The sequence below is a fragment of the Oryza sativa genome, chromosome 8, assembly GCF_034140825.1.
Source record: "Oryza sativa Japonica Group chromosome 8, ASM3414082v1".
NCBI lineage: Eukaryota > Viridiplantae > Streptophyta > Magnoliopsida > Poales > Poaceae > Oryza > Oryza sativa.
In genome coordinates this window covers 14,027,951-14,170,503 of record NC_089042.1, presented here as the reverse complement: position 1 = coordinate 14,170,503, position 142,553 = coordinate 14,027,951, and the positions used below count along the sequence as shown (strand labels likewise).

General features: G+C 47.0%; 9 protein-coding genes, 2 long non-coding RNA genes and 1 pseudogene across 11 annotated transcripts; 6 read left to right on the top strand and 6 right to left on the bottom strand.

The window, feature by feature from the left end:
• Window positions 1-20,680: 20,680 nt before the first annotated feature.
• On the top strand, window positions 20,681-24,236 carry LOC4345268 (4-hydroxybenzoate polyprenyltransferase, mitochondrial). The gene is made up of 9 exons (XM_015793105.3): window positions 20,681-21,434; window positions 21,531-21,666; window positions 21,905-22,026; window positions 22,286-22,355; window positions 22,445-22,594; window positions 22,680-22,815; window positions 22,903-22,999; window positions 23,090-23,465; window positions 23,785-24,236. The coding sequence occupies exons 1-8, from the start codon at window positions 20,959-20,961 to the stop codon at window positions 23,157-23,159; spliced, it is 1,257 nt and encodes a 418-aa protein (XP_015648591.1). The 5' UTR covers window positions 20,681-20,958; the 3' UTR covers window positions 23,160-23,465; window positions 23,785-24,236.
• A 3,608-nt stretch (window positions 24,237-27,844) lies between these two features.
• Window positions 27,845-42,127, top strand: LOC107281935 (pentatricopeptide repeat-containing protein At5g16420, mitochondrial-like; annotated as a pseudogene).
• Window positions 42,128-44,416: 2,289 nt separating this feature from the next.
• LOC4345267 (probable LRR receptor-like serine/threonine-protein kinase At1g74360) lies at window positions 44,417-47,598 on the bottom strand. The gene is made up of 2 exons (XM_015793321.3): window positions 47,053-47,598; window positions 44,417-46,966 (listed from the first exon to the last, which is right to left on the bottom strand). Exons 1-2 carry the CDS (start codon window positions 47,231-47,233, stop codon window positions 44,757-44,759), a joined length of 2,391 nt encoding a protein of 796 aa, XP_015648807.1. The 5' UTR covers window positions 47,234-47,598; the 3' UTR covers window positions 44,417-44,756.
• Window positions 47,599-51,814: 4,216 nt separating this feature from the next.
• LOC4345266 (uncharacterized) lies at window positions 51,815-54,935 on the bottom strand. The gene has a single exon (XM_015792609.3). The coding sequence runs from the start codon at window positions 54,723-54,725 to the stop codon at window positions 52,026-52,028; it is 2,700 nt and encodes an 899-aa protein (XP_015648095.1). The 5' UTR covers window positions 54,726-54,935; the 3' UTR covers window positions 51,815-52,025.
• Window positions 54,936-67,328: 12,393 nt separating this feature from the next.
• Window positions 67,329-72,037, bottom strand: LOC107281934 (uncharacterized). Its single transcript, XM_015793767.1, has 3 exons — window positions 71,714-72,037; window positions 69,971-70,765; window positions 67,329-67,484 (listed from the first exon to the last, which is right to left on the bottom strand). The coding sequence occupies exons 1-3, from the start codon at window positions 72,035-72,037 to the stop codon at window positions 67,329-67,331; spliced, it is 1,275 nt and encodes a 424-aa protein (XP_015649253.1).
• A 13,613-nt stretch (window positions 72,038-85,650) lies between these two features.
• Window positions 85,651-86,746, top strand: LOC4345264 (uncharacterized). Its single transcript, XM_015795003.3, has one exon. It carries the CDS (start codon window positions 85,970-85,972, stop codon window positions 86,345-86,347), a length of 378 nt encoding a protein of 125 aa, XP_015650489.1. The 5' UTR covers window positions 85,651-85,969; the 3' UTR covers window positions 86,348-86,746.
• Window positions 86,550-90,772, top strand: LOC136351556 (uncharacterized). The gene is made up of 2 exons (XM_066303734.1): window positions 86,550-86,562; window positions 86,837-90,772. The coding sequence occupies exons 1-2, from the start codon at window positions 86,550-86,552 to the stop codon at window positions 88,306-88,308; spliced, it is 1,485 nt and encodes a 494-aa protein (XP_066159831.1). The 3' UTR covers window positions 88,309-90,772.
• A 1,731-nt stretch (window positions 90,773-92,503) lies between these two features.
• Window positions 92,504-93,365, bottom strand: LOC107282023 (uncharacterized). The gene is made up of 2 exons (XR_001548171.3): window positions 92,926-93,365; window positions 92,504-92,827 (listed from the first exon to the last, which is right to left on the bottom strand). It is a non-coding gene; the product is annotated as an uncharacterized lncRNA (long non-coding RNA).
• Window positions 93,366-107,302: 13,937 nt separating this feature from the next.
• Window positions 107,303-109,360, bottom strand: LOC107282040 (uncharacterized). The gene is made up of 3 exons (XM_026020054.2): window positions 108,273-109,360; window positions 107,832-108,185; window positions 107,303-107,751 (listed from the first exon to the last, which is right to left on the bottom strand). Exons 1-3 carry the CDS (start codon window positions 108,761-108,763, stop codon window positions 107,460-107,462), a joined length of 1,137 nt encoding a protein of 378 aa, XP_025875839.1. The 5' UTR covers window positions 108,764-109,360; the 3' UTR covers window positions 107,303-107,459.
• Window positions 109,361-115,079: 5,719 nt separating this feature from the next.
• Window positions 115,080-118,049, top strand: LOC4345261 (fasciclin-like arabinogalactan protein 1). Its single transcript, XM_015795277.3, has 2 exons — window positions 115,080-115,595; window positions 116,834-118,049. Exons 1-2 carry the CDS (start codon window positions 115,248-115,250, stop codon window positions 117,731-117,733), a joined length of 1,248 nt encoding a protein of 415 aa, XP_015650763.1. The 5' UTR covers window positions 115,080-115,247; the 3' UTR covers window positions 117,734-118,049.
• Window positions 118,050-129,370: 11,321 nt separating this feature from the next.
• LOC4345260 (uncharacterized) lies at window positions 129,371-130,043 on the bottom strand. Its single transcript, XM_015793963.3, has one exon. It carries the CDS (start codon window positions 129,965-129,967, stop codon window positions 129,503-129,505), a length of 465 nt encoding a protein of 154 aa, XP_015649449.2. The 5' UTR covers window positions 129,968-130,043; the 3' UTR covers window positions 129,371-129,502.
• Window positions 130,044-137,474: 7,431 nt separating this feature from the next.
• Window positions 137,475-139,741, top strand: LOC136351341 (uncharacterized). The gene is made up of 2 exons (XR_010734356.1): window positions 137,475-138,045; window positions 138,373-139,741. It is a non-coding gene; the product is annotated as an uncharacterized lncRNA (long non-coding RNA).
• The last annotated feature ends 2,812 nt before the right edge of the window (window positions 139,742-142,553 follow it).

The window sequence follows — 142,553 nt, the reverse complement described above, 5'->3', positions numbered from 1 at the left end:
AGGAACTATATATATTTATATAGATCAAGGATAAGTACTTTCGTACTCCGCAAGTCACGGGAATTTAGGTGTTTAATGCAAGCTTGGAAGAGAGGCAAGGTTGTTTTGCAAATCCTTTATTTGAAATCATTTTGAAATCACTAAGTGATTTATTTCTTTTTTAAGTTTGGGTCGAAAAGGAGACTTGCGTCTCGATCCGACTTAAGAGATGCTTTTCAACAACTCAAATGGTAATGTACCGACCTCCCGGGTCAGATCATTACTTCTCGGCTCCCGGAGCCATTTCACTTGATTAATCGGCTCCCAGAGCTTTTTTCATTTTCTCGGACTCCCAGAGTCCTGCTGCCCAGCAGCACAACAATCTGCTTCCACTCGGGAAGCCTAGTCTATGATGCCCGTAGACATCCCGAATCACACAGATTCGCTTCTGACCACTCAGGTCATCTATCTGCCACATAGGCTGATTCTGGTAACGATTCCCACACCACAACAACTTTTCACAAAGCACAAGCAATCAAATCTACGCAACGGGAACCACCTCACATCCGCCCATGACCGTGGGCACGGCTGTTCGAACAGTTAGTTAACCTCTGCAGAGGGGTACACTTTACCCACAAGACACGAACTTGCTCCCATTGCCGAACCCGTGTTCATGACGCACGGCGGAAAAAGGGAGATTCGCGACAAGACCTTTTCCTAGCCAACCCAGGGTTACCTCATGCCACATAGAAGGATCAAATCCTCACATAAATATAGGCCATTTTAGTTTTCACAAATCAAACTCCAACCACCTCGATCGGTAATTCTGCAAGCTTCTCTTCCTTGCTTACCAGGAAGCCGGTTTGGCTCCAACCGACCCCGCCCCGGCGTTCCCAACTATTGGCATGCGAGGTTTCCCTGAACCGACTAGTTACTTAGCCAGGGTGTCCCATTCCACCTTGTGGTTGCACTTTGATTATGCTCGATGAGTTTCCCACAGGAATCGGTCCTTATATGTGAATACGGGACAACGCCACGTAGGCACGGCACCCGCATCGCGAGTTTTCACAAACTATTTTATTTTCAAACACGCCGACACCACGTGTCGGGTTTTCAAGGCTTCTCAAACCCATTTCCCAAGTTTTCGACAATCAACGGTGTATATGGGATATTTGGTATACGCGCTCAGAGAGCACGGATACCGAAGTACCACAAGGGTGGAGCGACAAGGAGTCAAGGTAGTACAGCCTACAGGAATTAGTGCGACTACTAGGTAGGTCCATCGGTTTGGCATGCAAACCGAGGCCAAGCAAGTTAAACGTGAGTGGTTCTAATAATGCAAGTTGCAAACAAAATAATAATGATTTTCCAATTATAGGAGCAATTGGTCAAAGGGTGACTTGCCTTGCTCAAGGTTTTCACGGAGCTTCACGAATCTTCGAGAAATCCACGATTGAAGAAAATCCGGTAACCGCAACTATACGCAAACAATCAAAACCTAAACAAGGACCAAAAGAAAGACCCTATTTAGACAAATTAATAGTGCCATTAGATAGATCTCAATTTTACAGAATTATTGGAAGTGGAATGGGGTCAATCGGAATTACGGATCGGGAGATATGGATTTTCTAAGGTTGAAAGGATTTTCTAATCAAAGGAAAAGGATTTAATTAAACCCTTTTTGAAAAAGAAAGAAGGAGGGGCGAATTTCAGACTTTCTCAGGCGCTTGGGCGCGGCCCAAAGGATTTTAGCGGCTCGGCCGAGCCATTGGGCCGGCGCGGCCACGGGGAGGCGGCCCAACTGAGGGGGGGCGCGGGGGAGAGGGAGGTGGATGCGGCTCACGGCTTGAGCACTGGGTGGACCAAGAGACAGCGGGCCCACGTGCAGCCGCTAGGGCTCTCCGTGGACCAGGCGCATGAAAGATGTGACGGAGGGAGGCGGCCGACCAGTCTTTTGACCCGGTCGCAGCCGAGCTGGCGCCGACGTGGCGCCTTCATGGCTGCCATGCGGGCCGGCGGGAGGAAGGAGGAGGCCGGCCGAGAATAGACGGCGGACGGCGGCAGTTTCACCGGGACACCATGCGACGGCGAGAGGCGACGGGGAGCACACCGGAACGACGAGGAAGACAAGAGAGAGTGAGCCAACGGCTCGGATTCGCCGGAGGGTGGCCGGCGACGGCGAATCGCGGCGGCGGCAACCGGCGGCGAGCAAAGGGGGAAACGACGATGAGACGACGAGGGTTCGATTCGTCGGAGCTAGAGCATCTCTAGGACTCGGGGAACTCGTTCCCAGGGTTGGATGGGACGGAGGGGCCCCGAGGGAGGCCGGCGACGAGCGGCGGCTCCCTGGAATGGGCGGCAATGGCAGCGAGGCCATGCCGGGCGGCGGCGGGGCTTGGGGCTTCGTCTACGCGCGTTCGGGACGGCTACCGAGCTACCGAGCGAGCTAAAGGAGGGAAAGGGCAAGCGCGAAGGGAGAACGGAGGGAGGCACTACCGAGCCGAGACGAGCGCTGTGACGAGCGGCCGACGGCGCAGGAGCGAGCTCTCCGGCCTCGGGCCGGGGAAGGGGAAGATGACGGCGCCCGGAGTCCTCTTCTCGCGTCCTTCGCACGCACCGGTCTCCCTGGTGCTTTGGCGATGGACGACGAGGGCGACTGCAGGGCAGGGGCGACAATGGCGCGGCAGCGTGGAGAGTAAAGCGGGAGGGGTTGAGAGGAGGGGCTCGGCTGTGGTTTTATAGGCACGGGAAGTCGGTTTCGGGGAGGAAACCGACTTAGGTGGTCAAGGGAGCTCGGCTGGCGCGACGCTTGCGGTCAAGGAGCGGTAGGAGGTGGTCACGGGCGGCCGGGCTAAGAGGGAAAAAGCAAAAAGGGGAGGGGAAAGGAGCTCAGCTCCTTGCCGATTTGGACGAGCAGAGGGAGGAGGGAGAGCGCGTGAGAGAGGGGAGCCGAGGCTCTGCCTCCACGTCTTGGATGCACGCGCGCACAGGTGGAGCGAGTGGCAGGGCAGGGCGGCATGGGCGGCTGCGCGGTGCAGGCGGCCAGGGCTGATGCGGCGGCGACCAGGCGGTCAGCCACGCGCGGGCGAGCGCGCGCGCGACGCGAGGGCGCGGCGAAATTTGAAAAGGCGGCGGCGAGAATCTGCGCCGGTGGGGGAGCTTCGACGGGGGAGAGAAACGGAGAGAGAGAGGGCGAGCAAGAGGAGAGAGCGAGCGAGCGAGAGAGAGAGAGAGAGAGCCGCTCTCTCTCTGCTCGGCTGGGGCGCGTGCAACGCACGTGCGAAGAGGAGGGGGACACGGCTGAGAGGAGGGTTGGGCCGAGGGAGAGGAATTCGGCCCACAAAAATAGAGGGAGGCAAAACGGACTTTGACAGAGAAGTTGAATTGGAGGGAATTTGAATTTGGAATTTGACTTGGACTTCGGATGAGAGGGAGGAGTCGACGAAGGGATTCAAAATGGGGATTTGGTATTCTCGAAACCGAGAGGAATATTGGCAAGGGATTCAAGGACGGAATTGGATTTCGGAGACTTGAATCGGAAGAAGAATTTTCGAGGTGGAGGATTTTGATTTCGATGAGAGGGAACAACGGGATTGAATTGAGATCCACGGGAACAACTTAGACTCGCACACAAAGAACGGAAATTTTCGCAATTAGGATTTTGCCGAATTAGTTTTTAACGACTCACGAAAAGCGGCGCGTTACACCCTTAGATGAACTTGAAGAAGTTGAACACACACGTTCCTAATGGAAAATCGATACCTTGGAATACTCCTGGGTAAAGTGGTACAGCGGTATTTCCATGCGCTTACGGATTTTATCTGTGACCATACAAAATATCAACACCGGTCACAAGCGCCCCATCGCTCCCGGTCACGGTGTGCTGCCAATTTGGGGAGGGGAGAGGTGGAGAGCACGAGTGGGGGATTTAGGGTTAGTTTTGGGCTGAGTTTTGTGGACCATGCACATAAAAGCCCATTTTCAGTTTTGCTTATGTTTAGCCAGCGCTAAGTGCAGCTATATTTGGCTATTTTAGTGGCTATCTCCGGCTATTAGCAGCCGATAAATCATAGCGTCGAAATTGGTTTATCCTAGCTATTTCCTTCCCAATCCGCTATCTCCGGCTACTCCGGCTATAGCCATAGCCAGAGATTTAGAACATTGGACATGATACATGCACAGTACCAGACCTAATACCTATTAGTATGAGGTGCTACTAGGTAGTATTAAACTCGATATCTATGAGCATCAAGTGATGCCACGAGATCCCATTCCACGCGTGATAGAGGGTACAGGCCCCATGGTAATACCAAATCACCGATCGTTATATATTCGCCTCTCTCTCTCTCTCACACACACATATCCACAAGAGAGGCACGGATGGGGGCGTGTGTGCTACCGCCGCTTGGCCAGTCTAGAGGAGTCTTTGCCCCCACTGCTGAGGTTCCTCAGGAGACGTCATCAGTAGGCTCCTATGCACAGAGAAGGGATTCTCTCTCCTCTCTTCCTTCTATTCCGATGAGAAGACAAGAGGGCGGAGGCGGCGGAGGCTAACGGGCTTGGTGCTCCACCGACGGTGACAAGAGCAAATAGTGAAGGTCGATGTACTTGGCACATCGACTATGACAACGAAAAGAAGGCGAAGGCCACTGGGCTTGGTGACATTGCTTCTTCAAGATGGCCAATATATGATGGTCATCCTCTTGGGCGGAGATACATATTTTGCTCTCCCCTTCTCTCTCTTCGTCCTTGCCGCCAGCGACAAGGTGCATATAAGCTTTGGTTTTCTTCCTCCTCTTGAGCAACAACACACATATCTCTATGGCTTTCTTTCCTACTGATGATACCGGAAGTATGCCAGTATCAGAACTTGATACATCGTAGATGTCATCCCGTCTAGACAGGATCCCATGGTATATAGCGGTCTCCTATATTTTTTTATGGGTTTCACAGGAATATTCATACTTCAAAAGAATTGGCAGAGATATACTATCATCGTGGCATAAGAATGTGATGGAATGATGATGCACGTTCTCGCATCGAGGGAACGCGGCAGTGAGCCACAATCGTGGTTAGTGACACGAAGACATTGGTCGAACAGCTATATCGGCAGCGGCGCGCGGCGGCAATTACAAGTTCACGACCCTAGCGCGAAGAGAGTTTTGTATGCATGAATGTATCACGAACAAACAAAAACCTACATTGGCCGTGTTTAGTTCCTTTTCAAAATTTCTTTGAACTATACAGACACACATTTGAAATATTAAACGTATACTAGTAACAAAATAAATTACAGATTCCGCCTATAAATTGCGAGATGAATTTATTAAGCCAAATTAATCCGTCATTAGAAAATGTTTACTGTAGCACCACATTGTCAAATCATGGCGTAATTAGGCTCAAAAGATTCGTCTCGTAATTTACATGCAAACTGTGCAATTGGTTTTTTTTTCCACATTTAAGGCTCCTTGTATATGTCCAAACATTTGATGTGATGGGATTTTCGGAAGTTTGAAGGTAACTAAACACAGCCATTGATCTCCACTGCTCCAGTATCTCACAAACAAAGGAAGCTAAAGCTAAGCTAAAGCCTTATGCTGTGTTCGCTCATCACGGTTGGAAATCCATCTCCTCAACACGGAAAACAGAGCGGTCCATTAGCACATGATTAATTAAGTATTAGTAATTTTTTTAAAAAATAGATTAATTTGATTTTTAAGCAACTTTTGTACCGTTTAGCAGTTTGAAAAGTATGCGTACGGAAAACGAGAGGGAGGGTTGGGAACTAGAAGTTCTTCTAGTTCCGATCACAGCCTAACTCATGCATGCATGCGAAGCAAGCTGGCCACTTCGTTGCCCATGCAAGCAATCTCGTCTTTGCATGCTGGCGACTTTCGTGTCCCTTGGAAATGAATTCGCTAGGCATGCGACTTCGCTGACCCTAGACGCGAACTCGCCAGGGTTGCAGCTCTGTCCTACCACCAATGGTGAGTTCGCGCGAGTGGCATGTGAACTCGTCCATTTTTGCAAGGTCTCAACGGCTCAACACAACGTCCCGGTTCGCAAGGTCTCACTCTCACCGCGTCATCCCCACGTGTCGGCATGGACGACTCGTATGGAGTTGCAAATATTTTTGCAGCACGTATATTCCCAAAATAAAAACCACTGAACAATGCACTTTAAATTGAGTAATTTTAAAAAAGAATAAATTTCACAAAATCCAAGGTATTGGGCCATCCATAACATTAAACCCTAGTTATTGTGATATGTTTCAAGGAACCCATATTTCGAGGCAAAATGTTTAAAAAACATATATTTATTTAAAATACTCATATTTCATTATTATATATGATTATTTTTTTCATAAATTCACATTCGTTGACTCAAAGTACATATTCATCTTATCTAGTTTTTTTTCTCAGTTTTTCAATGAAAAAACTCAACATAATCCTAACTGATAATGACATAATAATTTGTTAAATATACACATAAATGATAGCACCACGATGATCAACGGTTGTTGAAACCCGCTAACGTGAATATGTACTTAAAAAAATATCTCATTCATTCTTTTACAATTATTATAGATAAACATCTTAGTCTCAGATGGATGGATGATATAAGCTTGTAGGTGGGGCTTTATAAAACACTTTGCCCCAAAACTTGAGTTTCATGAAACAAATTGAAAACACTGAGGTTTTGAGTTATAGATGCCTAAAATTCTGGATTTTATGGAATTTGCTCTTTAGAAAACCACACGTATTATCACTACTACAGAAAGCGTTTTTGCATACGGGCGGAATCGATCTTCACATGCGGTTGGCCGGCCCGCATGCGCGAAATGGTCTGCAAAGATCACCATTTGCGCATGCGGCCGTCGCAGCCGCATGCGAAGATTGATCTTCGCATGCGGTCACTTAAGACGGCCGCATGCGAAAATAGATCTTCGCATGCGGTCCATATAAGAAGCCGCATGCGAAGATATATTTTCCCATGCGGTTGACCTAAGAAGACCGCATGCGAAGATCTATTTTCGCATGCGGGCGTCTTAAGTAGACCGCATGCGAAATTCAATTTCCGAATAGCTAAAATAATATTTATTCTAGCATTTTGGTGATTCGTAATTAATATTAAATTATTGAGGGATTTATTATCGTATTTCGGAGTAGTAAGCATATAAGATAAGACAAGTGCCGCAGTAACAAACATGTAATACATAACCATTAATTCAATCGTAATTTACATACAAATATATAATACAAGTGGCACAGTTTTTTCATCATATGTATAAGTAGTGTACATGTTATTGCATATGTTCTTTCTCCCACTCTCTGAGAGGTTTAAATTTGTCGTCCATTGCGAGTTCACTCTGGTTGTCGTAGAAGAGACCTCTTGCGTTGCAGACATCGCGACGGATGAATCGGCAGAGGTCAGCGGCCACGTTCAAGATAGTAGTGTGGTTGAATCGTTGTGCAATATATGGGATTTCGGGGATCTGCACACAGAAAGGAAAATAAAACGGTACTCAGTGAGAAGTGTGTGCGAGATGGGTTTCTTTGTAGAGAAGAGTTCGATGACCTACTCGGTTACTGGTTGTTTTGTACCTCCCATTTACTCTGAGCATCTCGCACACGTAATAACCACACAAGTTGGTTCCTGGTGGTTGTTTGTAGCACTGCGATATAATTATGGGGACCGATCTCAGTAGATATATTTAGTATATATGTACTATTCGATAATTAGTTGTATTGGTATAAATTTGATAGTACCGGCCAGCCAGTCCTGACGGATAACTTCTTCTGGGATGGAATATGTACTGGTCCACCTCTTTTGCGGTAGTACTTGTGTGCTCTGTTTGAAGGAAACAATTGTTTTATTAGTAGTTAGAAGACTGGTGATCGACCTAAACAATTTATAGTAATGAAATGTTTATCACTTACAAATTCAAAATAGTGAGGAATTCCATAAATGTCTCCTTGTCATAGTGTGCGGGGTCCAATGATATGATCAATTGGTCTTTCGGATATACAAGGAATAATATGTAGTGGTCTCTACATATAAGATAGGCTTATTGGAGACAGAAAATTCCGAAGAAGATAAATTAATTAAACAAAAAGAAGAGAGAGCTTACGTGAACTGGTAGGGGACCATTAAGACATCTTTGTCGGCGTGCGCCAACATTGCTATTGCCAAGTATGTTGCTACTTCTAGCTTCTTCCTCTTGTGCAATGTCTTCACATATTCTTCCTTTTCTTCCGGGGTCTTGCCAACCAATTGCTCGCAGTCCTGTCTCAGCTCTACGGTGTGTTGTGTTTTGCATATTCTTGTTGGATCGACGTATCCAACCTTTGCTCCAGTTCTATCAGCTTCGTGGAATTGCATACTGTACAATGAATAAAGAAGAAATGAGATTTGGTTTATTTGTTTCGAATGAAACGTGCAACATGTAATAAAGAGTTTAGACTTACAGACAGAAAGCCGCAACGAGATTAACGTCCATTTTATCTAGCTTGTAGAGGGCGTAAAGGTCTTGGAAAGAGATAAAAAATATCCCATTAGGACCACTCATGAAAGCGCCTTCCGGGACGGCGACGCTTATGAAACCGAGACCTTTCCTAGATGCCTTCATATACCATTCGTGCATTACCCTCATTTCCCATGGTAGCTTGTTCATAAGATAAGTTGGCTAGAATGGCTTGCCATACTCATAAGTTTCAGGCACATCGGCAGATAACCAGGATTGCACTTCATCTTGGGCCGCTAGTACTGACTTCTGGGAGTCTGACAAGACGTGAGCAAGTTCTTTTCTCTTCTCAGAATTCCTGAAAGCTGAAAACATGAACTTCTCCTTATCCTTGTCAATCTCCTTTGGGTCGTATGTCGATAGCAACTTTGGAATTATACGACGAGGTTCCAAAGTATTAGACTTTGGTTCGGATGTAGTACCATCTGGTATGTGCACTTCTTCTACCAGAGCAGATTGGGGTGTAGGTGGAGAGGTTTGAACTGAGGGCGGAGCCGGGGGAGCATGCTGTTTAGTTGGGGAGGTGGGAGAGGCTTGAACTGGTTGCGGGGTCGGGAGAGGCGGTTGTTGAGAAGGGGAGGGTGGTGGTGTAGGTTGGCGAGGCGGTGACCTAAGCGGTGGTGGTGACGGCGGATGTCGAGGTGACGGTGGTTCAGGAGGCGACGGTGGTGCAGGAGCGGCAGCAGTCATTGCCTGCGATGAGGATGGGGTTGAAGATCCTGCTGCAAGAACGGCCGCGCTCAGGATTATGTCTCTGCGGTGCCACAAGATAAACTGATTCACTGCATCACCGAGAAGTTCAATCCCCTCAGGTGCAGGTATGTCTAGTTCCAAGGAAACGTGGTCGCTATGGACCTTGGCGACCTGTACCCTTGCGTAATCCTCAGGGATTGCCGTGTTGTGGAATTGACGTCCGGGTATCGCTAAACCCGTTGCAACCTCCTTAGTCTTTCCAGCGCGGCCGATTGGTACGACGAGACTGCACGGAGTTGGTCCAGTTATACTATCCACAGGGAAGGTACTTGTCTGCACTGAGCCTACACTGCTAGGTACATTAGTTGTTTGCTGTGCGGATTGTGTGGGTTGCTGGCTATTAGGGAATAACCTTGGAAATGCTGTCGGGTTTTCAGCTGCCAACGAGTAGAAGTGTTCCTTCACTTGCGCATAGATCTTGTCCGATAGTTGTTCTTTGTATTTGTCTCTCTTCTTATAACTTGGTGCGTCTTGTGGAAACCCGACCTTCCAACTTGTCTTTGAGGACAAACCCCTTACACGTCCAGAGTGTTCAGCCGTCCCCAACGCCGCAGTAAGCTGATCTCTCTCCCTCCGTGGAACGAACTGTCCTGATCTTTCTTTCTCGACTATCTGCTGCAAATTAGTAGTCACTTCTTCTATGTCTGGAGTCTCGAATAGTATGTCTCCCTCATCCGAGACTTGACCTGTGCTGCGCGCCCAAACCTAGTTCTTGCTACGTTCAACCATGGGGTCTACCAGCAGGGGCTTACCGGCCGCGGCAAATCTTTGCTCGATCTCCCGCCATTGATCGACGTGACCAGCGTATCCGCTCGACCCCAATCTATGGGGATATTTGTTCTTCTTCGCGAGCTCGGACATTTTTTTCCTCAAAGCCAATGCTTCAGCTGTTGTACGATCCGCAACAAACGTGTCCCAGTCAGCCTGCGATATATGTCCATAATCCGTAAACGGTGGGAGATTCTTCTGAACATAATCCCGATTTAGATCGGACTTCCACTGTCGCCATCGATCTCCCATCTTTTTAAGTGCGTAATCTCTCCCCCTGACCTCTGATCCAGGAGGGAACACAAAATACTTCTGCAACTCATTCCAGAGAAGTGTCTTGATGTTGTCGTCCACTGTTTCCCACAACTTGACATTAATGGGACAACGCGTCCTGACTAGAGTGCCACAGGCGTTGATGAACTTGGACCGCACTATCGGTGGCTCGATGGGCTTCCCATCCTGATCGAGAGCAATCACGTTGTAAGTTTCCTTGGGTAATTTATTCTTGCTTCTCTCACCACGTCTTTTTTTCCCACTCCCGCCTGCACTTGTAGATGTCTCCGTACGTTCAGGTGCAGACGTAGCGGTGTCCATCTCAACTTCTTGCTCTGTCCTGTTCCTCCCGGCTTTACGTTTCGAGCGGCGTCGGACTACCATCTGCACAGAATAGGTAACTCTATACACCATTAAGTTCATGTCACATCATAGTTAGGGAATAATACATGGCTAACGATTTTCATCACTTACGGCCTGTTCGATAGGTATGTAGTCCGGATCATCATCGCGGGGGGCGACTTGTGTTATTTCCATTGGAAACGGGTCACTTGGTGTGCGCCACGTTTCTTCACTAGAAGCGCCTGGATGCTTATTGCTACCGGAATTTTGAGGAGCGTTACCTTCTTGAGGCGCTATTGGTGCGTTCGATGGAACCTTTTCGTTCGACATCTTCCAACTTGACGTAAAAAAATTTGACATAAGTCCCAATTTTACGTAAGTCCCAATTTAACGCAATTTCACATAAGTCTCAATTTGACATAAGTCCCAATTTAACATAAGTCCGAATTATACATAAATCTCAATTTAACATAAGTCCCAATTATACATAAATCTCAAATTAACATAGGTCCCAATTTAGCATAAGTCACAATTAAACAGAAATCTCCATTTGACATAGGTGCCAATTTAACATAAGTCACAATTATACATAAATCTCAGTTTAACAAAAATCACAATTATACATAAATCCCAATATAACATAAGTCTCAACTTAAACATAAGTCACATTTTAACATAGCTGCCAATTTAACAAAAGTCCCAATTATACATAAATCTCAATTTAACAAAGTCCCAATTATACATAAATCCCAATTTAACATAAGTCCCAATTTAAACATAAGTCCCAATTTAAACATAAATCTCCATTTAACAATCCACAATTAAACATTCTCAAAATTAAACAATCCACAATTGCACATATCACAATCCACGATGCACAATTAAACAATCCACAATCCACAATTGCACATTTCACATTTCTTTTTTTAAAAGTAAATGTTACCGAGCGACGGCGGAGACGACCTGGCGGCGGCGACGACCTGGCGGCGGCGATGGCAACGGCGAGGGGGGAGAGGTCCGTGCGGCGGCGACGGCGACCTGGCGGCGGCGACGGCGACGGCGAGGGGGGAGAGGTCCTGGCAGTGGCGTCGGCGACGGCGAGGGGCGGGGCGACTTCGGGGAGGAGCCGGCGGTAGCGGGGACGACTTGGCGGCGGGGACGACCTGGCGGCGGCGATGGCAACGGCGAGGGGGGAGAGTTCCGTGCGGTGGCGACGGCGACCTGCCGGCGGCGACGGCGACGGCGAGGGGGGAGAGGTCCTGGCGGCAGCGACGGCAACGGCGAGGGGGGAGAGGTCCTGGCGGCGGCGGCGGCGGCGGCGTGGGGCGGGGCGACTTTGGGGAGGAGCCGGCGGTGGCGGGGACGACGGCGATGGCGACTTGGGAAATTTTGGCAGCCTGGCGGCTAGGGTTTCGCGGGAGCCGGGACTTAGAAAATTTTGGCTCCCCGCGCTCCCTATATATAGGCGCAGATCATCGCATGCGGGCGGCTTAAGGGACCGCATGGAAAAATATCTTTCCATGCGGTCGACATAAGCCGGCCGCATGCGAAAAAGATCTTTCCATGCGGGCTGTTACGCCGGCCGCATGCGAAAAAGATCTTTCCATGCGGGCTGTTAAGCCGGCCGCATGCGAAAAAGATCTTTCCATGCGGGCTGTTAAGCCAGCCGCATAGAAAGATCTTTTTACCAAAAAAACTCATATTTTTTTTTCTCTATAAGTAAACTGTCCATATATATTTTTTTCCCAATATTTCGCCACAATTATACATTCCAAATGTTTTTGGCACTAAGAAAACTCATGAAAATTGCTCAAAACTCGTAATCAAATGTTACATGCTAATGATTACAACATAAGGGGGACCTAAATTCATGCACGTACATTTGCTAATGATTACAACATAAGGGGGACCTAAATTCATGCACGTACATTTGGAATACAATGAGAACTAAAGGTTACGAAATAACTATGACTTAATAACCTTGGCAACACCATCTGCTCGAACGTACGACATATTTGCTTCATCGATTGTTCTCTCAACCTTCTTAATTCGCATAGGAAGATCAGTAAACAATGGTACATCGTCGAACTGGTTGTAATCATTGGGGTCTTCGATGTTGTCGATGCCGACGATCTGTTGCTTTCCGGATATGACAATAGATTTTCTTTCATCTGAAGGGTCCTTCACATAAAACACCTGAGCCACACGCTCTGCTAAAACCCATGGATCATCCTTGTGGCCTGTTTTACTGTGATCGACTATCGTTAGCCCGTAGTCATCAACGGAAACCCCTATTGTGTCTTTAACCCATTCACAACGGAGCACAGGGATCTGGATGTTTAGGCCATAGTCCAGTTCCCATATTTCTTGAATGGTCCCATAATACGACCTCTTTTCTCCACTCGTGTCAATCGCTTCGACACGGATCCCACTGTTTTGTGAGGTGCTTTTCATGTCCTTCGTAGTCGTACTCAAGGTAAATCCATTGATGTCGTAACCTTGCCATGAATTGACAATACTTGAAGGCCCACATGCCAATCTTTGTAAAGTAAGTTCCTCCACAGAATCACCAACTGGCAGGTTTAGATCTTTCAACCACAGAGGAAAGCGACGCTTGTGCTCTCTTGATATCCAATCATTGGACCGCCCTGGGAAGCAGGCTTTGATTTCTTCTAGGTGTCGCTCAATGAATGGCTCAACGATAGCGAGCTGTTGAAGAACGCTGTTGTGTGCCGCGGACACCTTTTTGTAATCATTATCGAAGAACTGCTTCCTACCAACAGTACCCCTTCCAGACAATCTACCTTCATGTCGATGAACAGGAATGCCAATAGCATTAGCATCCTTTATGTAGTCCATACAACACTCGACTGCCTCTTCAGTTGTGTATCCCTCTATCATTGATCCTTCCGGGTGAGCGCGATTGCGTACATAGCCTTTGAGGATCGACATGTAACGCTCATAGGCCCACATCTGATGTAAGTATAATGGACCAAGTTCAATAATCTGAGGGACGATGTGAACGATCAAATGCTCCATCATATCTAAAAATGATGGTGGGAAATACATCTCAAGCTGGCATACAGTCTCGACGGCAAATGTCTGAAGCGGACCTAATTCCAAAGGATCAAATACTTTTTGCGAAATTCGATTGAAAAAGTAGCACAACTTTGTTATAACCACCTTTGTATGGACTGGTTTGACTGCCCTTATAGCAATTGGTAGGAACACTGTTAGCAACCTATGACAGTCATGCGCATTGTATCCCGAAATGGACAAATCCTTTATTGATACTAGCTTCCTGATGTTCGATGCGAAACCAGTAGGCACTCTAACCCCTTGTAAACATTTACAGAAGGCTTTTTTCTCATCAAGTGTCAACGAGTAACAAGCAGGAGGAATCTCGGTCTTCCTATTTGGCAGCAGTACTGGGTGAAGGTCATGCCGTATGGACAAATCTACAAGGTCGTTACGTGACTTCAATCCATCCTTCGTTTTACTCGGGATGTCCAGCAATGTGCCAACGGTGCTATCAAACACGTTCTTCTCGAGGTGCATAACATCAATTGCATGTCGAATCTCTAGGTCCTTCCAGTAATCTAAGTATTTAAAGAAAATTGAGTGCTTCTTGAAAGGCGACGCAGTACCGTTGTCACCATCAGCTTTCTTCCTCTTTACTGTCTTCTTCTTTCCCTTTCCATATACAACCTTAATCTTCTTTGTTATCTCATACACGTATGTACCACCTCTTGCTACTGGGGCAGTGTCATTCTCCACTGTATTATCGAACAATCTAGCCATCTTACGGTACCTATGTCTTTGTGGTAGGAACCGTCGATGTCGCATGTACACTGTCTTCAAAGACGACGTCAGGTATTTGTATGAAGTTTTCTCCAGACATATCAGACATCCAGTCTTCCCTTTAATCTGCCCAGATAATGAAAAGTTTGCAGGTAGGTCATTGATGGTAACGAATATGATTGCACGTAGATTGAAGTGCTCCCGCTTAAACTCATCCCATAGTCGTAACCCCTCTTTCCAAAGCTCCTCCATGTCCTCCATCAAAGGCTCAAGGAAAACATCTATGTCGATTCCAGGTTGGTTTGGACCTTGTATGAGGATAGTGAGTAGAATGTACTTTCGTTTCTGACATATCCATGTTGGAAGATTATACATTGTGAGAAGGACTGGCCATGTGCTGTGCGAGCTGCTTAAGTCACCAAACGGGTTCATTCCATCAGTGCTCAACGCAAACCTTACATTCCTAGGATCCTTAGCAAATTCTGGGTGTTTTGCATCAAATGTCTTCCACTGGCGAGCGTCGGCGGGATGTCGAATCATACCATCTATTTTCCGGCTCTCTTGATGCCATCTCATCAACTCAGCATCAGTCGGGTTTGAGTACAGACGCTTCAGGCGGTCCTTAATTGGTAGGTACCACATCACCATTGAAGGAATCTTCCCGCGCTTACCCTTATCAGAATCTGGATCGGTACACTCTGAATCTACGGGCCCATTCCCCGTTTTATACCGACTTGTGCCACACATTGGGCAACATTCCAATTCCGCATATTCTTTACGGTATAATATGCAGTGATTCTTACAAGCATGAATCTTTTCTACACCAAGAGATAAAGGACATATGAGTTTCTTCGCTTGATACGTGTTCGATGGTACAAAGTTAGGCTTAGGAAGCAACACACGCAACAAACTCATCAGATCATTAAAACTTGTGTCCGACCATCCATGTTTAGCCTTCAATCTCAGAAGTTCAAGCACTGAACGCAAGACTGTGAAATCCTTATCACATCCCTTCGTTTCATCGTAAAGAAGATCCTTCGATGCCTTCTCTAATGCTTGCCAATTCTCCAATCCTCGTGACCTGCCCGCTAGCACCTCTGGTTCAACATGGCGTAGCATATCCTCTAAATCAAAACCACCATCGAAATCATCACTATCGGTGGAAACATCGACAATCATTCTTTCACGCGACATGTCTTCGATTATAAAATTCTCTGCCTCATTCATCTCGAAACTTAACTCTTCATCGTCATCTTCCGGATTGGCGAATTCCCCGTGATAGGTCCAAACCTTGTAGTTGGCGGTGAATCCGTACTCCATTATGTGACCCAATATTTCACCAGGATCTACCAACAATTTCTGATTCTTGCAATGACGGCACGGACAAAAGATCTTTGTCATATTCTCCCTCAAAGCATGCTCCTTAGCCTGATCAATAAATTTAGATGCTTCCTTAATAAATATCGGCTGCGTTCTCCGCATCTCATACATCCATGACGACCGATCCATCTAATTATATAAAGGCAAAAAAGTTACAGATAAAAAAATAGACCGCAGGTATTTCATACAAAAGTTTAAATGCATTTGTCTCCCAAAAAAAATACAACAATACATGTAACTAGTATGTACAATTGATTACATGCAAAATTTGCCCATCAAAACATATATTTTGAAGCTAGATTTTGCAAAAAATAGTTGGAACAAACCTTGTCAAAATATTAAAAAAACTCCACTTTCCACCAACGAAATATAACAAAAATGGAGCCAAATGAAGCAAGATAGAGAGTTCTTCACCTTTCGTATAGAGTTCAAGTAAAAATTTCGAGTTGAAAACCTCCCCCCCTAATTGGTGCTTGCTTTAGGAGAGAGAAAGCTTCGTTTTCAAATGGTCAAGCTCGGGCCTGGAGGAGCATATATGGCCGATCATCGCATGCGGTCCCTTAAGCCAGCCGCATGCGAAGATCCATTATCGCATGCGGCTGCTTAGGACAGCCGCATGCGATAATGGGCCTATTTTCGCATGCGGCCGTCTTAAGGAGCCGCATGCCCTAATACATGCGGCCCCTTAAGACGGCCGCATGCGAAAATAGACCTATTATCGCATGCGGCTGTCTTAACCAGCCGCATGCGATAATGGATCTTCGCATGCGGCTAATCAACCCGCCCCGGGGGGGCGGTTTTTGCAGGCGCCGCCACAAGCGGCCCGCATGGAACCTACCGATCCCCTCGTACAGAAAAACGATTTTTGTAGTAGTGTATAACTTATGACGCATTACGCTTAGGTATATGATTCTAAAGTTGTTAAAAACCCCACCCCCACCCTTATGAGTTTGAGCATGAAATTTACCTAAAATTCAATCTACAGTGTATATAAAATTTCAATTATTAAGTTTTTAGTTTAACTCTTCACTATTTTTGTAAAAAATGTTCTAGATATAACTTATGAGGCATTACGCTTAGGTATATGATTGTAAAGTTGTTAAAATCCCCACCCCCACCCTTATGAGTTTGAGCATGAAATTTACTTAAAATTCAATCTACAGTGTATAAAAAATTTCAATTATTAAGTTTTTAGTTTAACTCTTCACTATTTTTGTAAAAAAAATGTTCTACATATACTGAAATTAATCAATATTTTAATAAATGTGAAATTTTATGTAACTTTTAGATTAAAAAACCTATAGCTATGTCCTCATAAGTATGTATGGTTTTACGAAATTTACTCTTTCAAACTTTATTCTCTCGAGGAGTAGACAGTAGCACGAAGCGCCGTCAGCCGGCTCATATGGCACTCTTCGCTACGACTATAACTTGCCAAATGGGTCGTGCCAAGCCGGGCTGACCCAATCACGACATTACTATTGTAGGCCCCGTCCTAGCAATACATGTAGCATGTGGGCCATGCCGGCACGGCCCATTCTCCCATCCCGTGTCTGGGCCAGCGCCTCAGCCCATGGGCCAACACGGCACCACCCATGGACACGGGCGGCACGGTCAGCCAGCCAGTCAGCGGTGGGGCAGGAGGACGCGAGCACGCGCAACGTGGCCACACGGGAGCAGGACGTGGCCACGTGGGAGCGGGACGGCGGGAGCGAGAGCGTGTGCCGCATGGCATCGTCAAGCGGTGGAGGGCAGGGCCGGGCAGGGAGGCGAGGAGTGCCGTACAGCGCCGCGCCCGCGCGTACAGCTCAGTGCGTCGCCACTCGCCAGCCAATACTATGGCGCCACGTGTCCTGTCCAGTGTTTGCAACGGCTAGGCCAACTAGCCAACGGCTATATTTGAGGAGTAGCCGTTGCAGCATGAAAAAAAAATAAAAATATGAAATTTCTTTTTAGCATTCTAGATCATCCAAACCTCTCAATTTATGCTTTCTTGTGCTCTTTTGTGTGCTAGTTCGTCTTTTTGTTTAGTCAAAATTTTTGTCAGAAATAAAAAATAGTGCACACCAGAGCTGTAAAGCCAAGGTGGTAACTGGTAATAAAGAAGTACACCATAATATTCATACTTCTGTATTGTTTGTATTTTATTTTAGGGTTAATTAGATCCATGCCATTGCAACTTTTACCATTTTCAGCTCTAGTCTGTCACCCTACACGCCAACGGCCCAACGTGTGAAAACGCCCCGCAGGAAGGGGCTCGCGCAGAGAGCATGCATCAGTGCACCGGCAGGTCGGTATCACTGGGTGAAGAAAGGGGATGCATATGTTGGAGAAGAAGAGATGGAGGAAGAAGACAAGGGTAATTTAGTCTAAAAGTTTAAGAAAATACATTGAAAGGGTAAGTAGTGGCATATTTCAAATAACTATAGAATTATAATGGCATGCCTTCAAATAGATGAATAGTAATGGCATATTTCAAAATCGTCAAAGTTACAGTGGTATAGATCTAATTAACCCTTTATTTATTTTATGTGAATAAATATTCTGAAAATTTGTTCACGTTGTTTTAACATTTCAGAATGGACGATCCGAACCTTCCGTCGTTCACGTTTGGTGATTTTTCGACCCTAATTACTTGTCGGGATCATTCCCACCTGGTGAGTATGATGCGACCAGGTTGGCTCCAACACCACCAGCTGTGGAGGAGCCGAGGAGGTACCGGCGGGTTTAGAAGGATTTGGTACTATGCGCGGGAGTGCATCGACGAACACCAGCTCAAAGAGATCAAGAACTTCCGGCGTTTGGAAGGCAGGTAACATTCGCGAAATGTAGAATATGCAAAAAATATCTGCAAAATCAATTGGTGGAACAATACACTTGAAGCAACATGCTTAGGCTTGTGTAAAGAAGCAATGAATCCAACTATGACAGCAGCAACTGCTACTAAATCCTGATGGTACGGTTACGTACATGGGAGAACGATCCTATAGTAGCTCGAGAATCTCTTGTCCGTTTAATTGCTAGACACGATTTATCCTTGAACTTTGGTGAGAGTGCTGCATTTGAAAATTACATCAAAACTTCTCATAATCCTAGGTTTTAAGCTGTTAGTAGACAAACCACAACCCGTGATTTAAAAAATGTCTATGACAAAGGTTGTGAATCACTGAAGGAATTATTTAGTACATGCAACTTTTCTGTTAATGTCACCACAAACATATGGAGTAGTAGGGGTAAAGAGGATTACCTTAGTGTAGTTGTACATTTCATTTATGATGACTGACAAATGCAAAAAATAGTTCTTGGGCTAAGGTCAATTGATGTTGCACATACTGATGAAAATATAGTAGAGAGAATTCGAGAGGTTATTAATGAGTATAGCCTTGTAGATAACATCTTTGCTGTAACAACTAATAGTGCATCTCTTCTAGGGCCATGCAAATTCTGCAACCCTTATTTTGTGTTTATGCTAAATCATTTCTTCTGCATCATCGTTGTGCATGCCATATTATTAATCTAATTGTTAAATGTGGTTTTAAGAGAGTGAATGTACCCATCGACACCGTTCGTCAAGCAATCACGTGGTTAACTGCTTCAAACCCACGGATTGCACAACGAAAAAGGTATTGTCGTGCATCGAATAAGCCCCGACGTAAGTTTATAACCGATGCGGAACATCGACGGAATGCCACTTATTATATGTTAAAGGATAATTACTTACTGTTTTTCTTCAACATGTAATAGACCAACAAACAGGGACAGCCAGGCAATACCAATTGACCGTACTTGGCATATTGTCGAATTGAAAGGTTCAATCAATTTCTTGAAACATTTCATAACTGTACTCTTCTTTTATCTCAAGTATATCATCCAGCAACTAATTTAATTTTGCATAATATTCTTGAAATTGCCACTCTGTTGAAAGAGTATGAAAATGGTGAACTTTTAATGTCCGCAGTCTCTAGTATGAAACAAAAATATCTTAAATATTGGAAAAACATCCCCCCATGTTTTACGCTTTTGCATTTATTCTTGATTCTAGGGGAAAATTACGGGGATTCCTCAATATTCTATCAATTATTGGAGATAATTAATATTGATTATTCCTATTATTCTGATGTTAAAACTAATTTTATGAGGTATTTGGGAAGTATGAATTAAAGTTTCAAGGAGTTCATTTGCAAAGACCCCCACCAGCCCCTGCAGCAGGTAAGAAAAAGTTACAGTGGAGCAGAATTTGGGGTGGCTCATCTTCTAGCCATGGTGGTGTAGTAGTTCGTCAGCAGCAAGTGGTGACGCTAGATCGCATGGTCCCGTTGAAGAGTTGTCCAACTATTTGGATAGCGACGCTATCAACCATGAATCATCTACTCGATGGTGGAACGATCACAAGATGTCATATCCTGTGCTTTCAAAACTAGCACGGGATGTGTTGACGGTGCCCGTATCTTCGGTATCCTCCGAATCAACCTTCAGTCTATGCGAAAGAATTATCGAGCAGCGATCATATAGAAATGCTACTAAAATTAAATATTGGGAGCTAGGAACATGCCCAATACACTCCCTGGTGGGGGTAGTATCCTGTGCAATCGCTGTCCTCCATGAGACCGTGCGTCTCGCGGTCCCCCGCGCGCCCGCCCGCTGAGGCGCTGAGCCACTCCCGCCTCCATTTTCCGCCTGTGCCGCGCTCCCCAGCAGCCCAGCCTCACTTCGGGCCGACCGTGCCAACGGGCTGACTAGGTCCATGGGCCATTGATGGGTCCGTGCCGGCCCGCTACAGAAGCCGTGCCTAACGGGCCGGGCTGAGCCGGGCCGCCCGTTTGGCCCGGTATAGCTGCGACTGCCTCCGTCTCCGGCGTTGGCCTCTGTCTCCGCCGGTGCCGCGACGGCGTTGGCCAACCCTCGACGGCACGGCCATCTCCCATCAAAACCTCAACCACAGAGCCGCCCACCATCGATGCCGCAACCGCCTCTAGACTCTAGTTCATCTCCCACTCCGGTGAGATCTCCCTGGTGAGCTTGTTGTTCTTCTTCAGTTCTTTTCTCTCTCTCTGTCTCCTGTCACTTGGCAAGTGGGGAAACCCTTGTAGATCCGAAAATTTTCCCTAGTTTTTTTTTTTCCTTTTCCAAACAAGCCCATGGCTCTACTCCGAGCAGCCGCCGCCGCCGACCTCCTCCGCCGCCACCGCCGCGCCCCGCTCCCACTCTTACTCTCCGCTCTCTCGCCGCCTCCACCGACCACCCCGGAATCCTGCCCCGACGGCCCCAGTCCCGTCGCCCCATACTTCGCTCCGCCTCCGCCTCCGCTATGCCGCCGCCGTCGAAGCTGGCCGCCTCCGCCTCCGCCTCCGCGCGTCTCGTCTTCCTCCTACGTCGGCAGGGGGATCCTGCTCCCCGCGACCTTCTCGATCTACTCTCCCCTCTCTACCTCCTCCTCCGCCTCCCCCGACGGCTCCCCGGATGAGGATTCCTCGCCGCCGCACCCGTCTCCCGCGGCGGCGCCTCCGTCCTCGTGGGTTGACAGGTGGCTCCCACAGGCGGCGCGCCCCTACGCCATGCTTGCCCGCCTCGACAAGCCCATCGGCACCTGGCTCCTCGCGTGGCCCTGCTTCTGGTACTATACTGTCTATAATCTACCACTGCTGCTACTAGTACACCACCACCACAGCAACCTACATGAGGCTGGAACCGTTTGTTTCTTTCTTCGTAGGTCAATCTCAATGGCGGCGATGCCGGGGGAGCTGCCTGACATGAGAATGCTGGCACTCTTCGGATGTGGAGCCGTCCTCCTCAGAGGCGCTGGATGCACGGTCAATGATCTTCTTGATCGAGACATTGATAACAAGGTGATTTGTGTTAATCGTTTCCGTTTCGTTGTACTTTCTCCTGTTAAGAGAAATGCCTTTCAGACTGTTGCAGTTTTCAAGTTAAAAAACCAATAACCATATTAAATGTCATCACCATATCACCAGTTGCTCCAAGAACAATTCAGTGGAATGGTCAACCAGGAACATAAAGCAGTTTACTCTCTGATGGGATTTCAGCATCTTGATCTTTGACAGAAAAGTATTTGTTTTCTTGTAGGTTGAGCGCACCAAAAGCAGGCCTTTTGCATCAGGCATTCTAACCCCTACACAAGGAGTGGGCTTCCTTGGATTGCAGCTTTTACTGGGATTGGGCATTCTTCTCCAACTAAATAACTATAGGTACATTGGCCTTGTTTGACTAAATAACAATAGGTGTTTTTCAAGGTTTTGTGCAGAAAATAGCACGGAGATATTTGGTGCAACACTCGAGTTTATCTTCTAAGTTTGGAATGCAAAAACTGAATATGTTTTAAGTCTAGTTTCTTATCCACTTAACAAAATACAAGCTGCTTGCATTTTATATTTCTGCAATTTCTTTTTTTGCTTATGTCAGCACATTAATATTCACCTCCATCACTGCGTTATATTTTTCGTGCAGCCGTATTCTTGGGGCATCTTCACTTTTTTTGGTCTTCTCTTATCCCTTGATGAAGAGATTCACATTTTGGGTATGCACTGAGCACATGGAAGTCATAATAATGTGAACTTATTTCACCAACGGTGATCAATTGTGTTCATTTTAATGCATTTGTTACAGCCTCAGGCGTATCTTGGCTTGACCTTTAATTGGGGAGCTTTGTTAGGATGGGCTGCCATTAAAGAAAGCTTAGATCCTGCCATCATCCTCCCATTGTATACCGCTGGTATATGCTGGACACTCGTATATGATACCATATATGCACATCAGGTACTAATGGTTTTTTTTTTTGATGTTTTACCTTAGTGATAACATCTTAGTAGATAACGTAATTTCTTATCCAAATATATGCTAGGACAAAGAAGATGACCTCAAAGTAGGGGTCAAGTCCACAGCATTAAGGTTTGGAGATTTAACAAAACACTGGATTAGTGGCTTCGGTGTTGCATGCATTGGCAGCTTAGCACTCAGTGGCTACAGTGCTGACCTTGGTTGGTGAATGTTATCATAATGCCTTGTTTAACAAATATTTATTGGCATACATGATATTGACTGCAAACTTTACTCATGTTGGACAGCATGGCCTTACTATCCTTTTCTAGCTGCTGCATCTGCGCAGTTAGCATGGCAGATTTCAACTGTTGATTTATCTGACCGCCTGGATTGCAACAGGAAGTATGTGTTTTTACATTGAACCGAAATGTGTTCATTCTTTTGTATATCTATGAGATTATTAACTCACTTAGCTCTGTTGGTACTCTGCAGATTTGTGTCCAATAAGTGGTTTGGCGCTTTGATATTTGGTGGAGTTTTATGTGGACGACTTGTATCATGATAATTATGAGCCACGAGTTTATTATGGTTCATGGTAGTGTTTTCAGTGGAAAATTCGTAATTTTGATAGAATAGAAAGACTCTTGACAAAACTTAGGATGCGCAAACCTCCAAAGAATGGAAAGTTGATTCAAAAAGAAAGAAAGAAAGAATGGGAGTTAGGGCTTGGGTTTCCTCTGTGGCGCGCTAGTTCCAATTTCATATCATGCAGTGCAGTCTCATTTCTATTTTTATTGGATGAAAGCCCTTATCCATGTTGAGGACTGCTATGCCCTGCTTTATGCATCAAGTTGCAGAATGAACTTTTGTAAGTTATATATTCCTTATTTCTTTGGCTTTTCTCCTATACTAATACTCCCTCCGTTTCTAAATATTTGACACCGTTGACTTTTTTAAATATGTTTGACCGTTCATCTTATTAAAAAAATTTAAGTAATTATTAATTATTTTCCTATTATTTGATTCATTGTTAAATATACTTATATGTATAAGTATAGTTTTACATATTTAACAAAAGTTTTTGAATAAGACGAACGGTCAAACATGTGCTAAAAAGTCAACGGTGTCAAATATTTAGAAATAGAGGGAGTATAATATTATGGGATTAACCGTTTTCTGTTATGCAGGTTATTTCCTGAGCACTTTGTGACAATGTTCCCCATCTTCTGTTCAAAAGATAAACCAGGGAACATGATAAAATATTGATGCAGATTGTTGTGCATTTACAAGACTCTTCTGAATTCTGATGCTCCTTATTCATGACAAGGCTAATTAATTCAGTCTAACACCAAACATATTTTTACGGGACTAAGATGTAAATTGTGCCATACATTTTTTTCCCATGGATAGCAGTTGGACAGAACTATCATAATGTATTTACCGGTTATACCGATTAGTTCATTTTGTTACCACGATCTTGTTACCATGTTCGATGTGTCCCTTGCAGTCTTGTAGAGTTCTCTTGCACATTCTCTGTTTGATATGATGTTGATTTTTTAGAGAGAGAAAGATGTTGATTCAGTTGTTAGACTTGTTCTATGAGAACATGATCAGTATATGAGGTATTTTCCCAAGGCAATGTGATGTTATCCCGTATGCTGTGAAATAGGGAATAATGATGACCCCGCTTCAAGCAGAATGCTGGTTTGGTGATTTAATTTCCCCACTGTTTATTATATGACAAGCAAACTTCTCTATTTCTTTTGGCCAGATGGAAGGCTAACTTTTGTGCAATGAAGAGGGTTAGAATCCATCTGAAAAAGATGGTCAGAATAGGTAAGGAATTCCTCCTATTGATCGCCATTGCTTGAGAATGGGTTTGAAATTCCACATCTAATATTCATCATCATACCCGATGCCATAATAGAACAAACTGCTACTTATTTTGCATTATAAGTCATTTTGGGTTTTGAATAGATTCATACATAGATCCATGTATGTGTTTCAGTTCAAATTTATGTGAATATTAGTGAATCTAGACGAGGGATGAAAATACCAAATCTTCATATAATGTGAAATGGAGGGAGTACAAATTGGCGGATCACACAATCGTATGAATTCATTATTAAGGGCTCCTTTGGAATGAAGGGAAAACAAGGAATTTTGGAGGATTTGGTTCCTGAGAAAAAAAATCATATATGGTCCTTTGGAACAAAGTAAAAGCTCTCTCAAATTCCTTCAAAATTCTTATGGATTTGAACTATGAATTTTGGAGGAGTCTAGCATGAGGTTCTTCATGTTTTTCTCTCCCAATGACACAAAGTTCCAGCGTTTTTCCTATATATCATCCAAACGATAGTTTCAGAACTTTCTTCATGTTTGCGTTTGTCCTCATGTTTTTCTCTTTGTTTTAATTTGCTATAGGAATTCAATAGGTATGACACTCTTATCAATATTTTTCCTGTTCCTATATTTTCACAATCATACATTCCAAAGGAGACCTAAGAGTTCAAAAAAATATGAGTGATGCTCTGATATCCTATGTGAGCGAACACAAGGAGAATTACTCAGTAGCTATTCCGGTTGATTATTATGGCTGTTCAAATTTTCTTAAATGGTTAGACTGCGATGGACAAAAGTTTTATGCCTATGTTTAGGATTCAATATACTTTTAATACTATTTACCTGGCCGCAAGATCTGGCAGGCTTGTTTGCTACTACTAGGTAAATATACCATGGAAACGGTAAAAATCATTTGCTATTACTGGGTAAAATATACCATGGAAACGATAAAAAAAACACATTACAAAAAAGTTCCTCAAAAAATATAAAAGAACCCCACCCCGCATGTAGTTAGTGTGATATTAGAAAATTTGAGAAAAAAAAAGTCCATTTTACTTCTCTGAACTAATTCAAAGAATCACTCAACTTCCTAACTATCCCCTCCGTCCCAAAAAAAAGTCTAATCCTAGCTATGAACCTGGACACAAGCCAGAGTTTAGCTTTTTTTGGACAGACTAGTATTTTTTTTCTCATTTTACCTATAAACTATTGAAAGTGGTTCATTTTACTTCATAAGAACATTTCTCTTTTTTAATTGCTCTTTATTAAAGTTGTTTTTTATATGAAATTTGTTAGAGCCATATATGGCTATATTATCAAAGTTTTATTTTTAAAAATATTTTCATGGTTGTTTGTTTGAAATTTTATGTTTAAATCAGACTTAATTTTTTGTTTGTTGTGAACATATCTTATTTTGCCAAAGTGCAAAATACGGCTTATATAGAGAAAAAAATAGTAGCGTTAGGGAAGTGAAGTGAACCGTTTTTAATAGTTTGGGATATAAAATGAGAAAAAAATAGTTTAGAGGGTTAAACATTCCAATTAAATAGTTCGGGGGTAAAAGTGGAATGAATCTCAATATCTTTTTCTTCTATAAAAAGGGAATATGGAAGAAAGAGATAAAATTTTTCTTGTATTGTAATTTTTTTGTCTTGTCCTATATATCTATAAAGTTCATCCCCACTAAGTGTAGTTAATGCTAATTCTCTCTTCTCTCATGAAGCCACATCACCTCAATTGTTTTTAGCCTTTGGATGATTCATCAAGAGTGTAAATTGCATCTCTTCCCCCAAAAGGCACACCATACAACCAAACCATTTATATCCTTAGGATAATTATAAAGTTACAAAATATATAAACACATGAAAAAAATCGTATAGTAGGTAAGAAAGAGAACTCATATCTACTATATTATCACACAATTCTCCTGCTGTAACGCGTGGAGTACCCATCTAGTTTAATATAATATTTGTGCACCATCTAAAAAAAATTGCGAGTTATGTTTTCCACTTCATATTTGCCTGTGCATTCATTTTGAAAAAACAAATGACTACTACTTCCTCCGTTTCATATTATAAGTTGTGTCGGTGATATGGGACCGGGAGTATCATGACCAGAGGCTTGAGGCAGACACAATCGCCCACGTGGCCTGGCACCTTCGGGGACGTCGGGCCCGAGGGTGAGGTGTCCGCCCTCCTCCTGATTTCCCCCGAGGGGGGGTCGGGTTGCTTTTGCCCCGACCCCGAGGGCCGAAGCACCCCGACCCCTTAAAGGAGTCTGCGCCACATATATGGGATAAGTGAGCACAGCTGTGCTCACCTAACAGCATTTATTGCAGTTTGGTCAAGCGTGTCACGCTGCATGCAACGCAGTACAGCACGCTCTTTTATCCGGTCTGTGACCAGTCACAGACCGGTCAGATCAAGGGTTAGGTGGCGACTGGCGGTCTGACGCACGCCTTGCCCCATCCCGTCAAGACGAAAGCCTCTAGGCAACTCGTCTCAAGCCGGAGCTAGCGTGTTATCTCTTAGAGATGGCACGTTAGCCCTGGTTAGATTTATACCAGGCTTCATCCTAACCATTACAGACAAGGTGTTACACGAAGAAGGGCAAACATGCATGCTATTAAACTGACGCGTGGTGGACAAGAATGACCGGTCTGACACTGGTCGCGTCAGCAACGGGCAGCCACGATCCCACGTTGCGCCCGTCTCCGCTGGGAGTGGAGGTAGGTGTGGGCTGTCCCATCAAAGTGTCATTCGGACAGCAACCATACCAATCTCCGTCCATAAAGAGAAGAAAAGTCCAGTTTGGAAAGAGAAGGGTGCATGTGGTATCCCCTTGAAGTATAAAAGGAGGACCTTGCCCATAGAGAAGGGGGATGATTCTTTCCAGATTCAGAGCCTAGAACAAGGGAGAGGTCGGCTCACACTTTGTAGTTCTTTCATACACAGATCCACCAAAACACAGGAGTAGGGTATTACGCTTCGCAGCGGCCCGAACCTGTATACATCGCCGTGTCTCGTGTGTCTTGCGGGCGGACGATCTTTCCACACACAGCGAGAGCTTGAGATCTCACCCTAAGCCCCCGGCCGAACCGGCAAAGGGGGGCCTGCGCGGTCTCCCGGTGAGGAGCCACGAGCTCCGTCATCTGGCGCGCCAGGTAGGGGGCTCAGCGTGTGTTTTCTGAGCTCTCATACTCTTCCGTGTCCGCCAAGCTTCCCTTGTTCAGCCTAATGGCCGAGCAAGCAAAGGCGCACGACCTCTCTCCGAGTGTGAGCGGCGACGACGGAGAGCCAAACCCACGTCGTCGAGCTCGTACTCCCCCACCTCCACACCAAAGTCCTAAGCAGGGGGAGGCGCTCGAGAGGGTGAATAAATCCGCAGCATCACCAGTCGCAGGTGATGCAGGGGAACAGCGAGATGGGGAGCGTCGCCTCCTCGTCTACGGCGACGGCAGCACGCCTCAGGGTGCGCTTCAGGCTGCTGGCGCGCTCCTACGTCACCCGCCCGTCGTCCATGACCCTGAGTCTCCAGCCCAGCGATGGCTGGAAGACGTGGCCAACTTGGTCATGACGGCACAGCAGCGCCTGGGTGCTGGTGGACGGTCCGCCACCACCAAGACCTCCGGCGCCGCTACCACCGGCTCCGTGTCGTCAAGGCGGAGGGCGCAGCGAGCGGCGGCGGCTGCACGGCATTCGGCTGCCACTCCCTCGTCGACACCCTCGACTCGGGAGGATCAGCATGGGGAGCCGGATGCCCGCCTCAACATCGAGCGCCGGCGTAATAGCCGGCGTACTCCCCGTGCAACGGAGGGCGCCTCCTCGTCCAGAGTGTCACCTCGACATGGACGTGAGGATCAGCCCTCCGTGCCCCCGGCTGGTGGTGTCGGCTGTAGAGCCTTTGTGGCGAGTCTTCGGAATGTCCGTTGGCCCCCAAGGTTCCGGCCCACCATCACCGAGAAGTACGATGGGAGCGTCAACCCCACCGAGTTTCTCCAGGTCTATACGACCGGGATCGAGGCCGCTGGGGGTGACGACAGGGTCATGGCGAATTTCTTTCCCATGGCCCTAAAGGGACAGGCGCGGGGTTGGCTGATGAACTTGCCACCCGCGTCGGTCCACTCCTGGGAGGATCTGTGCCAACAGTTCACCATGAACTTCCAAGGCACATATCCACGCCCAGGCGAAGAAGCGGACTTGCATGCAGTACAGCGAGGCGATGATGAGTCGCTTCGCTCGTACATTCAGCGGTTTTGCCAAGTCCGCAATACTATACCATGCATCCCTGCACACGCGGTGATCTACGCGTTCAGGGGGGGCGTGCGACACAACCGCATGCTCGAAAAGATCGCTTCCAAAGAGCCCCAGACCACCGCGGAGCTTTTTCAGCTCGCGGACCGAGTGGCTCGTAAGGAGGAAGCGTGGACATGGAACTCCTCCGGTTCCGGAGTGGCAGCTTCGGCCGCCCCCGGATCCGCCGCTCAGACAGGGCGGCGTGACAGGAGGAGGAAGAAGAGGTCGGACCGTTCCGGCGACGAGGGTCATGTCCTCGCCGTCGAGGGCGCTTCGCGGGCCACTCGAAAGGGGAGGCCTGCGAGCGACAAAAAGAAAGAGGCTGGTACTCCCAGCAGGGAGCGCCCCGCCGGCAGGTGGTGCTCCGTCCACAACACCTCCCTCCACGATCTCGCGGACTGTCGTGCAGTCAAAAATCTGGCTGAGCGAACGAGGAAGTGGGAGGAGGACAGGAGGCAGGAACGCCGTGAGGGCAAGTCCCCGGCGGTTCCTTCCGGCAAACGGCGAAGTGAGGCCAAGCAGAAGGCCCCCGCTGTTGGCATCGATGATGGTGATGATGACCTAGGTTTCCAAGAACCTGGGGCCACCATTGCCACCGTCGATGGAGGAGCGTGTGCTCACATCTCTCGCCGGAGCTTCAAGGCTATGAAGCGAGAGCTGCTGGCCATGGCTCCTACTCATGAGGCGATGCGTCGGGCGCGGTGGTCGGAGGTTGCTCTCACTTTCGACCAGACCGACCACCCACCGTGCATTGCCCGGGGAGGGCAGGTTGCGATGGTAGTTTCCCCCACCATCTGCAACGTGAAGTTGGGGCGTGTCCTCATAGATGGAGGAGCGGCTCTCAACATCCTTTCCCCCGCGGCCTTTGATGCTATCAAGGCCCCGGGGATGGTGCTCCAGCCGTCTCAACCGATCATCGGTGTGACGCCGGGGCACACGTGGCCATCAGGTCACATCGACCTACCGGTCACCTTCGGTGGACCCGCCAACTTCCGCACGGAGCGGGTGAGCTTCGATGTGGCGGACCTCAGTCTGCCCTACAACGCGGTCCTAGGGAGGCCCGCGTTGGTGAAGTTCATGGCGGCGGTCCACTACGCCTACCTCCAGATGAAGATGCCGGGCCCCGGTGGCCCCATCTCTGTCCATGGCGATCTTAAAGTCGCGCTCGCTTGCATGGAGCAGCGCGCCGACCGCCTCGCTGCTGCGCCCAAGCCCGAGGGTGGTGACGAGAGGCTTGGCACCTCTGCCCCCACCGCCCCGAGGCACCGGATCGCCACATGCGACGAGGTACCGGTCAAGGAGGTTGCCTTGGGCGACAGCCCATCCAAGACCACACGGATCGGTGGTCTTCTGGATGGCAAATAGGAAGACGCGCTCGTCTCCTTCCTGCGGGCAAACGCTGACGTCTTCGCATGGAGACCAGCGGACATGCCCGGGGTCCCCAGGGAGGTGATTGAGCACCGTCTCGCCGTGCGGCCGGGCGCAAGGCCGGTCCGGCAGAAAGTGCGGCGGCAGGCCCCGGAACGTCAAGCCTTCATCCGCGAGGAGGTGGCGAGACTTCTGGAGGCCGGATTCATCCGTGAAGTCATCCATCCGGAGTGGCTGGCGAACCCGGTGGTCGTTCCCAAGGCGAACGGCAAGCTTCGGATGTGCATCGACTACACCGACCTTAACAAGGCATGTCCTAAGGATCCTTACCCCCTGCCTCGCATAGATCAGATTGTCGACTCCACTGCGGGGTGCGACCTTTTGTGCTTTCTAGATGCATACTCTGGTTACCATCAGATTCGCATGGCTAGGGAGGATGAGGAAAAAACTGCGTTCATTACCCCCGTAGGAACTTATTGTTATACATCAATGCCCTTCGGGTTAAAGAATGCGGGTCCTACTTTTCAGCGTACTACTCGAATTTCTTTGGGTAGCCAAATAGGACGTAATGTTGAGGCGTATGTCGATGACTTGGTTGTAAAAACGCGCAACCAAGAGACCTTACTCTCAGATCTAGCGGAAACTTTTGAAAACCTCCGCTCTGCCCGCATAAAACTGAACCCCGATAAGTGCGTGTTTGGTGTACCTGCGGGCAAGCTTCTCGGGTTTTTGGTCTCTGCCCGAGGCATTGAGGCCAACCCCGAGAAGATTCGAGCTATCGAGCGGATGCGCCCTCCCAGCAAACTTAGGGATGTGCAATGCGTCACCGGTTGCATGGCCGCCCTAAGTCGTTTCATATCAAGGCTGGGAGAGAAGGCGCTACCCTTGTTTAAGCTCCTTAAGCGCTCCGGGCCGTTTACTTGGACGGAGGAAGCTGAAAATGCCCTCGCCCAGTTGAAGGCGTATCTCAGCTCTCCTCCGGTTCTAGTTGCCCCGGATCCAAATGAATCCCTGCTACTTTACTTAGCAGCGACCCCCCAAGTAGTTAGTGCAGCGTTGGTTGTGGAGCGCGATGAGGACAATCCTCATTCTGCGCACCCCCACTCTGTGCCGACTTGGCCCGGGAGCAGGCAGGGAGGAGAGGCCCCCGAGTCGAACGGTGGCCTAAGGCCCCCGACGACCGGAGTCGGCCCTCTGCCCGCTTGCCAGACGGTGCTAGGTGCCCCCGACCCTCAGGAGGGCCCCGAGGCCACTGCGGGAAGGCCGCACCTATCGCCCTTTGGCCCCGAGGCTAACCCTGTGTTGACTCGACCCGGGAGAAAGCAGGGAGAAGAGGCCCCCGAGCCGGACGGAGGCCAGAGGCCCCTGACGACCGGAGTAGGCCCTTTACCCGCTTGTCCGACGATGCCAGGAGCCCCCGACCCTCAGGACGGCCCCGAGGCCACTGAGGGAAGGCCGCCCCTTTCATCCTCCGACCCCGAGGTCATCGGCACAGAAGACGAGTGCGCCCCGAGAGGCCACTTGGATGAAGAACGCCCCGGGGGTACGGCCCCTAGCGAAGAGGATCGGCCCCGCCGAAAGGTGCAGCGGCCTGTCTACTTTGTTAGTGAGGCCCTCCGGGACGCCAAGACCCGATACCCACAGGCCCAGAAGATGCTTTACGCTATTCTGATGGCCTCGAGGAAACTGCGCCATTATTTCCAGGCGCATCGGGTCACTGTGGTTACGTCTTACCCCCTCGGTCAAATCTTGCATAATCGAGAGGGTACAGGACGAGTGGTAAAGTGGGCAATCGAGCTTTCTGAGTTCGATCTGCACTTTGAACCACGCCACGCTATCAAGAGCCAGGCCCTCGCCGATTTTGTGGCAGAGTGGACCCCGGCTCCAGAGACCGTCTCAATACCCGAGGCCAGTACGAACCCCTCTCGGCTGCCTCAGACCGCCCACTGGGTGATGCAGTTCGACGGTTCTCTGTCTCTCCAGGGCGCCGGTGCAGGGGTCACGTTGACCTCTCCGAACGGAGACGTCCTCAGATACTTGGTCCGTCTCGACTTTCGAGCGACTAATAATATGGCAGAGTACGAGGGACTCCTTGCCGGACTCAGAGTGGCGGCCGGGCTGGGGATCCGCCGCCTCCTGGTGTTAGGCGACTCTCAGCTGGTTGTTAACCAAGTCTGTAAGGAGTATCGGTGCTCTGACCCGCAGATGGACGCCTACGTGCGCCAAGTACGGCGTATGGAGCGCCATTTTGACGGGATAGAACTTCGGCATGTGCCCAGACGGGATAATATGATTGCCGACGAACTCTCACGGCTCGCGTCTTCGCGAGCCCAGACCCCACCGGGCGCCTTTGAAGAAAGGCTGACCCAGCCGTCGGCGCGACCCGATCCCTTAGGGGAGACGGATGCGCCTGACCGGCCCCCGAGGCCCGTCGGAGTCCAGGCCTCGGGACCCGAAGGGAGCGCTCCAAGCTCCCTTAGATTGATTGCTTGGATCTCTGAGATCCAAACATACCTTACAGATAAGACTCTACCTGAGGACCGCGAAGGGAGTGAACGCGTACAACGCATTTCCAAACGCTACGTGTTGGTAGAAGGGACCCTCTATCGGCGCGCGGCTAACGGAATCCTCCTGAAGTGCATATCTCAGGAACAAGGCGTTGAGCTTCTTGCTGATATCCATGAGGGCGAGTGCGGAGCCCATTCCGCCTCGCGTACTCTGGTTGGCAAGGCCTTTCGTCAAGGATTTTACTGGCCGACAGCTCTCAATGACGCAGTCGATCTGGTCCGGCGATGCAGAGCGTGTCAGTTCCACGCCAAGCAAATCCATCAGCCGGCCCAAGCCCTGCAGATCATACCACTGTCATGGCCATTTGCTGTCTGTGGGCTTGATATCCTGGGACCGTTCAAACGGGCCCCGGGCGGGTTTGAGTATCTGTATGTTGCGATCGACAAGTTCACCAAGTGGCCCGAGGCTTATCCGGTTGTCAAGATCGATAAGCACTCTGCTCTTAAATTCATTAAGGGCATCACGGCCCGTTTTGGAGTGCCTAACCGTATTATTACGGATAATGGCACCCAATTCACTAGTGAACTCTTCGGCGACTACTGTGAAGACATGGGCATCAAGCTCTGCTTCGCCTCACCTGCCCACCCCAGAAGCAATGGCCAAGTGGAGCGCGCCAATGCAGAAATCCTCAAAGGCCTTAAAACCAAGACCTTCAATATTCTCAAGAAGCACGGCGATTCATGGATCGAGGAGTTGCCAGCGGTGCTCTGGGCGAACCGAACCACACCAAGCCGAGCGACCAGGGAAACGCCTTTCTTCCTCGTCTACGGCGCAGAAGCGGTTCTCCCATCCGAGCTCACCCTAAGGTCTCCTCGGGCCACCATGTACTGCGAGGCTGATCAAGATCAGCTTCGTAGAGATGACCTCGACTACTTGGAAGAGCGAAGGCGGCGCGCGGCCCTCCGAGTCGCGCGCTACCAGCAGAGCCTACGGCGCTACCATCAGCGCCACGTCCGGGCCCGATCACTCTGCGTCGACGACCTCGTCCTACGCCGCGTCCAAACGCGTGCTGGATTGAGCAAGCTCTCACCAATGTGGGAGGGTCCGTATCGAGTAATCGGCGTCCCCCGGCCGGGCTCCGTACGGCTGGCCACGGGCGACGGCACTGAGCTGCCGAACCCGTGGAACATCGAGCACCTTCGTCGCTTCTACCCCTGAAGGGGGGGGTCGGGTGTCAGGTTTTGGCTCGGGCCAACCCCGCACCCCCCTCGGGTGTGCAGGGTTGGCCGGGGGCTACCACACATGCACAGTCTTACTTTTCTTATTTCAGCATTTCAATAAAAGCAGTTTCAAATTCCTAAAGGTTGTGTCTGTGCTGTTCTTTCCTTTTGAAGAATCTTAACTTAAAATAAGGTCACTCGTACTCAACCTTGCCCTTGGGGGTTCGGTTCGGTCAGCTAAAATCGCCAAACGGGGCCCAGAACCGAGCCGTGCCCCGGGGCGTGGTGAACTCCGGGGGGGAATCGGCAAAAACCCACAATCGGGTCACCCATACCCCTCGGTCACCATGTTCCCGGCCTGGCCAGTCTCGACATGTGGATCTCCCCAGGCACTAGCCCCGACCCGAACCACTCGAGGACTGGGACTTGGGCACGAGCCCTTATTTCAAGCTAAGGCGCAAAAGGACCACGGCACAAATCATCCTCAGCTCATATGTATAGCAAAATAAAGTTAACATAGAAATTTTTCATCATTTTTGATTGCAGATTAAGTTGATCTATACAAAAAGAAGAAAGAAAAAGAAAAGATTGGAAATTGGCGGGGGCCTGGGGGCTCATTCCAACGCGCCCGGGTCGCCGGCCTCTTCGCCACTGTCGTCCTCACCGCTGGCGTCGCCCTCCTCGTCGGAGCTGGGGGCGAACGCAAGCCGAGGGGCCGACCCCTCGAAGCCGTTGACGATGTGGTCGGCAGCATCCCCGACCCGCGCGCGCGCGTCGTCCTCGGTCCCGGGGGGGAACTCCTCCAGCGCCATCCATGGAGAGAAGTTGGGGTCCCGGGCCTGGTAACTCGCCAGCACGAGTTCGACCGCCCCCCGGGCGAGGTCCCTCGAGGATGACTTAATGGTCTTCTCGAGCTCCTCGGGGAGTCGTTCGAGAACCCAGGCCATCCTGTTGAGGTGCGGAGCGAGGCCTTCCAGATTGCTAGGGCGCGTCCTCGACTGGCCTTTCCAGAGGCCCGCTTGCCGACCGGCGCGATCCATGCGGGAGACCGAGTCCCAAAGCATGTCGGGCCCCATCTCGCCCGCCAAGCGGAGGGCCTCGGCCTCCCCGATGGAAGAATCCAGCGCGCGCTGCATGTCAGCGACGGTGTGTTCGGCAGCCGCGAGGCGAGCGGCTAAGTCGCTTTCGCCCGCAGCCGCCCCACCGATGCGCGCCCTCGCGGCCAGCTCTTTCTCCCGTGCCTCGAGGTTGGCAGCCCGCTGCTCCAGCGCGGCCCTCTCGGCACGGACGCATTCAAGGTTGCGGCGCGCCTGCTCCTCTTGCGCCGCCTCGCGGAGGGAGAGGCTGTCCGCCAGCCGTTGCGTCGTGGCCTCGGCCTCCTCGAGAGTTCGCTCCCGCTCAGCGAGTGCCTCCTCGCGAAGGCGGAGCGCGGACTCCTCCTCGGCGCAGGCGGCCTCGTGCGCCGCCAGCGTCGCCTCCCGGAGAGCGGTGGCGGCCTCGCGGTCCGTGAAGCCCTTCTCCACGGTGCCGGCGTGTTCTTCCAGCGCCATGGCACGGGCCTCAAGGGACTCCTCGCGCCGCCGGGACGCCGCTTCGACTTCCGTTGCCCGCCGCTCTCGGGCAGCGGCGGAGTTGAGAACCCCTTGGGCGGCGTCGAGCTTGTTCTTCAGCTCCGCCTCCCAGCTTGCGTGTTGAAGGCGGAGGGTGTCTTGCGCCTCGACCATCGCGGTGGTGGCGATGAGGGCGGCCTCTCGCTCCTCCTCCACCTCTCGGGCGATCTCCGCCAGCGCCGCCTTGCGGGCTTCAAGCTCCGAGATGTGGCGGCGGTGAGCCTTACGGCCCACCTCCACCATGGCGTCCACCGAGCGCCGCCCCTCCTCAACACGCGCCCATGCGGCCTCGAGCTCCGCTCGTTCCGCACGCAGGGCCTCCACTCGGGCGTTGAACCCATCCAGCACTGCGGTGTTCGCGGCGGCCAGGGCCTGCAGAAGGGGCTCGGCGCTCAGCGGGGCGACAGAAGATGAGGAAAAGAGCCGCCTTGGAGAAAATGCGACGCGGCTTGGCCCCCCGGAGGATGCGCTGGGCTCGGGGATGTCCCCCGGGCCCGTTTGGTCCTGGGCGTCGCCCGGTGAGGTAGGCCCAGGCGACGCGCCCGCGGCCTCGTCGCGAGCCGCCTCGAAGGATGTCGCCTGAGGGCCGCCCGAGGGAGTAGGCCCAAGTGACGCGCCAGCAGCAGCTGTCGCCTCAGCCTGGCGAGCCCGGGCGGCCTCCTCCCGGGCAGCTTCTTCGGCTTGGCGAGCCCGGGCGGCCTCCTCCCGAGCAGCTTCCTCCGCTTGGCGAACCCGGGCGGCCTCCCGGGCGGCCTCTTCAGCTTCCCGAAGGCGGGCTGCGGCTTCACGCCGGTCAGACTCTCGCCTCCGCTCCTCTGCGGCCGCTGGATCTTCGGCCTCGGACTGGCCGGACTTGGGGTGGCGGGAGGAATGCGACGGGACATCGCTGAAGCAGAAGAAAAAACCAGAAGACGAACAAAATGAGTAAGAAAAAACTTCCGTTTGGGAGAAAGATGGTCGCAATAAGAGTGAGACGAACCTGCGAGGGGGTCGGTTAAATGACCACTTTGGAGGGGAAATCAGGTTTCCCCGGGCTGGTTCCGTCTCCCCCATCTTGCGGAGCCGCTTCTTCTTGCGCTCCCCCTCGGGCTGTGACGTCGGCGCGGCCCCCTCCGGGCGCCGACTACTGGCACGCGCCGCCCCGCCCCCTCGGGGAGGAGATGGGGGAGGTGTTCCTCCCAGCTTCCTCTTCCCCTGGGCGTCGGCAGGGCGGCTGCTCCCCGAGCCCCCGACGCGGGGCCCAGAAGCACGACCCCCTCCTGGGGCAGATTGTTCCCCCCGGCGGCGCTCGCCCGCGCCGTCGTGGCCCTTAGGGGCTCTCTCCTCTGAGGCCCCGACCCCCATCATAATGGTTAGAATGGAGGCGCGGTCGGGATCGCTGCAGAGGGGGAGGATCTCCTGAGGAATGCGAGACGCCTCCGCGGAGCCAAGATTCAGCACCCTTTGGACCACGATCTTGAAGTCCTCGGGAGCCCAATCCCATCTGGCTCCCTGGTGGGTCCGCATGTAGTCTTCAGGACCAGTGTACTCCCAGGCGCTCCGGGCGCGCCGTTGGAGCGGCGCAATCCGGCGACGGAGGTAATCGCCGTACACCATGGCCCCGGTGAGCCCCTGGGATCGCAGGCCCGCCAGGCGGTCGAGGACGGCGTCGTACTCCTCCCCCAGATCTACCGGCGCCCGCCAGCTGGAGACCTGCGCCGGGGGCTGGCTTGGAAGTCGGAGGCGCGCTTCGTTGGCGAGGGGGGTGTAGAACCAGTCGCTCTTCCAGTCGTCCCACTTCTTGCGGAGGACGCAGGGGATGTAGCGATTCAACACCGGCCCCCGCGGCTGGAAGTAGCAGCCGCCAACCACCGACGGCGGTGACACCGACTGCACGGTGAAGAACCACCGGAACAGCTGAAGAGAGGGGCGCACCCCAATAAACATCTCGCACAGGTGCGCGAAGATGGCCAATGTCATCACCGCATTGGGGGTGAGGTGCGCCATCTGGAGATCGTAGAACTCCAGGACATCCATGAAGAAATGAGAAAATGGCGGGACCAGCCCAGCCATTGCGAAGGGGAGGAAGAAGATGGACCGCCCCGGGTAGTCTGGTGCCGGGCGCCCCTCGCCCAGCATCACTGTCTCCCGACCGGTGGCGGACTCAGGCATGAAGCGGCGCGGCAGTCCGGCGTGCCTCTCGTTCACGATGCGGGAAGGCGGTAGTACACTGCCGTCGAGCAGAGCAGAGCCCCGTGCCATGGCGGTTGAGGAAGAGATGATTGAGAACGAGCGCGTGTGGCGAAAGTAGGGCGTAGCAGAGAAAGAGTTAGAGCTCAGGCGGCGAAGGCAAGAGGAACAATGGCGAAAGGAAGGGAGCAAATCCTTTTCTCGATGCTTTTATACCCTTGCCATCGCTGGGCCTGGCTCCTCGTTTCTCGCGCCCACTACCTCGCTCCCTCGTATCTCGCTATCTCGCTCCCTAGTTTCCCGTGCCCACGCTTCCACTAATCCCATTCGCCCGCTTACGGCGCGTGAAGTGGATATGCGGTTGTGGCAATCGAAACGGATTGTATCGTGCGCGCGTTAATTACGCTCGCCGACTGAAGCGGCGTTACCGTATCTCCGAGCGAGACAAATCTGCTCACCCAGATTCGCGCGCTGCTCAAGTGATGTGGCAGTCTTGAATAGACCGCCCATTATGGACAACCAAAGTTATCAATACCAATGTGCATGGATTGAGACCGTTGGGTATTTTGCCCAACTACGGAGACCGGTCCCACCTGTCACCAGGCTTTAGGGGTGGCGTCACACCTGACCGCTTCCCTTGGGAAGGGAAATTGCTCTGGCATAACGCCGGGGGCTACTGTCGGTGATATGGGACCGGGAGTATCATGACCAGAGGCTTGAGGCAGACACAATCGCCCACGTGGCCTGGCACCTTCGGGGACGTCGGGCCCGAGGGTGAGGTGTCCGCCCTCCTCCTGATTTCCCCCGAGGGGGGGTCGGGTTGCTTTTGCCCCGACCCCGAGGGCCGAAGCACCCCGACCCCTTAAAGGAGTCTGCGCCACATATATGGGATAAGTGAGCACAGCTGTGCTCACCTAACAGCATTTATTGCAGTTTGGTCAAGCGTGTCACGCTGCATGCAACGCAGTACAGCACGCTCTTTTATCCGGTCTGTGACCAGTCACAGACCGGTCAGATCAAGGGTTAGGTGGCGACTGGCGGTCTGACGCACGCCTTGCCCCATCCCGTCAAGACGAAAGCCTCTAGGCAACTCGTCTCAAGCCGGAGCTAGCGTGTTATCTCTTAGAGATGGCACGTTAGCCCTGGTTAGATTTATACCAGGCTTCATCCTAACCATTACAGACAAGGTGTTACACGAAGAAGGGCAAACATGCATGCTATTAAACTGACGCGTGGTGGACAAGAATGACCGGTCTGACACTGGTCGCGTCAGCAACGGGCAGCCACGATCCCACGTTGCGCCCGTCTCCGCTGGGAGTGGAGGTAGGTGTGGGCTGTCCCATCAAAGTGTCATTCGGACAGCAACCATACCAATCTCCGTCCATAAAGAGAAGAAAAGTCCAGTTTGGAAAGAGAAGGGTGCATGTGGTATCCCCTTGAAGTATAAAAGGAGGACCTTGCCCATAGAGAAGGGGGATGATTCTTTCCAGATTCAGAGCCTAGAACAAGGGAGAGGTCGGCTCACACTTTGTAGTTCTTTCATACACAGATCCACCAAAACACAGGAGTAGGGTATTACGCTTCGCAGCGGCCCGAACCTGTATACATCGCCGTGTCTCGTGTGTCTTGCGGGCGGACGATCTTTCCACACACAGCGAGAGCTTGAGATCTCACCCTAAGCCCCCGGCCGAACCGGCAAAGGGGGGCCTGCGCGGTCTCCCGGTGAGGAGCCACGAGCTCCGTCAAGTTGTTTTGGCCTCTTCTCCCTTCTTCTAATTATCCAAAGGTTATAAATGACTGAGTTATATGGTGCAGCTTTTGGGAAGAAAAGATGCAATTTGCACCATTGATGAATTATCCAAAGGCTAACAACAATTGTTGTGATATGGCTTCTTGAGAAAATAGCACTTAAGTAACCCTTAGACCCTGTTTGTTTTAGTTTAAGATTATCATAATCTAGATTATTATGAGTAATTTGAAATGAATGGATAATATATAAGCCATATTAGTATAATCTGGTAATTCCTCCAAAAGTGCTTTTTTTCCATATTATTTCACGGCTAAAGACCCACTACCCCAAGATACTTAAAAGAAATTACCCATCTCTGTCATCCAACCAAACAGAGCGGACTCCTTCCCCACTCCGCGTGTGCATCTACCCCGGCCGCGTGGGCATCGGCCTCCTCCTCCCCCAGCAGCGTGCGCCACTGCCTCGTCCCCTGGTCACGCGAGCATCGGGCCTCTCCTACCTTAGCCGCGCCGCCGTCTTCCTCACCCCACGCTCGGGCTTCTCTCTAATCTGGACCGTCACTGCGCGCCGGCTCCTTCACTAGGCATTCTAGTGACAAGGAGGTGTTCAACCACTTATATTCATCTATTTGTAATATGATTGAGCGTTCTTTTGGTATTTTGAAGATGAAATGGAGAAATTTTGTTGGACATATGAGTTATCCGATGCTATATATGCATTATACATGCATGCATGGCGCTTCATAATTTTATTCGAGATAGTAAATTGAGTGGGAAGAGTTTGATCGGTGTGATAATGATGAAAACTATATGATGATGCCTTCATCTCAAGCGAATGCTAGTCAATTTGGAGACGAAGAGGGAGACACAAATATCTTGTGTGATAATATTTCCGATGTTTTATTTGCTAGGAGATAATAATTTGGTGTTTACTCTATTATAAAAAAGTTGTCATGAATGATTTATTTATTAATACATGACATTATTTTTTTAGCTATTTTCAAAATATGTATTTGTTGTATATAGTGACAAAAAGGATGAGCAAGGCATCCAAAATAGTTGAGGACATTATAAACTTTGGCCTTTCAAACCCAGTAATCCATGCCTCCAATAGTCCAGAGAAACAAATAACTCATAGCTCATTCTACGCCAGCTTATTATAATCCAGCTTACAGTAATCTGACTCAATAATCTAAATCGCTGAAACAAACATGGTCTTAGTGGGGATAAATATGGTATTTTGACACATATATGAACCCGTGCATTAATCTATTTAAAACCCAAAATATCTTATAATGAACAAACGAGGTAGTTTTCTTCACTTACAGTGAGGGCTTTCATGATTTCACAAAGAGAAAAATGGGAATTTACAGAGTGGCCCTATTGTAGAATGTTTTATGGAATTTTAAGAACAGCCCCTGTGAATTTGTCTCTTCCCTTCCTTCCGCCCATGCCGCCGCTGTTAGTGTACGCCCGCCGACGCCGACGCTGCACCGCCCTCTCTTTCTCCACCGCAAAGACCACCACCGTGCCACTCGCCCACCACACCGTCACCTCGACCGTCCAGCCCTAGCCGCGCCGCCTCCTTCATTCTCTCATCTCCGCGCGCCGCCTCCGCTTTGCTGCCGCGCTCTCTTGCGATGTGCCTACTAACCTCTACATCACACCCAATCTCGTCTATCGGCTACCGCAACATCCTGCATTCCTGCTCAAGGGGCTTGTTGGCATCGGTGACCTGGATTCTGCCCTCAAGGTACTCGATGAAATGCCTGGCCTGGGGATCGCCCCAGATGCCGTCACCTACACCACGGTTCTTGCTGTCCACTGTGGGAAAGGGGGATCTTGAGTGTGCACAAAATCTTTATGATGATATAGTTGCGAGTGACTGTAGACCATATGCTACGATGCACACTCTGCTCATTGGCAGTTACTGCCAGTGCGGAATGCTCCAACATGCAGCCAAAATTATGGATGTGGCCAGGTTACAACCGAATGAGGTCACAAAATCTGCTGAGGCACGCAAATAAGTGAGGTGCTAAAGTTGTTGATGTGCTATGCCAAGGTGGAAAAGTAAATGAGCCATATGAAATGAGGAGATGGATGGTACAGAAGAACGTGCCACCAGATAATGTGGTCACAAGCACATTGATCTATTGGTTGGGCAAGAATGGAATGGTTTGCAAGGAAAGGAACCTGGTTGATGAACTCGAGAGGGGTTTCAAACCGAGTCTGTTAACGTAGAATTCACTTATTTGAGGATTATGTGAAAATGTGGAGTTATAGGAGGCTGGGCGGGTGTGTAATGTGATGGTTGAATGAGGATATGGACCAAATGCAACGACTTATGATGTATTGATAAAGGGATTATGCAAAACGGGGAAGCCAAATGAAGGGGCTGCAGTTTTTGAGATGGTGACCAGAGGATGCAGTCCAAGCAAAGCTTCTTTTGCAAATTTTGGTTGATAGCTTTTCTGACTCAATAGTCAATACATAAAGATATCGTTAGCAAAATTCTTGAAATTGTAGTTTTAAGTTGACGGGATTTCTTGGATGATGATTCTTGGGATATTTTTATCAGGAAGGTAAATACAACTAATATTTGGGACAAGCATCTCAATTTAGTGTTAGATATGTAATCATGTGATGCAGAGAAATTTAATTAAGGAATTCAGTAGTAGTGTTCTTCTAGAGATTAATCAGGATATTGTGGTTCTTTGAGCTTGCTATTTCTGGGATGTGCAGATCAGATAGGAATGCATTTGGATAAATTGAAGAATGTACACTATCACATCGGTAAGCATTCTAGACCATGCCTTTTAATGATAAAGCATCATCGACCTTCTTTGTTCATATTTCTACTTGACAATATAGCTGTTTATTCCTTTGACAGTTGATGATGAATTCATGTAATCCTTAACATGACATTGTTTTCTCAGCATGACTTATTGACATGTTCATCTAAAACTCAGTCTCTCCCATGCTGATCTATTATTTAAAATTCTCCTCTGTGGTTGTGCATATGATGCCTTTACTTTACATGCTTTGTGATTCATTTTTATGTGACCAATTTAATGCACCTTATTACTTATTATAGTTACAACCTCTTGATAAAAGTTAAACCGAATAACTAAGAGTTCATCATTCAGGGTTAGATGGATTTGAGGTGAAAACGTATCTCAAAACGTCCTCTAAGGTACTGCTTATCTTGAATCTGTCAAATGCTCGGAATTTCACTATATTAACTTTAGTGTTTAAAAGGGGACTCTTAGAATTAATGCTTTAAGTTAGTGCTCACTACACTGGATAGATTGGGACTGGCCCACCATTTTCGCAAAAAAATTATTCAATCACATGTGTTATTCACCAGCTTTCTCATAAAGTTCAAATCCATGGCTAGATGACTGTGACCTGACTATCCCCAACACAACCAAGAAAATGATCTTGGTAGAAATTTGTGCTCACATTCAATGAGAAATGTTCTCACTATTATACAAACTGAAGTACATTTAGAACTTCAGATATAAGTTTTGTTGATGATGATATAGATGGTCAGAAAACTACATACAACATCTAGTGCTCCTAAGTGCAACTGAGATACCTTATCCAATCCCTTAAGTAGCGGAAAATTTACAATAACAAAAGGCAATAACAACCACAATCAGGGTTTCCCTTACCACTGGTTACTGTGGTAACCAGGCTTACCACCAGGGCACAGTAACGGTAAAGGCCCGGTATCCCTACCACGTTAAAAAGTATTTTTTTTTTAAAAAAATAAAATTTGGTAAATTTTGTCCGGTTTTTCTCAGTTTATCGCGGTTACCAGGCGGTAAATGGTAAGGGAAACCCTGATAGCAAACTCTTCCTACAGATGCATATACTCTTGAAAGTGCATCTACTAAGGTAGTTAGCTGTATACAAATCCATCTCAATCAAGCTGACATTCTATGTACCCCTGTTCCAAAATGGTTTCTTTAAATGTGAGTTCCAAGGTGGATACTATTGAATACAACACATTGGATAAGATGACAAGAGAAACAAGTCATAGTATTTTCATGTTGTTATTTGTGCTACGGTTAAGTTCCACCGAGTACAATGACTTTGAGCCTGGTTCACTTAACACAACTTACCAGCTAAATAGTGACTTCAAAATTTATTGATATGGCAATCTGGAGTTCTGGACTAGAGACATGCATTGGCAATGATTATCTATTGCACTGGAATCAAATAACTATACAGGCTGAACCCTTTGCATTTGCTCATGCCTTTTTACATGGTAGAAGTCTTCCACTCTAAGAGATGGGACTGGGTACATGAAGTCATGAATGTCTGTTGAATAACTGCTCATGCAGTACCTCTGTCTACATGATTAGAGTAGGGTATCTATCTCTTTGCTACATATTCCCGATATATTTAAGATATGGGCATATCCTTCAGTTCATCCTTAATTATATGATATCTGATTTAATTATGCAATTGAGACTTGTATTATTTGCTTCTTCCTTGAGACCTTGATTCAAAATAATATTTCCATGGTGTATGATTGACCTATGCTTTTTCAAAATGCAAAGCTTTAGAGTCCACTTCTTTCCTTTGAGCTGATTTAGACTCCGTATGAATTAAATAGTTCTGCAATTTACAATTTATTTCATCTTTCTTGACTAAATTAAATGATATTTTCATGGTATCAGCTGTTTCATTGATAGGAGCTTGTGCAGTTGCAGTTGAAGAGAAACGTACAGCGGGAAACAATTCTTCATATATAGCCAGATGTATTTGTGAATTTTGACCAACCTTGGAGATTCCCAGTGTCAAGCGGATGGTTATTATTCACAAAAGAGGCGTATTGCCAAATGCTTACATTGTTGTAAGAGCACTGAGTTGTCAGTAAACTTACTATTTGTTTTTGGAAAAAGAGATCCTCTACTTATAACTCTTTGAGTTGGCACGTTGCCATGCAAGGTAGGAAGACTGCAATCAACAAGAAGCATGTTTGCTGGAAACTTTATCAGTGCTGACACCGAACTTGATATCATAGTGTTTTATGCAGTACATTACTACATTATGGTTTGGTCACTTTTTAAAATCGACAGTAATATCAGTTCTACAGCATGGTTAGTTACAGTGCACTTATTTATGGTTGCTGGTACAAACTATAGAGGGGTTTGGTCGAAAATGCTGATTCTCCAATCTTCACAACCAAGCCTTTTCGGTTGCATATGTCCTTTGTCATCTTTTCAGCAGCTTCGTTTGAACTGATTTGTCCAATGTGACTACATGCCAACTAGCATGCCATATTGTCTAGTAAATATTTATATTTGAAATCAGAAATGGAACATAAAGGGACACATTCGCTTTTCAAAGGTATTTGTTCTATTAAGTGATTTAACTTATCTAGCACTCAGGTGCAAATAATCCTACAGTTGGCAATTTTCCGTGATGCTGTGAAGTACAAGTACATGAAGATATGAAATTCTCTGGTAAGCAATGTGACTGAAAAGAATGCAAGGAATGCAATTGTTGTCACCATGATCTCTTCGTTTGTAGGATGCTCCTCTGTGTCAGATGATGAGAACTCCCTTGGACTAGAATCAGAACTGGAACCTGCTGTTACATTCAAAGACAACAGTGGATCTCCCAGAAAAGATTGCTCATCAAAGGTGGAGAGCTGCCCACTGCTTGGAACATTCCCTGAGAGAAGCGGATTGTATGACAAATTGAACCTACTCAGTTTAGTGAGTTGGTTAAGGTTTGATGGGAGTGCACCAGAGAAGTTATTACTTGACAGATCAAGGCTTTCAAGTGTTACCATATGACCAATCTCAGAGGGAATTTCACCAGAAATAAAATTGCTTGAGATATTCAAAGCAACAAGTTGAAGATGACCAATCTCTGCTGGTAGGTGTCCAGAGAGTCGGTTTCCATCAAGAAGGAGCAAACTGAAGTTCTTCATTGTACCAATAGCAGATGGTATCTCTCCAGACAGCAGATTTCCTGACAACTGAACATATCCTAATGCTGTTCGCAGTGGTGAAGATATTGGAAGTACGTCATACCCCATGGCGAGTCGATTCCATATGGTTTGGCAGTTCTTCTGAGACATCATCAGGGACTGAACAAAGTTGAATTCTGGATAACTTGATGGAAGCCACTCTACAGCGACACATTTGCTGGTGATAGATTCCAAAAGTTCTGGGTTCTTTCGATTCTCCATGAATGTTGGGCTTGGATTGCTCCCTATATTTGCCATCTCTGGTGGGATTTGCCCCATTAGCTGGTTTCCAGCAAGGTTAAGCCAAACTAAGCTGGTACAATTTCCTATCTCCCTTGGGATCTCACCTGAAATTTGGTTCCCAGCAAGTATCAAAAGGAGAAGTGATGATAGGTTACCAATGTCTGGTGGAATCTCACCAGAAAGACTGTTGAAGGACAAGTCCAATACTTGGAGCCTGAGAAGCTGACCATATGTTGGTGGTATTTTACCAGAGAAGTTGTTTTCAGCAAGCATGAGAACCTTGAGATTCTTCATGCTGCTGATTTCACTGGGTAAATCACCGGAGAATTGGTTGTAGCATAGGTCAAGCACAATTAGATTCGGCAACTGGAGAATCCCGGATGAGGTAATGCCACCAGTATAGTTGTTCTCTTGGAGTAACAGACTCCTCATGCATGTTAGTTTCCCAAAGACATCCTGCACCTCTCCACCAAAATTGTTGTCACTGATGTCCAAATATTTCAGGTTGGTACAGTTTGTCAGCTCCATTGGAATAATTCCATCAAAGCTGTTGCTTGCAAGGACCAGCTCCTCAAGCCGTGCAATCGAACCAATTCCTGGTGGTATAGATCCATAAAAGCTGTTTTCCCATAGTGAAAGGAATTTCATGTTAGAGCAATTGCCAATGGAGCTTGGAAAGCTACCGTGCAATGAGTTGATAGCAATGTTCAGTGAGCGCAATTTGCACCCTTCTGTGAACATGCCAGGAGAAATTCTCCCTGTGAGGTTGTTGTTGTTGGCCTTGAACTGTCTAAGCCTTTCAATGCCTGGCCAGACCATGCCGGTGAAGCCGTTCCAGCTGAGATCAACATGCTTGAGCTTTGGGCAGCCGTCAAATAGTTTATCTATCCTGCCTGTGAAGCTGTTGCTGGAGACACTGAGGAAAGTGAGGTTGCCGCATATTCCCGGGAAGTTTCTGTCTATCCTTCCCTGAAACCGATTTTGGGATACGTCTAGTGTCTGAAGGTTGGTCAGGCTGGACAAATCAAGGATGCCACCAATGAGGTTGTTGGATATGTTGAGGTGCTGGAGACTCTGGCATTGTTTGAGATCATCCTGGAGTTCACCAGTGATGCTGTTTGATGAAAGGTTTAGGTGGGTAAGCCGCATGATGCGTGAGAAGTTTCTGAATAATGGACCTGCGATGTTTGAGTTCGAAAGATCGAGGGAATTCACATGCCCGGCATCATCACACCCAACACCTTTCCAATGGCACGGCGAGGCCTCTGACTCCGACCAGCTGACGTAAGCGCCGTGGTTTATCGGGTTTTGCACCTGCAGGAAGTTCTTGAGCTGAACAAGAACTTCCTTATCGCTTTGCCCATGAATCATCTGAGCTGTGTAGCATGTCACAGGCAATTTCAGAAAGAGAAAAATGGTGATGATAATAATGGTGAACATATGTTGCAGCCAGCATACGTACCTATAAGAAGTGCTTGGAGAATGGCAGCGAGCATCTGGTAAAACATGGTCTTGTTCTCAGCGTTATGCACTCTGCACTCTTCTAGTCCTCTATTGGTGTCAACTTTAAATAATTCCGTTATATAAATAGCTGAAGCTGTTATAAAATGCAGTATTGACTGGCTCACATGAATTTCAAACATACATTGAGGCCAGTTGATCTGTTTAAATTAGGGAATTAGTGCAGTTCCATACAGTTTTTTATAAATCGTAGGCCTTGTTCAGAAATTAGGTGTGAGTTAGTTGAACTCGGCCAAACTTTGCCAGGGACTCCAATCATAATCATGGCAGTCCTTTTTGCCTATCGAGTCCGTTTCTTTTGACTCCGACTTGTCTAAACCTCCATCAAGTCGTCGACGTTGCTCGCCGCAAAATGCCATGTACTGAGTTGACTACAAGGTCCAATGCCTCCATCAAGGCCGTCACCAAGAGGTCGAGGCCGTCTTATACTACTTTATTATAAACATTTTATTTTAACTTTATAAGCTTAATCAATCACATCATTTTCTATCAATCTTAATTTGTGTTAAAACTCGTTCTTGGTGAGCAGTAAAAGGAGGATCACGGTACGGATGGCAAATGTCAAGCATCATCATTTTGCTTATACAGTTATGCTTATACTTATTAGCCAAAATTTAAATTTTAAAATTTAGAGTTTGGGGTTTTCTCAGTGTAGTTTATTTTTTATTCTTTGCTTTTAGATCATTAAGAACACGTAGATAAAAGTTTTATTCATAAATTATTTTTCATTTGTAAATATATCGTTTTGCTTTTTTCTTCAATATGCCAAACGTTGGGGCTAGTCATCTTAACTGCTCAGGCTGTGTTAGTTTTGGGTGGATGGGAACAAAACTCCTCCACACGAAAAAGGAGTAGTCTATTGATACGTGATTAAATAAGTATTAGCTATTTTTTTAAAAAAATGGATCATTATGATATTTTAAGCAACTTTTGTATAGAAACAAGGGAGAGGAGTTGGGACTAGGAGCAAAGAACACAGCCTCAGTCATCATGGTGATCAGACAAGCCGGTAGGAATCTAGAAATTGCTTGGTAAACAGGTAATAAAATCAAACTGAAATGTATTTGTTTTATAAAATTTGTTTGAATTTTACCGTTCATCCATAACCAAAGTGGTAATTATTGTTACACATGCACATACACAAATATACAAGCAATACAACACTTTTATGAATTCGTCTCCTAACACATATTAGAAAAGAGAGATCCTAGAGGTATATCTTGATTTTATGGATTTGAACTTATTACCTACAACTCACTATCACATGACCAGCTTTTCCCATAAAGTTCAACAAGTTGATTTTAATTTTTCTTATAGTTTGATTTCGTAATTAGTTTTTAGTTGTTTTTGTCACCTGCGTTGCCTAGATCTTATTTTATCACTAGTAAAGAGACGAATAAAATATCTACCCAAAATTGAGCTTCACCGTATAAGAAAAGGTCGAATCTACCGTGCACTCTGTTCAGATTGACTTTGCTAGCTACTCGAAGTTCAAACTCTCGAACTCCTGTTCATCTGCATCTTGATTTTTAAAAAAAAATTCATCGTAGTTTGTTTTTCAGAACTCAATTTAAATCGCTAAGTTTTATCGTATAAATCTTTTTTATTTGATTAGTTTGTATTTCCTACGATTTATCAAACAATCAGAGCCGCTAGCTCGCTCGATCGAACTGTCAGGTCCTTTGCTCCAGAAATGCAGCTGAGGCATGAGAAGTAGAACATCTACCACGGAAAAAAGGCGGCCGCATACAATTACCCATCCTTTGACCAACAAAAGATGCGGCGGAATTGAGGGCTGCCTCATTGCGTATATGCACTACAATGACGCAGGCAAACTAGACTTTCGTACTTGGGAGTTCACACCGTGTCCAAGGCTCCAACCTCAAGTTATTCATTTCTTTAAAAAAAAATTACCTTCTAAGGGCTAGTTTAATTCGTGAAAAGAATTTTTTTTTGCCACATCAGATATTTGACAGGGTATCGGAAGGGGTTTTTGGACACAAATGAAAAAAACTAATTTCATAACCGTGAGACGAATCTTTTGAGCATAATTAATCCATCATTAGCACATGTGGGTTACTGTAACACTTATGGCTAATCATGGACTAATTAGACTCAAAAGATTCGTCTCGCGATTTTCCCCCTAACTGTACAATTAATTTTTTTAATATATATTTAATGCTTCATATATGTGTCCAAAGATTCGATGTGATGTTTTTGAGAAGAAAATTTGAGGAACTAAACCAGGCCTAACTATGTAGTAAGAAGTTGGTTTTTATTAGTAGACATCAGGTTAAAACGTTTTTTTTATATAACAATAACTTTTATTTGTATCATTTTTTTTGATTCGGCTCGCATTATAATTTATAAATACTACATTATGTAGCCAACATATCCATATGAGCACGTTATAAAGGATCCTTGCAATGTGAGATATTTAACCATTTGCCATATTTAGATGTGGCAAATAACTTTTTGCCACTGGACCCATATGTCATTGAGATAGGGGTGGCAAATAGTTATTTGCCAAATCTAAAAGTGGCAAATAGTTAAAAGCCCCTTGCAATGTACTCTTTCCGTTTCACAATGTAAGTCATTCTAGTATTTTCCACATTCATATATCTAGATTCATTAACATCATTATAAATGTGAAAAATGCTAGAATGGCTTACATTGTGAAAGTATCTAGATTCATTAACATCAATATGAATGTGAGAAATGCTAGAATGGTTTACCCTGTGAAACGGAGGGAGTACTAGCTTGCATATCGGTTGCTAATTAATCTACACGCTTGCAATGCGCTAGGATGAGTGAATATTTTTAATGATAAATATTCGCATGTTTCTCTCTCCATTTATCCCAAAATAATAATTAAATAATGACAATGGTATCCTCAATAAATTACCAAGTTTTTAATCTATCCTCAGGGTATATATGTTCTTCTGATGGCCAATTGGCCATCACCAAAGACCATAAAATTTAGATGCGTAGTAGCAATTTTTGCATAGAATTTATTAGGAAGAACTGAGAGTATAACCAATTTTACAGAGAAGCCTCTTAAATAAAATAGGTAAAATACATAAGTGTATATTTATGCAGTGAAGGACAAAACAAAGTTTGGAAAAAGCAATCAGATCCTCTACACGACTACACCAATTGCTACAAGGCTTACCAGGAATCTGGGCCTAGCTAGAGTGAGGCCCAATAAGAGAGGAATTTAGTAAGTCCACAATTTCGAGAACCTGTTTCATTCCATGCATGTTATAACTGATTGGAATAAGTTCAACTGAGGTCTCTTAACTTGTCCACGAATCCGATTTTTCCCCTTCAACCGGAAAACCAGATAGAACGGGTCCCTGAACTATCAAAACCAGTGCAGATGAGGTCCCTCGGTAGTTTTGATAGTGGTTTTGGCTGACATGGCGTCTACATGGCTTATTTGACTTGGTGTTCATCTGATGTAGTATTGACGTGGCGCTTATGTGGCAATCCGATCCAGAAAAATAATAAACTTCATGGGACCCACATGTCAGTTTCACACATAAATTAAAAAAAATGATGGGGCCCACATGTCAAATAAAAAAAGATGGTGGGACCCACGTGGGCCCCACAAGTCCCTCTCGGCTGTCCCTCTTCTTCCTCTCGGCTCTCCCTCATCCTCACGCCGGAGCGGCGGCGGTAGGCCGCAGGCGAGCGGAGGGGCGGGCAGAGCGGCAGGCCGCGGGCAGTGGAGAGGTGGCTGGGGGAGGAGGAGGCAGAGGAGAAGGTCGCCGGCGAGCGCGACGGAGCATATTAGTTGATTAGTCGCCGCCGCCGGAAAGCATGATTAGTTGATTACCCATCCCTACATCCAGTCCCTGCCGTCGCTGATGCTGCTGTTGTTGTGGAAGTCCTACATAACTTGGTTCAAGGGTTGATCGGGGAAGAAGTAGTGCAGGAAAGGCAGGAAGGCCAACAAGCCAACAAGGTTGCTTCTGCTCCTGCTCCTACCATTACCAAGGACCAAAACTCAAAGTGCCGCGCTGCAACGGAAAAAAAAAAAAAACTGTTTCTGCTTCTCCATCAAGCCTGCCGCCGCGCGTGGCCTCGGCAGCGTGCGGCTCCGTCCGTCGCGGCAACCCCAATGCATCTCTGAGCGCGTGCTTCGCCATGCGGTGCCCACACCGTCGTGCACGCGGGTAGCTATCCGCCGCAAACTGCATTGAGCTCCATGGCGGCAGTGCTGCCTAGCCGAGCTCCCGCATCATTTTGCGCCACCGCAGCCTCCCGAGCTCCCGTCGATGTGCTAGCATGGTGGAGAGGAGGCTGGGGCCCAAGCCAATGGTCGCCGCCTTCTCGCCTCCCAGCTGCGACCGTCTCCCCCATGGCCGTCGCAGATCGACGGCCACCAAACGTAGCCGCGGAGTGTGCCGGCCAGCACGCCGTCGAGGCGCCCCGTGCTTGAGAGCACCCAGTGGTACACTGACAACAACAACAGAAACGATGTGGGTCAAGATATGTCGGAAAGGGAGGAGCCAACACTCCGGAGCGGCGGCGGCGGCGGCGGCGGCCGCTTCTCCCTCTCCTTTCCCTCCCAAATCCCGCCAACTTCTCCTCCCCCCTCGGCCTCCGCCCGCGGCTCCTCTCCTTCCACCGGCTGGCGCCCGCGTGCCGCTCCTCTCTGTCACGATCCCACATGAATCTCACCGGTGAACACAAGCACAGGAGCAATATATCCTCTCCAACTGTGTATATCAAGTTTAGGGATACAAATTGGAAGAACTAGCAGCAGAGATTGGGAAGAGAAGCAGGGGGTAAAGGGAATCAGAGAAACACAGAGTAGGGGATTAGAGGAGAAATCAAGAGGAGGAAGAAGAGGCCACAACCATCAGGTTCTAATTCATCGATGCCTTCTCTCACTGCCACGGTTGGTATTTATACTTCTTGGTTGCTTGCACCTTCAGTATGTGAGCTAGGCCAAGCCCATTTCTCCAGCAGCCCATGCAGCCTACCAGATACATGACATTCCTCCCTCCTTAAAAATCGACTTGTCCCCAAGTCGATGCAACAACTTCTGCTGTAGATAGCCATCAAGGAATTGTTGAGAAGAAGAATTCCAAGATTCCAAGGCCTTGTCAGTTTCAGCACTTGAGCTCTGGTCTCATACATTTGATATGATTTCTTGTACATAAGTTGATGCAGCAGCACTTGTAAATGGGTTCTTTTGTCAGTAGGAACAGAACCTATGCCTTTCCTTCTAAGAGAATGTTTGCCCAGTAAACAACTTGCTGTAAGTTTGAGCTGAAATGAACTTGGTGCTTGACAAGAATTTAGAACTTGACGACACTTGTGTAAAACATGACAAGAAGAGCTTGTTTGAATGTTCAGAGCTATATTGCTGCTTGCAAGTTGCCTATCTGAACTTCTGCACATAAGGTATGCAACCCTGAAATTGGATTCTTTACTCCCTTGGATTGAAACACTATCAGGCGAAAATCTCCAAAACTTTGCATTATACGTGGTAACCGATCCAAGGAACTGCACCAAAGTGAGAGCAAACAATAGCCAGACCTTCACACCAGATAATCCAATAGGAAAGACAATTTGCAGTGGTCGTGGTGGTGGTTGCTGCCTGTCCTTCCTAACATGCAAGAGAGTAACCAGGTTACTGCCTCCAGGGTCCCAGGGTGCTTGTAAATGATCGGCAAGGGCCATTCTAACCACCAAAGGAGAGTACTGCTTTGCACCTGCCTGGAACAGCTGCATATCCTCTTGTCCAGAATGACAATCAAACAAATTGATTCTTGCCAGCAACCTCCAGAATTCAGCATTGAATTGGAGAGATGATACTTCATGCGAATTCAACCACAATAAATCAGTTCTGATCTTATGAGGAGGTGGTGGCCATGGTGATTTCTCCATATTCGGCATGCATAAATTCCACACAAATTGATCCATAGTTTTACTACCAACCCAATGCATCCTCCTAAACAATTGTGCTTTTGCTTCCATTAATGATATTGATCCCTCAGTCAACAGATTCCAAAGATTCCAGGATGCCCTTTTGCTTACCATACACAGACTTAGATCTTGCTCAAAGCGATTCTTTTCATATTGTGCAATCAAGGCCATGTGTTCTGTCAGCAAGAACTTGCAGTGACTTTGTGCTAACTCCCAAGCATTATCACAACTGAACCAAGACTCATTCCATTTGTCAGGTGAAAGTCTGGGTTGTAGGAGATTCACCACAACACCTTTGTTATCTTGTTTTATTTGAGGATCATGCCACAGTTCTAGTTGCCGCTCAACAATAGAACCTTTGCTCTTGGCTTGTAGAGGGGGTGGCCATGGTTGGAGAGGCTGAAATACCACCACACTTCCGCTGCCTGAATGCAACCATGGATCAGGCCATGGCGAGGGCCGAGAACCTGAATAGACCTGATCGCTGTACAATGGAACTGCCACTCTCCAAAGTGGTACTGGTGGAGAGCTAACTCTACATACTGAGCCCAATACAAAGCAATGGTATGGCACTTCCAACGTAGATGGAACCAACGAGAGACTGTTAACACCAAGGTCATGGCTTAGACACCCAATCAAGATCCTGGAAGGAATTGCATTGAGGGCTAACCATGGATCTCTGAAGCATAAATTCACAGAAGTAAACTTGGTATCCACTTCAATGAGCTCAGTTCTCTCATCGTTGGCCATGTCTTTGCCATCATCATCAACCAACTGATTCTTCCCCTTCATTGAACACTCGATGGTTGTTCCCATGCCAAGCTTGGCTGAGTCAACATGGTTAGTTGGGCCGGCCTCAGCACTGACCTCCAATGCAATGGTAGTTGGACTAGTGTTGGCGCTCAACACTGCCACATCTCTAGTGGAATCCTTGTTCTCGGATAAATCCACCTTGGTGTCGCGAAATGCCTCCAAAATCCGATCGATCCTAGTGCACAGGTCTTGAATGGCCTTGCCTGCATTCTCCACCACCTTGTCCATGCTAGCCTCAGCCTCCATGGCCTCGGTGAGTGAAGCCGACGTTGTTGTGACTGCTGATTTGGTTGAGGCCGCAGATGGGCTCATGGTGGCCGGGAACACGTGTTCCAGAGTAGTAGGAGTGCTCTGGGTATCAGACTTTGTGGTGGCACATACTGGTACTTGCATCGAACACTTGGTGGGCGCAATGTCGGCTCTGTCTTCGAGCAAGGTCGGCACATGTTGCACATCCAACACGCAGCCCCCATCGTAGATATTGCGGCCGTGGAGTTCAGCCTGAGCCCACTCAGCGTCGCAGGTCGTCCGAAACCAAACAATTGCCTCCACACGCCATGCATCGACCACAAGCATCTGCACCGCCACTGCTCCGTAGGGGTTGAAGACTTGATGCATCACATTGGTAGACACAGGGTAGATGAGGTGGTTCACTTGGACATGGAGTGCAGCACCTGCAGCACTTCCTAACCGGCTTGGCATTTCATCGAACACCTGACGGGCGCCTCCGACACTGTCACCTCCATGGCTCAAATCCTGGCCCCAACAGTCGTCACTGCCCCCATGTGTCGTCCACTGCATCTCCTGGATCGGAATCCCATGAATCGACTGCTCTGATACCATATTGTCACGATCCCACATGAATCTCACCGGTGAACACAAGCACAGGAGCAATATATCCTCTCCAACTCTGTATATCAAGTTTAGGGATACAAATTGGAAGAACTAGCAGCAGAGATTGGGAAGAGAAGCAGGGGGTAAAGGGAATCAGAGAAACACAGAGTAGGGGATTAGAGGAGAAATCAAGAGGAGGAAGAAGAGGCCACAACCATCAGGTTCTAATTCATCGATGCCTTCTCTCACTGCCACGGTTGGTATTTATACTTCTTGGTTGCTTGCACCTTCAGTATGTGAGCTAGGCCAAGCCCATTTCTCCAGCAGCCCATGCAGCCCACCAGATACATGACACTCTCTCACCGGCCGCCGCTCCTCTCCTCCCGCCGGCCGGCACTCGAGCACGAACGTTGCTCCTCTCCCACCGGAGAGACTGAGAGAGATGATAAAGATAAGAGGGGAGAAAGAGGATGATAGGTAGGGCCCACGCAGGTCCCACTATTTATTATTATTTTTTTGTGAAACTGATATTTGGGTCCTCCATGTTTTATTATTTTTCAAGATAAATTGCCATGTAAGCACCACGTCAATGCCACGTCAGATGAAGACCGAGTTAAATTAGCCACGTAGGCGGCACGTTAGTCAAAACCGCCGAGGGACCTCATCAGCACCGGTTTTGATAGTTGAGAGACCTGTTGTACCTGGTTTTCCGGTTGAAGGACGAAAATCGGATTCGTTGACAAGTTAAGGGACCTTAGATAACTTATTCCGAGAAAAAATGGAGGGAAAAGAAAAAAGAGAATGGAATGGGCCAAATGAGGAGTTTTTGGCCCAAATTGAATAGAGAATTTTGGTAATTTTATATGAAGGGAATTGAATAGAATGCAAAGGAGATAAAATCTAAAGAAAGTTATTTGGGGACTTTGGTCAAGGAATTTAAAGGAGATGGAAATCAAAGGATGGATGTGGATCTTTTTGGATTTTGGCTAAGGAATTCAAAAGAAATAGATCTAAAGAAAAATGTTAGTGGATCTTTTTGAAATTTTAGAAAAGGAATTTTAAAATAGATTTTTTAAAATGCTAAAGAGGTTTGAAATATTTTAAAAATAAAACTAAAGATATTTATTTTTGAAATATAAACTTGAAAAGGATTCAAAATAAAGATGCTCCAATTTTAATAGAATTCAATAAGAACCAAATATATAAAACTTGTCACAAAATATTTCCTCTAATATTTTAAAATGTAAGATTGAAATAATCAAATGGAAGGAAAGAAAATAGAAATAATTAATCTACTAACTTTGGATAAATATTTGGGATGGTGGTAAAAATGGATGGAGGAATAAATAGGATTTTAGTCCCCAGATATGCGGTATGAATTTCTGGTGATTCGGTGGTGGGCTAAAGAAAATTCGGACTTTATATGGAAGGGATTAGAAATTAGGTTTCTTAGCACAAGAGCAATTATTGGTGATAATATTATTCTTGTGCCAAGGATGCGATCAAGCCATGGTAATCAAATTGGCGGCTCGATTAAAATAAGAACTTAACCATAAAATATTTTGGATCGGATGGAAGGAGGTAAAGGTTTTTTGTGGATAGATCTAGATAGGGGTGATCCAAAATAAATTCCAACAAAATTTGGAATTACACCGGCCGGTTTAGCCTCAGGGTTATAAATGGATAATTTGGAGGAACGAGATTTCAAAGGGAAAATAATTGTGGGAGTACAGAACTGGATTCGGAAGTATATGTGGATAGGAATTTTTATAGGAACGGAATTAGTGGTAGATTGATAAACTCTAAAGGATGGGTATGTTGACTCAAAAGGGGATTGAAAAGGATATTTTATGGACTCTGGGAAATATAGGTGGAGTCTAAAGGAAAGGTATCAACATTTCATGTACTCTAGAGATATTCGGGTAGAGTTCAAAGGGAGAGTATTATCTTTGAGGAAATTGGAAATTGTCATTTTTATGTACTCTAGGGTGGTTAGAGAATGGCATTTCATGTATTCTGGAGATAGTTGGGTGGAGATCAAAAGGAAAGTATTGGTTCCGGGGAGAATAAGAATTGGTATTCCATGTATTCTAGGGAGGTTGATATTTCATGTGCTCTAGGGATGGTTAAGCGGGAATTGAAAGGGTATTCGTTGGAGGTGTTCGGGAATGGGTTCAAAGGAAATATAATTTTGAGCCAAAGTTAGAAATTAAAGAAATAAATGGAAAGGTTTTATAAAATTTGAAATAAATAGAGAATAAAATAGGGATTTTATAAAATTTAAAAAGAGAGCTTTTAACTTTGCAAATAAAACTTAGATCAAGAGTAAAAGAGATTAAGAGAAAGCAAGGTCACTTAACATAAGAATGAAGAAGAGCATGACTTAAAATATTTTGCAAAAATTTTTCCCTGAAATTTTGAGTCCGTTACAACCTTCTATAAAAGGATGGTTGATGAGGGGCTTGGGAGTTGATTCACAGACAAGTGGCATAACAATCTATCTTGTAGTAAGTCGGGCAATTGAGGGTTTTCATTGGGAACTAATGCCAGTTTAAAACTCTCGAATGTGGAGATGGTATGTGGAGAATGCATTGCAACACGGGTGGCCTCTAGCTATGCTTCCGTATGTTCACCCGAAGGATCCAAGTGTGCAAATGAACATGGATGATGGCGAGGGACCAAGTGCTGAAGTGAATGAGACTTTCGTGTAAGAGGTCAACGCACCAGAGGAAGGTGGCGTAGTAGTTCCAGTGGGCATTCAACCTGGTGGAGTGGCTAATGAGGGAATGAAATGGAGAGAGAGGATTCTGACAACAAACGTGTAGAGGAAGATGATTCGTCAGGTGATGAGGAGAACGATATTAATCCAGCGGAATGGGCTACTGAGGATTTTTCTGGTCTGGTCGTCTCTGAAGAGGATAGTGTGAGATGGGAGTACAATGAGGTTATTCAAGAAGCGATTTATGCTAATGGAGAATATATGAAGGAGGCGGCAAAGTATTTTGCAGTGTCACTTCATAGAGAGTTTTGGTTGCCAAGCTCAACTGGTTACAATATGAAGTTAGGTGTGTTAAGGAAAAAGATGGGTGTCCCTGGAGAGTGCACGCTTATAAGGGAAAATGGAAGGATTACTAGACAGTGTCAGTCGTTACCAAGCATACATGTTATCTACCTGGTGTTCAGAAATACCACAGGAACGTTACATGTGCATTTGTTGCATTTGAGATGTATGCGCATGTCATCGACAATCTGACATATGAACCAAAGTCAATAATCCAACATATCGCAGAGACATTCAAGTATACTATTAGCTATGCCAAGGCGTGGAGGGCCAAACAGAAAAAAATAATAGAGATGAGATTTGGAACTTACGAAGCCTCGCATGACAATTTGCCTTGTCTTCTTGGCACGTCGAGTCAGGGTCCACCAACCATGAACCATGCCAGGACATCGTCGGAGTACGGGTGGGGTTCCGCTTTGCACTTCGACATTAGCGACTTTGACTTCCAGCACTCGATAGAGGACGTCATCGGTCCCTCATTGCTGGGAGGCGCACCGCCGGTGCAGACGTAGGACCAGTCGCCCTCCACTGCACCGCCTGACACTCGTGCTATCCGTGATGTGCCACCGGATCGCTTCACGTACTCCCAGGATCACGTGTGAGTACAGGCCCGGAGGACCAAGCGTGGTCGCGGCGCGGGGCAGGGCCAGTAGAGCAGACTTCTCTTTGTTTAATTACTTTACATGCTAGTACTGTATGCTTGTAGAATGAATACGTAGTTGCTATTCGGGTTTCGCATCCCTAAAGTTCACTATTACTTTTTACAAAAGCACAATACCTTTCAGCGCATGCACGAGTACTTTCTGCCGCACCGATGCAGCCTCCTTTATTCGCGTGTGATACGACTGCTGAATGGCTTCTCATGCCCTTATTCTTCCACAAACGTCTAATCTTCCATGTCACATCCGCATAAGTCTAATCTTCATTTTGGCGCCATGCCACCCTCTAAAAGGGCAGAAGGCCTTATTCTGCCCATATACAAGGCGGCAGGGTATATATCCGCATATGTCCAATCTTACTTTCAGCGCCAATCAGGCTGACCCACCATGGCCCATAATGTAGACATGTCAAGGTTATCATTGCGATTTTGGTGCCTACATAAGTCGCCATAATGAGCGATGTCTCACAAACTGTCATAACTCAATCACATTCAATACTCTCTTCCTCACTGGTTTCATTGCAAATCCCACTAGCTTTCGGCAATGGCTAGACGCTAGGGTGTTGAGGATCCGAACTGGTGTAGCGATCCTTGTGTATACCTACTACCACCTTGGTGCCAGCGGCCTCTCTGCCTTTGCAGTGACCGATGCCAACTAATGGCTTCGATGAATCCTGACATTCGAGGAAAGCACTTTTTTAGGTGCCCTAACTATGACCGTGAGGTATTTTATTATCTGCATATGCTTATTCATTTTGTATGGGCAATTGTTTTATTCTTCATCATACTACTCTATTCGTCAGACCCACGCTACGGCTTGCGGATACATCGAGTGGGTCAATACAGAAAATCCCGTTCTTGACCTAACTACTTATTTACAAGAACGACGCTGGTATTTCTCATCCGAAAGTACTGAGCAATACCTGCAAAGAAAAGCGGCTTACGAACGACAACGTCGTGAACAACAGTGTGGCTGGCGGGTGTTAACTACGGCACTCCCTCCATGGGAAGACCGTCCAAAATGCAGATGCGATGATCGTTGTCAGGTTCTTCGTTCCATAAAGCCTACGACTTTGGGTCGAAAGTTCTTTTTGTCCAAATATTCTAGACGACGATTTCATGGTAAGAATATTTTGATTATCATGAATCCTTATTTTCTGACAAGATTTACTAACTTTGTTCGCTTCACATCTATTCGTTTCTCACAGGAATCACCAAGGAGATGTCAATACAGAGAATGGATAGACACCAAAAGGGTTCTAACTCCACCTAACCGTGTGGTGCAGCTTGAACTACCAGAGCAATACAGGTTTACTAAAGCGTAGTTTGAGAGAGGAGAGGGATCCTCACGTAGGGGTTAGCTTTTATCGGACAACTTACCTTATTGAAATTTGTCCCATTACTACATCATCGTTGTGTTTAACTCTTTCACTACCTCCCTCCTAGTTTGAATCCAATCTTATCTATGTAACCGCAATGGAACCAGATGTATCATGCTCAAACTCTACTATTATTTCTTTACGTGACATAATTCTCCTTGTTTAAGTGTATATAATGTTTCGACGACCGAGACTACGATAGGCCAATATCAATTTCGTACACTAATATGTCGAATAAGTTACAACATAAACTCTTACTTAAAATATGAAATTGCAAAACAACCGACTTCAATGCAATTTTTAAAACATTATTAACAAGTTTTACCAATAAATAATTCTTTAATTGTTAACAACAGAGCTGCAAAAAGCATTTGGCTGGTTTTTTAGATGGCGGCAAGGGCCCTAGATGCAAAAAAACCAGCCAAATGCTTTTTTCGTCGAGCACAAATTGCATTGCGCTCCGGACCTAAGCGCAAAATGCACACACGACGCCATCGTGGCGCCGTCTGCCACATCGGCTTGCCGGCCTAGTGAGGGCGGCAGGGTCTATTTTTGTAAATCTTTTCACCGATAGACTATTTTTGTAAATATTAAAAAAAATGAAAAAAATTCTTCGGTCCAAGTGGTGGTCTGGACGCTGCCTAGATGGACGTCGTCCGGGATCGCTAGTGCTGGGTAGCATTGTTGTGTGAGAAGACCGCTCGCCAAATCGGAAACAAAGTGTGAAAAACACATCCGTCTAAGTGGGAAACGGAAAGGAATGACGTACCAGAAACCCATGGCGAAAACAAGTTTTTTTTGTAGTACTCCCTCCGTTTCATATTGTATGACTTCCTAGCATTGCTGTCGGAGATATGGGCCCGGGGGTATGCGAAGTGAGGGGAATTTACCTTCCCATCCTGTCGTGTGACCCAACAGCCTTGCCCTACCCCCGCACCCCGCGAATCGCAATAGAGGCCGGGGGGCCTCGGGGTGCCATGTCATACCCCTCGGGCCCTCGCGCCGCTTTGCCCCGAGGCCCTCGCCCAGCCGCCATCTGGCGGGGGGAGCAAGCGGGGAGGGGGCCCAGGCTGAACCACCTTTAATGCGCGCAGCGCCCCAACTGCCCCCTACCGCATTCAATGCAGTAGGGACAGACGTGCGGCGTGCCCGACTGGCTCGCGTCGGTCAGGAATGACCGATCTGTGACCTGCCTGTCGCCGGTCACGTCTGACTGGACGGACGGCCATGCCCCCATGTCGCATCTACCTCCGGCGGAGTGGAGGTAGGTATGACCCGTCCCATCGGAGGGTCATTCGGAGTTCTCCCCACGAGAGGGCGGCCACCACAAGTCTTCACCCATTAATAAGGGAATGACAGGGCTGTCCCCCGTGTCAGGCGAGGGACGGCGTTGGGCCCCACTCAAGGACAAACTGTGGCTTAGCTTCCAGGCGAAGGCACGGGTCGAGATCCGGTCAAGGTAGGGTGGGTCCCCACCGGATAGAAGAGTAGGTAGAAGCGGTGCATGTGGTATCCCCTTGAGGTATAAAAGGAGGACCTTGCCCACCGAGAAAGCGGACGGCTCTTAGAAAACCTGAGCTCTAGGAGAAGGGAAGCGAGAGCGCTCTCCAGAGTTTAGGAACCTTTGTAACTCTCAGTCTAAATTCCATACACAGGAGTAGGGTATTACGCTTCATAGCGGCCCGAACCTGTATAATCTTGTTGTGTACACGCTAGCTAGCAGCCTTGGGGGGCGGATACGTGATTTCCAGAGGCGGGCCTTTTCCCCCGGCCGAACTCACGAAAGGGGGATCCCACGATCTCTTGCTAGAGAGGATCACTTCCTTGACAGCTGGCGCGCTAGGTAGGGGGATTTCGCGCGCTTCGAAGGGAAGTCGTTTCCTTCTGCCCCAAGTTTTCCTCCGGCCCCGACGATCATGGTCGAGGTTTTGGAGGAAGAGGTGGAGGTGCACACCCCCACTCCTTCCGGGAGTGAGGATCCCAGCGGGAGTCGCGACCCACGTCACCGCCGACGCAACTCTCGGACTCCGCCCCTCCGCGACCCCCCGCGGAGGGAGGATCCCGCCCGATTGGGTGGTTCGGCCCTCTCCCTGCCTCCGGACGGGGGGAGGCCACGGCACGTCAGAGCGCGCCGCCGCCTGACCTATCGCGACGGCAGCTCGCCCCAGGGCACACTTCAAGCCGCGGGAGCCCTCCTGCGGCACCCTCCGGTGAACGCGGAGCCGAAGGCCCCCGTCCAACGATGGTTGGACGACGTCGCCAACTTGGTCACCAGTGCCCAGCGGCAGTTAGCCGCGAGTGGCCGTTCCACCGCCACAGGTACGTCGCGTACCCCCACTACCCTCTCCTTGTCGGCGAGGAGGAGGGCCCATCGATCGGCCATGGCCTCAAGACGGTCCACGGCTCCAACATCGTCGGGGGCCTCGGGAAGCCGGAGGCGTCACGATGGCCTCTACGGAGAGCAGGACGCTCGAATCAATATCGAACGACGCCGGGACGAGCGCCGAGCTGCCCGCATGGGGGAAGGCGCCTCCTCGTATGGAGTGCCGCATTCCTCCTCGTGAGGCGGCCCGCCCCCCACGTTCACCCTTGGAGGGACCGGTTGTAGGGCCTTCGTTGTGAGTCTCCAGAACGTCCGGTGGCCCCCAAAGTTTCGCCCTCTGAGTTCCTCCAGATCTACACCACGATCATCGTGGCGGCAGGGGGCGACGACCGGGTCCTGGCGAATTACTTCCCCATGGCCCTCAAGGGTCAGGCGCGCGGCTGGCTGATGACCCAGCCCCCCGACTGCATCCATTCCTGGGAGGACCTGTGCCAGCAGTTCATCACGAACTTCTAGGGCACATACCCCCGCCCAGGAGAAGAGGCGGACCTGCATGCTGTGCAGCGGAAGGACGACGAGTCCCTCTGATCGTACATACAGCGTTTCTACCAGGTCCGCAACACTATTCCATGCATTCTGGCCCACGCGGTTGTTTATGCGTTTCGGAATGGCTTGCGGCATAACCGCATGCTGGAGAAGAACGCCTCCAAGGAGCCCAAGATCACTGCCGAGCTCTTCGAGTTGGCGGACAAGGTGGCTCGGAAGGAGGCATGGGCCTGGAACTCCCCCAGCACCAGCGCGGCGGCTGCGGCTACCCCTGAGTCTGTTCCCCGCTCTAAGCGGCGAGATAGGTGGGGAAAAAGGAAGTCGGCCCGCTCCGATGACGAGGGCCACGTCCTTGCGGCCGATGGGCCCACACGGGCCCCGCGCAAGGGAAAAGCCACCGGCGACAAGCTGAGCTCCACTGCTCCATCCGGCGAGGGCCGGTTGGCAGACAAGTGGTGCTCGGTGCACAACACTTATCGGCAGTCTCGCCGACTGCCGCTCGATCAAGAATTTGGCTGAGCGGTTCCGGAAAGCCGATGAGGAGAAGTGGCAAGGTTGACGAGAGGGCAAGGCCCCCGCAACCCCACCCGATGACCGGCGAGGGGAGGCCAAGAAGAAGGCCCCCGCAAATGACGGCGATGACAGCGAGGATCTGTAGTTTCAGATACCTCAGGGAACCGTCGCCACGCTTGACGGCGGGGGGGGGGGGGGGGGGGGGGTGCGCACACACCTCCCGCCGAGGCTTCAAGGCCATGAGGCGAGAGCTTCTGGCCGTCATCCCGACCCACGAGGCAGCTCGGAAGGCGCGCTGGTCGGAGGTGAACCTCACCTTCGACCAGAGCGACCATCCAACAGTGCTCGCTCGTGGAGGGAAGTTGGCCCTTGTGGTCTCCCTGACCATTCACAACGTCAGGATGAAGCGCGTCCTGGTTGATTGAGGGGGGGCAGCCTGAGCATCATCTCCCCGGCTGCCTTCGACGCGCTCAAGGCTCCGGGGATGAAGCTCCAGCCGTCACTGCCGATCATCGGTGTGACTCCGGGACACACGTGGCCTCTCGGCCACGTTGAGCTCCCGGTAACCTTCGGCGACTCCACCAACTTTCGCACCGAGCGGATCGACTTCGATGTGGCGGATCTCAATCTGCCCTACAACACGGTCCTGGGCAGGCCTGCGTTGGTGAAGTTCATGGCCGCCACCCACTACGCCTACCTCCAGATGAAGATGCCGGGCCCTAGTGGCCCCATCACCGTCTTTGGTAATGTCAAGGTCGCCCTCGCCTGCACGGAGCAGCGCGTCGACATCCTGGCGGTGGCCACGGAGCCGCAGGCCCCGGAGGCCTCCGCGTCCTGCGCCTCCAAGAAGTGCCTCACCTCGGCTGACGAGGTGCCCGTCAAGGAGATCCCCCTTGGCAATGATCCGTCGAAGACCGCCAAAATTGACGGGACCCTGGACGCCAAATAGGAAAGCGCGCTCGTCTCCTTCCTGCGGGCAAACTCCGACGTCTTCACATGGAAGCCGTCGGACATGCCCGGGGTCCCAGGGAGGTGATCGAGCACCGCCTCGCCGTGCGGCCAGACGCGCGACCCGTCCGGCAGAAAGTACGGCGTCAAGCCCCGGAGCGGTAGGCCTTCATCCGAGAGGAGGTGGCGCTGCTCCTGGAGGCTGGCTTCATCCGCGAGGTTATCCATCTAGAGTGGCTGGCAAACCCGGTGGTCATCCCAAAGGCCAACGGCAAGCTCCGGAAGTGCATCGACTACACGGACCTCAACAAGGCATGCCCTAAGGATCCCTTCCCTTAACCACGCATAGATCAGATAGTCGACTCCACTGCGGGGTGTGACCTTTTGTGTTTTCTAGATGCCTACTCTGGGTATCACCAGATCCGCATGGCTAGGGTAGATGAGGAAAAAACTGTCTTTATTACTCCTATGGGCACTATCTGTTATACAACTATGCCTTTTGGTTTAAAGAATGCAGGCCCTACTTTTCAGCATATGACTCGTATTACTTTGAGTAATCAGGTAGGGCGCAATATAGAGGCGTATGTCGATGACCTGGTGGTAAAGACGCGCCACCAGGACACTTTGTTGCAGGATTTGGCCGAGACTTTTGACAATCTTAGGTCTACGCGCATGAAACTGAACCCCGACAAGTGTGTGTTCGGTGTGCCGGCGGGCAAACTCCTCGGTTTTCTAGTCTCCTCCTGAGGCACAGAAGCTAATCCCGACAAAATACGTGCAATAGAGAGGATGCGCCCCCCCCCCCCCGCAAGCTTAGGGATGTGCAGTGTGTCACTGGATGCATGGCCGCCGTAAGTCGATTTATATCGAGGCTGGGAGAGAGGGCGCTGCCCCTATTCAAACTCCTCTAGCGCCCCGGGCCGTTTGTGTGGACGGAGCAAGCTCTCAGTCAGTTGAAAGCTTACCTCACCTCCCCCCATCTTGGTAGCCTCGGGGCCGGAGGAACCATTGGTGCTCTACTTGGCCGTGACCCCCCATGCGATGAGTGCCGCCCTAGTAGTCGAGCGTGACGAGAGCGGACCGGAGGCCCCCTTGATTGGCAATGGCACTTCGTTCCCCGAAAGCCCAGTGCCCGAAGCCCCCAACCCCCGAGAGGACCCCGAGGCCTCCGTGGGAGGAGGGGAGGCTTTGGCGAGTGGTCCCGAGGCCTATGGTCCTGACATGGCTCGAGACCCCCCCCTGGGGCCCTTGAGCAAGGGCGCCCCAGATCATCTGCCCCTGACAACAAGGACCGGCCCCACCGAAAGGTGCAGCGGCCCGTCTACTTTGTGAGCGAGGCGCTCCGAGACGCGAAGACCCGATACCCACAGGCCTAGAAGATGCTTTATGCAGTCTTAATGGCCTCAAGGAAATTACGCCACTACTTCCAAGCGCATCGGGTTTCCATAGTGACGTCCTACCCTCTCGGCCAAATCTTGCACAACCGAGAGGGCACTGGTCGGGTCGTAAAGTGGGCCATCGAGCTTGCTGAGTTCGACCTGCACTTCGAACCATGGCACATGATCAAAAGCCAGGTCCTGGCTGACTTCATCGCGGAGTGGACCCCAGTGGACGACCCTATTCCGTCCAACGTTCCCTCCCTCCCCGGAGATGCAGAGGACCCAAACGCCGACATTCGCGTCGGGCACTGGGTTATGCATTTTGACGGCTCCCTCAACCTTCAAAGTGCAGGGGCCGGAGTCACGCTGACTTCGCCAAGCGGGGACGTCCTCAAGTACGTCGTTCGGCTCGACTTCCGAGACACGAACAATATGGCGGAATACGAAGGACTCCTCGCGGGGCTGAGGGCGGCGACCGGATTGGGCATCCGCCGCCTCCTGGTCCTAGGCGATTCCCAGTTAGTCGTGAATCAGGTCTCCAAGGAGTACCGATGCACCGACCCGGAAATGGATGCATACGTCCGTGAAGTGCGACGTATGGAACGCCATTTCAACGGACTCGAGCTACGGCACGTGCCCCGACGTGACAACGCAATCGCTGATGAGTTGTTGCGTATCGCGTCGGCACGAGCCCCACTCCCTCCTGGGACCTTCGAGGAAAGGCTCGCGCAGCCGTCGGTATAATTGGCCCCCCCGAGGGACCCCGGTGCCACGACCTCCGCCCCAAGCCCCGACGACCCACGGGCCTCAGGGCCCGAGGGGGTCGACCCCGACACCCCTCGTCACGTCGCCTGGATGACTGACATCTGGGCATATCTCGACAATAATACTCTTCCTGAGGGTCGCGCAGAAGCTGAGAAGCTTTCGCGTATCTCTAAGCAGTACGTGCTCGTAGAAGGGACCCTCTACCGACGGGCCGCCAACGGGATACTCTTGAAGTGTATTTCTCGAGAACAGGGCGTCGAGCTCATTGCCGACGCTCATGAAGGTGAGTGTGGGGCACATTCGGCCTCACGCACATTAGTCGGTAAAGCCTTCCGACAAGGTTTTTACTAGCCGACCGCATTGCAAGACGCCCAGGAATGGGTCCGGTGATGCAAGGCGTGCCAGTTCCACGCCAAGCAAACGCACCAGCCGGCTCAAGCCTTACAGGTCATCCCGCTCTCTTGGCCTTTCGTAGTCTGGGGGCTAGACATCCTTGGACCGTACAAAGCGACTCGAGGCAGGTATCAACACCTGTATGTCGCTATCGACAAGTTCACCAAGTGGCCTGAGGCTTACCCGGTCGTCAAAATTGACAAGCATTCCGCCCTCAAGTTCATCAGGGGCATCATGTCCCGGTTCGGGGTGCCCAACCGTATCATTACGGATAATGGTACCCAGTTCACCAGTGAGCTGTTCGGCGACTATTGCGACGACATGGGCATCAAGCTATGCTTCGCCTCGCCTGCCCACCCCAAGAGCAACGGCGAAGTCGAGCGAGCCAACGTAGAAATCCTCAAGGGCCTCAAGACTAAGACGTACAACGTCTTGAAGAAGCACGGGGATTCGTGGCTTGAAGAGTTGCCCGCTGTGCTGTGGGCAAACCGGACCACTCCAAGTCGCTCCAGCTGATCGACGGCATCGGAGAGTTGCCCGGGTCCGATCTCGTTGGTAAGGCGGAGGGCCGCGATCTCCCCAGCTTGGTCTTGCACCAGGCGCCCTAGGTCGGCAAGAGTGCTCTGAGCCACGGTAAGCTGGCTCACCAACTTCGCGCCGCCGGGCTACCCGCCCGCCGCCAGGTCCTTCTCCCGGCCTTCCAGCTTAGAAGCCCTCGCCGCCATCGCCGCGCGCTCGGCACGAGCGCTCTCCAGATGCCGAGCCTCGCGCCCGGTGACGGCCTCCTCGCGTTCCGCGAGTTGCTCGCCCAGTGTCACACCCTGAAGTTCTTTCCCAAGCCTAAATTGAAGTTATAAATGGTCTCAAGAAAATACCGGTGTAAAGCAAGAGTAAACCCTAATAAATTAATGCAAACAATAATCGGATTTGGCATGTGAAATTTTTCTGGAGTTCTACATGTCGGAATACGCTAACCAGATTTTTAGTGGAATTTTCAGAGCTCTAGAAATAATTTTAACCAATTAAAATTGAGCACAAGCAATATTTAATCCCAGGAAAGTCCTTTTCCTTCCTTTTCTTTTTCTTTTCCCCCTTTTTTTCTTTCGATTGGTCCGCCGGCCCAATTCCCTCTGCCTCCTCTTCCCGCTGGGCCGGCCGAAGGCCGAGGCCCAGCCGAGCTGAGCCGGCCGCCCGCTTCTCTCTCCCGGGGTCGCCGACAGGTGGGACCCACCTGTCGGGCCCGTCCCATTCCTCCAGCCGGCGCCGCCGCGCCCCGCTCCCGCGTCTCTCGGGCCATGTCGCCCACGTCGCCCTCGCACCCGCGTTCCCCGCGCCCACTTCCCCCTCTCTCCCGCCTACGCCCGCGCTCGAGATAGCCGGGATTCGATTTTCGAATCCTGCCTCTCTCTCCTTCCCCACTCCCCCACTTCGGCCGGCGATTCCCGCCTCTACCGGCCACGTCCGGGCTCCCCCTCCTCTATTTAAGCTCCACCGCCACTCCCTCTCTCTTTTTCCCAATCTCGCCGAGCTCTCCCGTGCTCTCTAACGCCCTAGCGCCGTCGCCCTCCTCTCCGCCACCGCCGCCGCTGCTCCGGTCGCCGCTAGCCGCCGCTAGACGCCGTGCCGAGCCGCGCCGACGACGCCGTCGCGTTCGCCATCGTGCGGGCCAGCCCGTCCACCCCTCTCCCGTCGGATTCTACCGCTGGAACCCACTCCGCGCCGTGCGCCGGTGAGCACTGCCATGGCCGCCGCCTTCGGCCGGCGTCCTCGCCCTCTTCCAAATCCCTCTCCCTCTCTAACCCCTTCCATCGTGTTCGCTAGGTGGTCCCGGAGATCGTCCCGCCGTCACCATCGCCCTCCGTCGCTCGCCGTCGTCGCTTGTCGTTGGTGAGGCACCTCCTCCTCTTTCTCTCTCTCTCCCGCGCCGTCTAGTCACCGCGCCACCGCCTAGCCGCTTAGCCGCCGCCAGCGTCGCCGCGCCGTCGCGCCGCTGCCGCCGCTTGCCGTCGGACACCGCCGTTTGCCGCGCCGCCGCCCCGCGGTAGCGCCACCGTGCGCCATGGCCGCCGGGCCGGCTCGAGCCGCCCGTGCGCGCCGGCCGCGTGCTCCTCGCCGCCGTCCGATCTACCCGAGGTAGATCGGGGCCGTCGGTTCAGCCACCCGCGGGGCTGCCGCGTGGCTGCCATGTGTGCGCCGCGTCAGCGCCACGTGTGCACCACGTGGCGCGCCACCCCTTCCCCGGTCCGTGGACTCGGTCCACCGTGAACCGCCCTCCCCGAGTCACTGCCATGTGGGGCCCGCATGTCGGCGCCGCCCTCCCCTTCCTCGTACTTACCACAAGCCAGCGTGGGCAACGGCTGGGCTTGAAGCGTAGCTTTCCTCTAGCCGACGCATCTAGGCAAGGGTGGGCGTGATGGAGTTTGGATGGGCCCTGCGACGGCCTATGCGGCTTTCGGATTCACCTAGGCACGAGAGGGGACTGCCCACTGCCTTGCGAGGAGTGGGGGTGAAACCTGAGGTGTGGTGTGCTTGGTTAGAGGGGGTTATGCGAAGGGTCCTGTCACGGCCTCTTTCTGGTATGTCGTGGTGGCATGTCGGCACACGGAAACGTGTCGTGGGGCTATGTCTTGTGGGTACAGTTGTACACCTCTAATCAGAGTAAAACTATTCGAATAGCCGTGCCCGCAGTTATGGGCGGTCAACCAGATTCACCGTGATTAGTCTCACCCTAGTATAGTCTGATGGAACTGGTTAGTTCAGGTGGTTGGTTGGGCCTGTTGCAACGTGGTATAGTGTTGGACAGTGGATGATTAATATTGATTAATTATTACAACTGTTTTTCTTCTTCCATCTTCGGTTTATAAATGCTCGCTTTATGCAAATGAACCATTATAGCTATCCCTTGATGATTCCCTGCATCATACCCCTATTCCGGTATGACTTGCTAAGTACAGTGGGTAGTACTCAGTCTTGCTCTATTTTCCCCAAACCCCAGAGTTTGAGTATGCGTCAGATGGTGGCTTTTCCGAGGAGTAGGCTTCGTCCGTGCCGTTGAGGATGCCTGTGGAGTGGTGTTCCCGCTGCAGTCCAAGTCAAGGCTTAGCTCTAGTTATCTTTTAAGTTTCCGCTGCATTTATGTAAGACTTTTATAATGTTTGTAAGACGTGGATCTATATGTCAACTTTGTCGCTTGTGTACCCCGGCCGGTCCTGGACGGGGATTTTAATGCACATTCTACTTGGAATTCTATTCGGGAATTTCTGGGCGTGACACGCAGCCGGCGCGTCGCCACCTCATGGCGGTTCACCTCGGCCTTGCGCTCGGCGAGCGCGGCGTCCCGTTCCCGGCACGCCTCTTCCCGGAGCCGTAGCTCCTCTACACGACGGGCCGCCGAAGCCTTCGCAGCAAGGGTCGTCTGGTCACGCTCGGCTGCGGCCTCCTCACGAAGACGAAGGGAGGCCTCCGCTTCCGTCGCCGTTCTCTCGTGGGCGGCCAAGGTGGACTCCCGCTGGTCTAGCAAACGTGCTTGCTCCTCTAGCGCCTGAGCCTGCTCCTCCAACTCCTGGGCTCGCTGCGCCTGCTCCCGGCTGCGCGCGTCTTGCTCGCGCTGGTTCCGGTCGAGGACCTCGATTCGCCGACGAACCGTGGCCTCAAACTCCTGCGCGGAGCGAGCGCGCTCGTCCAAGGCCTTGCGTTCGGCCTCGAGCGCCGCCGTCCGAGCCCGCAGCGAGGCGTCGGCCTCCGAGGCCCGCCGCTCTTGGGCGGCAGCCGCATCAATGACACCGCAGGCATTTTCGACCCTCTTCGTCAGGTCCTTCGCATAGGCCTCGTACTGCAAGCGGATGTCACCCAGCGCTTCATCTAGGATGCTTGAGGTGATCAGTGCCGCCTCCTCACGCGTCTGGATCTCTGCCAGTTGGGCTTGGCGCATTTTGCGCCCCACCTCCACCATGTCGTCCACGGCGCGGCGCCCCTCGTCAACCCGCGCGCGGTCCGCCACAAGCTGTGCCCACTCTGCCTCCAGGGCCGCCCGCTCCTCCGCCGGGGCTTGTACTTGGGCGTTGAGCCCCTCCCGGACGGTGGAATCGGCGGTGGCGAGCACCTGCAGGAGAGGCTCCATACTTGCCGGCGTCGGAGAAGAGAAAGTTGCGGTCCGCCCCTGTAACGACGGAGTGCTGCTGGATCCCCCGCGAGACAGGGGGCTGCTCTCAACCCCCCTCCCGCGCGGCCAGCCCCGAGGGCACCCCAAATGCAAGGGGGAGCGGCTGTTCCTCTCGCCCCCCCGTTTTGGGCCCTCGGGCAGACTCGGCCTCGGCCTCGGGCTCGGGCCCGCCCTAGTTTCGGCCTCAGCCTCGGGCTCAGGGCTGCCCCCAGCCTCAGCTTTCGGGCCGCGACCCCCCTCGGCCCCCGCTCCCGGGTGGCACTACACGCGGGTCTGGGCCTCGGTGTCGCCCTCGGGAGGGACGCCGCGGCCGCTGTCGCTCGCGGCAGGTCTTGTCCCGACTGTGGTGGACTCGGGGCCAGACCCGGCGTGCGGCCCGTGGGCCCCGCCGTAAGGCTGTGAAGGCCCCGCGGCGCTGGATCAGCCGAGCCCGGGCCGCTCCGGTCGCTCGGATTTTGACCCCAACAAAGGGTCAGACGCCGAGACCCCCTGGGAAGGAATCTCGCTACAAAAGAACCCTGATCGCGTTAACAAAGAAAAAGAAGAGGAAGGAACAAGAGGCCGAGATGAGTAAAGAGCACCGAAGCGGATGCCGGCAGTCGTACCTGTGGGGAGGGCGGTTGAAGGTCCAATTTGGGGGCTCGATAAAGCTCCCCCGGCACGGCTCCGTCTGACCTTTCTTCCGGAGCCGCTTCTTCTTCCGTCCAACTTCGGTCGGTCCGCCACGCGCTCGGCGCCCCCTATGCACGGAGGAGAGGGCGGTCGAGATTTGGACATTTTCCGCTTTCCTTTCGGGTCGTTGGCCGAATCTCCCCCGGGCCCGCGGCTCGGGCCGGGTGCCCTGGAGCTACCACCCCCGCCGGAGCCACTGGTTCGACTCCCACCTACGGTCGCGCCGCTGCTACCCATGCCGACGGCGCTGCCCCGGCGGGACCGACCCCTGCCGGCGCCGACGGCCGACATCACAGCCAGGATACTTTCCCGGTCGCGGTCGCTGCAGATGGGAAGGATCCTGTCTGGGATCAGTGTTTGCTCGGCGGTGTCCAGACCCAGCACCCGACGAATCACCGTCTTCGCGTCGTCCTCGCCCCAGTCCCAGCGCTCACCCACATGGGTGCGCATGGGATCGTTGGGTCCAGTGTACTCCCACGTGCCGCGGGACCGCTCTTGGAGAGGTACGATGCGGCGGCGGAAGTAATCGCCAAAGACCATTGCCCCCGTGAGGCCCTGGCTTCGCAGGCCCCTAAGGCGAGTCTGCACTACATCGTACTCCTCGCCCAGCTCCGAAACCGCCAGCCATGCGGCTGATCGTTCGGGGGGGGGGGGGCGGCGGAGAACCGAAGTCGCAGGTGGTCTGGCAATGCGGTGTAGAACCAGTCCTTCTTCTAGTCCTCTCACTTCTTCCAGAGATGACTCTCGATGTATGGCCCGCCGTGCCTCGTCGGGGCTGGAAGTAGCATCCCCCCACCACCGCACCATGCAGCAGCTGCGGGACGAAGAAGGACTGGAACAGCCACATCGTCGGCCACACCTGTCGCGTCCCAAAACGACCCTAAAATATATCCTTTAAATTATGTCTAGAATAATTAAAATCTATGTGAAAGCGTCCAAAACTTAAAATGTGCAAAGTAAAAGTCAAATAAGGCTTAGAGGATTTTTGTATATTTCCTAAAAGCCTAAAATGTGTAAATAAATTTTAGTGGAATTTTCAGAGCACAAATAATAATTGTTAAGAAATAAACAAAGTTAAAAAGGTTTTATAAAAAGAAAAACCCTAAAAATCCCCCTTCCCTCTCTTGGGCCGGCTCGGCCCATTTCCCTCCCCCTCTCTCCTCTTCCCCGCGGCCCACTCGGCCCCTCCCCTCGCGCGTGCCGCTGACGGGCGGGCCCGCACGCCACCCTCGCTGACGGGTGGGGCCCACCCGTCATCCCCTTCCTCCCGCCGCCTCGCCCGCGCCTAGCGCCGCCGCCATCGCGAATCCCGCCGCCTCCCGTCGTCCCCGCGTGCAATAATGTGGGGGGAAATATTCCCCGTGATCCCCTCCCCCTTTCCCCCCATTTTTCCCTCTCTCTCTCGCATTCAAACGGGCGGATTTGCTCCCGCAAATCTCGCCGGCGCCATTGATGGCGGCCGGACCTCCCGGCCGGTTTCCTTCCTTCCCCGGCCGCCCTCTCCCCCTTCCAACCCCATTTAAACCCTCCCCGCGCCTCCCTCGCCCGTTTCCGCCCCTTGCCGCACCGTCTCCTCGCCGGAATCGAGCTCGCGCCGTCGCCCTCTCTCTCCTCCGTCGCCGATGACCTTCGGCCGGCTCTCCCCGCTCGCCGGGACCGTTTCCCGCCCCGGCGTCGCCTCCTCCGGCTTCGCCGCACCGCCGCCGTCCCCGTCCACCCCCTCGTCGAGCTCGCCGACCGCCGGAACGCCGCCGACCCCGTCGACCCGAGCCACGCCACCGCCTTCCTCCGCTACGGCCGCCTTTTTCGTCGTCGCCGTCGACCTAGGGTGAGCCGTAGACCGCCGCCTCGTTTCCCCGTTTCCCTCCCCTCTTTCGGCCGCCGCTCCGCCGTGCCTATGGCCGCCGCCGGCGACCATAGGGGCGCAGGCGCGCCGCCTCCTGCCGACCGCGCCGGCATGGCCGCCTTCGGGTACGCCGAGTGGCTGCCGTGTGGGGCCCGGCCGTCAGCCGCCCGCGCCCTCGGGTGCGGCTGACGCGTGGGGCCCACGGCGCCGGCGGTGTGAGCCCGGGAGCACCCGGTCCACCGTGGACCGTGAGGCTGCCGCGTGGGCCCCACTCCCGTGGACCCGGTCCGCGCGCCCCTCCCCCTCGGCTGACAATAAACCATTTTTAAATTAAAATTTAAATAAAGAAATTCACAAATATTCATTTAAAGAGCATATAAACTTCAAATGGTCATAACTTGGCCATTTGAACTCGGAATTGGACCGTTCAAGTCTCTAATTTTTCCTTAAGAAGTCAAGAACCCATTTTTGTGCTTTGTTCCTGCTTGTTATATGGAGTTTATTAGAGTAAAAGCCTTTTTCGTTTCCGTTGGTCGTGTAGACGCTGCAGCTTCGGAAGATCCACTCTTCGTGGAGGTTGAAGCCGACGTTTGGGAAAGCGAGCAAGGCAAGTCACATCATCCTTGAACATATTGAATCCCAGTTTATAAAATTATTTTGATTTAAATTAATGCGTTATCGCTTTATTTAAATTCTCGCGTTATCACTATTTTATTTAGCCATGCCTATTTACCTTTGTTATGACCTTATTATTATTGCTATTGTTATTATTACCTTGTTCACCCTAGAATAAACAAAACCCCAACTAGTGGACACTCTACTCATGGTACCACTAGTATGAATTTAGGTAGATGCTTCGCTGGTTAATTAGGCAACATTAGGTGGTTTTATAACTCTAGACTTTGGGAATATTCTCATCACCTGGACACTATGGAATAGTTGGATTATTGTGGAATTGGACTCACACCTTCCCCTCTATTCAAAATCCTCAAAATGGTTTTAGGCTGGGCTCGGGGTGCATGGTTTTGATAGTAGCACCTCGGCCATATAAGTACCGGTCTTCGGGCCTCTATTGCAAAGCACTACCGTACTTCCACATGTCTAGTGGGTAAGGCTTTGTTTGTGGCTCAGTCTGGTTATAAACAAAAGTACACGGATGGAGATGGACGAAGTCGGGGGTCGATGGACATCTCTAGGGCAAATGAAGGCTACACGAGCTGTGGCTCGGTGTCACGCCCAGAAATTCACGAACCAGAATTTCTAAGCTGAATGTGCATTAAACCCCTGTCCAGGACCAGCCAGGGTACACAAACGACAATTGTTGACATACAGATCCACGTCTTACAAAAATATAAAAGATTACAAATGCAGCGGAAAAAGATAAAAGCGAGCTAAGCCTGAAGGCTTGACTTCTGCAGCGGGCGACTCCATTCCACAGGCATCCTTGACGGCAGCGACGAAACCAACCTCTTCGAGACATCCTCAACTGAGAAGGACTTCAACTCTGGTGTGGGGGAAAAGAGAGCAAGACTGAGTACTACCCACTGTACTCAGCAAGTCACACCGGAAGAGGAGGTATGATGCAAGATATATCCAAGGGAGGCTAAATTTTCTTTTGCATAAAGCCGGCATTTCAAGCAGTAGTTGAAAGCAGTAAAACAGCTGTAGTAATTAATCTATATTAACCAATCACTGTCCAACGTTACACCACGTTGCAACAGGCCCAAACCACCACCTGAACTAACCAGTTCTAAAAGCTAACTAGGGTGAAACTAATCACGGTGAATCTGGTCGACCGCCCATAACCGCGGGCACGGCTATTCGAATAGTTTTACTCTGATCAGAGGTGTACAACTGTACCCACAAGACACAGCCCCACGACACGTTCCCGTGCGCCGACATGCCACCACGACATACCGGAAAGAGGCCGTGACAGGACCCTTCGCATAACCCTCTCTAACCGATCGCACCACACCTTAGGGTTCGCCCCCGTCCCCAGCAGGCAACGGGCAGCCCCCCTTTCGTGTCGCGGTGAATCCGGAAGCCGATCAACCGGACACCCCGGCCGACCCAACTCCATCACGCCCACCCTCGCCTGGGTACGTCGGCTAGAGAAAAGCTACACTACAAGCCCAGCCTTTGCCCACGCTGGCTTGTGGTAAGTACGATAAGTTCTTCCAGGGCATCCCGCGAACCGGTCCTTAAATGCCATGGGTGTGACTAGCAAGACCATGCACCCACAGCCCACCATGACGTGTATTTTAATTAACCAACACCATTACGGTGGCACTAAATCAAAGCTATGCCAATAATCAAGTCTATGCTTTAATGTAATCCCCCTTTGTGCACTAGTTGAACTAAGCATGGCTAAGCATCTCCTAAACCAATATCTAGTCATTTTAATACCCACGTTATCAATGGCATAAGGTAAGCAATATATGGCTGAGTAATAGGACCCATCCCACATGATATTGTAAAACAAATGTAATATTTAATAGAAATGCGGGACATTTGTATATTAGGTACAATATGATCAATTGCAATGTATGACTTGCCTTGCTCTCGCACTGATGAGACCACAGCAACGTCTTCGAGAATCCGCGAAACGACGAAACGGGCGAAATCTACGCGACAAACAAAGCACACAAGCAAAACATGCTATAAGACTACTGAAACAGGAAACAAAACCATTTTTAATGGATTCTATACATTTTTATGAATTTACTGAGACTTGAATGGGCTTAAACGGAGCTCGGATGAATTAGTTATGATTTTTAGAAGATTATCTGTGTTTATTACTATAAAAAAAAACCCTTAATCAATTTATTGCGCAATAATTCATCCCAGGGCTGACGTCAGCAAGGGGGTGGGGCGGTGCCGACATGCGGGCCCCACTGGTCAGCGGCACTAAGAGAGGGAGAGAGGGCGGCTGGCAGGCGGGCCCACTGGGCAGCGTCACAAAGGGGGGGAAGGCGGCCTGGCTCGGCTCGGCTTCAAGCCGGCCGGCCGGTTATGGCGAGGGCGGCGGCGCGCGCACGGAGGCAGCGGCGGACGGCGCAAAGACGGCGGCGGCGGCCGAAGCGGTGGCGCGAGCGGCCCTAGCGGCGGCGCTACGCGGCGGGCGGCGCGGCAAAGGGAGAGAGAGGAAGAGAGGGAGACCGATCCTCACCGAGGGGCTCGGCCGGCGCGAGGGAGGAGCGACGGCGAACGGCAACGACGAGAGACGGGAGGACGACGGCGACGGGCTCCGGGTTGCCCTAAGAGAGGGAAAGAGAGAGATTAGAGGGAGAGAGGGAGTCTACGGCGAGCGGAAACCATGGCCGAAGGCGGCGGCAATGGTGGAAGCTCACCGGAGTAGGGAGAAACGGGCTCGGACGACGGATTTGGCCGAGCGAACGGCGGACGCGACGGCTCAAGGGATGGCGGACGCGGCGGCGCCGATGGCGGGGTGCGGCGGCGACCCTAGCGGCTGCTAGAGGCGGCCGGAGCGGTGGAGATGGTGGCGGCGGGTGGGTGCACGGTGCTAGGGCGATAGGGAGCTCGGGAGTGGACGGCGAAAGAGGAAAAAGGTGGAGAGAGGCGCGGTGGTCGGTTATATAGAGGTGGAGAGGCCGGACGTGGTCGGGAGCGGCGGTTCCGCGGCGACGACGTGAAGAGGTGGAGGAGGAGAGAGAGGGGGAGAGGATTCAAATCGAATCCCGTCCGTGCGGGCGCGCGCGCGGACGGGAGAGGGCAGGGCGTGGGGCGGTGACGTGGGGACGTGTGGGCGCGGAGTGGGGCGCGGATGCGAAGGAAGCGGCGGCGTGGGCGGTGGTTTCGGCGGCGGATGGTGGCGGCTGCCGGAGGTTAGGGACGACCGACAGGTGGGCCCCACCTGTCGGCGCCCGGGAGGAGAGGGGAGGTTGGATGGACTTCGGGGGAGGTGAAGCGGGCCGGCGCGGGAGGGAATGGGCCAGGCCCAAGAAAAAGGAAAAAGGAGGGAAAAGAAAAGATAAAAAGGAAAAAGGATTTTCCCAGGGATTTAATATTGCACTTTGCTTATTTTAATTGGTTAAAATTATTTCCAAGGTTCTGAAAATTCCACTAAAAATCCTGTTAGCATATTTTGACATGTAGAATCCAAGAAAAATTCCACATGTCGATTCCGATTATTATTTGCATTTATTAATTAGGGATTTATCTCTAGGTTAAATTAAACAATTTCTTCGGACGATTTATTTTATGAATTTAGAGCAAGGGAGGGGAACTACAGGGCGTGACACTCGGTAGTCGAGATGTCATGGCACAGGGCTGGTGTCCTGCTGCTAGGGGCTCAGTCCTGCCTACCTGTCCCGGAGGTTCCGGCCATAGGTGGGGTTGGGTCGGTACTCTTGTCTATGGCTAGGATGGGTTGAAAACTATGTCACGTCTTACGTTCGTATACCGTGGTGGTATGTGGCACGTGGTTACACGTGAGGAAGATGTGTCTTGTAGTTGGCGAAAGGAAGGAGGCAAAGTCCCCGCCACCGTATCCTTTTATCCCTGCCTCGCCCGCGCTTGCCTCCTCGTTTCACGCCCTCACGGTTGCCCCCACAATTCTTGCGCCTGCAGTTGCCTGATCGTTTCCCGCTACCACTCATCACGTCGCTCACTGAATCCGCGCCCCGCATTTAGTGCGCCTGTCAGCGGCACACTCGGAGTAGGGCGTGCGACGTTCACGGGCGCAATCTAGGCGGGCCGCCATCAGTACCGTCGCATACGTGGCGGGCGAGGGAGTCGAGGTGTGGTCCAACCGACCCCCCCCCCCGATTTTCGCGCCTTAAGCGCCCCCATCATCAGCGCGGTTAGTGACGGTCAAATCGCCGTTATTGTTAATACGCCAACCTGGCCGCTCGGCGGCATCCGCTTAGATTCCCCGCCGGGCCCACAACCCCAGATTGAGAAGTCGTGAGGTGCCACGTCAGACCGACCTCTGGAGGCCAACGTCCGATGTGGTGCCGGGGGCTACTGTCGGAGATATGGGCCCGGGGTATGCGAAGTGAGGGGAATTTACCTTCCCATCCTGTCGCGTGACCCTACAGCCTAGCCCTACCCCCGCACCCCGCGAATCACAGGAGCGGCCGGGGGGCCTCGGGGTGCCACGTCATACCCCTCGGGCCCTCACGCCGCTTTGCCCCGAGGCCCTCGCCCAGCTGCCATCTGGCGGGGGGAGCAAGCGGGGAGCGGGCCCAGGCTGAACGACCTTTAATGCGTGCAGCGCCCCAACTGCCCCCTGCCGCATTCCATGCAGTAGGGGCAGACGTGCGGCGTGCCCGACTGGCTCGCGTCGGTCACGAATGACCGATCTGTGACCGGTCTGTCGCCGGTCACGTCTGACTGCACGGACGGCCGTGCCCCCACGTCACATCTGCCTCCGGCGGAGTGGAGGTAGGTATGACCCGTCCCATCGGAGGGTCATTCGCAGTTCTCCCCATGAGAGGGCGGCCACCACAAGTCTTTACCCATTAATAAGGGAATGACAAGGCTGTCCCCCGTGTCAGGCGAGGGACGGCGCTGGGCCCCACTCAAGGACAAACTGTGGCTTAGCTTCCAGGCGAAGGCACAGGTCGAGATCCGGTCAAGGTAGGGTGGGTCCCCACCCGATAGAAGAGTAGTTAGAGGCAGTGCATGTGGTATCCTCTTGAGGTATAAAAGGATGACCTTGCCCACCGAGAAAGCGGACGGCTCTCAGAAAACCTGAGCTCTAGGAGAAGGGAAGCGAGAGCGCTCTCCGGAGTTTAGGAACCTTTGTAACTCTCAGTCTAAATTCCATACACAGGAGTAGGGTATTACGCTTCATAGCGGCCCGAACTTGTATAATCTTGTTGTTTACACGCTAGCTAGCAGCCTTGGGGTCGGATACGTGATTTCCAGAGGCGGGCCTTTCCCCCCGGCCGAACTCACGAAAGGGGGATCCCACGATCTCCTGCTAGAGAGGATCACTTCCTCGACAATTGCCCATATTCGTATAGATGTTAATGAATCTAGACACACATATATACTGTTGGTATTTCTTAACGATATTACTAGAAATATAATTCCCAGCAATGGCGCAGAAATACTCCTGGTATATTATGGTTATAGAGTTTATCCGTAAGCGCACGGATATACCATTGTAGCATTTCACCCGAGAGTATTCCAAGGGTATCGTAATTATTTAATCATGTGGGAAGATCATAGTAGAGAGAACCGTACTAATAGTTTATATGTTAGTTGTAATAATCATAGTCTAAGCAGGGGTTAAGATAATTCAAAGGGTAAGATGACACACAAGCATAAGTCTACTTATTCTCATACTAAATTATCTAACCTAAGTGGAAAGAAAATAGAAAAGAACCTATTCCTATACTTCTAGTATATACATAGTATACATACATTCTAGTTATATGATTAACTAGCTAATACCCTCTTTCCGATGCCCTCCTAGTACTTCGAGAAGCCACCCCACTGCCGAGTTCCTTACGACAATCTGTCATGACCATACGGGGCTAAATACGGAGGAGTACCCTTCCCAGGAAATTAACTTAGAACTATATACACGCGCAGAGGAATACCTGTACTGAGCTTTCACCATCAGCGGCCCACCTCTCATCCGCAACATATAACCCCAAATAATGATACCCAATAATAATCTAGACACCACGCCTAAACTACCAGATACTACTCTAATATCATCGTCATGACATAGAGTAATTGCAATAGCAAACATTATACCCGTACCTATGCATCTTCCAGATAAGCTAGCAGTATAATCAGTATAACATGAACATAAAGTAAAGTTGGCATTCATATATTCGGAACGTATTTCAATACCAAAAATGTACAAAGAAGAGTATTCTAAATAAAGTACAAAGCTTACAAAAGAGGAAAGGAGAGCTACCAGAGCCATACCCGAAGACTTCCAGACTCTGATTTCTATTCTATTCCTACTCCACTAGCTTAAGAACACTAAACTAAACTTGAGAGAATATGAGAGAGCTCTCGCTTGAAGTGTGTGGAGGAACCGAGGAAGTGAGAAGAGGAACTCCTTGAATAGGCTGCCAATGACGGTTGTGGCAGTTGGAACGGTCGGAATTGCCCTCCAACCATCATTGGAGAGTGATCCACACCGTCCAGAAGAAACCCTGCATCCAACGATGCCAGGGAGGGTTCGGGTTCGGCCGAACCAGGGGCCGGGCCTTCCTGGCCCAATTTCGGCAGGTGGCCTCCTCTTCTGCTCCTCTATATAGACTTTTGAATTTTGGGCCGTTTCGACGTGTCATTTCTAAGTTCTTGGCCCATTCATGTATAAGTCTGATCCTCGACATCGTCTGATTGATTGATCGTCTGTTTTGATGTCGATTCTTCTCCAATTTATTGTTATTCTTGAAAAGGTTAGTAAATCTAATACTAGTGGAATATTATTTTTCTAACACAAATATGCATTGCAAGCATAACTAGTTCTTCTCTCTTTCGGTAATATTGACGCTCGAAACTGATCGATAACGACCGTCAATATATGCCTAGATTCATTAACATCTATATGAATATGAGCAATGCTAGAAAGTCTTACATTGTGAAACGGATGAAGTATTAGAGATGGTTCGGCTTGTTACAAAGCCACAAAGGCTATGTGAAATGAATATATGTGCTGCGTTAAATGGAAAAACTAAAAGAACACAACGTTTAATATTTTTTGGTGACACATGACAAGTGCACTCGAAAACTTTTGTTTGCTTATGATTGCAATTCTTAAGGCCCACTTTTAAGCTTATTCACCAGGTTATTGATAGTTAAAACGAATTATTTATTTCACACTTAAAAAAAGTATGTGTTCTTGAAAAAAAATTCTACTACTTCATTACTCAGGCCTACTTGTTTTAAGTTATTTGTAAGTTCTTATTAAAATATTTAATTTATCAATATAATTATGTATGTAGATAATCTATGACAGTAATATAATGTGTTCAATAATCTAAATAAATGGTCCCCTATTTACTCGTAGCTTCTTGTAAAATCTTTTTGTCAAGCTTGTGCATTTTTCCCACATGGATATGCAAGACGAAAAGCAGAAGTCTGATCTATCTGGGTCAACGATTCCATGACCAAAATGAATACTATGATCAGATCGGATGCTAAACTTGAGCTTCCTGTTTTGTGTAGCTTTGCAGCTGCTGCGGTGCTGTCTGCTCAGTCAGTGTCTTTGGACCTCAGCAAAAGCTTTTTGCTGGCCTGACAACAAGAATCGCACTTGTGCATCTCCTGGCCATTTTTAATTTCTACTGGCGTCTTCCACTAGAGTATTTTGCTAGCTTTTGCAAACAAACAAACAAACAATTGTGAACCTTAAACCAAACTTTCATATATAACTTCATTGCACAAGATCGAGTATCGAGTTGTATATATCAGTACCTTAGGCCTATTGATCCGATGAACTGACAAACCGTTACCTCCAAGTGATTAACATTTCAAAATTTACAAACTTTTGAATTGGACATAATTGTGATTTGAAGAAATTTTTTTATCTGTCCAGGTGCGGTATGGAACTATACATATACAAATTGCATACTATCTCAAAACGTACTTGATGTTCAGACTTCAGAGTGACTAAATCAGTTAGGAAAGTTCACTTTAGGTCCCTCAATTAGTCGACGAGTTTGAAATTCATCCTTAAACCGCAATCCCAGATATGATGCGTCCTTCAACTTCCGAAACCAGTGCAAATAACGTTCTAAGGTGGTTTGGATAGCGGTTTTGGCTGATGTGGCACCCACGTGGCTGCTTTGACTTGGTCCGCGTCCTACATGACGGTGATGTGGTACATGAAGCAAATTATAATCTTTATTTAGGTGGGGCCCACATGTCAGTTAGACAAAAGATAAACGGACCGACATGTCAGTGGGTCCCACCCTTCTCTCTATCTCAAAATACAGTGGTGCCTCCTCCGCTCTCTCCGGCCGTCTCTCCTCCCGCCTCTTCTCCCTCTTGCGGCGACGACGCATCGCACTGGATTCCAGCCGCCGCTCGCGCCTGCGCTGCCACCTGAACCCGGAGCTCCGACCGAGGACGTGCGTGACGAGGTCCTTGCGGCTGGCGCGCGAGCACATCTTCGGCGGTGGGTGGCCGGTGAGGCGACGAGGAGCATCCGCATCGCTCCCCTGCGGCATCCTCAACCGCCACCGTGGCATGGGGAAAGAGGGGAGAGGAGGCGGCGGCGGGCTGGACTGCGCGGCTTCTTCGTCGTCCTTACCTCCGGATCTGCGCGTGGATCGAGAAAGCCTGACGACGGCACGTGGCTATAACAGCGAGGGGAAGACGAAGGGGCCGCGACGAGGGGAGAAGGGTGGGGAGGAGGGCGGCGAAGGCCTCCCGTGGCGCCTGCTTCTTCGCGGGGAGGTCAGTGATGGCGACCTCCATCGCCTCCATCGCCACCGAGGAGCACACCGCGGTCATCCTCATCCCCGCGCCGCCGGCGCTGCCAGGGGCTCTGGGTGGCGTGACGGAGGTCACAGCCGAGAAGGAGAGGAGGTGGTGGCGACGCCCGCCGCGGAGGCCAAGGCGCAGCAGGAGTCGGCGTCGGCGGGGCCGAAGTCGCGCAGATCGATCTTGCGATGCAGTAGGAGTCGGGCAGTCGGCGCCGGCGAGGCAGAGGTCATGCAGCTCCTCTCCCACCGGCTGCCGCGCGCCACTCTCTCCTCTCCCGCTCTCGCCGGCCGCTGCGAGCCCCTCCTCTCCCACCGGGTGGCGCGCGCCGCTGCCACCCCATCGCACCCAGAGAGAGGAGAGGGGAGAGAGACAAGAGAGAGAGGGGAGATGGGGAGAGAGGAGGAAGTAGATGGATTGAGGATGACATGTGGGACCCACGTGGGTCCCACCATTTTTTATTATTTTATGTGTGAAACTGACATGTGGGTCCCATGGGTTTTATTATTTTTCCAGATTGAATTGCCACGTAAGCGCCACATCAACGCTACATCAGATGAAGACAGTCAAATTAGCCACGTATGTGCCATTTCAGCCAAAACCGCCATCTAAACCGCCGAGGGAGACCTTGTCTCAAATAAACACCTCAAATGGTCAAATTTCATATTACCATTGAGTCCTGATTATTTCCAGATCAAGCCATCATGCAAAAGTTAAAATGCTTCCATCAATTCCCCACAACCAAAGTAGTACAAGCCAGTATATATTTACCCTAAGGCCTCCATGATGTAAGCTTCAATTTTCTTATACCTACGGACATCCTCAAATATAAAACACAACTCCAAAAGGCATGCCTTCCATCTGACAAATCCAGGGATAAAATCTCAATTGCTGGCACCTTGGTTATGTCTTCCATCGAGTACGGACACCACCCATGATCTACACAATCACAATCAACATGGTCTCATAAACATAAATTTAGCAAAAGACAAAAGATCAAATTAAACTTTCAACACTTTAGCCAAATGCATGTTGAAAATGACAAATATTCATGACTGGAAAGAGTATCTACTAAAAAATAAAATCAGATTATGGGCCTCAACTTTTTATTTTACTATGCAATAAGGAAATGTAGAAACTATAATACTTCCTAAATACAAACCAATAGCACACTGGATTTTTCATGCTAACAATTAAAAGATGGAAATTAAACATACCCAATGATGGAGATTAAACCTGTAGCCTCAAGAAGCTACAGGTGACAGGCTGACTGCTACAAGACCTGAGCGAAGCAACATGAATCTGAGTTTTGCATAGGCAGAACAACATAAATTATCAGCAGTGTCTTACTCCATATTCCTCCCATTCAAGCAGATCCAGAACCTCCAAAATATCACATATTTCACCACAACAGTTGTTACAATAGTTAAAATGATAAAATTTCTGAATGAAGAATCACGTACACTACCAAAGTATTTTAATAATGTTGGAGTATTTTAATAATGTTGAAAAATAATGTTGTGTAAAGGTCAAAGAAATTCAAAACCAAAACATGCTTCACGGCTAGATTTGACTACAATAACCTCGAATCAAACAACTCATAAAGGATTTTTGCTGGAAGCATAAGTTGATCAACTGTCAATTAAACTTAACTCTAATTTGTACAAATGTATATAGGAAAAAGCAACAGAAACCAATGTATTCTAGCAAATCCTCTGTCAGATTGAAGAGTTAAGAAATATATATTTATTCATAAAAATGGCCAATACTTTTTCTATCAAAGGCTACCTTTCTAAAATGGCTCATTCCGGATAGTTCCTAACCAGATTCTAAGCAGCCAGAAACCCTGACATTTCTATCTATCAGCTTGTGACATTCCTATAAACCAGTTCAATTCACTCCAACGAATCTAACTGCATGTGCTTCTTCAACAAGTTCTGGATCCTATCCCAACCTGAAAGCAAAAGACATCTAAATCACACATGCTCAAAACCAGACTGCCGAACAAATTGCAAATGTCTTCAAAAGATTTGAGATGACAACTAAATTGAGTTAACTGTCAATAAATTACATATTTCAGTATAGCCATAAGATCCAAAAATATAGCTTTACCCAAGTTGAGATGGAGACAGACCAAAGGAAGGAGAAAACTCACCATATCGTGGTCACCATCTCCCTGCACGTTTGTCTGAATGTTTAGGTTTCACCGCATAATAGGCTCGTTTGGGACACATAGGCCTCTTTCGTGCCAGCCTCCTCCTGTGTGCTTGATCCCAACCGACAACGTCCCAGAGCTGGCCTTCTCCTCCTTTGCACCCAGGCCCCATGCCCAACCTGCTATTTTGAGCAGGAGCGTGGCATTAATGGCTTTTGTTTTCATACCATGGATGACTGTTGCTGTGCCAAAATTGAAGTACAAAACATGGAAGCAGCAGTAGTATTGCCGTGTTTAGTTCTAAAATATTTCTTCAAACTTCCAACTTTTCCATCACATCAAAACTTTCCTACACACATAAACTTCCAACTTTTCCGTCACATCGTTCCAATTTCAACCAAATTTCCAATTTTGGCGTGAACTAAACATAGCCTATGATGTACATTTCTGCACAAAAACGGTGACACATCAAGGTTGTTCAGTGAAACCTGGATATATTTGTGGGACTGCTGTGTGTTACGCCTGTGCTGGATGAGCCACAGTGAAGGCGGGATTCAGAAATGTGTGATCAAGTAGCAGAGACGTATGAAGTGGGTGTGTTGAGTTTAGACGCTAATATGTGGGACCGGGGGTTGTTGAGTTGTGTGTGAGGCGTTATAATATGTGGGACCGGGGGTTGTTGAGTTGTGTGTGAGGCGTATATAACGCCAGCCTGTAAGCGTGAGACAATCTATCGATGAAATGGAAAAATATTCCCCGTCCTCTGCTTCTCTCTCGTGTGCTCTGCTTCTTTCTTCTTCCTCACGCCTCTGAATTCAGTTGGATCTCCGGCAAACTTCGCCGCCGGCAATCGGGGTTGTAACAACTTGGTATCAGTTGCTTTCGGTCCTGTTTGCTCCCTCGCACTCTCTCGACCGTCTGGTGGTAATTCCTGTGGCCGAGTTGGTGGCTGACCTCCAGGTTGCGCCGCCGTCAATCTCGTATCTGGTTCGCCAGGTTTGGAGTAGGTGACGCAACGGCACCCGCGAAGCAAAGTGTTCAGGTCCGTCAAATGGTGGCGGCGATGGAGGTGATGGAGGCGCGCGTCATGGAAGTGTTGACGAAGTTGGCGGGGAAGGTGGAGGGCATGGACGTCATCACCAATCACTTGGGGGAGATTGACGCCAAGCTCGTCACGCAAGGGGAGCGGCTGGATCGGGTTCAAGCGAAGATGGATCTCTCGATTACTTTGTTGGGTCAGGTTCAGCAAGAGCAGTCGCGCCCTGAAGGCGGTAGCGGCTGCTCCAGGGCCGGAGGCGCCATCAATTCCATCGCATCGCCAGCCGCCGTTGCTGGAGACTCCGCGAGGGGCATTTGCGGCGTCTACTTCGACGGCACCACCTCCGCCACCGCCGCCGCCTCCTCCGCCGTTTCTGCGTCGGTTGCGTAGGTATCGGGTTCCCCTTTGCCTCATACTTCTGTTGAGGGTGGGGATTCGGCGCCGCGGTGCCAATGGTCGCCTAAGATGGATTTTCCCCGTTTTGATGGTACAGACGTGAGAGTGTGGCTGGATAACTGTGAAACTTACTTTGGGTTTTATCAAATCGCTGAGGGTTTTCAAGTTTCTGCCGCTTCTCTGAATATGATTGGGGATGCCGCTAATTGGTATCAAGCATGGAAGTTAGAAATAGGTGTACATGATTGGGCCACTTTGAAGGCATTAGTCTTAACTGAATTTGAGGTATATTTGCAAAATGTGAAGATGGATGAACTTTTGTTGTTGCATCAAACTGGTTCGGTGACTGAATACCGTTTCAAATTCAATCAGCTGGTTTATCAGCTTAGACTCTATGATCCATTGTTGTCTAATACATTTTTGATTCGTCACTTTTTGTTGGGACTGAAAGATGAGTTGCGATCAGCTGTGCAGGCTCATGAGCCCACTACTGTGAATCAGGCATACTTGGTGTGAATCAGGCATACTTGGTGGCTTTGGCTCATGAGTCTGCTCTGTCTGGGGCTGGTACTAAGAAGGTGCATGTTAAGAAGGACCATCTTTCTGTTAAGAATTATGATAAACCTAAGTTGGCACCGGGTGAATTGTGGAAGGCTCAGCAACTTAAGGAGTATCGTCGTGCTCAGGGACTATGTTTCAAATGTGGGGATAAATATGTTCCTGGCCATGTTTGTGCAAAGACTGAACCTGCTCAGTTGAAAGCTATTCAGTTGCAGTCCGACTCTGAAGTTCTTTCTGATGACTTGTTGGATGTTATCACTGCTCTGGATATTTCTGAGACTTCTTCTCATCTCTCTTTACATGCCTTAGCTGGCACTTGCAATAGTGATACAATTCAGTTGCGTGCTTTGGTTCAAAATCAAGTGGTTATCATTTTGGTGGATTCAGGCAGCACACACAGTTTTATTGATGCTGGATTGTGTGACCGACTGCATTTATCTCCTGATATGATTCAGTCTACTGTTGTCAGGGTGGCCAATGGTGATACTGTCTATTGTACAGCTAAAATTCCCCAGTTTACTTGGTGGGTTCAGGGTTATGAATTTTCCTTTCCTCTGAGAGTGTTACCTATGGGTGGGTATGATGTTGTGCTGGGTATGGACTGGTTGAGTCAATTTAGCCCGGTGACATGTGATTGGGCTGCTAAACAGTTACAGTTCTCTTACAAGGGTTCTCCGATTTCTTTGCAAGGCATGTCAGTCCCTGATTCAATTGGTCCTGTCAATGAAGTTTCTGCTGTTCAGGTGTTAAAGTGGACCAAGGGCAATGATGTTTGGGCCGTGGCAGTAGTGGAACAATCTTCTGAGGTGATCGCTCCCTCCTCTAGTTTCCCTGAAATTCAGGCTTTGCTGCAAGAGTTTCAGTCTGTGTTTCAGGACTCTACTACTTTACCACCTCACAGGGTGTTGGATCATACTATTGCCCTGGTTCCAAATGCTGTACCTGTGAATGCTCACCCGTACAGATACTCTCCAGCTCAAAAGGATGAGACTAAGCGTCAGGTATCTGATATGTTAGCAGCAGGACTAATCTCCCCAAGTTGTAGCCCCTTTGCTTCTCCTGTGCTGTTAGTTAAGAAAAAGGACAATTCTTGGCGTTTTTGTGTGGATTACCGACGGTTGAATTCTCTTACTGTCAAAAACAAGTTTCCTCTACCCATTGTGGATGAGTTGCTTGATGAGTTACCTGGCACAAAATATTTTTCCAAATTGGACCTTCGCAGTGGTTATCATCAGATTAGAATGTTGGAAGCTAATGAGTTTAAAGCTGCTTTCAAGACACATGATGGACATTTCCAATTTCGGGTCATGCCTTTTGGTCTCTCCAATGCCCCAGCTACTTTTCAATATCTCATGAATTCCATCTTTGCTCTTTTTTGCGCAAGTTTGTTTTAGTCTTCATGGATGACATTCTTGTTTACAGTAAATCTTGGGCAGAGCATCTCCACCATCTAAGATGTGTTTTGCAGTTGCTCCAAGAACATCAACTTTGTGCCAAACTGTCAAAATGTTCTTTTGCCACACCTCACTTAGAGTATTTGGGACACATAATTTCAGCTGTTGGGGTAGCCACTAACCCTGATAAGATCCAAGTAATGTTGCAATGGCCTGTGCCCACCAATCTTATTGAGCTAAGAGGTTTTTTGGGACTCACTGGTTATTATAGGAAGTTTATTAAGAGCTATGGCATTTTAGCTAAACCCTTGACAGTACTGTTACAGAAGAATTCCAAATTTGTGTGGTCTGACACTGCTCAGCAAGCATTTGATGCATTGAAACATGCTATGACATCTGCTTTAGTGTTGGTATTACCTGATTTTGCCAAGTCATTTGTTATAGAAACTGATGCTTGCTCAACAGGTATTGGTGCTGTTCTCTGTCAAGAGGGGCATCCAGTGGCTTTTTACAGTAAAGCTTTGGGGGTCAATAACCAAAAATTATCCATTTATGAAAAGGAGTTTTTAGCCATCATGATGGCGGTTGATAAATGGAGGCCATATTTGTTAATAGGACCATTTACAATTAAAACAGATCACCAGTCCTTGTGCCATTTGGATGATCAAGTGCTGGTTTCTGAACTCCAAAAGAAGGCTATGACTAAGTTGATTGGTTTGCAATATAAATTTCAGTATAAGAAGGGGTCTGAAAATAAGTCTGCTGATGCTCTTTCTCGAGTGGGTCATTTCTTCTCTCTGCAAGCCATTTCAGTAGCTCAGCCAGTCTGGATACAAGTGGTGGTGAATTCATATGTTGTGGATTCTTAGGCTCAGGCTCTATTGGCTGAATTGGCAGTATCATGGCTTGATTAGGAAGAAAGACCGGCTATAGTTGGGAAGCAATTCTGCTCTGAAAACCAAAATTATTTCTACTTTTCATGACTCGACTATTGGGGGTCACTCGGGAATATTGGCTACTTATCAACGGGTCAAAAGGCTGTTTGTGTGGAAAGGTCTCAAACATGCTGTTGAAGAGTTTGTCCAACAATGCACTGTGTGTCAACAAGCCAAACATGAACACTGTGCTTATCCAGGGTTATTGCAGCCTCTTCCAATTCCTTCTGGGGCATGGCAAGACATTTCCATGGATTTTATTGAGGGCCTTCCAGTCTCCAAGGGTTTTGATGTCATTTTGGTTGGTAGATCGATACACCAAGTATGCACATTTTCTTCCCTTGAAACATCCTTTTTCTGCACTTCAAGTGGTTGACAGTTATTTAAGCAGAGTAGCTTCTTTGTATGGCATGCCCAAGTCGATTGTGTCGGATAGAGACAAGATTTTCACAAGTCATTTTTGGCAGAATATGTTCAAAAGGTTTGCTATCCCTTTGAATCTCACCACTGCATATCATCCTCAGTCTGATGGACAGACTGAGCGTGTGAATCAGTGCCTTGAAATGTATTTGTGTTGTGCTATTGCTTCTACTCCCACTAAGTGGTCGACATGGCTTCCTTTGGCTCAATATTGGTATAACACCAGTTTTCACTCAGCCTTGAAGTGTTCTCCACATCGCGCTCTTTATGGTAGTGATCCCACTTATGGTATTCTGTCTGCTCTACCTGAGTCTACTGATGAAGCTGTCACTGATGCAGATGTCCTCCTGAGAGAGTGTGATCTGTTTTCTTCTATGTTACAGCACCATTTAGCTCGTGCTGAAAATCACATGAAGCAGTTGGCTGATTCTAAACGCACTGCTCGTCAATATCAAGTGGGGGATTTGGTGCTTCTGAAGCTGCAACCTTATGCCCAGCGTTCTGTGGTTTCTCGCCTATTTCCCAAGTTGGCTTTCAAGTACTTTGGTCCCTTCGAGATTCTGGCTGCGATTGGGTCGGTGGCTTATAAACTCAAGTTACCTGAGGATTGTCTCATCCATCCCGTGTTTCATGTTTCTCAATTGAAGCCCTTTATTCCGGATAACAAGCCTGTGTTTTCTCTGTTACCGACTGCTGCTCAGTTGGATATTGCTGAATTACTTCCTTCAGAGATTTTGGACTGGGCACATGGTGAAAAAGGCAATGCTGCGGTGGTTCAGATTCTGGTGGGTTGGGGCTCTCTTCCTGCTGCTTTGGCAACCTGGGAGGATTTTGATGTTGTTCGCACAAGATTTCCAGATGCTGTCGCTTGGGGACAAGCTCCAATTCCAGGGGGAGCAACTGTTACGCCTGTGCCGGATGAGCCACAGTGAAGGCGGGATTCAGAAATGTGTAATCGAGTAGCAGATACGTATGAAATGGGTCTGTTGAGTTTAGATGCTAATATGTGGGACCGGGGGTTGTTGAGTTGTGTGTGAGGCGTATATAACGCTAGCCTGTAAGCGTGAGACAATCTATCGATGAAATGGAAAAATATTCTCCGTCCTCTACTTCTATCTCGTGTGCTCTACTTCTTTCTTCTTCCTCACGCCTCTGAATTCAGTTGGATCTCCGGCGAACTTCGCTGCCGGCGATCGGGGTCGTAACACTGTGCTGTGAAGAAATGTATTTGCTTGAGCACTAATTTTTTTTCCAAAAATGTATTCATGATTGGTTCACTAATCTAAGGGTATTTATATTGTTATTTCCCTCACAATCAAGAAATTGAATAAAAGAGGGGAGCAGGTGATAAATCAATAAATTGACATCAACTCATTTGTAGCAAGTACAGAATTATTGTCTCGTTTCATGTAGCTGTAGCACTAACTGAGACAAATCTTCTGGGGTTTGAAGAGAGCAACAACTTGTTAACATAGTTTTGATTCATATACTTAAGAGCTTCCATCTTGCCAATATATTAGTTCATAGCAATTTGTTTAAAGTTCTGTCACTCTTTTGGATAGACTCTGAACTCTGAAGTAATATTTTCTGTTGTACATCAAAATATATTATAAGAACCATTTAGTTTCAGATATTTTCAGATATTGATGGTAGCCCTCCTTTTTGTCATGTCCCACTTGAAATTCATGAACACGATGGATAAGATGCATGGACTACTTACATTTTTTTTTGTCAATGAAATGTAGGCCATGCCTCGGGTTACTGACAGATCAAAGCTCCCTAACATAATTGACAATGATCAAGAACACAATGGATCTGAACCAAGGAAACTGATCACAGATGCATGCTACTAATCACATATGTATGTACTCCACTAAGCAAGAATATAGGGTCATTGATAATATGTTATTCGAAATAAACAGTGCAATGATGGAGTATGAAACTGTGTCAGTAAAAGGAAATGAACCTGCTGCGAGGACTGCTCTGACGGATACTAAAACGAACGGAGGTGGCGTGGGTACCGCCGTGGGGATCCGTTCAGGCAATCGATCAATGGCGGCGGGATGATCGGGCGCAGCAGGTGCCCAATGAGCAAGAGTTCCCCAAGGCAGCCCCGACGGCAAAGGGGAGGATCAGCGGAATCAGTCACACTGGATCCAGTGCCGGCGTTCAGCGACGGTCAAGCTAGGCATGGAGTTGCAGTTGCAGCGGACAAATTAAGCAAATCCAGAGTAACCAATCCTAGCACAAATTAAAGCTTCAAAGTGTAGAGTAAATAGAGACAGGTAAAGCAATGTGCATTACACTAATTCTGCTAAGCACCGATAGGAGCAGCAGACAAAATTTGAAGGGGAACAACTACATTGGTCTCATCAGGTAATAGAGCAAAGAGAAGTTAAGGGGACACATGCGAGTGGAACCCAAAGTGCTCACCAGACGTGTGGATATGGCGCTGCGTCGAACGCCGTCTGGTCCAGAGAGGAATAAGGCCATAAATGATGCAAAGAAAAGCTGAATTTTTTTTCACATATATGACTATCAAAATCAATTGTATCTAATAAGTAGATAAACCGGAATTGTCTATGCCATATTATTATCTATCACAATAGTCTGCAAGGCTGGTGAAATTGAGCTACGGTTGGAGATGAGGAATGGGGCGTGGTGGGCAGCGGCAGAAATATTATATTGCGAAGGCACCAGAGAAAAAACAATTGGCAGATGTTTGTTACTGCATCACATTGATTTGTACAATTCTGAATCATTTTTTTGCACGATCATAAAAGGACAGTCATTTATTCAACCCGTTGATATGTTGATTTCGAAAGCAGTGAACCAGCAAATAAGAGGGAAGTTCATCTGTCGTTGAATTGCTCACGACTTGTGATAAAAATCACAATCGGAAGATTCAAAAGTAAAGGGGTAATGCCATCAAAGAAAAAATTACTTGGAGATACAATGGATGTTATTCCCTGAGTAAGCATTAAATCGATCACCTACCGTACAATGTGCAAATGAGCATGGGAACTGAAAAGGGGAGGTGGCTTGATATTGAAACTGACAATATGTCGTGAGGTTTAGGGAAGTCAGTGGCAGCTACAAGTCATTCCAATCTGAGGCTTGGCAACATGGTGAATTTGTATTGCGACAGTAGGAATGGCAAGATCCTGTTTAGCAAAGAGAGGGAAGTAATTCTTACTCTTCTAAGTGCGAATTTGAGAAATCAAATTGGAACAATGGTGGAACCGTGGAACTAAGAGTCCACCTGTCTTTGTCGACCGCGTCCATGGAAGACGCAGCTGTTCTGCGAGGCACCGCATGACAACGGAGCCTACAAACAGAGGTGAGAGTATGAGGCCCAGGGCGATGGTGGCTTTGGCTCCCCAGCCGGCCGCCGCCCTGATCAGCATGGCACTTGATCCCCTCTTCAACCTTCTCCAACGCCGTCTTCGATATATTCGTGGCGGTGAAGAAAGAGGCCGCCGTTGCAGGAAGTCTTCCTGTCGCGCCGTATGACATATGCGGCGGGATCGGCCGTGGACAGGAGCGGTCGATGGTGGGGCGTCTAGACACCGGTGACTGGAAGCCGCCATCGGCGGCATTCAAAATGAGGCGAGGCGAGGCGCCGGTGGCAGTGCGCTGAGAAAGAGCGGAGTTAGGGTTTGAGGGGGATTGGGCGTGCCGCGCGCGGGGATGAAGGATTCGGAATCCGGAGGCGCGGCCGTGCCCGGGGTGGAATGAGCAGATCAATATGGGTCGTTAGATGGATTTGACGCAAATGAATACGAATAGTTGGATTTGATGAATGAAGGACGAAGGATGTAGAACTGCGTTGGTGAATTACATGGTAGATTAAAGTTGAGGGGTCTATTTTAGACAGAGGTGATAATTGAGGGGGCAGAATGGATTTATCCTAAAAATATTATGATTCGTCCAGAAGATAAAGTAGGTGAAAAAATTAAATGAATGGAATTGTGATTGGTTGAGAAGAGAAAGTAGTAGGAAAAGAACTTGCTATATTTTATACTTAAAAATTGTTATATTATGACACAGGGAGTAAGTATGCTCGAAAACACATCTAGAATAAAAAAAAGCGTCTCTTAACTATAGCTATATACTTATATAGTTCATCCCCACTAAGTGTAGTTAATGATATTTCTCTCTTCTCTCATTAAGCCACATCACCTCAATTATTTCTAGCCTTTGGATGATAGATATATGGTCCAAATTGTCTCTTCTTTTTTTTCTCTTTTAAAAACATGCGATCTCAATTACTTTTAGATTCAAAATTTTATCAAATTGTTTTTAGTTTTGTACATATTATACAACTTAATTTTCCGCAACAACGCGGTGGGGTATTCATCTAGTTTAATTTATGAAGGGCTAACAATTTGCTAAAGCATATACAAGCCAGACGAGTTTTACCGTAAAGTAAATTTTCTATATACCCTTGGAAACTCACTCAATGTATTTCAAATATATCCCTAAAATTTACCTGATCCCTTCTATACCACCGAAAATTTAACTTCATCCCTTTCAAACCCCTTCCATGAGTTGACCGTCTAATTTCTATAAAACTGATCATTTTACCTTTATACATGGATGAACATAAAAATTTATGAATTACATTGTTGAAAATATAAAAGTTTGTCGCATGAGTTTACTGCACAACACATTTTTTATGAAAAAAAAAATTTTTAGACAATGAAATAAAAATATGTATTTATTTTATTTATTGGAAAGTCATAAAAAAATGAGGAGCATTCATATAAAGATGGGGCTACTAATGCTCATGATATTTTTTTTTATGGATGCTCCTTATTTTTGTATGAATGCTCCTGATAAAAAAAATATATTCCATTGTCCTATTAAAAATTAAATTTATTACATTTGTTTTGTTCTCAAAATTCATGTTAAAATTTTCTGCACTATTTTTTTCGTCTTATTAGTTTCATAAAATGCACATATTGTGCACTCAAACAAAATTTTCAATCGGTTTTCAAGTTTATATTCAAACCTACGTCATCAAGGGCATAAAAGATATTTGCAACAAAACATAATAGTGAAATGAAGAAAAATGTAACGGCAGGGATATTAAAAGGATCAAATTGTAATTTCGAGAATATAGAAAGAATCGTGTAATTTTAAAAGTATGAGATGGATCGATTGAGTTTTCAATGGTATCCGAAATTTACTCTTGACCATCCGTAGTTGTTTGATTCAATACAATAGTTGTGATGTGTATCACTTCCTTAAACCTTACCCCTACTGAGCATTTATAATTACCAAGAAAAAATTGCCAAACGAGTACAGTTAGTTATTTCAGTATATGTGTGCCATTACGGCATTACATCGTTCTAGACAGGGCAATATATTTCCGGGCATGAGCAAAAACTGCTATCATGCCTACCAGTTCTTTTTAGGAACACGCTACAAAAGCAGGTGCTCACAACACGTGCACACTCACCTATATAAACGCGTGCGCACACACCCTACCTTCATGAGTACCTCCAAAAGACCGGGTTAGGATATCTTGAAATTAACAAAGTCATCGCTATCAGAGATACATCGTTTATCATCGAAAGAATAATTAACCATAAATACGAGCTCCCATGTCAAATGGACTTAAACCAAGATGAGCAGGTTCCACCACAAGGAATCTAACCAGTTGAGCTATACTCACTTCGCAGAGCCCACAAGTTTTAATACAAACTAAATTAAGTTGTGACAATTAATTTGTGGTAAAAAAAAGGAGAAAACCTCATATTATCTTCATATAGATAAGATACAAGACAGAAGGAGGCTCATGATTCTTACCAAATGATCAATCATCCGAGCGATGATTATATAATTAGCTAGGCGCCACCTGCAACAAGATGGGGAGCAAATGGAGCTGGAAAAGTTTTGATGCATTGTCACGACCTGAACAAGATCATGATAATAATATACATTAACTTGCTTGGGGTAATTCAATATGTCAATCATATATATATAACCATCCATTTTCACGTGGAATAATTCCAACACCAATAAATTTCTAGGGATCGGAAGTCCGAAACGGGGTGAATTCATTTTTATTTTCTAAACTTTCTTTAGATAAAAAATAATTAAAATTAAAACACCCTCATATTCTTTTTCCATATCTAAATCTTTTTTGTCACGACAATGTGAGTGAATAGTGATGGCATCTCAACAACACTACCGGCCGATATGACATTTTATTGTGGTTTCGTGGAGTACAAGTACGTATTGTGTTTGGCTAAGCTACAAATGATTTATATTTAAAGCCGACACCTATGATATATAGATGTCGGTTCCTAATTTCTTGGCACATATTGAGAACCGAAAATCGTTGGGGAGAGATCAACTCACAAGTGTTGGTTTCTAAGGAGAACCGGCACCAATGCAGCGCTGAGGTTCCCCTACTGGGTGTTATGTAATAGTGGGTAGTGAAGGAAAAAAGAAATCATGACACTGTTTAGGTACTATAGATAATAGTATTATATTCTATTTACCTGAAATTTGTCTTTTTTGTTACTCTTAAATAAAGTTAAGTTTGAACTTGAAATTTGGTGAGAATGTATTTAATATCTGCACCTATCTCTGGTATTTTTTCCATGAATTTACGAAACTTTTAGGTATGATTTTCACGAGTTTCTAACACTTAGCTCATTATCATCGGATATATCCCTTGTATATAATAGTTTCTTAAAAAGAATATCATAGCTTATTTATTAATTTTGATAAGAGTAAAATATGCTAATGATATATGAACTTAAGAGAGCACATAATCTAATGCACAGACATAGACGCCTGCTCCAGTGCACAAGCAATTTAATGCTTAATTGTTAACTGTTATCTAATTTGAATATATAGATACTTCATCCATCCTATAAAAAAAATAACTTTTATATACGAATCTGGACATCATGAACAAATTAATATTGACTTTTTTAGATGTAGGTAGTAGAGTTGAAGGGAGGAGTAGCCCAAAATATAGAAATTTGCATTGCATTTTCTTGAATTTGAGTAAATGAAAATAATTTATCAGCACTGCACTACCGCCTCGATACTTAAAAGTTCATGCAACATAAAGTTAGGGCCCCTTTTGTTAGAGTGTATGGTAGTTAGAGTCATACTACCTCCGTTTTTTAATAGATGACGACGTTGATTTTTTCTTACATGTTTGACCATACGTCTTATTCAAAAATTTTATGCAAATGTATAAGATATAAATCACACTTAAAGTACTATAAGTGATAAAACAACTCATAACAAAATAAATTATAATTACATAATTTTTTTGAATAAGACGAATGGTCAAACATGTGAGAAAAAGTCAACGGCGTCATCTATTAAAAAACAGAGGGAGTATTAGGATAGGATTGGTTTATTTGGATTCCTTCCATATATGTAATCCTTCCTTATCTCCTCCCCATATACTCCTATATATATCGGCCCCCAGAGGCTCAATACAATGTGATCCACGTTACGCGGTATTCCTCTCCTATACTGTCACGCCCAGAAATTCACAAACCAGAATTTCTAAGCTGAATGTGCATTAAACCCCTGTCCAGGACCAGCCAGGGTACACAAACGACAATTGTTGACATACAGATCCACGTCTTACAAAAATAAAAGATTACAAATGCAGCGGAAAAAGATAAAAGCGAGCTAAGCCTGAAGGCTTGACTCCTGCAGCGGGCGACTCCATTCCACAGGCATCCTTGACGGCAGCGACGAAACCAACCTCTTCGAGACATCTTCAACTGAGAAGGACTTCAACTCTGGTGTGGGGGAAAAGAGAGCAAGACTGAGTACTACCCACTGTACTCAGCAAGTCATACCGGAAGAGGAGGTATGATGCAAGATATATCCAAGGGAGGCTAAAGATTCTTTTGCATAAAGCCGGCATTTCAAAGCAGTAGTTGAAAGCAGTAAAACAGTAGTAGTAATTAATCCATATTAACCAATCACTGTCCAACGTTACACCACGTTGCAACAGGCCCAAACCACCACCTGAACTAACCAGTTCCAAAAGCTAACTAGGGTGAAACTAATCACGGTGAATCTGGTCGACCGCCCATAACCGCGGGCACGGCTATTCGAATAGCTTTACTCTGATCAGAGGTGTACAACTGTACCCACAAGACACAGCCCCACGACACGTTCCCGTGCGCCGACATGCCACCACGACATACCGAAAAGAGGCCGTGACAGGACCCTTCGCATAACCCTCTCTAACCGATCGCACCACACCTTAGGGTTCGCCCCCGTCCCCAGCAGGCAACGGGCAGCCCCCCTTTCGTGCCGCGGTGAATCCGGAAGCCGATCAACCGGACACCCCGGCCGACCCAACTCCATCACGCCCACCCTCGCCTGGGTACGTCGGCTAGAGGAAAGCTACACTACAAGCCCAGCCGTTGCCCACGCTGGCTTGTGGTAAGTACGATAAGTTCTTCCAGGGCATCCCGCGAACCGGTCCTTAATCGCCATGGGCACGACTAGCAAAACCATGCACCCACAGCCCACCGTGTAGTGTATTTTAATTAACCAACACCAAAGCGGTGGCACTAATCCAAAGCTATTGCTAATAAACAAAGTCTATGCTTTAATGTGATCCCCTTTTGTGCACTAGTTGAACTAAGCAAGGCTAAGCATCTCCTAAACCAACATCTAGTCATTTTAATACCCACGTTATCAATGGCATAAGGTAAGCAACATAAAGCTGAGTAATAGGACCCATCCCACATGATATTGTAAAACAATGCAATATTTAATAGAAATGCAGGATATTTGTAAATTGGGTACAATATGATCAATTGCAATGTATGACTTGCCTTGCTCTCGCACTGATGAGACCACAGCAACGTCTTCGAGAAACCGCGAATCGACGAAACGGCCGAAATCTACGCGACAAACAAAGCACACAAGCAAAACATGCTATAAGACTACTGAAACAGAGAACAAAGCCATTTTTAATGGATTCTACACATTTTTATGAATTTACTGAGACTTGAATGGATTTAATCGGAGCTCGGATGAATTAGTTATGATTTTTAGAAGATTCTCTGTGTTTTTACTATTAAAGAAAAGCCTTAATCAATTTATTGCGCAATATTGCCCCAGGGCTGACGTCAGCAAGGGGTGGGGCGGCGCCGACATGCGGGACCCACGGGTCAGTGACTCAAAGAGAGAGAGGGGCGGCTGGCAAGCGGGCCCCACCGAGCGGCGGCTCAAGAGAGAGAGGGAGGGACGCCGGCACGTGGGCCCCACTGGCAGTGGCACAAGGCGGGAGGGGCGCGGCTGGTGGCTCGGCTCGGCTTCAAAGCCGGCAGGCCAAGCATGGCGAGCGACGGCGGCACGCGCGGTCGCCGGCGACGGCAACCGGCGGCGCGGACGGCGACGGCTGACGGCGCGAAAAGCGGCGGCGGCGGCCGAAGACGACGGTGCGCGCGCGGAGGACGGCGACGCACACGGGAGAGAGGGAAAGAGGGAGGAGGGGAAGTTTTTCACCGAGGTTGGCCGGCGCGAGTGGAGACAACGGCGAACGACGACGACGAGCGACGGGAGGACGACGGCGACGGGCGAACGATCTCCGGGACCTCCTAGGGAACAAAATGGGAAGGATTAGAGGGAGAGGGGTGGTCTACGGCGGGCGGAAACCATGGCCGAAGGCGGCGGCAATGGTGGTACTCACCGGCGCGCGGGGAGGAGCGGGCCCCGACGGTGGATTTGGCCGGGCGGATGGCGGACGCGACGGCTCACGGGATGGTGAACGCGGCGGCGTCGACGGTGAGGCTCGGCGCGGCGGCTAGCGACGGTTAGCGGCGGCCGGAGCGTGGCAGGAGGGCGGCGGCGATGGGTGTAGCGGCGCGGGAGTGATGGAGGGCACGGGAGAGAGCAGCGGAAAGAGGAAAAAGGTGGAGGGGAGTGCGGGGATGGTTTATATGGGCTCGGGAGGGGCGGACGAGGCCGGAAAGGTGGCCGATTTGGCCGGCGACGTGGGGGGAGTGGAGGAGGAGAGAGAGAGTGGGGGAAATTTCAAATCCCCCGCCGTTTGCGGGCGCGCGAGCTGGCGGGAGGTGCGGGGAAGGTGGGCGGCGACGAGGGCGTGCGGTACGGGCGGAGTGGGCGCGGGAAACGGGGAAACCGGCGGCATCGGTGGCGGTTTCGGCGGCGGCGGTGCCGTCAGCTGGAGGAGGAAGAAGGGGCCGACAGGTGGGCCCCACCTGTCGGTGACCCGGAGAGAGGAGGGAGGGAGTGGGCCGGCTTGGGCCGGCCCAGCCGAGGGAAGGTCGGCGCGGGAGGTGAAGCGGGCCGGCGCTGGAGGGAATGGGCCGGACCCAAGAAAGAGGAAAAAGGAGGGAAAAGAAAAGATAAAAGGAAAAAGGATTTTCCCAGGGATTTAATATTGCACTTTGCTCATTTTAATTGGTTAAAATTATTTCCAAGGCTCTGAAAATTCCACTAAAAATCCTGTTAGCATATTTTGACATGTAGAATCCAAGAAAAATTCCACATGCCGATTCCGATTATTATTTGCATTTATTAAATTAGGGATTCAGCTCTAGGTTAAATTAAACAATTTCTTCGGATGATTTATTTTATGAATTTAGAGCAAGGGAGGGGAACTTCAGGGCGTGACATATACTATCCAACATGGTATTAGAGCGGGCGATCTAGTCGCCTCTTTCTCACGCTTCCGCTCGTCGCCCCCGGGAGGGTTTCAATCTCCCGGGGGTGGCCGCCGTTTTTTTTTCGTCGTTTTGCTTCGCCGTTGAGGGATCGATCTCGATCTACTCATGCGCCCGTTCTTCGTCGAGTCCAGTCTCCGTCAAGCAGCAGCAACGTCTTCGGTAGTCTTCGCTGTCGGCAAACTCCGACTCCACGGCTGGCGCCGCTGGGCCGCTGGGCCGCCTCCTCCGAACCACGGCCGTCGACCAGGGGACGAGCTCCACGTGGCTGCGCCCACCGCCGCCGGCCTCGACAGGTCGCCGGTTCACCGTCGATGCCGCCTCCACCGGCCCTGCCACGGCTGCGCGTCGTCTGCACGCCGCCGCCACCGAGGGGATGGGCCTCTCCACCGGTCGACCTCGTCGCTGACCCACGGACGGCGTCGGCGCGCCAGGGGCCTCCGTCGATCTGCGAGCTGCAGCCGGCCGGACTCGTCCCGGCCGCCTCCCTTGCACCGCCGGCCTCTCTGTGGTTGCCGCCGACCCAAGACCAACGCCCCTGCCGCTACCTCTACATGGCTACCGACGTCGCCGTCTAGGCCGTTGGTCCCGCTACTTCTCCTTCTTCTTCGTCCAACATGGTTCATCGCCAGCGTCGTCGTATCTTCCTCGACTACACTTCGCTCTTCTCCGGCAACTGCGTGTTGCTCCGGCAATTCTCCCTCTACGCCGTTCTCGCGCCACAACTATCCCGGAAGCCTTCTCTGCTAGTCTTCTCCGACATTGGTGTATGATTCATGGTGATCCCCTACCTCGCCCGCGCGGTATTAGCAACACCGGCGCGCGCGTTTGTCCCGTGTTGTCCCGGGGTCTGGCAAACCCTGTGTGACGTCTCGTCCTTCACGGTTCGACTACATCGGCTCTTCGGCGTCATCTACCCCAACGACTGCCGCGATCGCGTCACCGTCATCGTCATGCGTGTTCTCGCGCACCTTGGTCCACGACGCCCTCCCATGCGTCCACGACCACTCTATGGCACCCCATGCGCGTGCTGCGGCCCGGCTACCTTCCCAACTTCGACTACATCGACCACGGCTACTCTACGCACGGCTTCATCGACCACGGCTCTCGGCTCCTTCGCTCTAGCTACATCGACTATGGCACAAAGGGCTATCATCCGTATTGAGCACTTTTGCCGGTTTCTTCTCCAGTCCAAGTGTCCGCGCTGCTCACGCTTGAACTGCGGGGGGATGTTAGAGTATATGGTAGTTAGAGTCATATTAGGATAGGATTGGTTTGTTTGGATTCCTTCCATATCTGTAATCCTTCCTTATCTCCTCCCCATATACTCCTGTATATATCGGCCCCCCGAGGCTCAATACAATGTGATCCACGTTACGCGGTATTCCTCTCCTATACTATCCAACACCTTTGAATCACAGGAATGAAAAACAGAGGAATAGGAAAAACATAGGATTCTGACAGGAATGCAAGTGTAAAACAGAGGATTGCAAAACGCAGAAAAAACATAGGAATGACTGTTTGATTGGGCCGCAGGAAAAACACAGGAACTCGAGGAGAGATAAAGACTTAAAGGATTCTTTCCATGAGGTAGAGGTTCTACCTCATGTTAAATTTCCTCCAAAACTTGCATAGGAAAAGACAATCCATAGGAATTTCATAGGATTCTATAGGATCCATTCCTTTGATTCAAAGGGCTATATAGGAAAAAATCATATAGGAATGAAATCCTCTAAAATTCCTATGAATATTCTTTGAATCAAAGGGGGTAAAATTAATTGTTCCAAAAGATGATATTAGCACACAATAGTCTTCACCTGGTGACCCTGCCAATCTTCTTTTATTTTTATGAGTTTCTTCTACTACCTCCGTCACAAAATAAGTATCGTCGTTGGTATCCGTGTCCAACGTTTAACCGTCTGTCTTATTTAACAAAATATGAAAAATTTTAAAAAAATAGTCAAACATAAAGTATTATTCATATTTTATCATCTAATAACTATAAAAAATAGTAATCATAATTTTTTTTCAAATAAGACGAACGGTTAAACATTGGACATGAATAGTGTAAAAACTACCCTTATTTTAGGATGGAGAGAGTATTATTTAAAAAACGTGCCTTTCTTCCTTTACCGGACAGTACATATTTCAGAGAGCTGGTGTAGACTACAGACAGACACCATAGTTAGTCCTATCTTATTGAACGTGTCGTCTTCGTCAGAAATTCGAAATATAGATAGAGCCAAGAGTTTGGCAGGTCAGAACCCAAAAAAAAAAAATCGAAAACCGTTACGACAAGAAAAGGAAAGGTACCAATGCAACGACCATTTATTCTCAGCGACAGCAATATAGCGAAGAAAAAAGAAACAAGATTTTTTAAATATGGATGACACCCAAAACCATCCTAAAGCCCCAAATTAGCGATTAGATTAGGACACTCATCATCGATCACAGGTGGCGCAACCCTGCTCTGCTGTCACCAATGGCTTGACGCCTACGCACGACCTACCGCCCCGCCGCAGAAGATCCCGCCGCATAAATCCAGCGCGGGAATGCCTCCAGGAGAAACGACGTCTCACCGGCCGCCCTCGATCTCGGGCCGTCGAGCGCCGATCGCGCGGTGCGGATTCGCTCGGCACGCTCTCCTCTGGGTGCCAGCGGGGAGATGGCTGTCGGTGGAGGGAGCCTTTCCTCTCCTTTCCTTTCCTTTCCTTTGGTTTCGCGTGGAGCGGAGCAGAGATGCAACGGGGGTGGTGACGTGGTGTACCGATGCGGAGGCGTGCACGGTGAAATCCGCTCTTGTTTCGTTTACCTCTCTCGCATCACACGGGCACGGCCGCACGGCTCGGCGTATGGGAAGTGCACGGGGACCACCGTGACGCGGCCCCACGCAGACTTGCTTCCTGCTTCCTACTTCCCACCGAGTTTAGTCGACCCTGCTCTTCCGGAAAAATATCGGTAATGCCACTGTATGGTTATAGCAGTATACGCACCGGAACGGGAGACACCACCTGAGTCACCTGACTACCTGAGGGCTACGCTTACGTGTGGATAAGACAAAGAGCATCTCTAGCAAAAACATCTAAACTAAGTCCCTAAATCACTATTAGGGTGAATGGAGAAAAATCGAGATCCAACAAGACCTCTATTAAAACCCCTAAAATACCTAAAATAGGAATGCACCTAAATCCCTCTCCCTAGCCCCCAATCTTGGGGGCTCGACACTAGCCCCATCTTTTTTTTTTACGCGGGTGAAAAATCCCTAGTGGGTGCTTCTCCTATTGTTCTCGCGTCATCACTATGCTACCACCACTTTTCTTCTTTGTTGCGCTGCCGGCCGTCGTCTAAACATCTAACCATTCATGTTTGTAGAGTATGTTATTTTTCAAATTATATAACGCTTGTGAACTTGCATATGTGTGTGATTGTGGAAATTTAATTTTATTATGCATTTTGCAATGTTGAAAAATTTTGAATTTAAATTTGATTTGTTGTCTTCAAAATTGTAAATTTGAATATGTTTATGTTTTAATTATTCTGTTGTTAAACTAGGTATAAATATAATGTGTATATTAAAATAGAAGAGAAAGAGAAATGGAGCCTGAGAAATGGTGGTTGCTATTGAAGTTTAAGTCATTTTTTTGGATCCTCGAAAGATGGGGCAACACCCATTAGACCTTTAGGGGCTTTGCAATAAGAACTATTGCTAGAGAAGCTCTAACGAGATAGCTCAGTCTCATTTTAGTATTCTTTACAAGGTTTGTTCTAAAATACATGACTGAGAGAACATATTAATTGAAAAAATGATTTTAATAAAAATATAAGTGTAAAATAAACGATTGTAAAATACGAGAAAAATATATAAGTGATTGTTTAAGTATATCACTAGAAAACACGAAAATTATAAGAGAGATAAAGACCGGAAAGAAAAGTTTTTTGGACATGTTAACTTTCGTCCAAAATTTTGTTATTTTGAGACATTCCATAGAAAGTTTATAGGATTGTTAAGAGTTCATCATTTTGTTTGAAATGACAAAGAAATCCTACAAATTTCAGAATTTTTTGTTTAAAAAAATGAGTAAATTACACTTTGGTCCACCTTTTATTACCCAAGTTTCACTTTGGACCACCCTTAAATCTATCTTTTCATTTGGACCGAATAAATTTATCATTGTTACGGTTTGGACTACCATGAACAATTTTTCTCGTCATGTCTAACTTCCCTTTCGGCAAACATATGAATCATACATAGAGGAGTTCATCCGTATACTAGAGTTGATGTGTTTAAGGTCGTTGATTGTACTTAAAAAAACCGTTCTTAGTGGTCTAAATCGCAACAATAGCAAATTTATCCGGTTCTTCAAGGGTAGTCAAAGTGAAACTTAGATAATAAAATATACCCCAAAGCATAATTCACTAAAAAAAAATCATAGAGGCCCCGAACATGGTGGTGGTGTGTGTTGTGGGGATGGTGATCAGGGCCTTGTTGAGTGTCGGGTAGTCGTACACATGAAAATGCGGTCAAGAGTGCCCTTCGCTGTGCTTGATTGGTGGGCATGCATGTGGCTTTTATTGACACTGCAAACGCCCGACAATAGTTGAAAGAGTCACTCAATATTATATTGTCCAAATAAACATGTATAAAATATATTGACAATTTTATTCTTGCCACTACTTTAATATCCAATATTGATTTGGTCTCTATTTTTGGGGGTTTCATTTTTACCCCTACTTTTTTTAAAACGAATCAATCTTTTGTCTATCCCTGTTTCGTTAACTCTCGCTAACGGTATTAAATGTGGGGTTAAAATAATTTGTCCCTGTTCCGTTAACTCTTGCTAACGGTATTAAATGTGGGGTAAAATAATATGTATACCCTATATTTTCCCATACTTTTGACATAATTAAAATACAAATCTATTGATACCATACTATAGCAGTAATTTAATTTGTCAATTTTTTTGTAAAAGTTGCCAAAATGCCTTATCTCAAAATAGGGTAAATATGCAAGTGGTGTACAAAAGTACCGGAAATATCAATATCTAAGGGTATACTTATCATTTTTACCTCACATTTAACACCGTTAGCAACAATTAATAGAACAGGGCCAAACGACTGATTTATTTCGAAAAAGTAGGGGCAAAAACAAAAATTCTAAAAAAAATGGGTAAAATCAATATTGGACATTGAAGTAGAAGTAAGAACGATATTGCCTCTAAAATCTATATAGATATTTTCAGTACACCCACGTTAGAAAAATAGAGGAATTTGTAGTATACCTAGATCGAAGAGAAGTCACATGGAAAAGTTTGGTAAAAATTTTTCTGCATGTTTAACTTAATTTGTTTGCAAGTATTTTGCCGCATTGCTATAACTCAAGCTTTGTTCTTTCCGTTACTTCAACACATTATTATCAAGAATTATTTGCTCCATACATCTAAAAGTATAATTTATATAAAAAAAAAACTCTCTTCTACTGCATTATATAGAGTCCTCATTCTAAGGTATTTGTTTTGTTTATTTATCAAAATATATTTAAACTATATCTATAATCATAATTCACTATAATAATTTGATCTATAATTTATTCCAAGTCGAGTCTTAGTGTGACATTCTGACCCAATTAAAATTTGACCTTTGTGACATATGAGAGCTGTCTTCACATATTTAGTACATCTTACTAGTTACCAAGATTGGAACAACTATAGCATATCATAGTTCTGTAGTAACATCCCATTAGACTGTTTGGGCAAAAGCCCTTTCGGCCAAAGTCAAAATTTGATGTAGCTTGGAGCAACCAAATTGGATGAACGATTAGTTACCATGCCACAACTATAGCATGTCATAGTTCTGTAGTAACATCCCATTAGACTGTTTGGGCAAAAGCCCTTTCGGCCAAAGTCAAAATTTGATGTAGCTTGGAGCAACCAAATTGGATGAAAATAGTGTGGCATCCTATCAATCGCCATAACATGAAAACAAATCTCATCACAAATCACTCCCATCTTCTAGCCATCATTGATGTGTTTACTCTATGTTGAGTAAATTTCATACATATATATATATATATATATATATATATATATATATATATATATTATAATCAAACTATCACATAATTACATATTTAACTTAACGTATCATAAAACTACATATTGAACACCAAATTTATCACAAAACTATATATTTTAGATGAAGTGTCACAAAACTACATATATGATAATTAACTAAATTATCACAAAACTACATGTTTAGAACCGGTTTAGCAAAAAAACAATAATATTTATAGCTCCAAACTAATAATGGTGTTAGGGATTTAAACTCTAAAACTTATAGTTTTATTATAACTTCAATATTAAATATGCATTTTTGGGATATTTAGACTAGTTTTGGGATAAATTTGATGCGAAATCTATAATTTTATGGTATAACACCTTAAATCTGTAGTTTTATGATAGTCTGGTTAAAATACCTCTAGTTTTATGAAATTTAATCTTCTATGTTTATACTCTTCTACACACGTCCCACGAGATTATGGTTCATTTGTCCTGTCGTCAAATTATTTGACTAACTCCTCCACTCGGTTCCTTTCTATTCCACAATTATTTTGAAATTATTTGACAAGCAAGACTCTACATCCCAATTCCTCCAAGGTGATGTCATAATTATGCATACAACTAGAGTGGTTTCAAACCGTAGATGGTAGAGAAGACTAGAGGCACAACATAACCCATCCGCTCCCATCACATATATATGGAGCTAGAGACAGGCATGGTGGCGTGGATCTGCGTTACCCCGATACGCTGATACGGATATGGATACGCGATACGGTGATACCGGGATACACCGTCTTCCTAAAAACATGGATACGGGGATACGCGAATATATACATATATACAATTTAAAAATACAAAAAAACTAAGTGTGAAATATGGACTTAAAAAATAGGAATCACAACACATGTGTTCTTCAAATAGATGGTAGATAAAATTGTTCACATAGTAGATAAATCAACAGTAGAGCATCACCACAGCGCTAAACTAATTAGAATTAATTAACTTGTCCATGACTTCAAATTCAACTCAATAACTAGATTGCAAGACTAGATAAATTGATTGTTGATTTCATCCATTGGAACCGAAGTGGATGAAGGCCCGTTATCGCCTTGTATGTCCAATGCACCAAGATCTTCCAGTAGTCTCTCAAGGTCAGGCTCATCAAGTGTCAGTTCAGCTTGTTGAAGAAAATCAGCACCACCATCAAACAACTCATATCTATCTCCTGCAACATCCCACATTATTGATGGGCCACTGTAGTATTCTTCAGATCTCCTAGAAAGAAGACGCATATTTTGGTGCACAAACACCAAATCCTCAGCACGTGCAGGCCTAAGACTAAAAAAAAAATGCAATTGTGTTAATTTCATGCATTACTAACATACAGGAAACTAAATAAGTAAGAGAAGGAACTAAACTTGTTTCTCATTGAACTATGGATGAAACCATAAGTGCTCCAGTTTCTTTCGGCACAAGAAGATGATGTTGGCTGTCCAAGTAATTTTAGTGCCAACTTTTTATGCTCAGGTGCAGAGTTACCATAGATTCCCCACCATTGCTTTGCATTCATATGGGCTCTATCCTCAATTGAGTCAAAGGAATTAAACCCACTGCCAAACAATGAGAAATCTGCAAATTGTTGTTTGATCTTTCTCAAGTCATCCCCAGAGAAATATCTTCTAAAACACTTATTTCTCATATCTGAAATCTCCTCATCCATATGAGGGGCTTGGCGGTTTGGAGCCTCCTCCAACCAAGTCTCATAGTAGTACCTACATGTTGTAAAAAAGATTATTGAGCTGCTAGCAACAATTATAAATTATGCACATAAAAATTGAAAAGAGGTAGAACATCATTACTTTGGGTTTAGTGAATGTGCTAAGCAATGCAAGGGGGTAGTACTTTTTGCCCATCGGAAGTGTAAGATCTCATTTACATGAAAGAAAAAAGAACATTGCTCATCTAGTTCTTTCCCTTCATGACGATAGATGATTTTTTTCACCTTATCTATCATGGAATCCCACATCTCATAGATCAAATGGAGGCATGGTTTGTCAGTGTCAGCAGCACGAATCATAGAGTAGATAGGCTCACAGAAATCAATGATATATTTCACTTTATCCCACCATAAATCATTTAAAATCTTCTCCTTGACATGTTGTGCTTGAACTTGATTGTCCTCCCTATAGGCATTCCATTTTTCACTAGCCACCATCAAGATTAAGTTCTCTTTGATAGCACGAAACATCTTAAGCATCACAATAGTAGATGCAAATCTAGTATCAGCAATGGCAAGAAATTTCAGCTTACTAAAATCATTGAACATGGAGAGCCTCATTGAGTGATTCATAATGAAATTCTTTATGGCAGATGCATCTGCAACCACTTCACTAATCCATTGGAATTCTAGAAAAGCATCCCCACTAGAGTTTTTGGCAGCACATATACTCTTCAAGGCTAAGTTCAAAGTATGGACAACACATGGTGTCTAGAAAATGTGGCTGTACTTTTGTTCAACCATCAATCCAGCAGCCCTACAATTAGATGCATTATCAGTAATAACTTGCACGACATTATTTGGGCCAACCTCTTCAATGATGGCAAACATTTTCTCAGCAATATATTCCTTCCTCTTGATTTCTCCTTCAGTATTGATTGCTTTTAAAAACATTGGTCCATCTTCTGTCACTGCAAGAAAATTCAAGATTGGTCGCCTTTGAGCATCAGACCATCCATCAGATACAATACTCACACCTTTAGTAGACCATGTTGACTTGAGAGCATTCAGCAAGCGCTCAACATTTGTCCTCTCTTGAACAAGAAGTGTTGTTCTTAATTTGTTGAAATTTGGAGGGGTATAACCACCAAGTTGGTTGTTGCAAGCAAACTGAAAAGCCTTCCTGAAATATGGATTTCTTGCAACATTGAAAGGAATACCTGCAAACCAAATGCACACATATAATTAGTTGCACGTCATAAACAAAACAAAATTGATAATGTTAGAACTGAAAAAAAAACATGCTATATTCTGACCTGATGTATAGAACATCCTCGCAATCAAAGCATCAAGCTTGGCACGAGCATCTAAATTGAAGCTTGACTCAATAGCTGAAACAGCCCTTCTCTTCCCCCTACTCACACTCTCTGTTGGTAGTGGGATGTCCTTAGGCAAATTCCTTGCAGAGATTGCTTCAGCTCTAGTCATTTCATCTTGAAGTTGCCCAAGTATATCTACTGTCACCTTTTTGCATGTAGCCACACCAATTGTTCCAATTTTCAAGAGATGTGCTTTAACTCTTGAGTAACTCCCATGGATAACTTGGTTACAAAACCTGCATCTGAACCTTGCATTCCCTCCTTCACCTTTCCCTGTCTTTTCCAGCAGCTCAACATACCTCCACAAGGGCTTCTTTTCATCATCATTGGGTGGAATCACACGAGCAGCATTCAAAATGCTCCTTGCATGCCCTCCCATTGTTGAACCACTCCCACTAGATGGTCTCGATGCATCAAAACCAGTATTACCACTAGGATTGCTAGCACTACCACTATCATTCGAGCTTCCACTTCTAAAATCCATTGAATCTACCAAAGATGACAGCAATTATACTAAGAAAAATTGAACCGGAACACTACGCACAGTGCAGATCAAACTTGGAGGGGATATTCACTTACCTAAGGATCCTCAGCGTCGTCAGAGGCCGGGATCGAAGGAAGCCAACACGGTGCTGGGTGCCGGTTGGAGGCTTGGAGCGGGCGGCGCGGCACCTTGTGGAGGAGGAGTCGCGGAGGAGAGCGCAGAGGAGGGGGCGCTGTGCCGGCCGTAGGCGGCAGCGCGGCGCCTGCCGCTGGCGGCGGCGAGGCGGCGCAGCGACGGCGTAGGCGGCGGCGCTGAGATGGGGATCGGGGAAGCGAGGAGAGAGGGGCAGCGTGAGTTGTGACTTGTGAGAGCGAGGGGCAGCGCGGGTGGAGGAGGAGAGCGTGTTTTGTTCCTGTGCGATGCGATTTAGGGTTACCCCGTATCAGGTCCGTATCCCACCGTATCGGGAGAGTATCCATATTTATTTTAATTATCTAAAAATAAGAAAAATGAGGGATACGTATGGGATACGTATCCGGACGTATCCCGCACGTATCCGTATCCGGAGGCGTATCAGGTACTGATACGACGGTAATCTACCGTATCAGGGTAACGTAGGCGTGGATCCCTGCAGTATTATCCAATTCCAAGCCCATATGCCAGTGGCTTTTAATGCACGTTAATACTATAGAGAATCCTCATCGGTGATGAAGGAATAAACACATGGCCATAAGGTAGAGCTGGCTTTACCTTCTTGTGTAAAAACAATGAAGGAATAAACGATGCTAGAATTCGATCTAAATTAGTAATATATTTAGAAAATATAACATTTTCTCCTACATTTATTTTACTACGACGTGCATATACCTCTTTACAACTTTTTCTTCATTCTCAACGACGTGATTTGTGAAATATTTTTTTCTCAGCAATGCAATTCAACTCAATTATTTCTTATAAGTGAACAAATCTAGCCTGCCGCGAGTGGCTCACCTCCCACGTGCAGCAAGCAGCGTTTTTGATTGGCTATAGGCGCGTGCGCCATGGTCCATCTGCAAAACAGAGTAACAGACCTCTGAGCCAGGTTGAGGGAAACAAAGAAGTTCTCCTTCCGTCTTTCGTACCTTTCCTTCAAAGTTTTTACTTGTATTGGGTTAACTGGGTTAAGTTGCTAAATGGCTGCATGGTTTATCCTCATAATTAACTTCTTCTCCTTTCCATAACCTCCTCAAGTTTCAAACAATCTCATCATGCCTCCTTGCATATCCTCTATTATAAGATGGTCCAATTGACCGCCAATGCTAAATCCCATCAACCAGATCCTACCCTGACTACCAATAAAGCGCCACTCCATTTATGTACTTTGATTGAGTCTAGGGTTGGCAACAACGAGGGATAGGTATGGATCGAACAGGAATATACCTGCCCTTGCGCTCCTAGCACCCCTACAGGTTCACCCAACCTTGACTCAAAGTGACAGATGAGGCAAAATCAATCCTAGTCCTCAACCCTTCCAAGGCCCCGCATGCAGCTAGATGGCGGTTCACTGGAGCGTGGGTGACATGATGACAAGATAACGACCAAAGAGATGACGAAGCGGCATAGGAACGAGGGTACAAGCTATGATGTGACAACCAATGAGGCAGCGCAGCGAAGGGTTGACGAGGACAAGGCAACTCGGTAACGAGACGACTCAACAATTATTCGATGTGGCAAAGACACGGTGAGGATGAAGAAAAGCCGATGTTGTGCAGGGAGCTGGGTGCTAGCTGTCAAAGATGAGCTAGCGTGGAGGAGCAAATGCCAGCACCTTGTTACCATGGTGACACGGGGTCTAGCTAGGGGCTGCAAGTACGACCTACAGCGGAGGGGGGCTAGGTAAGGAGAGTAAGATCACTACTTAAAAAAAAAAGATTTTTGCGGATGTATCCCTATTTTATCGTAGATGGGCTAAAAGAACGTCAGTAGTAAAATATTTGGGTAGTGTTTGATTAAGACCTGCCTATGAAAATATACTATTTATTTTTTTGCATTAGAGTCTTTTAAGAGGCCCGCCAGCGAATATGAATTTTCACATACAGGAGTTTCTCTACTCTATCTACAGTTCATGCAACAACCACTGCTGCACTCTTTTTTTTTTTTTGTCTTTGCATGCTCGGCCTCACCGCCTCCCCTTTTTCACTCCATTCCCATTTTCTCTTCTCCCTCTTTGGCCCATTTTAGACTCATCTCCCCTACTTGCCCCCTCCTCTCTCTCCCTCTCACTCTCGTCCAAGGCTCGGGCTAGACGGCTACGAGGGCGGGCAGCGGGAGTGGTGGCGCCCACGGGAGTGGCAGATCCTCCCAGTTCGATCGGGGACGATGGCGGCGACAACTAGAGTAGTGACGGTGATGATGACGGCGCGGCGATGGTGACTTCGGCGATGGTGGTGGCAGCTGCGACAACGACGGCAGCAGCTTCGGGTGCTATGTTTTCGAGAGAATAAGAGAGCTAGGGTTTCAACTGAATTTTCTCTTGAAATTTTTATTATTTTATCAAAATTGTTTTCGCATACAAGAAGCATAGATGTCCGCGTACGAAATCAAGGTTTTCGCAGACGGTTGCACCGCATGTATGAAAAGATCCTGATTTCTGCAAATACCTGGGCGCATGTGGCAAAACGGGTTCTGGCCATCTACGATAATCCTTTTTCGTAGTAGTGTATATTAGTTAGGAGTTTAAGGTTGAGTTTATATATATGGGCAACCTGGAATAGGCAAGTTTCACCTATATTCTTAGAATGAGTTATTTTTAGAGAGATAACTCGTACCGCGAGGTCTTGATGGGTTATCCGTAGTAACTTAGGCTGTGTTCAGTAGTGTGCTTTCCCAACTTATATCCTCCTTTTCCATGCGCATGTTTTTCAATCTACTAAATGGTGTGCTTTTAAAAAAAATCTATAGAAAAATTACTTTAAAAATCATATTAATCATTTTTAAGTTAGTTTTAGCTAATAATTTATTAATCATGTACTAATGAACTGTCCCCTTTTTCGTGCCAAAGGGAAGGTTCTCAACTCAGAGCAACAAACGCGCAGCCTTAGGGCATGCCCAACGCTCCACCGTGGAGCGTGGTCTCACACCTCCCAAAGCGAATATTCGCGCCACGTTGGAAGGAGCTGCGCGCCTGCAATGGTGCGCAATATTGCAGGAGGTCCGTGCACCCTTGTCAAAGGCACCGCACTTTTGCCCGGAGGAATCGACGAGGATGCGCGTTGGGTAGCTGTGTCGCCCCATGCCGTCGCTTCAGCTCGCCATCAACTCAAGCTCCCGCGCCATTGCCATCACAGTCAAGGTCGAGGTCATCGCTGCCGTGCGGATCCGGCGAGCTCGAGGCCAGTCGGTGGGGGAGAAGAAGCGCGACTGCGCATCGGTCCCGGCCATTGCCGCGTCGAGACCGGCCGCCGCCTCGTCAATCCCGGCCATCGCCGCATGGATCCCGGCGGCCGCCGCCGAGTGGATCCGCGGCCGTCGCGTCGATCTCGGCCACTGCCAAGTGGATCTGCGGCCGCCGCGTCGGTCCCAGTCGCCGCCGCTGCTCGATCCGCCACCGCGCCGCTTGATCTGCCATCTCCTCCTCCTCGATTCGCCACCGCGCGGCTCGATCTGTCGCTTCCTCCTCGATCCACCACCACCGCCGCTCAATCCGGCGGTGGGGAGAGCGTCCAGGCCGGGGAGAGGCGGCGCCGCCTCCGGATAGAGAGGAGGCACTGAAGAGATTAGGGAGATGGGGGAGGAGAGAGGGGTTGATGTTTATATATGTCAGTGATTTATAGGGGTATACTGTAAATAATGAACGTATATGCAAATAAAAATAATCCAAGGGTTTAAATGCAAAATGTGACTGACTGACAGGTGCTGCAGTGTAAAAGTGAGATGAGGGTATGGCTTGCGCTGTGTGAGGCATATCCCTAGATGGGTGCTTGATCACTTTTGCTCATGTGGATGATGGGGTTGTATCCTGTACTGGGCATGCCCTTCGGATCCTACCCAATCCTCGAAATTCGTGGGACCCTGGCGCTCTCACCCGCGAATGAGAATTCTTCACCGCCCCATGTATAGATGATCCCAGCCTCGTCATCAGCCCTAACATGAAAATTGCCACCTCTAATCGGTCGGACAATAAAGTTAAGTTTTCATTTTGTGTGTTCTACACAGAAAATGCAGCAAAGCTGCTATTGTAGTCTTGCGTGCAAGCTACCATAGATACGTAAATTCAAATCGGTACAAAGAGGAAGGGCCCCTTTGAATCAAAGAAATGAAAAAACGGAGGAATAGAAAAAACATAGGATTTTGACAGGAATATAAGTGTAAAACAGAGAATTGCAAAACACAGGAAAAATATAGAAATGACCGTTTGATTGAGCCGCAGGAAAAACACAGGAATTTAAGAAGAGATAAAGACTCAATGAATTCTTAACATTAGGTAGAACCTCATACTAAATTTTCTGCAAAACTTGCATGGAAAGAGGTATTCCATAGGAATTTTATGGGATTATATAGGATTCATTCCTTTAATTAAAAGTGCTATATAGGAAAAATTTCTATAGAAATAAAATCCTTTAAGATTTCTATGAATTTTCTTTGAATAAAAGGGGGCTAAAGAGAGCGTGCAAGAAAAAACCCAGCAAACACAACACACGTCAAAGAACAAACACGGTAGCACACCGACACCAAACAGGCCCGTTGCCACTCGCCCACTCCCCAACGGCCTTTAGAACAAGCAAACCAGGCATCTCTCACCCCAAAAGCCCGGCCGACCCGCTGATGCCCACAGGTTGTCGCTGTCATGCTTTTTTTCTCTTTCTTTTTTTTTTCACCCCCACCCAAACTGTCCCTTTGCAGCGCTAACACGCATCGAGATTCGCGACACGGCACGGTACAGTCATTAACAAGGCCAGGAAAACGATGGCATTCTCGTGGTTATCGTGAACAATCAGGGGCTTTGTTACAAACACCGTAGGTGCCCCTGCCTCCCTGCCAGATCTCGTTGCCTGCCATAGTGCCATGCCACTACTACTACAACTACAACAACTACATAGAGCCAGGCAGGCCAAGCTGAGCTGCGGCGCCCCACCACCATACCTCTCCGACTCCGCGCGAGCATCGCCACCAGCCCACCACCGCACCAGTAGTAGTGAGTGCTCAGTGCGTTCCACTCCACTCCGAGCTAAGCAGCGAACAGCTCGCCGCCGACGCTCTCTCTCTCTCTGTAGATATGGAGCTGCTGCTGCGGCGGCTGGCGGTGGTGGTGGCGGTGGTGGCGTTGACGGCGGCGACGGCGGCGGAGGGGTACAACATCACCAAGATCCTCGGGGACCACCCGGAGTACTCGCAGTTCAACAAGCTGCTGACAGAGACGCGGCTGGCCGGCGACATCAACCGCCGCCGCACCATCACGGTGCTGGTGGTGGCCAACGGCGACATGGGCGCGCTCTCCGGCGGCCACTACACCCTCCCCACGCTCCGCCACATCCTCGAGATGCACATCCTCGTCGACTACTACGGCGCCAAGAAGCTCCACCAGCTCGCCCGCGGCGACACCGCCTCCTCCTCCATGTTCCAGGTCAGGGTCACCTGCCTCTTTCCGTTTCCTATCCTAATCCTTGCCGGACTTATATTTTCCTACTGTAGTAGATCTGCATGCCTCGCTACTCAGCTTCAGCTCTCAACCTCACTTTCATCGTTGATGGTTTTTCTTTTCATATAAAAGAAATTATATACACCTCAAGTTGGAATTATATGCCTATAATTACGGGTTGAAATGGGAAGTGCCTTTTTCTTCTTGGTGTTCCGGACCTCTGCATAATTGTTCGTAATAATTGCATGCCAACACACTGAACACAGGCACTGCCAAAGTAGGTGGGTCTCGGATAGGATAGTGAAGCTTCCATTGCAGGGAAAAAAAAAACTTTACTACTTTTTACCTGATTACTTTTCCTTTTTAAAAAAGCAAAAAAGCAAACTAGAGTATATATCCTCCATCGAAAAATCAGTAACTAGTAAATTCACGCTAGTAATGAGAGCTCAATTCATTTCAAAATGCGTCGCTTTCGAAGGGAGGCCCCAGTTAAGTGAGTGAGTGCACATGCATATGTCTGCCACGGCCTACTTTCTCAGTTGGCAAAAAAATAAATAAATAACACTAATAATAATTGCTGACTGTGCGATTATGTGTTGTTGTCCACACAGTTATGTATGCTTGGTCGTTGATGTAAACTTGTGTCGGTGGCTCGGTGCCTCTTTTATCTGCTCTAAATTGAAAATTTTGGACTGTTTTGAGAAAAAAAAAATAGTTATGGAATCCCTCGATTTCTGGGTCATTTGAAATTCCCAAGGCAAGATCTCGGCGAGTTTAAAAATTCTATACCTTCATCTAAACTTTGGATTCACATCACGTTTAGGGGGACTCATGTAGTACCATAAACCCAATTTGCCCCACGCGAAGAAATTAAAAAACAAATGCCAATTTGCTATTTTGTATATACTCGTATGGTCAACAAACCCTCTCTGTTTCTGTTTTCTTTTTTGTGGGAAGTGTACTATTTGATTAGCTGTTAAGCAGATGAATTTGGTACGGGAATTCATTATCTTTAAGACTGGTTAAACGTTGCTTGAGTGTAATACAGGCATGATTTGAGCCGTGCAACATTGAAGGCATGTCCTGTCTGTACAGATTTTGTGCGGTACAGTAAAAATTTGCAAAACCTTGTCAACAAAATGAGGCATAAATATAATTATTAATCTCGTGTGAATTTCAAAAAGTTCTTGCATTTTTTTTAAATTAAATCAACCATTTTGCAGGAGTCCGGGTCGGCCCCCGGCACGACGGGGTACGTGAACATCACGCAGCACCGCGGCGGGCGCGTGTCGTTCACGGCGGAGGACGCGGCGGACAGCGCGACGCCGTCGAGCTTCGTCAAGTCCGTGAAGGAGATCCCCTACGACCTCGCCGTGCTCCAGATCAGCAAGCCGCTGTCCTCCCCTGAGGCGGAGGCGCCCGTGGCCCCGCCGGCGCCGGTGAACCTCACCGAGCTCCTGTCCAAGAAGTACTGCAAGAACTTCGCCGGCCTCCTCGCCTCGAACGCCGACGTGTACAGCAACATCAACGCGACCAAGGACAACGGGCTCACGCTCTTCTGCCCCGTGGACGCCGCCGTCGACGCCTTCCTGCCCAAGTACAAGAACCTGACGGCCAAGGGGAAGGCGGCCATCCTCCTCTACCACGCCGTGCCGGACTACTACTCGCTCCAGCTGCTCAAGTCCAACAGCGGCAAGGTCAGCACGCTCGCCACCGCCAGCGTCGCCAAGAAGGACTACAGCTACGACGTCTCCAACGACCGCGACAGCGTCCTGCTCGACACCAAGGTCAACTCGGCCTCCGTCACCGCCACCGTCAAGGACGCCGACCCGCTCGCCGTCTACGCCATCTCCAAGTTCCTGCAGCCCAAGGAGCTCTTCAAGGTCACCGAGGACCTGGCACCGGCGCCCGCGCCGGAGGGCCCCAAGAAGAAGACCAAGAAGAAGAAGCCGTCCACCACCTCCGCCGCTGCCGCCCCCTCCGACGACTCCTCCGCCGCCGACTCGCCCGACGGCACCCCCGCGGACGACGTCGCGGACAAGGCCGCCGCCGCGCCGTCCGTGCTCGCCAGGTGGGTTACCGCCGCCGCCACGGTCGCCGCGGCGTTGGCGTTGGCAGCTTGAGGTGGTGGTTTGAGCTTAGTGCATTTTGTGTTGAGTTCTTCAGCTCCTCTCCCTCTTCTTCTTTTGTCCAATTCGTGTCCCTCGTTGGTGCAAAAAATAAGAAGGGCTATTTATTTTTATATTTATCGCTGCAGTTCCCAGGGAAAAAATTGAAACAAAAAAGAAGAAACTTAATTAGAGGTGTGATTCTAGAGTTTTTCATTTTCTTTTGTTTATTGGGTTTGTGGTGATCATTTTGTAATGATAGTGGTCAATGAGATTGGACAGTGTGTTTATATATGATTAAAGACATCATCAAGTTTAGAGTTGTACCCCATATCCTTTTTTTGCTTTTCTTTTTAAGCTGGTCATGATGAACTTTCTCGATCACGTGTTTTACATAATCGACTTTGTGCTCGCTGCTCGACTGCTCGTCGTGAACAAGCTTGCAAAGTTGAACTTGGCATGTGGTGGCATTGCTTGTTCAGTTTGTAAAGGGGCTGGGATGCCCTGGCTGTGATTTATTAGGTGGTGTTTAGATCCAGGGACTTAACTTTAGTCCCTGTCTTTAGACACTAATTTAGAGTATTAAATATAGACTACTTACAAAACTAATTATATAAATAAAAGCTAATTCACGAGACAAATTTTTTAAGCCTAATTAATCTATAATTAGAGAATGTTTACTGTAGCATCACATAGGCTAATCATGGATTAATTAGGCTCATTAGATTCGTCTCGCAAATTAGTCCAAGATTATGGATGGGTTTTATTAATAGTCTACGTTTAATATTTATAATTAATTTTCAAACATCCGATGTGATAGGGACTTAAAAGTTTTAGTCCCATCTAAACAGGGCCTTAGTCACTTTAGCTTTAGCTTTCGTTCCTATGGGCTTGTTTGGATGCTTCGGGGTATTAAATATCCCTCCAGAATCTTGCTATTTAGGAATATTAAACGTAAATTACTAACAAAACCAATTCCATAACCCTTAGACTATTTTGCGAGACGAATCTAACGAGGTATATTCGCGAATCATGGATTAATATACCTCGTTAGATTCGTCTTACAAAATAGCTTAGGGGTTATGGAATGGGTTTTGTCAGTAATAAACGTTTAATACTCCTAAATAATAAGATCCAAACAGGCCCTATGTTACTTTTTGCTTGTGGACTGTCGGCTGTACAACCTCACTCATTGTTGAATATATAACGGGAAAGTGTTTAAATCCCGAGGATCTTTTGGTTTTTTATTGTCATCATAGTTATTTATTTTTTTAAAAAAAACATTGATAGATTAGTATGAGATATATCACTCCACAAGAATTCAAATACAAATTCGACTTCTACAAGTTAACAAAATGACAAATATAACTATTAACGTTTATATTTAATTTGTTCTTTTATTATAATTACAGAAGTTGAATTTGAACTTTCATATTAGCATGTTAGTGAAGTGATATATATCTTGTCAATTATTTTTGGATAATGAAAATGGTTACATCTCTAACCTCTGCCAACAGGCACACAACTAATGAGTTAAGCATTGATGAAAAAAGAAAAACAAAAATCGAATGATGGGACAAGCTCCCAACTCCTTAAAAAAACACACCTGAATTAAAAGCTAAGACAAATCACATATATTCTAGCCAGTAATTCTATAGATACTATATCATTCAAAACGGAACAAAAGATCTTTCACTACCAATTCCAGGAGTGTAACACCACTACACATAGTATCATGCTCCTCCTATGAATGATGTGAAATAACCTGGATATGATTAGCCAATTTCTTATTATCTAAATTTTTATCATTTCGGCAACGCGAAATTGATCAACAAAGTGCACTAACCCCAAATAAAACTATTTCTTTTTGGACCTAGGTATTCCCATGAGCCAATTTCCAAATAAATTTTGGGCGCTACAGGAGGGGGATATTAAAAGGAAAAAAGACACATCACCAAGCAATTATACATGACATTCAAAAAAAAATGTGTTGAATTGTCTCTTTGTGCGTTACAAAAACAACATTCCTTATCGCCTCTCAATTCCTTTTTGTAAGGTTATCTTTTGTTAGGATTACTTTTTTTTTTAAAGAACCACATATATACTTCGATTTTTAGTGGCACCTTCACCTCCCATAAGATCCTCTTGTGATACCCACATTAGAGTTCACTATCGTACTATACATTGATTGAACCGAAAATTGGCCATTCTTATATAGCGACCAAATGAAGCAATTATTTTCATTTGACGATGCTATACTAGCTAGTCGGCATACCAAATCATCCCACTCAACTGATTTGGGACCAATAATTGCCCACCTAAACGAGATATTTATTGGTGTTGTGCTCATAACATATGCCAAAGAGCAGTGTTTCTTTCAAGTAACATTATGCAAAGAAGGGTATTGATATTTGAGAGGACATGTCCCAACCTTGAAGCCTCCCAAAATCTTACATATGTCCCATTGTTGTGTCTAAAAGAACCAAAACGAAAAAACCGGGCTTTTATTCGCTTTAAACCAGCCCAAAATTGGGATATCCCAGGTTTATGAGATATTTGGGTGAGAGGTTTTCCCTTCAAATATTTGTTTTGCAAGAGGTCCTGCCATAGGCTTTCACCGTTGACTAGCTGGAATAGGCATTTGGCTAGAAAACATCTATTTTTGATATCAAGGTTCTGGACACCAAGTCCACTTTCATCAATCTATACTTATCTTTTGATTGTCACTACTCAAAAAAAAAGTGTGATCTGTAGAAGTCGAGTCTTTGCGGTACCCCCAAGGTATTTCAAAGAATGACAACATAAAAATGGGAAGATTCGACAGAACCGAATTAAGAAGGATTAATCTTCCACCATATGAGATGTTTTTTTCTTTTCCAAGTGCTAAGCTTTCTCTTAAACCTATCTTCCACTTTTTTACAATCAATATTCTGGAGCTTTGGATAGTGAATAGGTATACCAAGATATCTAAAAGGAAAAGATCCTAAATTACAACCAAACAATTGTCTATACTTATCCTCTTCTTTCTTGGATTTCTCAGCGTAGAAATTTTCACTCTTTTGAAAATTGATTTTCAACCTCGAGAGTTGTTCAAAGACACATAAAATAACCTTCATGTTTTTTGCCTGTTCAAAGTAATGATTAAGAAATATAACCATTTCATCAGCATATTGAAGGATGGATAATCCATCATCCACCAAATGTGGAATTATCCCTCTAATCTAACAATCGGCCTTGGCTCTCTTGATAAGGATTTCTAGGTATCAGCAACTATGTTAAAAAGAATCTGGGACATTGGATCCCCTTGTCGCAATCCTTTGAAGGTCTGAAAGTTAGTGTCGCGCCCTGAAGTTCCCCTCCCTTGCTCTAAATTCATAAAATAAATCGTCCGAAGAAATTGTTTAATTTAACCTAGAGATGAATCCCTAGTTAATAAATGCAAATAATAATCGGAATCGGCATGTGGAATTTTTCTTGGATTCTACATGTCAAAATATGCTAACAGGATTTTTAGTGGAATTTTCAGAGCCTTGGAAATAATTTTAACCAATTAAAATAAGCAAAGTGCAATATTAAATCCCTGGGAAAATCCTTTTTCCTTTTTATCTTTCCTTTTTCCCCCTCTTTTCCTCCTTTGGGCCGCCGGCCCATCTCTCCCGTCCCCTCCCGAAGTCCAGGTCGCCTCCCCCTCACTCCCTCGGGCGCTGACAGGTGGGGCCCACCTGTCAGCACCTTCCCCAACCTCCAGCCGGAGGGGCGGCCTCCCTCCTCCCTACCGCCCCGCGCTCCCTGCAGCCCCGGGCCACGTCGCCCACTCCCCCGCGCGCCCCGCCCTCCCCGCGCCCACGCCCCACTCCCGCTCACCCCCGCGCCCGCGAGATGGCCGGGATTCAAATTTGAATCCCGCCTCTCTCTCTCTCTCTCTCTCCTCCTCCACCTCCTCCACTACTCCGGCGAAATTGCGCCGTTCCCGGCCACGACTCGCCGCCCCCCCTCCTATTTAAGCACGCCCGCACCTTCCTCTCTCTTTTTCCTTTCTCGGCCGAGCCCTCCCGAGCTCTCCATCGCTCCCGCGCCTCTCATCCCGCCGTCCGCCGCTCGCCGCCAAGCTCCGGCCGCACTCCGCCACCGCTAGAGCCGTCGCCGCACCGCGCCGTCGACGCCGCCGGGTTCGCAAGCTTGTGCGCCACCCCGTCCGCCGTTTCCCCGGTCAATCCCGCCGCCGGAGCTTGCTTCTCCTCGCGCGCCGGTGAGTACCCCATGGCCGCCGCCTTCGACCGGCGAATCCGCTCGCTGTTAACCACCCCTCTCCCTCTAATCCCTCCCATCTTGTTCCCTAGGAGGTCCCGGAGATCGTTCGCCCGTCGCCGTCGTCCTCCCGTCGCTCGTCGTCGTCGTTCGCCGTTGTCTCCACTCGCGCCGGCCAACCTCGGTGAAAAACTTCCCCTCCTCCCTCTTTCCCTCTCTCCCGTGTGCGTCGCCGTCCTCCGCGCGCGCACCGTCGTCTTCGGCCGCCGCCGCCGCTTTTCGCGCCGTCTGCCGTCGCCGTCCGCGCCGCCGGTTGCCGTCGCCGGCGACCGCGCGTGCCGCCGTCGCTCGCCATGCTTGGCCTGCCGGCTTTGAAGCCGAGCCGAGCCACCAGCCGCGCCCCTCCCGCCTTGTAACACTGCTAGTGGGGCCCATGTGCCGGCGCCCCTCCCTCTCTCTCTTGAGCCGCTGCCCGGTGGGTCCCGCTTGCCAGCCGCCCCTCTCTCTCCTTGAGTCACTGACCCGCGGGTCCCGCGTGTCGGCGCCACCCCTCCTTATGATGACGTCAGCCCTGGGATGAATTATTGCGCAATAAATTGATTAAGGGTTTTTCTTTTATAGTAAAAACACAGAGAATCTTCTAAAAATCATAACTAATTCATCCGAGCTCCGTTTAAGTCCATTCAAGTCTCAGTAAATTCATAAAAATGTATAGAATCCATTAAAAATGGTTTTGTTTCCTGTTTCAGTAGTCTTATAGCATGTTTTGCTTGTGTGCTTTGTTTGTCGCGTAGATTTCGCCCGTTTCGTCGTTTCGCGGATTCTCGAAGACGTTGCTGTGGTCTCATCAGTGCGAGAGCAAGGCAAGTCATACATTGCAATTGATCATATTGTACCTAATATACAAATGTCCCGCATTTCTATTAAATATTGCATTTGTTTTACAATATCATGTGGGATGGGTCCTATTACTCAGCCATATATTGCTTACCTTATGCCATTGATAACGTGGGTATTAAAATGACTAGATGTTGGTTTAGGAGATGCTTAGCCATGCTTAGTTGAACTAGTGCACAAAGGGGGATCACATTAAAGCATAGACTTGATTATTGGCATAGCTTTGATTTAGTGCCACCGTAATGGTGTTGGTTAATACCCACCGTAATGGCATAGCTTTGATCTAATGTGACTATTTAAGGACCGGTTCGCGGGATGCCCTGGAAGAACTTATCGTACTTACCACAAGCCAGCGTGGGCAACGGCTGGGCTTGTAGTGTAGCTTTTCTCTAGCCGACGTACCCAGGCGAGGGTGGGCGTGATGGAGTTGGGTCGGCCGGGGTGTCCGGTTGATCGGCTTCCGGATTCACCGCGGCACAAAAGGGGGGCTGCCCGTTGCCTGCTGGTGACGGGGGCGAACCCTAAGGTGTGGTGCGATCGGTTAGAGAGGGTTATGCGAAGGGTCCTGTCACGGCCTCTTTCCGGTATGTCGTGGTGGCATGTCGGCGCACGGGAACGTGTCGTGGGGCTGTGTCTTGTGGGTACAGTTGTACACCTCTGATCAGAGTAAAACTATTCGAATAGCCGTGCCCGCGGTTATGGGCGGTCGACCAGATTCACCGTGATTAGTTTCACCCTAGTTAGCTTTTGGAACTGGTTAGTTCAGGTGGTGGTTTGGGCCTGTTGCAACGTGGTGTAACGTTGGACAGTGATTGGTTAATATGGATTAATTACTACAACTGTTTTACTGCTTTCAACTACTGCTTGAAATGCCGGCTTTATGCAAAAGAACCTTTAGCCTCCCTTGGATATATCTTGCATCATACCTCCTCTTCCGGTGTAACTTGCTGAGTACAGTGGGTAGTACTCAGTCTTGCTCTCTTTTCCCCCACACCAGAGTTGAAGTCCTTCTCAGTTGAAGATGTCTCGAAGAGGTTGGTTTCGTCGCTGCCGTCAAGGATTGCCTGTGGAATGGAGTCGCCCGCTGCAGAAGTCAAGCCTTCAGGCTTAGCTCGCTTTTATCTTTTTCCGCTGCATTTGTAATCTTTTCTATTTTTGTAAGACGTGGATCTGTATGTCAACAATTGTCGTTTGTGTACCCTGGCTGGTCCTGGACAGGGATTTAATGCACATTCAGCTTAGAAATTCTGGTTCGAGAATTTCTGGGCGTGACAGTTAGGACCCACATTATCATTGACTTTAATGTGGACATTTCCTCCTTCAACCCACATTGGGAAATCCAATTACATCACCTTCAGGAAAATCCCTTCGTATGTACAACCCCATCGTTTGGCTTGTTCGAGGAATAACCCAAACAACATATTTGTAAACAAAAATTAATTTATGAATAAAAATTTTATATACGTGTTCTTGATGATCTAAAAGTAAAGGTTGAAAAATAAACTATGATGAAAAAACCCCAAAATCAACTCCAAATTTAAGGTTGAAAATTTAAATTTTGGCTGATAAGCAAAAGCATAAGCGAAAAGATGAGACCGGTAGTGTTTGTTGAAGGAATTGCCATCTGACTTATCATTAGCCTTTTTCAAAGATAATTTTCAAAATGATCCCATCCATATTTTTTTATGCAACTCATGGATAGTCTCATGTAGAATTACCACCCCCTCCATGATATTTCTTCCGGGTAGAAATATTGTTTGAGTTGGGAGAATAACTTTGTGGGCAACAAATATAAGTCTATTAGTGCCAACTTTTGTGAAAATTTTGAAGCTGACAGTTAGCAAACAGATAGGCCTATATTGTTGAATTTATTTTGCATCGGCTTTCTTGGGAAGTAGCACAATAGTTCCAAAGATCACTCTAAACATGGGAAGAGTACCTTTATGAACCTAAATAGAGCATTCAGGTCATCCTTAATGACCTCCTAGAAAAATTGATAGAAGTCTGGAGGAAATCTATCTGGACCAGGGGAAGAATTATGTTCATTCTGTTTAACTTCTCTTACTAAAAGGCCTTCGCCCTTGTACATTGCGCATGCTTCCTTTAGAGGAGCATGGAGACGTACAAGATCTACATCTTAAGATCTTGAGCCAAGGGGAGCCTGGATCATGGCTAGGTCCGGGATCCGAGGCTGCCGAATCCTTGTAGGTAACTCAGTGTTCCTGGAGAGGATCGTGGAGACCTATAAGATCTACATCTTAAAATATTAAACTGAGGGGAGCCTGGATCATGGCCCGGTTCGGGATCTAGGGCCATCGAATCCTTGTAAGTTGAGCAGATCTCAGTGAAGTTTACAAGAAATACATCTTAAAGATGATTAGGATAGACTTGGGGACTGGCTTGTCCCAAGACCTGGCTCCACTTCTATCTATGTGTATCTCTCCTTTTATCTAAAGAAGAGTGTAGAGACGTATGTCATATTCAAGAGTAAATTTCATGTACACCCTTGAAAACTCAGTCGATCCTTTTAAACCCCTGAAATTTACCCCATCCCTTCTGTACCCTTGAAATTTTAACTTAATCCCTTCCATGCCCCTGCCGTCACATTTTCCTTCAATTCACCGTTAAGTTGGTGACAAATTTCTTTAATGCCCTTGATGATTTAGGTTTGAATATAAGCTTGAAAAACGATTGAAAATTTTGTTTAAGTGCACAATATGTGCATTTTAGGTAGAAAATGAGACTAAATAATTAGTGCGGAAAATTTTGACAAAAACTTTGAAAATAAAAAAATGTAAAAAATTAAATTTTATTTGAAATTTAATAGGACAATATATTTTTTTATTGTGAGAATTCATTAAAAAAAATATGGTGAGCACTCGTAGTCCTATCTTTGTATGAATACTCCTCATTTTTATGACTTTTTAAAAAATAAAATAAATACATATAATTTATTTCATTATCTAAAAGTAAATTTTATCATAAATAATGTATCACACATCAAACTCATGACTATAATAGTCTAATGTGACAAACTTCTACATTTCCAATAATGTAATTCATAAATTTGTATGTTCATCCAAAGGGTAAAATGGTCATTTTTATAGAAATTAGACGGTCAACTGACGGGAGGGGCATGGAAGATATCAAAATCAAATTTTGGAGGTATACAAGGAAGTAAGCAAAATTCAGGGGCATAGAAGAGATTAGCTAAAATTTTAGTGGTACACAAGGGATTTTCAATGACTCAAAACTCTGAGTATAAGGAGTCCGAGCCCCGGCTTGTAATGGGACCCGGGCCCTCCTTATATCCTTGTGAGATGCGTCTATCTCCTTGAAAAGAGCGTTGAGACATATAAGTTATAATCTTTATTATCTTTTCATCAATGACATCTTCGAGAAGGATGAGAAAGTGAGAGAGAAAGAGGATAATGATGAAGGGAAGACAGATGTCACGCATGCACAAGGACAAGCAGAATGGAGAATGCCACAATGGAGACATGCACAGCAGCAGTTGTCACTGCAACGTAACTGACAACACGTCAAACATGCATGTCAACAAGTGTCCACAGATAAAGCTGCTGAAAAAAAAACAGAGAGAACAGAGCACAAACGCTCAGGTAACCGGTGAAACCGGTAGCTCTGGTCCAAACGAGGAAGGCAAAAGGGAACAGACACTCGTTAGAAAAAAAGGCATGGTTTAGCCTCCAAATTTTTTTCTAAAAACATCACATCGAATCTTTAGACACATGCATGGAGCATTAATTATAGATTAAAAAAACTAATTACACAGTTAAAAGGGAATTCACGTGACGAATCTTTTGAGCCTAATTAATCCATGATTAGCCATAAGTACTACAGTAACTCATATATACTAATGACAGATTAATTATGCTTAAAAGATTCGTCTCGCAGTTTTCAGGCGAGTTATGAAATTAGTTTTTTCATTCGTGTCCGAAAGCCCCTTCCGATCGATATCCGGTCAAACATCCGATGTGACACCCAAATATTTTCTTTTCGCGAACTAAACAGGACCAAAGCAAGGAGAAAAACAATTTGGAAAAAAAGGAAGAGTACGATACCCTACGTACTTTGATTATATTATGATGATGTAGCAGGATTTTCTTACAAAAATATATGTGTATGTACGTGGCATGCATGCAAGCCAACTGGTTAATGGCTTAATGCCACCGGGACACGCGCGAGTCTGTTCGATGCTGTTATTTTTTCTGAAAAGGGTATTCGTTTTTCATGTTTACATCGCTACCTCTAGAAGCGGAATTTTCTCTTCTTCGTGTTGTATTTCTATGAAAAACGAGGGGTTTTCCGTAAGAAACACGATAGGGTATCAGAAGGTCCGAGGACATACGATTTTCTGTGCAATACGAGGAGCTTTTTGCAAAATTGCCAACTGCGTGTCAAATTCTCCGAGGAGCCAAAATAAAATTCTGAAAAAGGAGAAAAATCGTAGCCTTACGGCTTTAAATGATTGATGATTTCATGCATTAGGAATGAGAAGCGGATGAAACTGTAGACAATCTTTCTAAAGTACTGCGTGAAAATATGAAGTGTATCAATATATAGGTTCTTAATGTGCCGTTCCGTTAATCAATTTTGTTATATGGGGTACTAACGTACACTACTGGCGAAGTGATATTTGCTGGGTCGGCTGATTTCCACAATAGCAAAATTGTTTTTAGTCCCGGTTAAAAATATTGATCTTTGCTGGCGCGGAGGGAGGGCGGCGGGGCGGCGCGGCAGGCGAGCAACGCCCTTAGTTTTTTCTTTTCTTTTTTTTGAGATTTTTGATTCGGATCTGAGATGTACTATTTGATTTGTTTGTGATCTGATGAATGTATTATATATTTGTGATGAATTTTTTTAGAACCTGTGATGTAATTTTTTTTAAGAATTTGTGATGTATTTGGAGATAATCGATTTGAGGATTTGGGAGGATCCTTTTGATATGTGATGTGATGATCGATTTGGGACGATTTGGAATGATTTGTGAATGGGATGAAATCAATCTTCAATGTTAAAAATAATGAAAAAAAAAAAGCAACCGGACCTAGCCTGTCTTTATTTTTAGTCCCGGTTGGTGTTAGGACTAAAAATGGATTTTTACTCCCGTTTATTTTAACCGAGACTAAAGAATAGTCATCGTTAGTCCCAGATTTGTGGTCCCGGTTATATAACCGGGAGTATAGGGGGTTCCCAACCGGAAGAGAAGAGCCATTCTCTCCATTAGTGATGTGAATACTATAAACATGTGAAAATTATAAATATGTGACATAATTACTATTAGTTCTATATTAAATATTTTGTTACAGCTGATTTACACTCAATGATTATTTACCATCATTTCACTTGGTGTGAATTTTCCCCGTTGCAATGCACGGGCATACTACTATCTATACATGTGTGTGGCGTGTGAATAAAATATATACTAATATATTTGAGCTCATTAATATATATTTGCATTGCAATCTACGGATTTCTTTGCTAACATGAAATCTTAAAAGTTCTTAAACATAAATAGAATTGCACCGTAGCGTTTAGTACTGGTATATTACTAGTTCTACAAATGGAAAAACCTAAATAGTGCATGCGTACTATTTAGTCTTATACGGAGTAGAACTGCTTTTGATAGGTAACCATGCGTGAGAAAAGTATCACGACAAGCTCAGCATTTGTTTTTGCTAGCTAGGTCATCCATGTTGTTTTTTTTGTTGTTATATAATTTTCTCTTAAAATACTTATCCGATTTACAATTCAATTACACCAATGTATTTATTAAAAAAATTTTATAATAAAATATCACATAATTATGTTGTAATAAAAATATGTATATTTTAAATTACTTTTATCATATATGTAAACTTTTTAATTACTTTTTCATGTTAGACATTTATAAAACTAAATTCGTTAAACCCTAATGTAATTCACGTAAATCATATCATAAAAGTAACTTAGTCCAAAATAAAAAAAAATTGTTACTGCATTAAAAGTAATCCGTTGTGCGGTAAAGACAAGTCTTAAGTCTATTGAGAAATTAAATTTAATAAACTTAAATTATAAAACTAACAAAGATAACAATAAAAATAAAGAACCCATAAGTATATAAGAAGTAATTTATTCAAATTTAAAATTAATTTAAAATATCTATCTTTTATAAATACTTAATTAGAATTAATGCAATGTATACATACAATGTATAATCGGAGTAATTGAAAACAAAGTTTCATTTGAAGCTTAGTTTGCATCTCCCACATAAAAGAGATGATGCATGCTATTTTTAGCATTTGTTAAAATAATAGTTAGTTAAGACTAATCTACAAATAGATTTGGATAGAGATGAATATACCCTTCACTTTTGATTCCGAGGATGTGTAATAGCTAGGCATATATATCCCGCATCAGCCATCAGCCATCAGTGTACTTTTTCGTTGTCATGCACGGCACGGATACTAGTGCCTAGTATTCGCAGTTACTATACGGGCTTTGGGATGATCATGATACACGACCGTATTATTCCAAATTCCAAAATACAGATGTACTGGAGTATATGAAATACACACTTGTCCATGTATACATGTTACTCCTTTATAATCGCTATATATATACTGGAGTATTATACTACTACACCACAAGCCAGAGTAAGAGATAAGCAGCCATCACGTAATAATAATAACCAACGGCCGCATGAGCGAGCAGCACCGGAGGCGAGGCAGCGGAGTTGTTGTAGTACGGGACGTAGCCGGCAGGGGGCGCGTAGTAGTACGGCTGCTGCGGCGTGTACTGCCCGCCGCCGCCGCCGCCGCCGCAGCAGACGACCGCCGCCGGCGGGCACGGTGGCGTGTGCGACGACGGTCCGGCCGGTTGAGACGGCGGCGGAGGCGAAGGGTAGCCGTAGATCGGCAGCGGCTGCCCTGGCGGCGGCTGGCAACCTTCGCCGCTGCATATGGTCGGATTGTTATTGTTATTATTGTTCCCGGTGGCGCCGTCGCCGCTGCCGCCCGTGGCCGTGGCGTTGTCCGCTGCTACCGCCGCCGCCGTGGCCGCACCTGCCAAAAGCAAGAGGCGTAGCAGGAGAAGCGGCGCCATGGCTACACGACGTTCGCTAGCTAGCTTGTCGTGGCAACTGGGAGAGGAAGTGGTGGAGCAGTAGTGATAATGATGCATGCGATCGAGGTCCGCGTAGTGTAGATATGATCATCTCCTGGGGGAAACGGTGCATCCTCTGCTGCGCATGCAGAGTGACACATGGAGAGCCATGTGTTGGAAGGCTTGCCACCGCTACGGGAGATGATCAGATGAAGACACCAGCCGCCGGCCGCTTAATTTGTTCCCTTTGCCATATATCGTCGTCAGAAGTCAGAACCCAGCCTCAAGGTTTTGATTTTTCTTTTTATATATATCATCGATAGGAATCTGGATTCTATATCTTAACTCAAGTAAGCAACAGATGACACCTCATAAGCAGGTCACTGAAAACAGTATCACACACGTCATAATAACCACCTTCCCCGAAAAGAAGTCAATATAAATTAATAACCACCTTGCTGAAACCAAAGGTCATATACAACAATACAAGGGTAACATCTTACTGAATCAAATTATGGTGCATGGCTCAACAGCTTGTTCGAACTTCAGTATAAAAAACAACAGCTTTCCAACAAAAACCATTTTATTCTGATAAACATGGCTCTTTATTTTTATTTGCAAGTTCAATGCAGAAACATGGAGTTAAAAGTCAAAACAATGTTCTCCTGACAAATTGTGCACCGTTCTGGTTAATTGACTTACATTCACCGGGTACATGTGAATGAAATGCAATGAAACATAGTTAATCTCCAATGATGAATAGTTGAAGAAAAGAAAAAGAGAAAAGGCCAGATGAAGAAGCAAGAACTATTACAACCTTTACTACAACTCTATTTTGGACGACTGATTGCACACAAATATTAGTATATGTCTTGGGGATCCAACTTCATGCATATTGATTTTTCAGATTAGATAAGTAAGCTTAATGCTTACACATCACTAAATGATAGTTCAGTGGAGCATGTTAATCTTAGCAAGTGTTTACTTTAAAAGTAATATAATTAACATTCCTAATCGACTATTTTAATAAACTAAAAAGATTATAACAAAAAGAAGACAAAAAAAAAAACCTCAAATAGTTTCTGGGAAAGGAATCAGTAAAACTTTCTCATCATATATATCTGTCGATAGTTTCTTACGTGTAGAGAGCATCTTCATCCTTGGCTTCATGCTCGTCTCCCGGAGAAAAGGCTGTTGCAAGAGCACCAAACCGCTCTTCAGGATCTTCAATATTCAATAGGTACTTCAGAAGCTTCATCTCTGGAGGTGAGATGCTCTTGAGGCTTTCCTTAGTTGTTGTATAGATATGATACATTATATCTTTAACCTATGACAAAAATGATAATTATGCATAAACAGACATGTTTACAGGTCTGAGACCAATATTATACATTTAACTAATCAAAAGCTTCAAACAACAATAGTTACAGCATAATTTTGGATAATGGAATAAATAGCCTCTGCATCATAGGATGAGCACAATGGTTTATTATTACAAAATTGTAGCCCTAGTGTACCGCACCGTAAAGCAGTAAATGGTCCAATTGAAACAAACTTAATTATAGGAAAACAGCAAGAACATATCCTGTTAATTAACTTCCAACCATGCTTATTCCATACATCATATTCTCTACTACTTAAAATACAGAGTGTAAACACGTGCAACAACATGGTAGGAGGGTACAAAGATCATGGCACTACTTATTTGCTCCAATAAGTGGTAAAAGTTATGCAGTTCTTTGTAGGGTGCAAACATTCATCTCACCAACCTCAGCTTCTCTCCCTCTTTCCCCCAACCATTCTTTCAGTCTCCCTCTTGTCCTTGGCAGCATGACCTTTAAAGTGATCTCCACTTGCACTCTGCTCCTATGAGGACCTCAAGTCCTCAATGCTATCAAGCTCACTGACCTCCTCAATGGTTAGTAAGTTGTGACTTGCTGACTCACATGACTAGGCAGAGGGGTCAACTGGTTGCAGGTGCCTTCCCTGGTGACAGTGGTTCTCTATAAGAGCTCTCTGAAGGTATTTTTATGGCTGAGATCATCATTTTTATATTCACGAGAACTATTAGGTGGGATCTGAGCAGATAAGAAGAACTCAACAAGGAAGCATAAGAAAAAAAATGAGTATGAGTGTGCAGAAGATTGCCCAAACCCATTCAGAGGTTGAGAACTTGAGATGAAGAGGGAACATGAAGCCGCAAAGTGTGTGGTCGGGTGTGATGACTGCAGTAGCTAGCAGAGACGAAGAGCTTGCATGTATCACTCTGCTCACACCATAATTGACAGAGCTTGTGTAGTCTTTGGCAGGTTAGAGATGGAATAGGAGATAAAAAATACTTTGAGAACTAGGGGTAGTAGAATGCAAAAAATATGGTGTATGATACCAAGCTAGTGCCCCGTTTGCCCGTGTGTTTTTGTGACTTGCTATGCACACTTCAAGAAGTCGTTTGATTTGGGCAAAATACACCTCTATGACGCACTTCAACCTGCCTGACAAGTTGAACCTGGTGGTAATATGTAGTACTTTATAAATTATTTGGTGGAAGAAGGGAATATAAATATTCCAGCTACTTCATCTATGATGCACAATATATAAAGCAATGAAAGCATTAAGGTTTCACGCAACATCATTGGGCCATGTCATCTGAAATGAATGGAGCTGTCAGATGAACTAGTCCAGAGATGGGCTAGTGATAGTAAAGATTGAATTCGCAGGATGATTATTAGCATGGAAAAGAAAAAAATGCAGAACAGAATAGAACATTTTTCATTTCATATCTATGTAGAATTGGAACACTTTTTTCCTACCAACTTATATAAACTGTTGGAGATTGAAGTATACATATATTCAGCGAAACGATCCATATTGTTTAAGGTAGGTCGAGTTGCCTAAGTATCCCCAAAACTCAGGTGGGGAAACAAGAAATCATGATCAAAACATAGAATAAATATAGAGCTTTGTTTAAATTTCACAAAGACCAACCTCATTCTTCATAGTTGTAGAGTCTTTTGCAGCAGCCCACGCTCTGTTTATTAGAAGAATTAAGGATGAATCGAGTTCTTTAGTCTTGGCTAAGCTTTTAATCTTGTCACATGCATCATCCAGGGAAGAAGAATTCAGAATGTCATCAAAGGCCGTGTTTAGTTCCACCCAAGCTTCCCCCCAACTCCTAACTTTCCATCACATCACATCCAAAACTTTCCTACGTACACACATAAACTTCCAACTTTTTTTTCCAAACTACCAACTTTCTCTAAACTTCTCCCCAATTTCAAGAACTAAACACAGCCAAACTTTGATTGAGCAGAATCAAGGTCCAACTGCTCCAGTGTGCAGTCATATGCATGGATTGCAGACAGGCACCTAGCCCAAGCCTGGCAATTGCTGCAGTATTTAGAGACAAAAAAAGTATTTCTTTTAGCACACACAAGAAGTGCAACCTCATGCTGGACTGAATATCTAGCATTGCCAATTATTCATCACAAAAACCTAGATCATCTCCACATGGTCTTACAACTCATCAAGTGGTACTTGGGGACAAAAGTTAAAACTAAAGGCGAACGTAAGCTTTTGTTCGCCAATTCACACTCTTGATATGCACTTAATGAACATGCTCGATAAAACAGATCGATTGGATGTGAAAACAAGTCAAAGCAGTAAAAAATACTAAATAAATGTATTGTTTTAAACTGGGAACTAGATAAGTAGCTTCTAAATTCCAGGTCAAATCTTTTTTCATTTTCCATTTCCAACTGTTGGAAACCAGTGATCATGCTAAAGCAATTCAAGGTGGTCAAAAACCCAATGTTCAGTTAATTCACAGTGAATTCTTTGAGTTGTTTGTTAATCATCTCAATACTTGAAAAATAAAGTAATTAGATAAGCACAATTTGGGAATGAATAATTGTTAAAAGCGTATAGTTACCATCTCTCTCATCAAGACCATTATATGCATTTACAAGAAAATTAAGATGTTGGAAGAACCCTCCATTGAAATCCTTTCGTCTTCTTGCAACAATGTCATTAATATCAGTGGGATTCTCGCGGAGCTGTGTGAAGAGTTCCATGTGCTTCTCTATCTCATCGTCAATCTGAGAAGTAAATTGCAAACATGAGGTAGATTCGCAAGTCACAACATTATGATTGATATAAACATATATGTTTATTATGAGTTTTGTGACCTACTGTCCAATATATTGTGTCACAAAAAATCTTAAGTTTTCATGGTGGATTTCTAGCAATCATATTATGAAATAAATCTTCGTTCAAACAGATTTACAAAAGATAAGGATGCATATAGAGAGCAACCTTCTTAACTTTTCTAGCAAGTACAACCAACTTTTGCTTCATTGAAGAATCATTTTCCATATCTATACGTGCTTGAGAATGCTTGTAAAAGTATGGTCTGTATCTTTCCCACTCCTCTCTAAACACCAATAATTTTCTCCAGTCCTTTGTTTGTGGTTTCTTGTACATGAAGAACTCAATAAACTTATCACAGATTTCGGTCATTGTGTACCCCAGTGCACCTTCACCTTCAGTGCAGTCATCCACATTAGCAATAGTAGGACTAGCCACACACCCTGCAATTTCATGTAAAAGAAACTTGTGATGCAAGAAACATTTTTGTAAGTGAACAAAGTTGTACACATGCTATTGGAAAACTAGAGTTCAACTGTATACAATTACAAAAAAATTGTTCAAGTCCACAAAGGTCCCCCTCCTAAAGCCAGAATGAATTATCATAATAGAATAAGTTTAGCAAGCCCATAAAAACAGATATTTTTTTTCTGGGGAAAAAATAGCTGTCTATGTGCCACTTCCAAGCTTTGAAATTCTGAATAGATTACATAATCTCAATGCTCTTTAGGTAATCTAGGAAAAGTAGTTCAAATAATTCAATACACTATTCTGTTTGGGATAGTATAAAGGCTAACATTGACCTCCCTTCGAGGCTCAGGGCCAGGGCCCTTAACTTCTCAAATTTTTGTTCTCAATCATATTAAAAGATATTTTGACTTTCCTGAGATGTCTCAATTAAAGGACTGCAGTTAACCTCAATCAGATACATGCATCTCGAAGTCCAAGGATGCCATATTGAAGGCAAATTCACAAGGCCTTTGCAGCCATAAAGGATGAGGTAGTAATATGGAAGGAAGCTAGTATGTTGATAAATAATGATGTTTAGCTAGTTTTCTTGCTTGCTTTGTGTGAGGAGTTTGGTCCGCTGGACCCTGTTATTGACAGCTACATTCGATATTGTGTATTCTTTGTAATTTGTTCACATCCTATCTTAATGAAATTTGGTCGGCCATTCATTCCAACGGCCCGGCAAAAAAAAAATGCAACGGCAAACCACGATGGACAACAAATGCAACGGCTGGTGGCATTCGCGCAATTCGTCAAACACCTCACGGGCAGCACAAATCCCTCCCAGCCCAGGGGAAGTGAACAAGAAAATAAAAATGCTCCGGGGTGAATAAATGGGATAAAAAAAGAACGAAGAAAAAAACAGGAACCATGCCTTATGTGGAGGTGGCGGCACGGTGACGAGCTGGGGGAGGAGGAAGGGGGGCGGCGGCGGCGGCGGCGGTGGCGGCGAGGGCTCAAGGTGACTAAGCGGGTAGCGTAGGAGGTGGAGGCAGGGGGGTGCATATCCCCTGGAGTTGGTGCCAAATCCACCGGGTGGAGTTGGTGCCAAATCCACCGGGTGGATTTCAACAAATCTGAACCATTAGTTTCTTTCTAGGAGCTAGATGTAGCCACGTCATCTTCTTTTTGCCAAATCTCATGCGCGAGAACTGAAGCATGCCAAGAATTTTCTACCAATCTCTTGATATGACATTAAGACATTGTATACTAAAAATTTTCCTTCACGCAGTTCAGAATGATTAATCATGGCGTTTTGATTTGCTATCTCCGTGCCAATGAGCTATATACTTAAAGTTAAATAGCATAATGAATGTATCATACATGTGCCATGTTTTCAATCAACCGGTGGTAATATTACAGTATCCATTCCCTAGGAAATATGTATCTAACAACTCATATTATTCGATCTGCTCCTGACGTTTGTTATATTCTAGAAAAAAAAGTAAATAATTGGGATGTGGTGTGCACTCGTGTAGATGGGGAGAAGTAAGTAACTTGCTTAATCAGATCCGTTGAAATCAATCAATGGCTTGGATCACCTGAAATCCACACGGTGGATTTGGCACTAACTCTAGGGGATCGGCACCCGAGGCAGGGGCGGTATGTGCGGATGGGGCGCGAAGAGTAGAGAGGAGGATGCCCGGGCTCGCCATCAACGAAATGAGGCGACGGGAAGCTCCGGTGCCAACGGCCCAAGTGTCGAGTGCTCTAGAAAAGAAGTTTATCCATTATTACTTGGAATTCTGCTGTCTAGTACTTAGGCAATTCACAGTGCACACGACAATGTTGGGGCCACGTCAAAAAAATAAATATAGACGGGATGTATCACAACAAATCTAAATAATACATCCAATACTAAATTCGGTTTTTATGGGACAAAGAGAGTAGACAAATAGCTTGCCTGGAGGAGAGAAGGGATTGGGGACTGGACCGTGATTTCACCGGGTTCGCGTCACCAAAGTTGGTAACGAGAGCCTCGCGGCAGTTTCGTCATAAAAAGGAATCACATCCGCTCGAGACAAGAAAGCTAGAGAGAGAGAGAGGGAAGAACAGTGTCCGAGCTAGATTTGCGCTGGAGAATCTCTCCGGAGAGGGGTGTGGAGGTGGTGACGTGATGGTGAGCCTGACCCCGATGACGGTGCCCTTGCCGGGGACCTCACCGGCCCACACCTCCTAATACATGCCGGAGGAGGGGAGAGGAGTAGGGGCGCTGACGCCGCTAGATCCGCCCCTAGCTCAGGTGGTGGTGGCCGGAGCGAGGGAGGGAGCCAGGGAGGGGCGGCCGTTGGCTCAATCTGCGGGGAGCCCGTCGTGTCACATCCTGATTTTCGTTTCAGGATTTAGAAATTATTTAATAAATTATTGTTAGAATTTATATTAAATGTTCATTAATTTTCAAGTGAAGTTAAATGTGGGAAATAAAATTTCCTAAATATAAAGCATGGATGGATTTAATTTTTATTAAATTCTCCATGGTTAATTATACTCTCTGGAATTTTCTTGGATTTTTCGGAGCTCAATTCCCAATTTTAATCATACAAAGAACATTTCAGTAATTACCCACATATTTAATTAATCATTAAATGGTCTGTTTTAATATTGTTAAGTACTTTGAGTGTCCAATTAGTTCCAGGATTTTTCTTGAAATTATTTGAGCATTGAAAGTATTTTTAACAATTCAAAGATCATTTTGGTGATTAATTTAATTGGAAAAGTAATTAAGCTTGCAGCCCTCTCCCTCTCTTTTCCGAAGTCCATTTCATGTCCCTCCTTCAATCGGGCCAAGGAAAAGGAAGCCCAGCCAAAGTCTACTTTACCTCCCACTGTTCATCTTCCAGCTCCAGACACAGCCCGAGCTGCCGTCCTGTGCCTGTAGCCGACGCCGCTTCCTCCACCAAATCCGGCGCATTCGTTGATCCCCTTCCAAAATTGATTGCAAAAACGGATTCCTCTCTATCTCCACTACCTAATCCCGAAGAAACCCCCATCAAATTCGTTATCTATCTCACGAATTTTGGCCGTTTTTATTCGGGTGAACTCGGATAAATCCTAACTTCCTTCACCAAATCCATCCGTTCCTGAGCCGATCTCCTCCACCATGCCTATATAAAGCATCCCCTAGTCGTCCTCTTCCGTTTGCCCCAAGTCCCGAGCTCTACCGTTGCCCGTAGCGCCGCCACCGCGTAGCCCTAGCCGCCGCCGTCGTTGTTGTCGTTCCAGCCACGCCGCGCCGGGGTTGTGGTCGCCGCCGCCGCTTGGCGTCGTCGCTGTCGGGTTTGCGCGGAGGAGGAGCACCTCGGCCGCCCCTTTGCAGCTGCCGAAGACCGTCGGAGAGCCGTCGTCGCCGTCAAGTCAAGCCGAGCCGCCGTTGGAGTTCGTCGCCGGCCGTCGTTTGTCGTCGTTCGTCGTTGTTCTTTGCACCTGTGAGTTTGCGTCGTCGTCCTCTTCGTGTTGGTGTCTTTGGATAGCCCAACCGAGCTCTCTATCGCCGGCGGAGTTGTGGTCCAGTGCCATGGCTGCGATGATGTCGTGATGACATCATAAATCATTTATTTAATTCGTAATAATTATCTGGATTAGATGAAAATCGATTAAACTTCAGAAATTCATAACTAAATCATCGTAACTCGGATTCGAGTGGTTCAAGTTGCTAAATTCATCTAAAATCGAGATCTACATGTTAAAAATGTCCACATGTACTGTTTATGCTTGTTTTTTACTGTTTTATTGATTTTGTTTATTTGCTTTAGTTTCCGACGTTCCGGAGGAGAGCGTTTACATTGAAGAAGGTTCAAAAGCGTTTACGGAAGCTCAAGGAAAGTCACACAGATCCCAAACAACCCTTTGAGCATGTTGAACCCGTTTAAAGCTAATGTTTTATTTTAACTTATGCATTATTTTCGAATGTCATCGGGTGGTAAGCCTTTCCCAATTAATTAATGGCCGAAAATGATGTTATTTTTCCTATGGGTTATAATTTGATTAGCTAGAACCTTATATATTGGTTTAGTTCAGCTAAATGCTATATGTATAATTGCTTAGCCATGCTTAGAAACATTAGCTCATTAATGGGATGAATCATATATACTACATTATTATTTATGATTATATTTAATGATAGCTCACGATGGTTAATCGTGTTATGATAATTAATTGATATTTAAAACTTGTCAATGGTGGGTTGTGAGCACATGGTTTTGAAGGTCGTGCTCATGGCAATTAAGGACCGGTTCGCGAGCTACTGTTGTGAGACATTAACCGTGCCAACCACAAGCCAGCGTGGGCAACGGCTTTACCTTTTGTATAGCATGATTCATTACGGGGTGCCAGACTGAGAAGCGGCGAGAAGTCTGTGGGGGTCGCTGGGGAGTCCATGCCTCTGGTAATATTTATAGAGGGGGTGATTATGATCCAGGAATGGTGCACTGTGGTGAGTTGTGTTGTGCAGGGGGTACTGTCACAGCCTCTATTCGGGTACTTTCCAGTATCGCGACGCATGGTAGACATGATGTTGAGGCTGTGTCTTGTGGATACAGCGGTACACCTCTGGCCAGAGTAAAACTATTCGAATAGCCGTGCCCGCGGTCATGGGCGGGTTGAGCAATGTTTTTCGTTATTAGTCTCACACCTCTCACAATAATTATTGATGCTATAACTGGTAATAATTTGTTTAGCTCCTGGTTTGGAGTTAGATCTGTGCAGCCGGGTATGGTTGTTCAGGGTGGTTGGGCCTGTGCAGCATGGGTGTGCTGTGCAGTGTTGATTAAAATTGATGATTAATTACTCTACTATTTCACTACTCTTAAATGTTTGCTAAATACTGCTTTTGCAAATGAGCCTATGTTATGCCATCCTTTGGTATCCTTGTGCACTTGCATATTTGTTGTGTGGCTTGTTGAGTATATCATATGCTCACCTTGCAATAATCAATCAACCTCAGTTGAAGAAAAAGGATCCAGAAGGAAAAGATGTTTGGCTTATACCCCAGTTGAGCTGCCTGTGGGAGTGGAGCTGAAGCCATCGCTAGACCGTTAATTCCGCTGTTGTTTTTCTTTTCTTTTGTAAGTATGTAACGTTATTATTATGATGGATTTGTATATTAAATTGTCAGTTTGTGTACCTCGGCTGATTTCTGGACGAGGGTATTATGCACAAATAAGTTCGGAAATTACTAGTGAATTTCCGGGCGTGACACGTCGCCCGCGCCGTCGGGGGGCTCCTCGACCACCGCCACTGCATGGATTCGGGGTAGGCGAGGGAGGAGGCCGGAGGGGGAGAGGAAGGGGCGGTGCCACGTTGGTGGCTGGAGCGGGGAGGGAGGGGCGGTTGTGGAGGGCGACGGCTCGATCTGCCCCGCGCGGCCCCGCCGCCGAGGGGAGAGGCCAGAGGGGGAGAGGGAGCAGAAGAACGAAGGAGAGGAGACCATCGGTTGAGGTTGAGAGACCGACAGGGGGGAAGACCGACAAAAAGAGGACATTTAACTTTTGCCAGTTTTAAAAGTTGGTCTTTAAGAATTTGTCACTCGCTGCCTATAACATGTGTGCTCTTATGTGTACATATGGATTAGTGCTAAATTCTTTATCACCACTTGTAAAAGTGGCAAATACTTATTCTTTAAAAAGGGATAATTTTATTTTCATGGAGCAACTTAAGGTTACAGGCTCAGGGTTCACAATTACGACGAAAACCGGTCGAATTCCACGAAATTTCGAGGTTTCGACAAGGCTCGAAAGTAGAAGCCGTCTAAGATTTCGATGAGTTTCATTCAAATTCAAATTTGAATTGATAAAAAAGGAAACAATCAAATAAAATCTTATAAATGGTATGATATTCATAGAACCTATTGGGATATAAATTTTCAAAAGAATTAATGTATTTCGTGTATTTACTGAAATTTACAGTAGGAAAGAAAAGAATAACGAATTAAAAAAAAGGAAAAAATTCAGTTTCCCTCCTTTTCTAATTACTGATTGAAATTTTGATGATTTCGCTCGGAATTTCGCCAAAGCCGACCGGTTTTCGCAAGCTTATCGGTAAATTCAGGGAATTTGTATTCAAATTTTGATTTATCAAATGTGTTCAGAATCTACCGGCTTTCTAGCGGATTTCGCAAAAACCGTCATTCCGCCAGAGCCCGAAACGGAAGGCCATCTCGGAATTGTAAACCCTGTTACAGCACTGAAACTTGTGTCTAACATGGTAATTCAACCTATGTGGCATGTGAGGTTCAAGAATTATATGTGCCGCACTACTGCTGCCCTTACAGTTTCATGGTGTTATCTTTGTTGAAAACAACTCCATCAATCCTAATTACTCAGCTGATTTATACATTTTAAAATTTATCTTGAAATAAATTAAAATTTTTGCTTTTTTTCCTAGGGAGTTGCTAAAAAAAATTGGCACAAGATTTTATAGCTAAAAAACTTTCAAATATAATTATAGTACAATTACACAGTTTAACTATAAATGTAACTATTATTATAATTATAATTATAGTGTAACAACATTGCAACTTCTCTATATAACTTATGTATAAAGTTACATGCACATTTTTAATACTTAAGTTATATAAAATTTATAATATAGTTGTCAAAAATAATTAATTATATTATAGTTACATTTGAAAGTTTTTCCTAGACAAGTTTTTTATAGTCCATTTACCTAGTATCATCCATAAGATGTTCTTTTAATACACTTACCTATCCATCCATTAATATTTTTCTATTAATAAGAGGCACTTTGGTTTTTTATACTCATCGTTAATATTTTTCTCGATATTTTAAGAATTTATTTTTCTCTACTACTGTAAATGTAAAAGTGAAGTCTTCTCCTCCACCACCCTCGTACCTCCCTCGTCACATAGAAGATTCACCCCATGTACAAAAATACAGTGTTTCTATTAAAAAAATCAACCCAACATAAAAAGATTCTGTAAAATCAAAGGTGTTTTTTATTATTATTCTGTGATGATCAATTGGGCATTGGAGATTATTGGTTTTGTTATTTAGAATTTATTCACGAAATGATTTTGGAGATGATTGGATTTCACAGGTGATCGTAGGATTCTATCATTTTATGTGACCGGTCGGACCGGGCAGTGTGTGCCGGTCAGACCAGCGGTGATCGAGCGGTCGGACCGGCCAGCCCGCGGTCTGACCGGCCAACGCTGTGTCGGTTTCGGTTTCGGGTTGTTCGTTTGGATATCCGTGATTATTTCATGATTATGACTTCTAGATGGATACTATACGTATGTAATACTGTTGTTTGCTACTAATGAGTCAAGTTGGAGATAGCTTGGTCTCGGAATATGGTTTCTTTGTTTATTTCATGTGTAGGTGACTCGATGTCTCGGGATAGTATTTGCGGTGATGGATCGGGAGTCGGCTTGGGGATAAGACGACGTCCGTGGTGGTCAGAGATTATGCGGGATACTAAGGCTAGAGTTGATGCACGTGGTTGATGGAGATTCCATATGGTATACGATGGAGGTATTGTGTGCGTATGAGATGCGGAGTCGAATTTGGAAGGAGTCCAAATTTGGTATGATTGGTTATGTAAAGTTTGTGTCTTGTACTAGAGGGTTTCCTAAGGTGTTTAGGACTTCTAGTATGAGTTTGGTCCGTGACTTTAGGTTGCCTACCTCATGTATAAATAGAGGGGGAGCGTGAGGCTTCCCGGTATCGCTTTTGAGAGCAATTGAGTTGAGTTTTGAGTTAGGGTTTCCAGTTTAGTCGAAATTTTTGTAAGGAGTGTTGTTGGTGCACTTTGTAAACACAGAGAGAATCAATAAAGTCGTCATCCACTTTAAGAGTTCTTCGATTTTTGTTTACCGGGTTTTAGCGGTCTAACCAGCAACTCACCAGCGGTTAGACCGGCGAGTACATGGCGGTCAGACCGGCGGCGACAGCAAGCGCGGCAGGCGACTTCGGCG

What these genes read in the sequence shown, in the direction of transcription:
- LOC4345261 (XM_015795277.3), top strand. Translation starts at nt 115,248, where the DNA reads ATGGAGCTGCTGCTGCGGCGGCTGGCGGTGGTGGTGGCGGTGGTGGCG. An exon ending in CCTCCTCCTCCATGTTCCAG is followed by an intron (nt 115,596 to 116,833) that starts GTCAGGGTCACC and finishes ACCATTTTGCAG; the next exon opens with GAGTCCGGGTCGGCCCCCGG.
- LOC4345260 (XM_015793963.3), bottom strand. Translation starts at nt 129,967, where the DNA reads ATGGCGCCGCTTCTCCTGCTACGCCTCTTGCTTTTGGCAGGTGCGGCC.
- LOC4345268 (XM_015793105.3), top strand. Translation starts at nt 20,959, where the DNA reads ATGGCTCTACTCCGAGCAGCCGCCGCCGCCGACCTCCTCCGCCGCCAC. An exon ending in ATCGAGACATTGATAACAAG is followed by an intron (nt 21,667 to 21,904) that starts GTGATTTGTGTT and finishes GTTTTCTTGTAG; the next exon opens with GTTGAGCGCACCAAAAGCAG. An exon ending in TGGCTACAGTGCTGACCTTG is followed by an intron (nt 22,816 to 22,902) that starts GTTGGTGAATGT and finishes CATGTTGGACAG; the next exon opens with CATGGCCTTACTATCCTTTT.
- LOC107281934 (XM_015793767.1), bottom strand. Translation starts at nt 72,037, where the DNA reads ATGGTCTTTGGCGATTACTTCCGCCGCCGCATCGTACCTCTCCAAGAG. An exon ending in TGGGTAGCAGCGGCGCGACC is followed by an intron (nt 70,766 to 71,713) that starts GTAGGTGGGAGT and finishes CCTCTCCTGCAG; the next exon opens with GTGCTCGCCACCGCCGATTC. An exon ending in TCGCCGAGCGCAAGGCCGAG is followed by an intron (nt 67,485 to 69,970) that starts GTGAACCGCCAT and finishes AAAGAACTTCAG; the next exon opens with GGTGTGACACTGGGCGAGCA.
- LOC107282040 (XM_026020054.2), bottom strand. Translation starts at nt 108,763, where the DNA reads ATGAATCACTCAATGAGGCTCTCCATGTTCAATGATTTTAGTAAGCTG. An exon ending in GCACATTCACTAAACCCAAA is followed by an intron (nt 108,186 to 108,272) that starts GTAATGATGTTC and finishes TACAACATGTAG; the next exon opens with GTACTACTATGAGACTTGGT. An exon ending in CATAGTTCAATGAGAAACAA is followed by an intron (nt 107,752 to 107,831) that starts GTTTAGTTCCTT and finishes TTTTTTTTTTAG; the next exon opens with TCTTAGGCCTGCACGTGCTG.
- LOC4345264 (XM_015795003.3), top strand. Translation starts at nt 85,970, where the DNA reads ATGGTGGCGGCGATGGAGGTGATGGAGGCGCGCGTCATGGAAGTGTTG.
- LOC4345266 (XM_015792609.3), bottom strand. Translation starts at nt 54,725, where the DNA reads ATGTGGGATCGTGACAATATGGTATCAGAGCAGTCGATTCATGGGATT.
- LOC4345267 (XM_015793321.3), bottom strand. Translation starts at nt 47,233, where the DNA reads ATGTTTGAAATTCATGTGAGCCAGTCAATACTGCATTTTATAACAGCT. An exon ending in TCTCCAAGCACTTCTTATAG is followed by an intron (nt 46,967 to 47,052) that starts GTACGTATGCTG and finishes CATGCTACACAG; the next exon opens with CTCAGATGATTCATGGGCAA.